This window comes from Hordeum vulgare, chromosome 4H (assembly GCF_904849725.1).
Source record: "Hordeum vulgare subsp. vulgare chromosome 4H, MorexV3_pseudomolecules_assembly, whole genome shotgun sequence".
NCBI lineage: Eukaryota > Viridiplantae > Streptophyta > Magnoliopsida > Poales > Poaceae > Hordeum > Hordeum vulgare.
This window is the reverse complement of record NC_058521.1, coordinates 354,451,026-354,595,204: the sequence shown is the minus strand read 5'-3', so window position 1 is coordinate 354,595,204 and position 144,179 is coordinate 354,451,026. Positions and strand designations below refer to the sequence as shown.

The following is a 144,179-nucleotide window of genomic DNA, read 5'->3' as shown; positions in this document are numbered from 1 at the left end:
AACCTTGGAGTCACAAGTTTGAAATTTTCAAATTTCATTTGACTCAAGTTTGACCCAAAAGACTCTTTTTCAACAAAAACATGACTAAAACATTTTCAAAAATTCTGAGAATTTGTAGGCAGTCTCTGCACCCAATAAGAGACCACCCCAAACAAATCCAACTCAAAATATTTTGTGCATGTGCCATTTTCATTTGGTCGAACACCTAGCATGCACTGTAGCTCGTGTCTATCTCTGAACTTGATTCAATTAACATTCAGAGTTCAATATTTCAGTCTTGTGTTTTGAGAGCTGCTCGATCATGTGCCCGAGTTATCCATGCGCCACGCATCACCTTGGACGCTCGCTAGAATCGGTGGTGAGCTTGCCGAGCCAGGCAGCAGCACATGCAGCAACTGCCACGGCCACCAGCGCCTCCCCTGTCGCAGTCCCGCGCCGTCCGCCACCACCCCTTGCACCTGAAGGCTCCGTGTGTCCCTAGACCTAGTACACACCGTGTTTGTCGTCGCCACGTCCCCGGCAGCGCAGAGCGCAAACTCTGCTGCCGCTGTGACCACAGAGAACCGCTACGTCGAGCCGGGTCCTCCGTCGATGACCGAGTGACTTTAGACCAAAAATGGAACCCCCATGATGAGTAGGTACGAACCAGACCACCTAACCATCTGACTAACTACCTAGATCATCAGAATTGCTCGCTCGAGTTAAGACCCATGGCACCTCTCTCGAGCCTCTACAAATAGAGCCCCCTCCGAGCTGCCGAACCCATCACCCACCTCACCACACTCCACCCCCACTCCGAAGCCGTGCCCAAGCCTGAGAAGGGCCTCGGAGAGGCCTTCTTCCCCACCTCCGGCAGCCCCGATCCGCTTCGGGTTCCGGTTGGGTTCGAGCAAGGTGAGGGGAGATAGGAGCCCCTAAGATGTTTAGTACCTACCTGGTGACCCCCTCATCCTGACACTCCCCTTTGATTTGATCGCAGGCGAGTCCCTTGGTGAGTTCCGGTGGTGCCCGAAGCTGCCCTCCGCCGAAGCAAGGTCACCATCGACGTAGAGCCTCCCCCTCGACCCAATCCACCTCTCACCGATGCGCGGGAACATGGTGAGTGCGTAGGTGCCCTCGATTGGTTCTCCCCTTTCGTATGTCGCCGTCGGCGACCACCGCAATGCCTCTGGCACCAGTGAGTTCAAACCTAACAGGGTGGGACCCCCTCGTGAGGGTTCTTTCTTTCTGAAACGTTTTCCCCAAAGGCGTTTTCGCCAGAAGCCGTCTTCGAGGCTGGTTAGCGTATTTTTCTTTCGGGCGCTTTAAGTTTCTCAAACTAGCCCCTGGACAGATTTTGTTTTAGTACAAAATAGTCCATGATCTTGTTTTGCTTATAACTAATAAACTATAATAGCTTTTGAATTGATTCTTTTTGCAAAATATTGCTCTGAGGGTCTAGTTTATTTTCATGTTTATTTGAAAATTATTTGGAGAGAGTAGCTAGGCCTCAACTCTTACGACGACATGTGTTGTGTGACATAGATTCCGATGAAGGAAACACCAACGTTAACTCCACCGAGCTTGATCCCGACTACATGGAACCAGGCAAGCATGTTTGAACTTCTGATGTGTTGTTTGCTCACTAACAAAAGTTTAACATTTATGCATTGCATTATTCAAGCATATGGAATATCTCATAAATAATGTTAAAACATGACTATGGCAAGTGATGGTTGTGAGAGGTCGTGGATAACCTAGTCACACGGAACGTGATAGGTTATGGCCTGGTCATGACAAGTGCATAATGGTGATGGGAAGAAAGTAATAACTCCAGTATCGACCTAGATCGAGTCTTGTGAGTGTCTTGCTTTCATTATTGTGCTACCATAGTTTTCTGAATGAGGATTTGGTAGTCGTAGGCCTATTACCAGTCACACACCAAGTAGAGGGGTCGGGGTGAAGGGCGCGCAGTATAAATTTGATCCCATGCTAGTCGAGGTCGGAGCCTCCCCGTCTTATGGTTTTGCCCTCGCAGCATAGTCCGGGTGAAGCCAGGCTCTGTGGGGGTAAAATGGGTATGTGCTGGTTCTGAGTGTCTGCTTCTAAAATACAGTACGTGGGATTAGTCATATAGGCTATCGGAACCCGTGCGCTATGGGTAAAGAGTACGCCCTCTACACAGTCAAAACTATTCGAGTAGTCATGTCCTCAAGCCTCACTCTCACACTTGGCGCGTAGTAGTACTTATCATGTCACATTACTATGATGTGACCTGGCCCTTTTATTACGAGCAGTAGAGTTATCCCATTACCACTGTAACATATCTGTCTGTGTGAGACTTCGACATGTTGTAATAAATTGTAGAGCAACCCCTGCTCTACTCTGTTTAATATTAATTACTACTAATTTTCTATATCAAGATGAGTCTATCAGTGGGAAATGTTTTTCTACACTAGTGATGCCCATGGCTGATTTCCAATAAATTATTTTATTTGAAAACCGGTCCTGGCAGAGATTGAGTGGAATGACAAATACAGGCCAACAACTGTATTGGGTTGCCGTCATACCGAAGGGATTGAACCCATCTGTGGCGACGTATACTCGTGGATGCCTTGGATCTGCCGCTTTATCCTGATGTAATCCATCGAAATCTTTCCACGCTTCCCCATCCGATGTGTGTACCGCCATCTTATTCCCATCCGCATCTAGTTCGGTTATTTTGCCCAATTTGTGCCATGACATCTGTCTGGATGTCTCTTCGACCATGAAAAGACGTTGAAGCCTTGGTATGATTGGCATATACCGAAGAACATTAACTGGCATTTCGGTCTGCCTCTTCTCACCCATACCGTTGTCTACCACAACATATGTGCAAGACTTGCAAATGGTACAATAGTCCAAGTGTGCATATTCCTTCCTAAATAAGGCACATCCTTTCTCACAGGCATGTATCTTCTCATTGGGCATCTTAAGTACACGAAGTATTTTGTCCGACCGGTACAGGTTTGCAGGCATGACATGGCCTTTGGGTAGAAAGCGTCCAAATAGTGTCATCATCGCGTCATAGCATTCTATTCCCAAGTTGAACTGAGCCTTCAGAGCCATTACTCGTGCAATGGCATCCAGCTGACAAACCTGAGTGTGCTCGTGGAGAGGACGTTCTAAAGACTCTAACATTTCATAGAAGGCCTTTGCATATTCCTCCATCTCATTGTCCAAATCCCGAGCATCATCAAAGTCTTGCACCATGTCTTCGATCCCGGTACCATGCTCGTCGGTGCAACGACGAACCACCTCAGCTCTGGTGCATTGTATAGACTCACCATGAAATGTCCACACTATATAATTAGGCTTAAAACCCCTCCTATGCAGGTGTTTAATCATTTCAGCCTCTGACTTCTTTCTATATAGTTGTCGCACCCAGGACAGGGGCACCAGTTTGTTTCCTGGCCATTTGCAAATGCGACTTTCACAAACTCCTTGGATCTTAGAAACCATTCTTTGGTCATCTCTTTCTGACTAGGGTGACTGGTGTACATCCACGCACGATCACTCATCTTGCCTAGTCGAACGCACATGCGGAGCTCGTCGAACACTAGACCCTCGCAGCGACGAAAACAACTGCACATTTAGATCCAAAGATGTGTAACATATCATTATTAATTTTTCCGTCAACCTAACTAAATATTTACAACAATATGCCACCACCAAGTTGTAAAAAAACAACTCGCACTGCTTGTTTTCTCCATGCGAAGGCACCCCTACCCGAAATATATGTCATTCGGGGTTCCATCGACGTCGAGGCACTCCTAACCTATATATATGTCATTTAGGGTTCCATCAATGTCGAGGAACCCCCTAACTCGCTCGTCCCCAGCACCATCAGGTATGGCGACGCACGGTCGAAGGGTCGGCACGCCATCTCTTCCGGTTCTGGAGACCTCTCTTCTCTTCCACTCCTCTCCTCTTCGAGCATTCTCCTGGTGAGGTCCGTCGCGGGCGGCCTCTAGAAGGCCGAAGAGCACCTTTTCGGTCAACAGGAGGCCGAAGAGGTGTCGGGGGTCGGGGATCAGTGGCGTTCGGGGCGGCTTATTAACAGTTGCACGGAGTTTTGTGCCGGGGTGTTGGGATGTCATGTCGGGGCGTCCTGTCGGGGCGTCATGTCGGGGTGTCGGGGCATCATGTCGGGGTGCTAGGGTGTCGTTTTCTTCTTCTTAATCTTATTTTTTTCCTCTTCTTCCTTCTCTTCCTTTTCTTATTATTCTTCTTCTCCTCCTCCTTCTCTTTCTTCTCCTTCTTCTCCTTCTTCTTCTTCTTCCTCTTCTTTCCTTCTCCTCTTCTTCTTTTCTTTTCTTCTTCTTCTTCTTCTTACTTCATTTTATTTTTCCTCTTTCTTCTCCCCTTCTCCTCCTCTTCTTCTTCTTCTTCTTCTTCTTCTTCTCTTCTCCTCTTCTCCTCCTCTTCTTCTTCTTCTTCTCTTCCTCCTTCTAAACTAAACTGAATTACCAACTAAACTAAACTATGTACCACTAAACTAAACTAAACTAAAAAAGGAAAACAACAAAAAAAGAACAAAAAAGGACCAACTAAACTAAACTACCACTAAACTAAAGTACCAACTAAATTAAACTAATCAACATAACTACAGCAAAAAAAGGAACAAAATTGACCTTGTGTAGGGCAGTGGGCGGCCGAGGGCAGTTGGGGCTAGGACGGGGTGGGGGCGTCAGGCGGCGGCAGGGGCGCCGACGCAGGGGAGGAGGGGTTGCCGATTGCGGGGTGGGGGAGCGACGCAGGGAGGAGGCCCGGCAGGGGGTGACCGGTTGCAGGGTGGGGGCCGACGCAGGGAGGAGTGGGTGGCCCGCGCGGTTGTGGTGGTGTGGTCGTGGCACTCGAGGTGGGAAGGGGCGAGAGAGAGAGAGTGGGAGAGAGAGTGGGGCGGGTGGGGTGGGCACGCTGACCATTATGGGGGCATCCCCTTTGTCGTCTACACGCGGACCGCAAAGGGGTGGAGGCAGACGATAAAGAGTGGGGTGGGGTTGGATTGGCGCCGGTCGTTAGGGGGTGGGGCCTTGGTCCTTTGTCGTTTTCCTGCGCCTTCTCTGTCGTCCGCTGGTAAACGGCAAAGTGTTGGCTAATGGTAAATAGGTTCTTTGCCAACAGCCATGCCTTTCCATCCGTTCTGTGGCAGCTGACGGCAAAGAGGACCTTTGCCATCAGCCAGCACACGGCAAAGAACTGGCTGATGGCAAATTCTCTGGTTCCAGTAGTGTGGTTTTGATAATTGATCACAACATATGCATCATTGGACTAATATGTTTTCCAAGTATATTTCAGAAAAGTTCAAAAGATGCTATGGCTAAAGGCTTATGTGGAGATGCCCCTTGATGCAAGAAAGGAATAATATTGGCTCAAGCTTCAAGCTAGAAGACTCTTCATTTTATATTTGTGAGAAATCACTTTTGAGTCCATAGGAAAGCCAATACTATTAAAAGGGGGTGAGGTAGTAAAATGAACTGATTCCTGAAAATGCTCAAAGTTAGCCACCAAAATACTCAGTCATTTTTCCCACATATCCACTCTATCAAATTCCATATACACAAATTTGGTGTCACCAACTGCCAATTTCAGACCAACTCGATGTGCACCACAGGAGACCAACCGACTTTGACCTCACACAGAAACCCTATCCATTCCCACCAAATCGATGCAACCGAATCCATGTCGGTGCTATCGAGTTCGGGTGACCAAATTTCGGGTGCCTCGGTACACAAAATCAGAATTTTCGAGTTTGAGTATCGGTGCCACCAAGTTTGGCCATCTAACCGTTAGCCACCTTTTCGGTGCCACCCAGTTTCGTATATAGGTCTCGCCGAGATTCAGAAGTTACTACCTTTGGCTAATCAGTATCGTCGAGTTTTTCAATTTGGTGTCACCGAGTTTGCCACTTTGTGTGTAACGGTTGGATTTTGTGGGCTGCCTAAGAACACACACTTCATTGCAAGATCCATTTTGTGAGAGAGAACCACCTACTCATGTGTAGAGACCAAGATATTCCAATCCAATCATTTGAAACTTGACCTCTAGCCTCCCCAAATAGCTTTCCACCAAATCAATCTCTACTACTCATGCATATTATGTGAGAGAGTGATTTAATGTTCATGCTCATGGAACAAAAATATAGAGGGAACTTAAAACTTCACAAAAATAGAAGCCATTGAAAGGTGGTGCATTGGTGAAGTGAGGGTCGACCTTGAAGACTTGTGTTCATGCTCATGGAAACAATGTAGAATTTTTCATGAAGATTCTGACAAAAATAATTATCCCCTTGTACAAATCCGTTGTATTATAAAAATAATGTGCCAAGATTCGCCTTTAGGATGGGTAGATTGCTTGTTGGTATGTGCGGTGGAGAAACAGAAACTTTGGCGGTAGCGCGTGAATTTTCATTTTTTACTAGAATGTAAAAAGGTTTTGAAACTTTATTCACAGTCTTGATATACAAATTTTTTATTTGTCCTAATTTTTCAGAATTTTTGGAGTACTAGAAGTATTGTAGATGTAAAGATTGCTACAGATTGTCCTGTTTAAGACAGATTCTGTTTTTGATGCATTGTTTTGCTTGTTTTGATGAAACTATCGATTTTAATCGGTGGTATGAGCCATGGTAAAATTATATTACAGTAGCTAAAATGGAAAAAAAAATATTAATTGGTTTGCAATAGTACTTAGAGTAGTGATTTGCTTTATTATACTAACAGATCTTACCGAGCTTTCTGTTGAGTTTTGTGTGGATGAAGTGATCAAAGATCGAGGAAGTCTCAATATGAGGAGAAGGGGGAGAGGCAAGAGCTCAAGATTGGGGATGCCCAAGGCACTCCGAGTAAATATACAAGGAGACTCAAGCGTCTAAGCTTGGGGATGCCCCGGAAGGCATCCCATCTTTCTATAATGAGTATCGGTATGTTTTCGTCTTTGCTTCGTTCATGTGTTATGCGCAAATCTTGGAGCGTCTTTTGCATTTATTTTTCAGCTTTTTTTATGAACCATGCTGGTATGAGATAGACCATGGTTGATTTATAGAATGCTCATTGCACTTCATTTATATCTTTTGAGTATAGCTTTATAGAATGCTTCATGTGCCTCACTTATATCATTTGAAGTTTGGATTGCTTGTTTCTCTTCACACAGAAAACCGTTGTTTGTAGAATGCTTTATTGCTTCACTTATACTTATTAGAGCATGATATTTTGTAGAAAGAATTAAACTCTCATGCTTCACTTATATCTATTTAGAGAGTCAACAGGAATTGGTCATTTGCATGGTTAGTCATAAAATCCTACATAAAACTTATGGATCACTGAATATGATATGTTTGATTCCTTGCAATAGTTTTGCGATATAGAGATGGAATATGTGGGAGGTACTAGTAAACGGTTATGGTTAGTAAGAATATTGGTGTTAAGGTTTGTGATTCTGGAAGCATGCACGTATAGTCTCTCGTTATGCCGGGAAGTTGGAGCACAATTTATCCTTGATTGTCTATCTTCTTTGAAGGTCGGGGGCGCGCGATGTTTAATTCCTACCAATCTCCCCCCTAGGGGCATGCGTAGTAGTACTTTTCTTCGAGGGCTAATAAACTTTTGCAATAAGTACATGAGTTCTTTATGACTAATGTGAGTCCATGGATTGTACGCACTCTTACCTTTCCGCTATTTGCTAGCCTCTACGATACCGTGCATTGCCCTTTCTCACCTCGAGACATGGTGCAAACCTGGCCGGTGCATCCAAACCCCGTGATATGATACGCTCTATCACACATAAGCCTTACTATATCTTCCTCAAAACAGCCACCATACCTACCTATTATGGCCTTTCCGTAGCCATTTCGAGATATATTGCCATGCAATTTCCATCGCCTCCGTTTGACTTGAGCATTCATTGTCGTATTGCTTTGCATGATCATATAGCTAACAAAGTAGTTATGGCTCAGCCACCGTGCATCATTTTTTATACATGTTACGCTAGGTTATTGCACATCCTGGTACACTGCCACAGGCATTCATGTAGAGTCATATTTTGTTCTAGGTATCGAGTTGTAATTTTTATTTATTTTGAGTTATAAGTAAATAGAAGTGTCATGATCATCATTATTCATTATTAGAGCATGTCCCAGTGAGGAAAGGATGATCGAGACTATGATTCCCCACAAGTCAGGATGGACTCCGGACAATGAGAGAAAAAAATAAAATAAAAAAATAAAAGAAAGAAATAAAAAAGAATAAAAAAGAAATAAAATAAAAAGAGAAGGGGCATGCTAGTTCCACACTTGTGCTTCAAAGTAGCACCATGTTTTTCATATGGAGAGTCTCTTATGCTGTCACTTCCATATACCGGTGGGAATTTTTCATTATAGGATTAGATGTACACCCACTTAATTTTCTTATGGAACTTTCATACACTTATAGCTCTTAGTGCATTCGTTGCATGGCAATCCCTACTCCTTACATTGATATCAATTGATGGGCATCTCCATAGCCCATTGGTTAGCCATGTCGATGTGAGACTTTTTTTTCTTTTTTGTCTTCTCTATATTGACCCCTATCATAATACTCTATTCCACCCGTAGTGCTATATCCATGGCTTGCTCTCATGTATTGCGTGAGGGCTGAAAAATCTGAAGCACATTAAAAGGTATGAACCAATTGCTTGGCTGACACCGGGATAGTACATGATGTATACTTTGTGTTAAGAAGACAGAGCATGACAAGATTATATGACTTTGTAGGGATAGCTTTCTTTAGCATTGATATTTTGAAAGACATGATTGTTTATTGGGATGCCTGAATATTGATGTCTTTATGTCAAATTATAGACTATTGCTTTGAATCACTTATGTCTTAATATTCATGCCAAGATTAGATACATGATAAAGTTTATCAAAAATTATTTTTTTACCATTTACCTACTCGAGGACGAGCAGGAATTAAGCTTGGGGATGTTGATACGTCTCCGTCGTATCTATAATTTTTGATTGTTTCATGCCAATATTATACAACTTTCACATACTTTTGGCAACTTTTTATATGATTTATGCGACTAACCTATTGATCTAGTGCACAGTGCCAGTACCTATTTTTTTGCATGTTTTTTGTATCACAGAAAATCCATATCAAACAAAGTCCAAACATGGTAAAAATTTATGCAGAATTATTTTGGAATTTATGTGATTTTTGGGAAGTGGAATCAACGCAAACGGGGGCACACAGACCCCACAACCCACTAGGGCGCGCCATAGGCCCAAGCGCGTCCTGGTGTCTTGTGCCCTCCTCGAACGTCGATTGGAGCCCTTCTTCTGGAGCAAGAAATATAATTTATGGAAAAAAAATTGTGTAAAAATTTCAGCGCAATCAGAGTTATGGATCTTCGGGAATTTGAGAAACCGTGAAGGGCCAGATCTGGGAAGCGCGGAATAGAAGAGAACAAAGAGGGAGATCCAATCTTGGAGGGGCTCCCGCCCCTCCGCTGCCATGGAGGCCATGGACCACAGGGGGAACTCTCCTCTCATTTAGGGGGGGGGCAAGGAAGGACCATGGCCTATGTCACTTACCGGTGGGGCCATACCTCCACACCCACTTACAGGGAGGCCCCACACCCGCTTTGAAGAAAATGGAAATTAAAATATAAAATAATAAAAATATATGTTTTTATTAAATAAATAAATAATTAGATATAATAATTAATTAATGAGTTAATGAATTAGTTAAATAGATATATAAGTTAATCTGTTAATTATAATAATTAATTAACCTAATAGAGAATGCCATGTGGGTCCCCCACTAAATTAATCTGATTAATTAATATTTAATCTTAATTAAAACTTGTGCCTATGACGTTCGGGACCCGCTGGTTAGTTGACCAGTCAACTGTTGCTGTCAGCATGACATCATGTTGATGTCATAATAGCTTTTTATTAAATTATTTAAATATGTTTTTAATTCCTAATTATTGAATAAAACTTTAAAAAATAATATAAAATAATCCGTAAGTTAGATCAAAATATTTTCAACACGAAAGTTGATCAGCAGAATGAGACGAACCCGGATACACGGCCCGTTCGTCTCTCACGCGTCCCTAGCTTATCAAACATGGAACATTTCCATCGTTTCCAGTATAACCGGTAGTAGCCCGAGACCCAGAAAATATCGTCAGATATTCTTCCGACCCGTCTATGATGGATGTTGCTGCGTTAGCTCATGTCTAGCATGCATCTTGCCATGTCATGCTTTGTGTTGCACCGTTGCTATTATTTATTGTTTCTTCCCCATCTTCTTACCGGTAGACCCCGAGACTGACGCTGCTGCCGGGTACATCTACGACCGTGCCGATCAGTCCTTTGCCGCAGAGCAGCAAGGCAAGCAAACCCCCCTTGATCATTCCTATATCGCCTATGTCTTTCTTCCTACTGCTTGCATTAGTATTTTGCTACTGTTGTAGTTAGCTCCTATATCTGATGCATAGCCTGTTTTTGATGAACTGCTACTTTCAGTCATGTACCTTTAATCTGCTTAGTATAGGTGGAGCAGTCATCCCCTCTGACCCCGTAGTCCAGTTGCCCCGCTTGTTTACAAATCTCGATCTCTGATCGACGAACCAGGCCCGACACAACACATACACCCCCCTTCGTTGTACGATGCTACAGAGATACTATCGGGTACCGAGGGTGACACCTCGCTAAGTACTCCAGATGATATCTCTGTAGTATAGCTAGTCGGTCGTGGTTATCGAGGGTGATTCCTCTTTCACCATTCCCGATGACGCCTCTGTCGTGCAACCCCTCAAGTGTGGGACCCTCGAGGGTGATTCCTCTAAGCCCACCTTGACGGGTACATCGTTCGGAATCCAACGAGGGTGATACCTCGGATTCCCCCCCCCCCCCCCTCGATGTTATAACCACACAGTTACTCGACCATGTTACTGGGATCCTTGGTGCTAGTTGTAAGATGGGTGGATTCCCGTGAGACTGTGTTGATGGCCTAATTAAAATGTTAATGGATTTGGGTATTTGATCTGGGTTGGTCGGAGACCTTTTCGCACTAACCGGCTACGCGGGAAGAATTATGGGTACTCGGCGTCGCGGTATCAGCCGAAGCTTTTCAGATGCCAGCAATGTAGCGGCGCGCGCCCGAGTGGTCCCGAGATGCATCGCTCTTGTGATTAAGGGATGCTAGGACTGACGTCGGCCGCCCACGCCACGTGCAGGAGTGCGAAGGGGAACTGGGCCCACGAACCCTTTGCGCTTAGGATTTAGACCGGCGGGCTGGCCTCTCTGATTAGTCTTAGGTGGGGCTGCGACGTGTCGATATTCCGAGGCCGGGGAGGACCCAGAAAAGTATGTCCGGCCAGATTGTTATCGAGCGTGACGGGACATGTGGTGCACCCCTGCAGGGATGAAAATTAACTATTCGGATAGCCATGTACACGGTTACAGGACGACATGGAGTTGTGCCCCGATCTTTTACAACTACAACTGTTACTTAACTGGAATTAGTTTGCCTCGGGATTGCTTCCTCGCAGGGAGTCGAGGGAGGATCTTTAGGGGTGACCTCACTTTAATATTGCTGCAACAATATGACTATTAATGTTTTACCCCTGTTCTACTCTCGTCTATTGCTGCAAGACCCTGAAGATGCTAGTCTTCGATAGGACTAGGCCTTCTCTATCTATTCTCGCATTGCTGCAGTCAGTCCACATATAACCCCCCCCCCCTTCTTTGATACTGATGCATAATTAGAATAGTTCTGATGTAAGACTTGCGAGTACTTTGGATGAGTACTCACCGCTGCTTTGCTCCCCCCCCCCTTGTCCCCTCGATCCGTTTGCTGCGACCAGATGATGGAGCCCAGGAGATGGAGGTCCCCGCCGCCGACGACTGCTATTCCGACGGTGCCTACTACGTGGAGGCCGCTGATGATCAGGAGTAGTTAGGAGGTTCCCAGGCAGGAGGCCTCGCCTCGTTCGATCGTTGTATCTTTTGTGCTAGCCTTCTCTAAGGCACCCCATGTTTTATGTCTGTACTCAGATATTGTTGCGTCCGCTGACTCGTGTGTTTATCGAGCTTTCGTATTCTAGCCCTCGAGGCCCCTGGCTTGTAATATGAAGCTGATGTTATTTTATTTGTGTCTAGAGTTGTGTTGTGATATCTTCCCGTGAGTCCTTGGGTTTGATCGTACGCATTTGCGTGTATGGTTAGCGTACGATTAAATCGAGGGCGTCACAAGTTGGTATCAGAGCCGACTGCCTGTAGGTAGCCCCCTTTCCAACTCCTTTGCCGAAGTTGAGTCTAGTGTTTGAAAAACTTTACTAACACTGATGTTGTGTCTTACGGGCCCACATCTCAATTGGGTGGTATTAGTATCTTATACTCCTTTCCTGTACTCTGGGCTCTACTCTCTTTTCTCTTTCGGGTTAAAGATTTTACTAACTCTAACATTAGGTTCTCGAAATCACATCTAGCCGGAGAGCCCCGTAATTACAGACGATGGCTTAATCCGTCAGAAGACTTCGATAGAAGTCTCCGATGTTTCTCTCGAGAACTTGTGCCCATCGCTCTTCCGAGTTCCCTTCCTCCTTCAACCCCTGTGGATGACTGCATACAAATGTCATTCATATTTTCTTTCCAAATGCTCTTGTTTTTACGAGATGCAACGAATTATCTTATCGATGATTCGTCCATCATCAATTCTCATGGGTTTCGAGAGTTCTTTGAATTACTATTCGATCTTCCGAAATCCTCCCTAGCATATTGTTCATGACCTTTCTCACATGCTTGCATTATGGTTAAATCCATATGACTAATTGCATTCATTAAAATTCCTTTTTGAATTTTCCTGTGATCTTATTGATTCTACCTTTGGGTGAATGCACACAATCATCTGATGATACTCATGAATTATCTTCCGGCTCAGACGTCCTTTCAGACGGAGCGGGTTCTCGACAAATCAACTTTGGTTGGTTGTCCATCTAAGTCCATTCGACCTACTGGTATTTGACCAAAGCATATGTTTATGATACACCAATCTGGAAATCTTAATTCCTTTGGTAGTTAAGTATCGATATTTTTCAGATGTTCTATAATCCGATGCCTTGCATTTTACCCCCTCTGATTGAGTACCAATACTCACATCAGATCATTTGTGGATTGCCAGACTCATTCTGGGTTATTATCCGACGGCATCCTTTGCTTTCGAAAATTCTTGTGATTGTTTCCCCTGACACATGATGCCATTGGTAAATTGTGTCTTCTCCCTTTGATAAGTTGTACCATACGATTTGTCAGCCATGCCCTTCAAGCATGTGTTATTTACTCTTGAAGTTTGTGGTATATGTTCCTAAGATGCCCCGATGGGTTGAACCTATGCCTTCCTAAATCAATATGACCCGAAGAGTTTTCACGAGTCTTACTCTTCTGGTGTTATGCCGGATATTCTTTCAAAGCTACAACCTGATCTAAGGCGAGGAGTAAATGACAGGTGATGCATTGATGAAGTGGGAGTCGACCTTGAACTTTGTGTTCATGCCCATGGAAACGACGTTGATCCTATCATAGAAACTTCTCGTATCAATAATCATTCATTTTGTGGTTTAAATTTGGTATCTATGATCTTGTACTTTGCAACCATGGTTCCGACCATGTTGTCCTACCTTGATTTCATTCTCGGATGAGTTAAAGTATTTGTCTTCTTCAGATCAACACGCCGGTCCAAACCTTAAAGTTGATCTACCTCCGAGTATTATTCCTTGTAGCTCGAGGATTCGCGGAGCTATGGAACTTCTTGTGAGCTCCTCATCAACTATGATATTTTCCTTAATTCCAGTTGCCTCGTGTTTGAGTTGTTGGACACGCGAGTACATCGATTACTGAATCGAGTACGCATTGCGATTCAACAATTTTTAGTAACCTTCCTTGTTTACGAGTTGTACTCGATCATGGCATTCCAAGCTATTAGGCTACAATATCATCGTCATGCGAAACCTTGACCATGTTATCTCTGTCCTCCATCCCTGGAGCACATTTCCAATTGTGTGTTAAGGTTACATAGAGGTTCCAACACCATGTTGGTTGTCTCGAAAGGCAATTTTGATTCTGAGCTAGCAGTCTTATCTGTGATTCCGACAACCTCTTGCTTCATCATTCCCTTGTTTGATGTCGTCGCTGAACGATTACACCTTCGTGAAGCTTCTCGACAATTTCGTCGTGGTCATCGTCAGCATTTCGAGCTCTTGCAGGGTATCGATCGAATGCATGATGAGAAATGCCATCCTTGCCCCTTGATGATTTGTGTTTTCATCAACAACCTTTTTGCCTCCCCGCCAACACAAATATGTTCGTGTTTGGTGTTGTCCCTTAAGCTCCTTGCTTTTCAGCTTATGTTATCCTCTGCCTTGAAGTATTACTATCTTTTATGTCAAGAATGTCGTGAGGATTGCACGCCTCTTAAGAATTCTTGATATAGTAATACTTCTCGCCATCACCATTCATTCTTGGTCCCGTGTTGTTTCAAACCGGACTACCGACAAGTGAACTCTGATGTGTGATTCCAATACTTTTGTCAACCCTATCACCTTGAGGTTAATAACAGATTGTTTCCTCCTTAGTGTGTTGGGTGTTGACTCATCATTTTAGCATTGGTCGTGCTACTCATTCCGTGTTTCCGAGTGCACCCTTTGACCAATGTTTAATTGTTGTTGATCCCTCGAGCATGCGACATTATACCATTAGACTTTACAAATGCTATCTCCTCGATATTATAAAACTTGAAAATTCGTATGTGTCAAAATCTTGAGGGATTGTTGCTGAGCCCATCGGTCGCACCCTCAAGTTCTCCATGGTTCGTGATGAAGCTTTTGAAAGCACTATCTTTGTGCCTAGCTCATGGCGGATATGTTTGATATAAGAAGTGTTTTCCCAAAGTTCACGTGCACTCTTTCCGCCGTGAATATGTGAAAATTTTGTTTCGCTTCTTCTCGGGAAATCCCAAGTCATTCACGCATGTGTGAAGTGTTATATGTTTTGAAGGATTGCTATCTTCACTTCATATAACTTCTCCTAGCACGCGAAGCCACTGACTGATTTGATCAAGGGAAAAGAAGTTCCTTCATAAGAGCTAATCCAGACTTACACATGGAGCCTTGTTATCCTCAATGATGGTTCCCAAATGAGAACTCAGTCGCATGTTGACATAAGAATTCCACGTGGGCACGAATGTCTTGACATTGTGTTCGTATGTCTTACAGTCGAACTCATGATTCAAGGATTGCTTGTGTAGTTCATATCCTGAGACTCCTACATCATCATCTTTTATTCTCAGGTATCTTGAGCCTGAGGTATCCTAACACCAATCAGATCTGAATCTCGGACAGATATGATGGTTGAAACATTTTCCAATAATTATAACTTTGGTCTTATGTAATCTGGTACGGTGATATCTTGTCTGGCACACCGGGCCTAAAGACCTATTGTTATAAATTCTTCCATATGTAAGATTCGACATCATTTCATGAGGAAACTATATGACTTATTTCATAATTTGTTCCTCATGGATCCTCTTCGTATACCCATAGGTCCGACCTTTATCTAATAACTATGTCGATGATACCACGAAGCACAGATGTGGTACTTCAAAATTCAACACGAACATTGGAAGCGCAATGCTAAGATTGTTCCTCATCAAATATCCAGACCGTGTGGTATGGGTAATCATCATGGTTCTTCTTGACTCTTTATCAAAATGGTTATGTACTGGATGACCTATCATGTATACCATACCCTATGTTTTCCTCGGGAATGGTATACTTTAGGTTCTTTGTGTGTCTGAACACATTTTCCTTCCTATTGGTCTGTCTGACTTTTTCCGTGGCATAACTTATCTAAGCAGTGTTAATTCCCTGCTTAGGTAAAATTCTTGGTATACGACTCTGTCGGTAAGACCCTGTTACTATTATGGATAACATTCCGATAGCCACCGGTGGACGAGGACTTTGCCTATTGGCCCGCCTCGTTTCAACGAGCAGGAAGATGGTTCTATTCGTCCCCCGCCCTTGGTACCGATGTTGTTCCAACATAACTGACAGGTTATCCTCTGACATGTCTTGCTACCAAGGCCGTATAATATGTCACCCCTCTACCTACTCCCAGCCCACATGGTGGACCCATAACCCAAACTTCCACAGGATTGAAACCTGGCTCTCCTGTACATCTTTGACTCCAAAGTATCCTTTGCACTTGGCTTAGTATGAAATTCTCGAGCCACCGTTCAATGGACCGGTCACTCTTCGGTCCGGATACTATTCAACATACTAAAGATCAAGTCCGCATTATTCATGCGAATCTGAAGGCTGCTCAGTCTCGTCAGAAGAGTCAGTATGACCGTCATCATCAGGGTATGGTCTATCAACCTGGCGAAAGGGCATATTTTCGCGTCACATCGATCAGAGGTGCACACCGTTTTGTGATCAAGGGCAAATTAGCTCCTCGCTATATTGGTCCTTTCATTGTTTTCGAAAGGCGTGGAAGAGTGGCTTATCAATTGGAACTGCCGGCGAACCTTTCTCAGGTTCACGATGTCTTGCATGTGTCTCAGCTCCGTCGCTGCTTCAAGGATCCTATTCAAGAAGTGGATCATGATATGCTTGAGCTGCAACAAGACCTCTCTTATAAGGAGCATCCGGTCCATATTCTCGACCAAGCTGAACGTAAGACTCGTCGCAAAGTCACCAAGTTCCTTAACGTGCAGTGGTCAAATCATTCTGAAGATGATGCCACTTGGGAACGCGAGGATCATCTTCGTGATGAATACCCTGAGCTCTTCCCTTCTACCTCTAAATTCTCGGGACGAGAATTCTTGTTAGTAAGGGAGAGTTGTGACACCCCGGTAGTTAAGCTACAATAACCACACCATAATGATGCTAGGTCATCATGTTTAACTGAGCTAGGTTGTCACCTAATAAGAATCAAGGAGTTATCATTTTTAATTTAAAGACAAATGAATTAAATTTTCAGATGTAAGAAAAATAAAAATGTTTGAGTTGTAGCAAATAATAGTGGTTAATATATTTCTAAACTAGAATGCAGAAAAATAATATATATAAAGAAATAAGCAAAAGGGTAAAATAAAACTGAAAATGAAATACAAATAAAGAAAGAGAAACAAAAAAAAAGAAAAAAGAAAAATAGAAAAGCAAAACAACCCGCCACCCCTGGCCGAGCTGGGCCAAGAGGCCCAACTGGCCACGCCCCAACCGCCCCCACCACCGAACCCTAGCAACCGAACCCCCTGGCTCCCCTCGCCCCACTTCCCCTCCTGTCGCCGCCAGGGGATCGCCCCACACCCCCCACGCGCGAGACCCCCCCAGCTCGCAGCTCCCTCCCCTTGCGAGGGAACCCCCCCCCCCCCCCCCCGGCGACCCCAGATCCCCACCAACCGCCCGGGCACCACCCCCCTCGGCCTCCTCTCTCTCTCGTTGCCCCCCCACTCCCACCGACACCTCCTGCCCCTGCCCAGATCGAGCCCCCGCCATCCCCTCGGCTCCTTCTCCCCCACGGCACCACCCCGACCTCGCCTCCCAGATCGGCAAGGAGCCTCGCCGACCGGCCCTCCCCTGCTAACTCCCGATCCACCACGCCCCTGCCTCCCACCTCGCCCCCACATCCCATCCCGTCGGCCTACCAACCTCCGCCGGCCAGCCCCATCTCCTCCCTCCGGCGACCGAGCCCCGGTCCCCCCACTGGCCCCGGCGCCTCTCCATCCCCGTCGCCCCACCGCGAGGGCTTCCCCTCGCCGGCCCTTCAGGCCTTCCCCTCGCCGCCGATCGAACCTCTGGCGGTCCTCACCTCCGGCCTCCCTCGAACCGACGGCTCCGCCTCGCCACCCGGATCGGCCATCTTCGCCACAGCCTCCACGCCGGAGCTCCTCCGCCTACCTCGCCGGACTGCAGCACCACGTCGGCCATCGCCCTCCCTCGAGCCCGCTTTGCACCTCTACGGGCTCGGTGAGAACAACCCCTCTTCTCCTCTCTGCCCTCCGGATCCGTTCCGACGAACGCCGCCACATTCCGACACCTATAGGTTCATGCAGGTAGAGGTGGAGGTTGTCTCCTCCCTCTTTCTGTTGAGATGAGAAGGTTCTGTGAGAGGTTGTTTGTTAGCAGAGAGGTTAGAGAAAGAGTTAGAGAAAAACAAAAAAATGATATATGTATAAAGCATGTACGTATGTATGTATTAATATGTATGAATGCATGTACATAAGAAAATACATTATGTATGATTCGGTGTATGTGTGTTTAGTATGTATGTGGCCTATGTCACTTACCGGTGGGGCCATACCTCCACACCCACTTATAGGGAGGCCCCACACCCGCTTTGAAGAAAATGGAAATTAAAATATAAATAATAAAAATATATGTTTTTATTAAATAAATAAATAATTAGATATAATAATTAATTAATGAGTTAATGAATTAGTTAAATAGATATATAAGTTAATCTGTTAATTATAATAATTAATTAACCTAATAGAGAATGCCATGTGGGTCCTCCACTAAATTAATCTGATTAATTAATATTTAATCTTAATTAAAACTTGTGCCTATGACGTTCGGGACCCGCTGGTTAGTTGACCAGTCAACTATTGATGTCAGCATGACATCATGCTGATGTCATAATAGCTTTTTATTAAATTATTTAAATATGTTTTTAATTCCTAATTATTGAATAAAACTTTAAAAATTAATATAAAATAATCCGTAAGTTAGATCAAAATATTTTCAACATGAAAGTTGATCAGCAGAACGAGACGAACCCGGATACACGGCCCGTTCGTCTGTCACGCGTCCCTAGCTTATCAAACATGGAACATTTCCACCGTTTCCAGTATAACCGGTAGTAGCACGAGACCCGAAAAATATCGTCAGATATTCTTCCGACCCGTCTATGACGGATGTTGCTGCGTTAGCTCATGTCTAGCATGCATCTTGCCATGTCATGCTTTATGTTGCACCGTTGCTATTGTTTATTGTTTCTTCCCCCTCTTCTTACCGATAGACCCCGAGACTGACGCTGCTACCGGGTACATCTACGACCCTGCCGATCGGTCCTTTGTCGCAGAGCAGCAAGGCAAGCAAACCCCCCTTGATCATTCCTATATCGCCTATGTCTTTCTTCCTACTGCTTGCATTAGTATTTTGCTACTGTTGTAGTTAATTCCTATATTTGATGCATAGCCTGTTTTTGATGAACTGCTACTTTCAGTCATGTACCTTTAATCTGCTTAGTATAGGTGGAGCAGTCATCCCCTCTGACCCCGTAGTCCAGTTGCCCCGCTTGTTTTCAAATCTCGATCTCTGATCGACGAACCAGACCCGACACAACACATACACCCCCCTTCGTTGTATGACGCTACAGAGATACTATCGGGTACCGAGGGTGACACCTCGCTAAGTACTCCTGATGATATCTCTGTAGTATAGCTAGTCGCTCGTGGTTATCGAGGGAGATTCCTCTTTCACCATTCCCGATGACGCCTCTGTCATGCCACCCCTCAAGTGTGGGACCCTCGAGGGTGATTCCTCTAAGCCCACCTTGACGGGTACATCGTTCGGAATCCAACGAGGGTGATACCTCGGATTCCCCCCCCCCCCGATGTTATAACCACACAGTTACTCGACCATGTTACTGGGATCCTTGGTGATTAGTTGTAAGACGGGTGGATTCCCGTGAGACTGTGTTGATGGCCTAATTAAAATGTTAATGGATTTGGGTATTTGATCTGGGTTGGTCGGAGACCTTTTCGCACTAACCGGCTACGCGGGAAGAATTATGGGTACTCGGCATCGCGGTATCAGCCGAAGCTTTTCAGATGCCAACAATGTAGCGGCGCGCGCCCGAGTGGTCCCGAGATGCATCGCTCTTGTGATTAAGGGATGCTAGGATTGACGTCGGCCGCCCACGCCACGTGCATGAGCGCGAAGGGGAACTGGGCCCACGAACCCTTTGCGCTTAGGATTTAGACCGGCGGGCTGGCCTCTCTGATTAGTCTTAGGTGGGGCTGCGACGTGTCGATATTCCGAGGACGGGCAGGACCCAGAAAAGTATGTCCGGCTAGAGTGTTATCGAGCGTGACGGGACATGTGGTGCACCCCTGCAGGGATGAAAATTAACTATTCTGATAGCCGTGTCCACGGTTACAGGACGACTTGGAGTTGTGCCACGATCTTTTACAACTACAACTGTTACTTAACTGGAATTAGTTTGCCTCGGGATTGCTTCCTCGCAGGGAGTCGAGGGAGGATCTTTAGGCGTGACCTCACTTTAATATTGCTGCAACAATATGACTATTAATGTTTTACCCCTGTTCTACTATCGTCTATTGCTGCAAGACCCTGAAGATGCTAGTCTTCGATAGGACTAGGCCTTCTCTCTCTATTCTCGCATTGCTGCAGTCAGTCCACATATAACCCCCCCCCCTTCTTTGATACTGATGCATAATTAGAATAGTTCTGATGTAAGACTTGCGAGTACTTTGGATGAGTACTCACCGCTGCTTTGCTCCCCCCCTTGTCCCCTCGATCCGTTTGCTGCGACCAGATGATGGAGCCCAGGAGATGGAGGTCCCCGCCGCCGACGACTGCTACTCCGACGGTGCCTACTACGTGGAGGCCGCTGATGATCAGGAGTAGTTAGGAGGTTCCCAGGCATGAGGCCTCGCCTTGTTCGATCGTTGTATCTTTTGTGCTAGACTTCTCTAAGGCACCCCATGTTTTATGTATGTACTCAGATATTGTTGCTTCCGCTGACTCGTGTGTTTATCGAGCTTTCATATTCTAGCCCTCGAGGCCCCTGGCTTGTAATATGAAGCTGATGTTATTTTATTTGTGTCTAGAGTTCTGTTGTGATATCTTCCCGTGAGTCCTTGGGTTTGATCGTACGCATTTGCGTGTATGGTTAGCGTACGATTAAATCGAGGGCGTCACACTCCACCTCTAGACATACTTTCGATCCTAGACACGTTGATGTGGTCATGAAGGCAAACGACTCCCCAACGAGCTCGTTCTTTGAAGGACCACAGATAGAGACATTGGCGTTAGCAGTCGATATAGCTACACAGAAGGCACTCGTCCACCTTCGGTTCATCACCCAGAGTTGGCTCGCGAGCCGGCTACTCACCACCTTCCTTTCAGGAAGGATGATATTGACCAGAGTTGGAGATAGGTACCAACCAAGGAGGATGGAACACCACTTGCGTTCCAGACTTACTTCAGCCTCTCTGGCGACAGTTTGGCTCATAGCCTGATTAAGGAGTCTGTGAAGTTCTACATGGAACTTCACCATACCCGTGAGCTACTCCGACAAGCCAAGACGAAGCCGGACAAGATCAAGAAGGATGGAGCCCCGGAGGGACGACCAGCTATCACTTACAGAGGAGGAGTACCCCCCAGCTAGAGATGCACCCACACGTCATCATCGCATGAGTGCGAAGGAGTATTGTGCGCTCTTTGCCGACCCACCGGTGAAGCATCGTCGGGATGAACCTCCTCATCCTTCGACCCGCTCAACCGGAGATGACACCCGTACAGATTATGACGAGGAGGAAGACCCTGAGGAGCGTGGGTACGAGATCGAGCACTCGACCACTCGAATCCGAGAACCCCCTAGGGTAGGATAAGTCATGTATCCCTCATGTTAAGTCGAGTATGTGTAATGGTTCATATGAAACCATGGGTTCTTGTTGTTTGTGTTCGACGCAAGTCGTGCTTTTGCCTTAGGCAACATATAAGCGACTACATTGTCTGTCCTATCTTAATGTTAATGTTTGGTCTTTCGATCTTTTGTTTATCACACTTGCACTATACCAACCCCCTTAGGTGTGTTTACCTCTTGTTGTTTTTCCCTTATTGCCTATTTTAATTGTTTGACTTGGCTACTCCAAATAGAATGGTGAATGCAACTCGCACTAGTACCTTTGGCAACCCCAGCACTAGCACTCTACTCAGCAGTCGGGTGCTGGTGGGTCTGCTCAAGCTGGAGATCACCAGCAAGAGCCACAAGGCGACATTCCCCCACCACCACCTCCACCGGAGAGCATGACCATAGCTCAGTTTCTCCAAGTTCTCTCGGAGGAACGCCAAGCCAACTCAGCCGCTATCCAGCAGATGGCTCAAGTGTTGGAGATATGCCCTAGAGGCAATCATGTATGATGATATTTCCTATGCGTTTATGAATAAATATAGTCCATGAAAATTATCAATATGTGTATTAACAATTACATGACTTGTTAGTGAGACTATACATTGTATGGTAAGTAGGGATATAAACGGATCGGATCAGATCGGATAATGCTTTTACCATATCCTTAACCATATTTATTTGTCGGATTCGGAGCAAAGCGGATAATGATCAGATCTGGATTATATCGGGCTACGGATTCAGAGTGGAAACGGAGCGGATTCGAACCAAAAGCGGACACAAAATATTGATGTATATATTTTCTGTAATATATTTCTTCAAGCAATCTATATAGAGAAGAACAATACATATATAAGTAACCAACCAGTTTTTACCGCTTATAATTGATTACTAGCTTACTAGCTGCAGCAAGCATGACCGACAGTTTTTGTACGTCATGTTAACTAGTACAATAGATTCATGTAATTATAATATTCTCTAATCTACCATGAATCAGTTTAAATAGTAGCTAAGTTAACTACTAAGTAGTACAATACGTGTTCTTAACTTTATTGGATGTGTTTGTACGTGCATCTAAGATTTTTATAAGGAAATAGTTATATTATATTTGTATGTGGTCCTAAAAAACAAAACTATTTCCATATTTGGGCTAAACTTATCGGATAATCCTATTTGACAATGTGAGATAATCCTACAAAATTACCCGATAATCCACATCCGACGGATATTATCTACCATATCCGTCGGATATCCGGTTGACCAATATCCTTATTTGTCTCCATATCCACCCGATTTATGAAAGTGCATATCATATCCTTAAAAATGGATGCAGATGCGGATTCGGAACGGAAATTATCCGCACCATTTACATCCCTACTCTTAACAAAACCACGGAGCTTCACCACAATGGAATGTTGCTTCGAGGTGACCTCTTCCGTCTAGGATGCTCAAACACCCCAAGAATAACAAAATCCACACCCAAGATGTAAATGGTACGGATAATTTCCATTCCCAATCCGCTTCTGCATCCTTTTTTAAGGATATGGTATGCACTTATACAAATCCGACGGATATGGATGCGGATATGGATTTTTGCCAACCGGATATCCGGCAGATATGGTAGAGGATATGGTATTGGTAATATCCGACGGATATGGATTGTACGATCTTTTTTGCAGATTATCTAAGGTTGTCAAATAGGATTATCCGATAAATTTAGTCAAATTGAGAAGCCTAAATGGTCGTGCGTGTCACTAGTATGTATGTTTTATGCATGAATGTATCCACGCCATGCAAGTGCGGCTCTTCTCGACATCCACAACGGGTCGTGGTGGTAGTCTGGTAAATCATCATGAGTGAAATCAGTGTTGGTCACGGCCATGATCTACTCTATAACCATACATGATGAGGAGTAATCCACATATATGCTAGCCTTGACGATGCTCTGCGTGCATATCCCCGATGGCGTCGAGACGACGCTCTATGTATATATGTGTCGGCGGCGCATCAGACGAAGGTCTGTGATTGTGTACGTATACGCCGATGGTGCGTCCGGACGGTGGTTTGCATATATATACACGTTGGAATTCTGAGTATGAACACTAGTAGTGGTTCCTTTTATCATGCATGCAGTCATGTACAAGTATGAACACCAACTTAATTTGTAGTAGGTGAGTAGAGTAGGGTTCATCTTAATAAACTACAAAACAGTGTGAATTTGTCGGTACTACAAATTTTTACTATATCATGTGAGTTATTACTTTAAAACACCAATTTCTATAATGTTATGTGCTTGGATGGAAATGTATTTCCATATTGTTGGATAGTATAAATAAATCATGTCTCTATGCACGTATCATCCGATATTCTTTTATCTATTTTTGGTCTGAATCTGTTCCACATCCGCTTCAAATTTGTAGTCCGGTATAATTTGTATTTAAATCCGCATCCGGTTATTATCTGCACCGCTCCGAACCTGACAAAAAAATATGGTAAAGGATATGGTAAACGCATTATCCGATCTAATCGGATTCGTTTACATCCCTACTCTTGATTAGCATGAAAATTAGCAAGTTCATTTTCAATATTATCACTAGTCTTATGAAGGAGCAAGTCATCTTCTCCTAACAAGTCGTCCTCATCATTATCAAAGTCCAAATACTCGGGGCGTGATACCTTGCGGCCTTTTGCCATGAAGCAGTTTCCAATCTCTTCATTTGGTGAATCAAATATGTCGTAGGAGTTAGAGGAAACAAGTGCAATTCCGACAATGCCTTCATCTTGACTATAGTCATGGTTAGAGTGATAGCTTCTCTCTTATTGGTTATCAGACTCGTAGCCAGAAACCCATTCACCAACATGAGCTTGATGCCTTCTTCTAGAGCTTATCTTGGTGTATTTTTCCTTCTTCTCCGATTCCTAGCCTCTCCGGGGGTGTCTTCGTTCATAATGATCTTCTCTACTCCTTCTCTCTCTATGAGGTGACTCATCTATCGAGCTCCGTCTTTGAGGTGACTTATATCTTTGTTTGTAAGGATCCGAGCACTCGTTGGAATAGTGTTTGGGCTTCCCATAGTTGTAGTAGTTTTGGTCACGACTGGACGAATGCTTCTCATCATGTCTTGAGCTTGAGCTTCTATCTTTGTCTCTATTATTGTAGAACATGTTGAATTTTCTGAGCATGAGTCTTATCTCTTCATTGGTAACAAGGTTGTCACTTGAAGTAGAGGGAGCATCGACTGAAGCTTTGTAGGCACCGCTTGACTTGTTGCAACTCATCTTTGTCTTTGAGAGACATTTCATGAGGAACAATCCTTCTAATGACTTCAGTAGGCTTGAGATCTTTGTAGTTGGGCATCATTTGGATTAATGTGCACATGGTGTCATATCTTCCATCCAAAGCTCTAAGTATCTTCTTGATGATGAATTTGTCAGTCATCTCTTCGCTTCCTAAGCTAGCAATCTCATTTGTGATGAGAGCTAGCCTAGAGTACATTTCAGTGAGTCCTTCACCATCCTTCATCTTGAACATGTCAAGCTGACTTTGAAAAACATCCAACTTAGATTCTCTGACGGAATCGGTACCTTCATGCATGTCAATCAAAGTATCCCAGTTTTTATTTGCATTTTCAAGGCGATTGGTTTTGTTGAATTCTTCGGGCATAGGCAGTTGAATATGATGTCACAGGCCTGTGCATTGAATTGCAACATCTTCAACTCTTTCGCTCTCGCATCACGATCCGGTTCTCTCCATTCTCTGAAGAAATCACCTTGTGCACCACACGAACAATACCCCAAACGTCAGGATTATAACCAAGAATATGCATTTTCATTTTATGCTTCCAACTAGCAAAATAAGTGCCATGGAAGTAGGGAGCTCTATGGTGATAAGTTCCCTCACTAGACGCCATACTCTCCTAGGTTTTGAAACCAATGCAATGGAAACCAAAGCTATGATACCACTTATAGGATCGTAAGTATGTCTAGAGGGGGTGATTACACTACTTGACAATAGAAAAACTTAGTATTTCCCCAATTTTTAGTGTGGGCTAGTTTTAGCAACTATGACTAGTCAAGTACACCCTACACATGCACATCTAAGAGCTTAGCAGTGGAAAGTAAAACATGCAAGTGTAAAGTAAGGTAGGGTAGGGAGATCAAACGCAAGAGGTTGACACGGTGATTTTTGGCATGGTTCCGATAGGTGGCGCTATCGTACATCCATGTTAGTGGATACTTCAACCCACGGAGGGTAACAACTGCGAGAGTCCACGGAGGACTCCATCCACAAGGGCTCCACGAAGAAGCGTCTTGTCTATTCCATCATGACTTCCGTCCACACAGGACTAGCCTCACTCACGGTAGATCTTCACGAAGTAGGCGATCTCCTTGCCCTAAGAAACATCTTGGTTCAACTCCACAACACAAAGTAGGAGGCTCCTAAGCGACACCTAACCAATCTAGGAGGCACCACCCTCCAAAAGGTAATAGATGTGGTAGAACGATGAACTCCTTGCTCTTGTGCTTCTAAAGATAGTCTCCTCGACACTCAATCACTCTCTCTCAGATTTGGCAGGGGTAGGAGAGATTGATCTTGTGGAAAGCAACTTGGGGAGGCTAGAAATCAAGGTTCAAATGGTTGGAATGGAATCTCTTGATATCAACACATGAGTAGGTGGCTCTCTCTCAGAAAAATGGATCTGGCAATGGACTGTGTGTTCTGAGTTCTTCCTCTGCGAGTGAGAGGTAGGTGGACGGGTATATATAGGCAACCTCCAAAATCCAACCGTTACACCATAACTGACCAATTTGGTGACACCGAAGTTACAAAATCGGTGGTATCGACTTGCTCAAAAGGTAACAACTTTGAATCTCGGTGGAACCGATATACACAACTCGGTAGAACCGAAAAGGTGACTAACAGTCAGATGACACAACTCGGTGACACCGATACTCAAACTCGGAAATTCCGATTTTGTATACCGAGGCAATAGAAAGTTGTTCACCTGAACTCGGTAGCACCGACGCAAATTCGGTTGCACCGAAAAGGTAGGGTTTGGGTGGGATCTGTCTAAGTCTAAAATTGGTAGGGCCAAGTGATAAATGTTGGTGGCACCGATTTTGGATATTTGGCTTGGGACAGATATATTTTGTGGAATAGTGGCTGAGTATTTTTGGTGGCTAACTCTAAGCACTTGAGCAACCAATTCATCATAACACATCATCCCCTTTTAATAGTATTGGCTTTCCTATGGACTCAAATGTGATTTCTCACAAAGTGTAAAGTGAAGAGTCTTCTTGCTTGAAGCTCTAGCCAATCATATTCCTTCCTTCATCAAAGGGGCATCTCCACTCACTCCTATAGCCAAAGACACTTTGAACTTTTCTGAAATATACTTGATTAAACTCATTAGTCCAATGATGCATATGTTGTGATTAATTACCAAAACCACCTTTAAGAGCAATTGTGCTTTAAAACAACAACTTACCATGGGAACTATGTTAATATGTTAGTGCTCAAAATAATATAAGTTGGTGAATTATGACCCAAAAGTATCCTAGGATGATAATATAATAGCATGGAACAATAAAAATATATAGATACGTTGGAGACATATCAGTCACCATCTCATCGAAAAAAGACACCTTCGCCTCTATCATCATGTGTGGTTGCTTCACACTCTAAGCCTACCCACTCCGACGGTTTGTGCAACGAGAGTGGATTTGGGTGCAAATAGAGAACCACCCTAACCCATTCTCTCTTCTCTTGCTGAATTTCAAACAATGTCATTCTCGGGCAAAGAATTTGGTTGTGAGGGGTCTCACCACGCTTGACCATTTTCATGTTGGGATGCTTCTTTCGGGCCTTGTTTCATGTCGCGTAGCTACAATGCCACTATGGGCACCCACGCAAGTCGATCTTTAGATCGAACAGTCGGCAAGGGTGTGCTCGAGACATCTAAAAAGTGCAACTACATCATCTACGACCGTCCTCCAGATTAGAAATGAACTAATCCTTCATGCTCTAATAACTTTGTTCGCCCGCATCCGTAGAAAACCTATTGAAAATATGCCCTAGAGGCAATAATAAAGTGGTTATTATTATATTTCCTACTTCGTGATAATTATCTATTGTTCATGCTATAATTGTATTAACCGGTAACAGTAATACATGTGTGAATATATAGATCACTATGAGTCCCTAGTAAGCCTCTAGTTGGCTAGCTCGTTGATCAATAGATGATCATGGTTTCTTGATCATGGACATTGGATGTCATTGATAAAAGGATCACATCATTGGGGAATGTTGTGATGGACAAGACCCAATCCTAAGCATAGCACTAGATCGTGTTGTTCGTCTGCTAAAGCTTTTCTAATGTCAAGTATCATTTCCTTAGACCGTGAGATCGTGCAACTCCAGGATACCGTAGGAGTGCTTTCAGTGTACCAAACTTCACAACGTAACTGGGTGATTATAAAGGTGCACTACGGGTATCTCTGAAAGTGTCTGTTGGGTTGTACTAATGGAGACCGGGATTTGTCACTCCGTGTGACGGAGAGGTATCTATGGGCCCACTCGGTAATCCATCATCATATTGAGATCGGTGTGACTAAGGAGTTAGTCATGGCATAATGTGTTACGGAACGAGTAAAGAGACTTGCCGGTAACGAGACTGAACAAGCAATAGGAATACCGACGATGAAATCTCGGGCAAGTATCATACCGATAGACAAAGGGAATTGCATATGAGATTGATTGAATCCTTGACATCGTGGTTCATCCGATGAGATCATCGTGGAACATGTGGGAACCAACATGGATATCCATACCCCGCTGTTGGTTATTGGCCAGAGAGATGTCTCGGTCATGTCTGCATGTCTCCCGAACACGTAGGATCTACACACTTAAGGTTCGATAACGCTAGAGTTGTAAAGAGAATGGTATGTGGTTAACGAAGGTTTTTGGAGTCCCGGATGAGATCCCGGAAGTCACGAGGAGCTACGGAATGGTCTGGAGGTAAAGATTGATATATAGGAAGTCCTATTTTGGTCGCCGGAAAGGATTCGGGCTCATCGGTAGTGTACCGGGAGTATCGGGAGGGTGCCGGAGGACCCCCGGGAGGGGTGTGACGACCAAAGAGGTGCATGGGCTGTTAGAGGAGGTGGACCAGCCCTTATTGGTCTGGCCAAGGCCTTCCCTAAAGGCCTATGCACATAGGGATAGAGGAGATAAGGCAAAAGGCTTAAAAGGGAAAGGAGAGAGTCCTACCAAGGTAGTCCACCTCCCTTGTGGGAGGTGGACTCCTCCCTAGCTTCGGCCGAAGCTCCTTATCCTTGGAGGAGGGGCCAAGGCAGACTCCCTCTCCCTCCTCTTATATATAGTGGAGGGTTTTGGCCTTTTGGAGACACATAATTCATCTCCCACGGCGCAACCCTGCTCCTCCTCGTCCTCGTCCTCCGCGGCGCTTGGCGAAGCCTTGCCGGAGAACCACATAGCTCCACCGCCACCACGCCGTCGTGCTACAAGAGCTCTCCCTCAACTTCTGCTCTCCTTGATGGATCAAGAAGGAGGAGATGTCACCGGGTCGTACGTGTGTTGAACGCGGAGGTGTCGTGATTCGGCACATAGATCGGAATCCACCGCGATCTGAATCGCTGCGAGTACGACTCCATCAACCGCATCCATAGTAACGCTTCCGCTTAGCAATCTTCAAAGGTATGAAGATGTTCTACAACCTCTCTTATTTATGGTTTTTCCATAGATAGATCCTTGTATGGCATAGGAAATTTTTTGAAATTACTACGATCCCCAGCAGTGGCATCCGAGCCAAGGTTCTATGTGTAGATTCTATGCACAAGTAGAACACAAAAGTTATGGGCGCTGATTTGCCAATTGTTTGTCGTTACTAGTCTTATCTTGATTCGGCGTCATCGTGGGATGAAGCGGCCCGGACCGACTTTACATGTACTCTTACGTGAGACTGGTTTCACCGCCTGACATGCACTTGGTGCATAAGGTGGCTAGCGGGTGTCTGTCTCTCGCACTTTAGTCAGATCGGATTCGATAAAGAGGGTCCTTATGAAGGGTAAATAGCATTGGCATATCAACGTTGTGGTTGTCACCTAGGGCTTGTGGCCCACTGGTGTGGCCCCCAGACATACTCTTTGTCCCAGTATTTTTAAAATATTCCAAAAAAACTCATACTAGATTTTCACAGCGTTTGGAGAACTTTTATTTTCGGGGTATTTTTCTACCGGACGCTAAGACAGGAAACACGGAAAGCTAAACTAAATCTATCATTTTTCTTCTAAGCAACCTAAAGTGAAAGCTTAGAACAGAGGTTTGTGACTCCTCGATTAATCCATCTCATGGTCATCGAAATAAATCCGTCAATGGGGTTAATCAAATCCCCTCGACAAAACTTTCTCGAATCACAAAAGAAGACGGAGAATTTTCGAATTGTCACTAGGTCACCTCAATGGGGATGTGTATCTCCCCAACAAGCAAATCATACTTCATCTTGACACGAGGAATAGGGCATTCAAAGCTCCCAATAAGAATCGATGAAGTTTTTTCGATAGCATTGATGCAATGTACTCGATATTGTTTCTTCGGAAAGTACACCATATGCTCATTACCGTTGACATGGAAAGTGAAATTGCCTTTGTTGCAATCTATAACAGCCCCTGCGGTGTTTAAAAAGGGTCTTCCGAGGATGACAGCCATGGCATCGTCCTCAGGAATATCCAAGATAACAAAGTCTGTTAAGATAGTGGTGTTAGCAACCACAACAGGCACATCCTCGCAAATGCCGATAGGGAAAGCAGTTGATTTGTCGGCCATTTGCAGAGATATTTCAGTGGGTGTCAACTTATCCAGTTCAAGTCTATGATAAAGAGAGAGAGGCATAACACTAACACCGGCTCCAAGGTCGCATAACGCAGTTCTAACGTAGTTGCCTTTAATGGAGCAAGGTATAGTGGGCACACTGGGATCACCTAGTTTCTTCGGAGTTCCACCCTTGAAAGTGTAATTGGCAAGCATGGCGGAGATCTCAAGATCAGGTATCCTCCTCTTATTAGTCACAATATCTTTCATGTACTTAGCATACGGAGACATTTTGAGCATATCTGTCAAACGCATCTGCAGAAAGACAGGTCTGATCATTTCAATGAAGCACTCAAAATCTTCATCATCCTTTTTCTTGGATGGTTTGGGAGGAAAGGGCATGGGTTTCTGAACCCATGGTTCCCTTTCTTTACCATGCTTCCTAGCAGCAAAGTCATTCTTATCGTATCTCTTAGTCTTAGGCTGTGGGTTATCAAGATCAACAGGTTCAATCTCCACATCCTTATCGTTGCTAGGTTGAGCATCATCATGAACATCACTATTGATATCATCATTAGGCTCATGTTCATCACCAGATTGTGTTTCGGCATCAGAGACAGAGGCATCGTTTGGACTCTCACATGTAGTAGCAACAGGGTTGCTAGCGTGCAGATTCCTATCATCTTTCTTCTTCTTTCTAGGATGACTAGGTGCATCACTGCTAACTCCTTGAGAACCTTGTTCAACTCTCTTCGGATGACCCTCAGGATACAAAGGTTCCTGGGTCATTCTTTCGCCTCTAGTAACGACTCTGACGGCATTGTCATTCAACTCATTGAGCAAGTCATTCTGAGCTTTAAGTACTTGTTCTACCTGAGTAGTAACCATAGAGGCATGTTTACTCAGAAGCTTAAGATCATTGACATTTCTGTCCACACAAGCACTTAAATGACCGAGCATACGAGCATTCTTTTCCAATTGTGTGCTAACATAATCATTGAAACTCTGTTGTTTGGCAACAAAGTTATCAAATTCATGCATGCATAAGCTAGCAGGTTTATCAAAAGGAATATCACTCTCGTCAAACCTACGCAGAGAATTTACTTCTACTACCTGTATCGGGTTATCGAGACCATGGATCTCTTCGATAGGTGGTAGATTTTTGACATCTTCAGCTTTAATGCCTTTCTCTCGCATAGATTTCTTGGCTTCTTTCATATCTTCAGGACTGAGGAATAGAATACTCTTTTCTTTGGAGTTGGCTTAGGAGGTGGTTCCGGAATAGTCCAAGCATTCTCATTGCACAAGATGTTGTTCAATAGAATCTCAGCTTGTTCTACGGTTCGTTCCCTAAAAACACTACCGGCACAACTATCTAGATGGTCTTTGGAAGCATCGGTAAGTCCATCATATAAGATATCAAGTATTTCATTCTTCTCAAGAGGGTGATCAGGCAAAGCATTCAGTAGCTGGATAAACCTCCCCCAAGCTTGTCGGAGACTCTCTTCTTCAGCTTGAGCAAAGTTGTATATTTCCTGCAAGGCAGCTTGCTTCTTATGGGCAGGGAAATATTTTTCAGAGAAGTAGTAGACCGTATCCTGGGGGCTACGCACAAAACCAGGAGCAAGAGAAGTGAACCAGGTCTTAGGATCATCCTTTAGCGAGAAAGGAAACAACTTGAGCATGTAGTAGTGGCGGATCTTTTCCTCACTAGTTAATAGGGTGGCTATATCGTGCAGTTTGGTAAGATGGGCTACAACCGTTTCAGATTCATAACCGTGAAAAGGATCAGATTCGACAAGAGTGATTAGCTCAGGGTCGACAGAGAATTCATAATCCTTATCGGTCACAAAGATAGGCGAAGTAGCAAACTTCGGGTCATATTTCATCCTAGCGTTTAGAGATTTTTCTTTCCACTTGCGCAGAAGTTTCTCAACATCATAGCTATCCTTACACGCAAGAAAGTCCTCATCTATCTCCCCTCCATAACATAGCGTGTATCAGGCATAGCAGGCAATTCAGGCATAGTAGTAGGTTCTACTTCAATAGCATCAGCAGTTTGAGAAGCATCATCAGATCTAGCAGCAACTCTAGCAATATGTGCATCAAGGAATGCACCAAGTGGCAAAGCAGTATCAGGAATAGCAGGCATAGTATCAAGCATAGCATCATCATGCATAGTATCAAGCATAGCATCATCATGCATAGTATCAACCATAGCATCATAAGCATCATGGGCAGTAGAAGTAGCATCATCAAGCACAGGCGACATATCAAGATTTCTAGCAGGAGGCGAAGTCGCAAACTTACTCAAAACTGAAGGTGAATCAAGTGCAGAGCTAGATGGCAATTCCTTACCTCTCCTCGTAGTGGAAGGCAAGATTTTAGTTCTTGGATCTTTCGGATTCCTCATAGTGATCAGCAGACGTCAATCCCAAGTGACTCGGAGAATATAGTTGTGCCTTCCCGGCAACGGCGCCAGAAAAAACCTTGATATCCCACAAGCGTATGGGATCGCAGCAGTTTTCGAGGGTAGAGTATTCAACCCAAATTTATTGATTCGACTCAAGGGGAAGTGAAAGAATATTCTCAAGTATTAGCAGTTGAGTTGTCAATTCAACCACACCTGAAAGATTAGTGTCTGCAAGCAAAGTATCAGTAGCAAGGTAGTATGATAGCAACGGTGCCAGAAAAAAGCCTTGGTTGACGGGATGTTAGTATCGCTTACCTAGCCTCGGCAACGGCGCCAACAAAGTCTTGCAACAAGTAACAACGGAGTAGCAAGGAACAATAGTAGCAGCAACAACAAAGTAACAAGTAACAACAGTAGCAACAACAGAGTGGCCCAATCCCTCTTGTAGCAAGGGACAAGCCTAGGCAAAGTAACGTAGCAAGGACCAGTAGTAAAAGACTCGTAGCCAGTGGATTGGTGATGGATGAGCGTGACGGATGTGATTCAACATGTAACAGCTATAACACGGAGAGATATGTGGCTAGCTCTCGTTCATCAATCTAATGTAGGCATGTATTCCGTATGTAGTCATACGTGCTTAGGGAAAAGAACTTGCATGACATCTATTGTCCATCCCTCCCGTGGCAGCGGGATCCTAATGGAAACTACGGGATATTAAGATTCTCCTTTTAATAAAGAACCGGACCAACGCGTTAACACGCGGTGAATACATGAACTCCTCATACTATGGTCATCTCCGTGAGTGGTTCCGGCTATTGTCACTCTGGGGTTGCCGGGTCATAACACATAGTAGGTGACTACAACTTGCAAGATAGGATCTAAAACACACATATATTGGCGACAACATAATAGGTTCAGATTTGAAATCATAGCACTCGGGCCCTAGTGACAAGCATTTAGAATAGCCAAGTAGTAGCAACATCAATCTAGAACATAGTGGATACTAGGGATCAATCCCCGTCAAGAACTAACTCGATTACATGATAGATCTCATCCAACTCATCACCATCCAGCAAGCCTACGATGAGATTACTCACGAACGATGAAGAGCATCATGGAATTGTCGATGGAGAAAGGTTGATGATGACGATGGCGAAGATTTCCCCTCTCCGGAGCCCGAAACGGACTCCAGATCTGCCCTCCAGATGAAGAACAGGATGTGGCGGCGCCTCCGTATCGCAAAACGCGATGAAACCTTCTCTCTGATTATTTTTTCCAGGCGAAACGGAAGATATAGAGCTGAGATTGGGGGCGGTGGTGCCACGTGGGCCCCACAAGCCTGCATGGCGCGACCTAGGGGGTGGCCGCGGCCTGTGGGCTTGTGGCCCACTGGCACGCCCCCTTCGGTGGATCTTTGCGCAGGTATTTTTCTTTTATTCCAGAAAAAATCTCCGTAAATTTTCAGGACGTTCCGAGAACTTTCATTTCTGCACAAAAACAACACCATGGCAATTCTGCTGAAAACAGCGTTAGTCCGGGTTAGTTCCATTCAAATCATGCAAGTTAGTGTCCAAAACAAGGGCAAAAGAGTTCGAAAAAGTAGATACGATGGAGATGTATCAACAGACATGGCCTCAAATACGGGAGACCGAAAGGTCAAACATGAGTCGTATGGTTGATACGATCAGCATAGAGATGCTCACCATTGATGACCAGTCCGTCTCACGTGATGATCGGACACATGCTTGTCGACGTGTATCATGTATCACTTGGATGACTAGAGGGATGTCGATCTAAGTGGGAGTTCATTAGTAATTTGATTAGATGAACTTAATTATCATGAACTTAGTCTAAAAGTGTCTTTACAAATATTGTAGATCCAATGGCCAACGCAAATGTCCCATTCAACTTCAACGCGTTCCTAGAGAAAACCAAGCTGAAAGACGATGGGAGCAACTATGCGGACTGGGCTCGTAACTTAAAGCTCATCCTCATGGCTTCCAAGAAGGCATATGTCCTTGATGCACCACTAGGTGATCCTCCCATTCCCCCGGCGGACCAGGACGCTAGGAACGCCTGGCAGTCGCAGAGTGATGACTACTCTCTCGTTCAGTGCGGCATGCTTTACAGTTTAGAACTGGGGATCCAAAGGCATTTTGAGCAACACGGAGCATATGAGATGTTCAAGGAGCTGAAACTTGTCTTTCAAGCTCATGCCTGGGTTGAGATATATGAAGTCTCCGACAAGTTCTTTAGATGTAAGATGGAGGAGAACAGTTATGTCAGTGAGCACATACTCGGAATGTCTGGGTTGCACAACCGCTTGACTTAGCTGGGAGTTGAACTTCCAGGTGATGCGGTCATTCACAGAATCCTCTAGTCACTTCCTCCTAGCTATAAAGGCTTTGTGATGAATTACAATATGCAAGGGATGGAACGACTATTCCCGAGTTGTATTCAATGTTGAAATCTGCGGAGGTAGAAATCAAGAAAGAGCATCAAGTGTTGATGGTCAATAAGACCACTAGTTTCAAGAAGGGCAAGGGTAAGAAAAGCTTCGATAAAGACGGCAAAGTTGTTGTCGCGCCCGGTAAGCCAGTTGCCGAGAAGAAGTCAAAGAAAGGACCTAAGCCTCAGACTGAGTGCTACTGTTGCAAGGGAACCGGTCACTGGAAGCGGAATTACCCCAAGTACTTAGCGGAAAAGAAGGTCAGCAACGTCAAAGGTATATGTGATATACTTGTTATTGATGTGTACCTTACCATCGCTCGTAGTAGCTCGTGGGTATTTGATACTGGTGTTGTTGCTCCCATTTGCAACTCTAAGCAGGAACTGCAGAACAAGAGTAGGCCGGCTAAGGACGAGGTGACGATGCGCGTCGGGAATGGTTCCAAGGTCGATGTGATCGCCGTCGGCATGCTACCTCTACATCTACCTTCGGGATTATTTATAAACCTTAATAATTGTTATTTAGTACCAGATTTAAGCATGAACATTGTATCGGGATCTCGCTTGATGCAAGATGGCTACTCATTTAAATCTGAGAATAATGGTTGTTCTATTTATATGAGTGGTATGTTTTATGGTCCCGCTGGTAAATGGTATATTCCTAATGAATCTCGATCGTGATGATACACATATTCATAGTGTGAGTGCTAAAAGATGTAAGGTTGATAAAGATAGTCCCACATACTTGTGGCACTGCTGCCTTGGTCATATCGGCGTAAAGCGCATGAAGAAACTCCATACTAATGGACTTTTGGAGTCTCTTGATTTTGAATCATTTGACACATGCGAGCCGTGCCTCATGGGAAAGATGACCAAGACACCATTCTCCATAATAATGGAGCGAGCAACAAGCTTATTGGAAATAATACATACCGATGTATGAGGTCCAATGAGTGTTGAAGCTCGCGGAGGCTATCGTTATGTTCTCACCCTCACTGATGATTTGAGTAGATATGCGTATGTCTACTTAATGAAGCACAGGTATAAAACCTTTGAAAAGTTTAAGGAATTTCAGAATGAGGTGGAGAATCAACGTGACAAGAAAATAAAGTTTCTACGATCTGATCGTGGAGGAGAATATTTGAGTCACGAGTTTGGCACGCACCTAAGGAAATGTGGAATTGTTTCACAACTCACGCCGCCTAGCACACCGCAGCGTAACATTGTGTCTGAACGTCGTAATCGTACTTTATTGGATATGATGCAATCTATGATGTCTCTTACCAATTTACCGCTATCAATTAGGGGATATGCATTGGAAACTGTCGCATTCACTTTAAATAGGGCACCGTCTAAATCCGTTGAGACGTCACCATATGAATTATGGTTTGGCAAGAAACCTAAGTTGTCGTTTCTAAAAGTTTGGGGATGTGATTCTTATGTGAAAAAACTTCAACCATAGAAGCTTGAACCCAAAGCGGAAAAACGTGTCTTCATAGGATACCCTAAGGAAACTATTGGGTACACCTTCTATCTTAGATCCGAAGGCAAGATCTTTGTTGCTAGGAACGGATCCTTTCTAGAGGAAGAGTTTATTTCGAAAGAAGTAAGTGGGAGGAAAATATAACTTGATGAGGTAATTGTACCTCCTCTCGAACTAGAGAGTAGCGCAGCGCAAGAAAATGTTTGTGAGGCACGTGCACTGGCTAGAGATGAAGTTAATGATGATGATCATGACACTTCGGATCAAGTTGCTATTGAACCTCGAAGGTCGACAAGGGTACGTTCCGCACCAGAAAGGTACGGCAACCCTGTCATGGAAATCATGTTGTTGGACAACAGTGAACCTTCGAACTATGAAGAAGCGATGGCGGGCCCGAATTCCAACAAATGGCTTGAGGCCATGAAATCCGAGATAGGATCCATGTATGATAACATAGTATGGACGTTGGTGGACTTGCCCGATGATCGGTGAGCCATAGAAAATAAATGGATCTTCAAGAAGAAGACTGACACGGATGGTAATGTGACCACCTATAAGGCTCGACTTGTCGCTAAAGGTTATCGACAAGTTCAAGGGATTGACTACGATGAGACCTTCTCACCCATAGCGATGCTGAAGTCGGTCTAAATCATGTTAGCAATTGTCGCATTCTATGATTATGAAATCTGGCAAATGGACGTCAAAACGGCATTCCTTAACGGCTTTATTAAAGAAGAATTGTATATGATACATCCGGAAGGTTTTGTCGACCCTAGCAATGCTAAAAAGGTATGCAAGCTCCAGCGCTCCATCTATGGGCTGGTGCAAGCATCTTGGAGTTGGAACATTCGATTTGATGAGGTGATCAAAGCGTTTGGGTTTATACAAACTTATGGAGAAGCGTGTATTTACAAGAAAGTGAGTGGGGGCTCTGTAGCATTTCTCATATTATATGTGGATGACATATTGTTGATGGGAAATGATATAGAACTATTGGAAAGAATAAAGGCCTATTTGAATAAGAGTTTTTCAATGAAGGACCTTGGAGAAGTTGCTTACATATTAGGCATCAAGATCTATAGAGATAGATCGAGATGCCTCATAGATATTTCACAAAGCACATACCTTGACAAGATATTGAAGAAGTTCAATATGGAGAGGTCTAAGAAGGGGTTCTTGCCTGTATTACAAGGTGTGAGGTTGAGTGCGACTCGACGACCGACCATGGCAGAAGATATAGAGAAGATGAGTACCATCCCCTATGCTTCAGCCATAGGCTCTATTATGTATGCCATGTTGTGTACTAGACCTGATGTGAACCTTGCCATAAGTTTGGTAGGGAGGTACCAGAGTGATCCAGGAGTGGATCACTGGACATCGTTCAAGAATATCCTTAAGTACCTGAAAAGGACTAAAGATATGTTTCTCGTTTATGGAGGTGCCGAAGAGCTCGTCGTAAAGGGTTACGTCGATGCTAGCTTCGACACAGATCCGGATGACTCCAAGTCACAAACCAGATACATATATATTTTGAATAATGGGGCAGTTAGCTCGTGCAGTTGCAAGCAAAGCGTCGTGGCAGCATCTACATGTGAAGCGGAGTACATCGCTGCTTTGGAAGAAGCACAGAAAGGAGTCTGGATGAAGGAGTTCATCACCGTCCTAGGAGTGATTCCAAGTGCGTCGGGCCCAATGACTCTGTTCTGTGACAACACTCGGGCTATTGCTATTGCAAAGGAGCCCAGGTTTCACAAGAAGACCAAGCACATCAAGCGCTGCTTCAACTCCATACGTGGATACATCCAGGATGGAGATATAGATATTTTTAAAGTACATACGGATTTGAATGTCACAGACCCGTTGACTAAACCTCTTCCACGGGCAAAGCATGATCAGCACCAGAACTCTAAGGGTGTTCAATTCATCACAATGTAACTAGATTATTGACTCTAGTGCAAGTGCAGACTGTTGGAAATATGCCCTAGAGGCAATAATATAGTGGTTATTATTATATTTCCTAGTTCATGATAATTGTCTATTGTTCATGCTATAATTGTATTAATCGGAAATCGTAATACATGTGTGAATATATATATCACAATGAGTCTCTAGTAAGCCTCTAGTTGGCTAGCTCATTGATCAATAGATGATCATGGTTTCTTGAGCATGGACATTGGATGTCATTGATAGCAGGATCACATCATTGGGGAATGATGTGATGGACAAGACCCAATCCTAAGCGTAGCACAAGATCGTGTTGTTCGTCTGCTAAAGCTTTTCTAATGTCAAGTATCATTTCCTTAGACCGTGAGATTGTGCAACTCCCGGATACCGTAGTAGTGCTTTGGGTGTACCAAACATCACAACGTAATTGGGTGATTATAAAGGTGCACTACGGGTATCTCTGAAAGTGTCTGTTGGGTTGTACGAATCGAGAGCTGGATTTGTCACTCCGTGTGACGGAGAGGTATCTTTGGGCCCACTCGGTAATCCATCATCATATTGAGCTCAGTGTGACTAAGGAGTTAGTCACGGGATGATGTGTTACAGAACGAGTAAAGAGACTTGCCGGTAACGAGACTGAACAAGCTATAGGAATACCGACGATCAAATCTCGCGCAAGTATCATACCGATGGACAAAGGGAATTCCATACGGGATTGATTGAATCCATGACATCGTGGTTCATCCGATGAGATCATCGTGGAACATGTGGGAACCAACATGGAAATCCAGACCCCGTTGTTGGTTATTGGCCAGAGAGATGTCTCGGTCATGTCTGCATGCCTCCCGAACTCGTAGGGTCTACACACTTAAGGTTCGATGACGCTAGAGTTGTAAAGAGAATGGTATGTGGTTACCGAAGGTTGTTTGGAGTCCCGGATTAGATCCCGGACGTCACGAGGAGCTCTAGAATGGTCTGCAGGTAAATATTGATATATAGGAAGTCCTGTCTTGGTCGCCGGAAAGGTTTTGGGCTCATCGATAGTGTACCGGGAGTGCCCAGAGGGTGCCGGAGGACCCCCGGGAGGGGTGTGATGACCAAAGAGGTGCATGGGCTGTTAGAGGAGGTGGACCAACCCTTATTGGGCTGTCCAAGGCCTTCCCTAAAGGTGTATGCACATAGGGATAGAGGAGATGAGGCGAAAGGCTTAAAAGGAAAAGGAGGAAGAGTCCTACCAAGGTAGTCCACCTCCCTTGTGGGAGGTGGACTCCTCCATAGCTTCGGTCGAAGCTCAGCCTCCCTATCCCTCCTCCTATATATAGTGGAGGGTTTTGGCCTTTTGGAGACACACGATTCATCTCGCACAGCGCAGCCCTACTCCTCCTCCTCCTCGTCCTTCACAGCGCTTGGCGAAGCCCTGTTGGAGAACCACATAGCTCCACCGCCACCACACCGTCGTGCTGCCGGAGCTCTTCCTCAACCTCTCCTCTCTCCTTGGTGTATCAAGAAGGAGGAGACGTCACCGGGTTGTACTTGTGTTGAACGCGGAGGTGTCGTGATTCAGCACATAGGTCGGAATCCACCGCGATCTGAATCGCTGCGAGTACGACTCCATCAATCGTGTTCATAGTAACACTTCCGCTTAGCAATCTTCAAAGGTATGAAGATGCTCTACAACATCTCTCGTTGTTGGTTTCTCCATAGATAGATCCTTGTATGGCGTAGGATTTTTTTTTTTAAATTACTACGATCCCAAACAAAACCCATCTTTGAGAGTGGCATATTGTGAAGGCCAATATTTGGAGCATCTCTAGGAGATCCGCTAAAACCGCGTCTTGTAAAAACACTATACTGTTCCCCCTAAAACGATTTTGTTTAAATTTATGGTAAGTTTTTTATGTCGGTAGAACATATCCCCTATAAACCAATCAAATTTACAACAAGGCCCACGCAAAATAGCACAAAAACACTGTTACACATAAAAAAGAAAAGCAATTGGATCCTTAGGCAATAGCAACAATCCCGGTAGCAGCTCACAGGGGCAAGCTAGCGTGAGCGGCGACGATAGCTAGTGGTGGCAGTAGCAACTCCTAGCTAGTAGGAGTAGGCTAGCTAGCTCGCGGCTCGAGCAACGGCGACAACTCTCGTGACGACATCTAGGGTCCGATGGTCGTCGACGTCGAGGCATTCCTGTGAGGTCCTGCTCGGGGAAGACCATGGTGGGAGCTCAAAGTTCCCTCCCGCTAATCATTTCTTGTTATGTAGGTCCTATAAAAATTGCCCCCAATCTTGTAAATATAGCGAAAACGGTCGAGACTATGCAGGATCTTGTAATTTTTTATATGATTTTCGATTTCACAAGATCTGTTTGGGGTGAAAAAATGTTGGTCTAGACGTGGTAGAGATGCTCTTAGGGCGCGTTGGGATTGGATGTAAAATAATACGGAGGTGTTCCCTTTACAAGTGTAACTTACTGGTTAATGAGCAATTTTCGGCCGGAAACGACACGACCGATCGAGGTCTGTATATTTTATGGAGGTATTTTTTAGCAAACCCTGCATAATGTCCCGATCCGCAAAATAACAGGCAAAATACGGGTTCGTGCGAAAAAAAGTTGCCCTATCAGACCGTGCAAACGCGCCGGACTTGTAAATATTTTTGCAGGGCACGGTAAAAAGCTCCTCCTGATCTGGAAAAACACAGTTTTCGTGTCCGCTTCTACGGTGCCGTGTCTCGAGAGAAAGCAGTTGGCGGGAGCGCAACTACCACAGAAACTTCCGCGTCCGTCATCCACATCCATCGTGCGCCGTCCTGGACATCGCCTCGCGTGTCCCCGGCCACCGGCCACCTGTGCCCAGACGCCGCCCCACCCATCCGAACGGCCGCCCTGCTCGTCCTGGACGAATTCGGCGTCGATGACGAAAGCTATCTAGGTAGCTTTGGCTGGTGGATGGATTCGGGGACGGGAGCTAGCTATCTAGCTCATGGATGGATTTCATCACCGGAGCGAGCTAGCTAGCTAGCTCCTGGATGGATTTGTGGACGGATGAGCTAGCTATCTAGCTAGCTTCTGGATGGATTCATGGACGGAGGAGCTAGCTAGCTCAGGGATGGATTCGTGGACGGAGGAGCTAGCTAGCTCAGGGATGGATTCCTGGATGGAGGAGCTAGCTAGCTAGCTCTTGGATGAATTCACAGACTGACGATTCTGTATATAGCTGTTTAATACGCTTTCCACCGGCTTTTAGGAGCAAATTTAGTTGACCCTGGACATGGGCAAGAGAGAAAACAAGATGTGAAAAAAAATATAAGCAAAAATTTGATTTACATTTTAAGTTTAAGGGTCTGTTCGGCCGCAGCTCGAACCGACCGGTAAAAGAGCATCTTCTGCGAATATTATTTTTTACGGGTCCGTTTTGGAGGTCTAACTCTGCCCTCGCCCGCGCCGGCCCGTAAAGCCGTTTTTTCACGAATTATAAACGTGTTTTGCGGATCAGTATTATACGGGATCTGCTAGATGGTCTTAAAATGACGACATTTATGGCTGAATTCCACATGGGAAAAGATTATAATCATTTGTCTGATTTTTTACGTCTACATCAGCCGCCGCTGTATTGTTTGATTGACCCTTGTGCGTTTCGTGATGGATAGTGCTGCATGCTAGCACATGGGTGGTCCCACTATTTCCCAAGTATACAATTCCCTTTTTATTTCAGCACTAGCTCGATGCCCGTGCTTTGCCACGGAATAGCAAATAATATATACACATAAATAGAACTCTTTAATAGACATTTCTATCTCCTTAACCAACGTCCTTTCATAAGATACTTATATGGAAGTGAATAGTGATGCAAATGGTATTATTTAATATTAGCTTGTTTTTTTAAACAAATAAGATGGAATCATCCTAGCTCCATTCACAGAACAGAATATTTATATCCAAGTAAAAAATAATGGAAACTGCACCTCACAAATTTGTAAGAAATATGGAGTATAATACATTATAAGTGGTACATGCTACCTGATCAAATAATTAGAACTAATATTAAAATGATCATTAATGCTTGTTTTTTCCCTCAATATCTTCAAAGGGAAAAGAGACAGATAGATAAACCTAATTTTGAGCTAGCTGTGTATCTCATCTCAATATAATGAGAGGTGGGAAGCAAAAAAGAAGGCCAATTATTCTCCATGATGTAATATCATTATACCAGCTACAAAATCAACAACATAGTTTACATTCCAGGATAAAAATTGTATCGAAACCTACATTCATTATTCTGATACATCATGCATTCAACTATTATTTTACTACTGTTGTTCTCAATTTGCGCCCATCCACCTAAAGCCATGGTTGCAAGCATGTACCCCATGGAGGTTGCAGTCGCCAGCCAGACCGTGATGAATATTGGTCATTTTTACCTCATACCTAAAATATCGAGCAGCATCCCTCCAATCACAAGTTAGCTATAGAAAATGAGTAGCAAAAGGGGGTTCAAAATTTTCCCTTGCCCCACGTTGTACATGACAAGGAAGTTGACATGGTGTGCAAATTTTTGCAGGATACTAAATGCTGAATTTGAAACTATAACTAACTTTACGATATAGAAGTTGTCAACTATCTTTGCTCGAGTCATTTCTTTAAGAAGGAAAGGTTAAAACAAGAAGTTTAATTTCATAGAAGTTTCTAGAAATAAGTAATGTGAATATACTACCTCACTCGAACATACGAACAATGCATTTCTTTTCTTCGGATTATATTTTACAAACTTACACAAGATGGTAAGCGGCAGCTCTGCTATATAATGATCATGTTGTTGCTACATTTCACAAGTGTACCTCTGGCAATATAAACAGATTACCTTCCTTCTAAAAATAATATGACCATCACATGATATTCTATGCACGTGTCTATGAATGCAAATACGTAGATATTTGATGCCTTTGTACCTCGATGACATAAATCTGATTTTGGAAAACAAACAATGAGATTTGAGTTTTGTATGTTTTAGTAGTCATGAAACAAAGTAGCTTTCAATTAGTAAAACTGAAATTGAATATCATGTTTCTCAAAATCACCTCCATTTACAACTTGTGGAGTTCTCCTTCATTGCTATTGTTGACCCTTGTCTGCGCAAGCATCATTGAAGAATTTTCAGAAGCATGAACAAAAGAAACGAAATATGTGCTTATGCCTTATATCTTCTAGGCTGGAAGTGGGAGAAACCTGCAGATCAAACACTAAGATTATAGGAAGATAAACAGAGACATGAAGAAAAAGGGAAAGTGAAAAAGAAGGTATAGAAGCTTCACATCCAGGTTTTCAAGATAGTGGCTTTGAAAAGTGTCCATTAGTATTTCAGTAGAGCAACTTGCGGTGCTCACATACGAAAACTGCTAACAATATAAAATGATAGTAATAATAAAAGTAATTAAGACATATTTTTCTTTCTCCTATCTTAATGAAAATGATGTGAAATAAGGCTCAAACTGTTGACACATATTTTAGGTGAGAAGGTAAACTCATGAGTATAGCTATCAAGAAGATGGATAGTTCTTGAAGGCAACTACAAAAGATTAACTGTATGGTTGAATGCCTGTGCAGTCTTTGTTCTTGTAAATCGTCAAACGTAGTAAACACTTCAGTTGTGGAAAAATCTAAGGAAACTGCACCATTTATTCGTAGAATGACATCTTTCTTCACATATATGTATTCCTAAATATCTTATGATACGAACAATATGTACTAAAACATCTTATAAGATACCACCATATTGGACTTGCAAAAAGATTGCTTTCACTTACATATTTCTTTATATATTTCCCTATACATCCGATTCATCACAAACATTTATGATGGTCTAGAGAAGCACAATCGCATAATTCTTCTTTCATGATCCTCGAGGGAGAGACATCAGAGGTGGCAACCTTACCATTGGACAAAGGGGGTCAGAGCAGTGCCGAAACCCCCTCGATCTAGACCGACTTCCATGCCGGGGATGAGGACGGCCACTGGATCTATCCTGACTTCGCAGATTGAGCAGATAAATTTTCTTCCATGCACTTTTGGCCCAAACAAAGTCCTAACCATTACAAAGAGCTTGGCTAAAAAATAACTCCTAACTTGATTTTAAGAAATAAGACATCTGGTTAAGAAAATAAATAAAAAACAATCAGATAAACAGAAAGTTTAAGTGACTGGTACTTATCAAGCTAGCGGTTGTTTGAAAAATCTTTTACCTTTTTATCGTGAAGGCGACATCTTCACAGATCCTTCCACTGTCATCTACGCACAATTAACAAGTTAACATGTTGAAGGCGGTAATCTAGTTTCTAAGATATATCAATGCATTATCAACTTGAATTTTTGTTGCGCCATATCAGCAATACAATATGGTATTATTGCACACAGTGGCACAAAGAAGAATGTTTACCTAGTTGTGTGATGATGACCTCGTCCTTTCATGAATTCTTCTCGAGTTCTCCATTCTCTTAGACTTATGAATGCATCATGTTGCATAAAGAAGTAATTGGGTGATACACCTTAAATATGATCTGGCCGTCACAAGAAAAATATCTAAGTAAAACAAAGGGTTTGTTTTGTTGGGCTTAACTTTTGCTTTTTCATTTTGGTTCATAAAGCAAAAAAAAACATGTATGCAATTTTGGCTTGTAACTGTATTTAGTTACATGGTGGTAGGTGCAGGATTGCACTTCATGTTTGATCTAATTTATCTGTTAATCTATGCTGACTGCCAATGAGAAACCGGAGGAGTATGTGCAAGACCTTAAACATAATCAGCAAGATTCAAAATACAATCGGCAAGCTATGCAATAGTGAGGTTCTCCCAGTGTTTGATCCAGATGTCAAGTAAACCAAAAAGTCCTGAAAACAAATATAGGCACTAGCATACATGATAAGTTCTCTTGAAAATAGAAAAAGGGTTAAAATTATTGAGCTTGCATATAAAAAAATTGTAGATAAGATAAGAACTTCCATCAAACAATATAACAGCTACTAAATAGGTCATATTCTTTTTTGTGAGCATAAGTCAAACCTGGGGTTTGTTAATTTGCACATGAGAGAAGGCTTGCGTTCTTTTGTTTCCTGCAGCTAGCTCAAAAATAAAATAGAAGTTAACTTAGGTGTAAATCCTATTTTGGGCCGAGAAATGAGAATTACATCTTTATAACACATATTCTACATGGTACGATGTGTTTTTGGTTTATTGTGGCGGCTCCGATTATCTCCTGCTGTTCATATAGGTGTGTCAATTTGTAGCCTACAGCTCCAAGATGGTCAACAACGTTGACCAGGACCTTGACAGCATAATCTTTTAAATTTCCCAGCACCCTAATAACATGAAGCATGTGAAAAAAGATGAGACAATCTTTGACTGCATGTTCTACTTCTTCCCGGTGATTACTTAGCATAGACTTTACATGTCTGTTTGTTCTCCAATATTTATATAAGTTCTCTTTTCTTTTGCAATGGAGTCAGATGCAAGTGATGGGCACATCCAAAACTCTGTCTTGTTGTATTCCCCTTCTTTCACGATGATAAGTCCACTCCAATTCTGAACAACACAATGACTAAACTATTTCTTATGATAACATAATGACTGAACTAGTTCTTTTGACAATAGTTAAGTTTACTCAATTATTTTCCTTTTAGAATTGCACATAATCCAATGGATGCTCCTCTTTTTCAACGAAAAAAATATAATGACGATAATCTGATAGAGTGTATTGCCTATATGGCAAGCAAGCAAGATAATCATATCTGAATAAAAACTGTAGAGGTGAAAATCTCCTTCAATGCAATTCTAAATTGCATTAGAATTTTAGTAACATCTATAGAAAATAACCGCATATTGTAACACGCAGAGCTTAACTTGTTATTCTTTTCTCGTAAAAAATTCTGGCGCTATGTATGCTGGAGTATAAATAGTTGATTTTAGTTTAGAATGCAACAAAGAAGACATAAACCATGATGCCATAACTTGATCAAATATTCAAAGTCAGGTCAATATAGCAATCTAGGTTCATCCATCGAGCAACAAAAACATATAGTAATCATCAGCATACTTCCATCAAGGATCAATTCATCACCAAGAAACCAAATCCACCAGCCACGAGCAGGATGAACCCCCAACGACCAAACTCCAAAACTTTATAGACGGAAATAGAGCCAAAAACCAAGGTGCACACGTTCTTACCTCTTAATGTACTTCATAGTGATGAGCTCATTGGAGCACTTGTCCCTGATCAGTCTCATGTGTCTGCGTCTGTCACCGACGTCAGCGGCTACCATTGTTAACCATTAGCGTCATTTACACACAGACATAACCCCCTATGTCAGTAGGGGTGGCTCGTCCCTCCCATTCAAGGTTGCTATTGAAGACATGGTCTGCCGCTGCACAACCGCTGTCCATGGAATTCAAGGGCCCGTCAGGTTCATAACTTGATCATATCGACCTCTCTAACCTGAATGTCGTGCAGAGTTCAACTCACATGAAGAATACATAATCGTTGAGTTCTTATATTGTTGAACACAAATACAAACATGCTAAATAATGGAGCAATAACAATAATATAACGGAATATTCTCAAACAAAAGATAAAGATAATCAGTCATTGTTCATCGTCTTATTGAGATTAAAACACACAACCAATTTAGTGAGGGCCTTGGTGTCAACCAAGTTCTGGAAAAACAATTTTGTTCAACCTGTTGTAGAAAATTTCCAATCCCTAAATTAAATATGCACTACTATTAGCCTAAAAAGTTCCTGTGCACAAGGATAACCGGATACTGAATTCCATACTGTTGTGGATGGAGCATCACAAGTACATTATGTGAGCAACAGTTTGTGATACTGAATTCCATACTATTATGGATGAAGCATCACAAGTACATTATGTAAGCAACGGTTTGTGTTGAATTATTAACCTAAACGGTAAGAGAAGTACAAAGTCATTGCATAGGTCACAAAGGGCTGTGTTTAGAAAGTACCATTTGATGCAGTGAGCTAGCTAATACGAAATACCACTATCTTTGGGTATATTAAGAAAGCTCTATTTTTCAGCAGTAACAACAGTCTTCTCACCACCTACAGAAGAACATAACACTCAGTTAGCTTTTCTTGGTATAATAGAGAAGTAATGATACTGGAGATCCACATCTATTATTGATAGACAACATGTCGGAGATTTGCATCTCTGATTTTCTATCCAGTGAAGTATTGTTTTCTTTCGAGAACCATCACTAATTTTATTGTGTTGTAACCGATATGTCCGAGATATATCCAGTTGTTAGATTGTGTAGCAAGAAAGAGTTTATAGCGTGTAATCATTTCCATTCTATTCTTGAATGCACATATGGACAACTCTTGCCAAACTGTAGTTAGCTATGCTGAAAATTGAGTGTATTGGATACAAATTTATCAAACGAACACAATAGTGTTGATTAAACTCACATGTTCATAGAAGAAAAGGGCCTTGTAAAATATTTTAAGCACTGGTTTAAGCCTTACTATATAGTAAAAATCTACAAGAGCAACTACATGTTTAGATGATTACATCCCATGAGCACTTAATTATCTAACATATGCATTAATTTCGGAACAAACCCATAAATAAATACCATCTACCAAACAAGCAACTAATGCTAGAGATGTACTCCCTCCGTTCCTAAATATTAGACATTTTAGAGATTTTACTATGGACTACATACGGATGTACATAGACATATTATAGTGTAGATTCATTCATTTTGCTCCATATGTAGTTTATAGCGAAATCTCTAAAAGATCTTATATTTAGAAACGAAGGGAGTATGAAAAATGCATGAAAATCCTAGCAATTCGTATAATGATGCTGCTATTAATTACGAAGAAGTGTGAGAGAAAAAAGAAACAAGTATAAGTGATATTCAGCAACCTGGGTATACCATGCAACACTGAAGAGGGATCATGTCAGCATTTTAACTTTTGAGGCCGACAATTTTCAGCATGTGCAGGGAACACCATACTCCCATATGCTCGCAACACAAAAGACAGAGGAAGTGAGCTCCTAAATATTAATTCAGAAACAAAGCTAACATATTATCCAACGCTGCTCCTCCAGCCCCGCTGTCTCCGCTCCATCTCGCCCGACGGACGAGTCTGTTTTGGCGTGGTGCTCTCTAGTGCAGGCCCGTGTCTATGAGGCGCATGTGTAGTCACGGAGAGAGGAGGTCATCCGATGGAGGGGGAGGCGGTGTAGGCCGGCGCCCGGTGGACAGGGAGGCCGGAAGCGCTGGGTGGTTGCGGGAGAGCGGGTAGTAGATGAACAATGCACTACTATATTTTCACCGTAGAACCCTCCAACCGACAGGAATAGGATACCCCCTTTAGAAAAGCTGTCAAGAGATACGAAACTAAAATGCACAAAATAACAGACTGACATGCTAGAGCTCCAAAATTAATTTTAGCAGTGGATGGTGTACACTAAATAACTTCTGACCAAGCAAGCATCGATTTGGCACATACGGGATTACAGGTTCTTGCACTAATTCCGCCTAGGAAAATCATACTAACACCCACATCTCCTAATAGTAACAAAGAAATGGTGCACCACAGTTATCATTAGCAGGTTCATCAAACGGACGTTGAATAATGAAAATCAATTTACATCACTTACCTCGAACTGGGTCATCACAAGATAGGAGCCGAGCTTCCGCGACGACTGGTCGTTAGGCTTGCTGCCCGCGGAGAGCGCGAGCGACTTGATGATAGGCAGGAAGACGCCCCCGGCCCTGGCGGTGGTGCTGGGCATGGCCGGCGCGATGCATGCCTCGCTGACGGTGAGCCCGTAGGAGAGCCCCAGCGTGCTGCCACCGAGCCACTTGATGAAATAGGTGGCAATGCGGTCGCCGAGTCCGGTCTTGACGAAGCCTCGCGCAAATAAGAAGGAGATGACGATGAGCCAGATGACCTCGTTGGTGAAGGCGGAGAAGGCGGCCTCGAAGGGGAGCGTCTGCGTGGCCATGGCGGTGGTGAGGCCGACGAAAGCCCAGGCGCCCACGGGGAGCGGGCCGAGCACGAGGGGACAACAGCGAAGGACGGTGGCTGCGCGTGGCGGCGGCTAGGGTTCCTGTCGAGAGGAGAGATGGAGGATTTAACCGTGGGCTTCGCTGCTCGAGCGGATCTACGAGCAGGGAAAGGAGGGGAGGCGGCGCCGGCGGTGGAGTGGAGGCCACGACGGTGGCTGCGCATGGCGGCGGCTAGGGTTCCCGTCGGGGGGGTCGTGAGAGCGTGGGGGAGGCAGGTGCGGCGTTGGAGGGGGAACCGGTGGTGGGCGGGGGGGGGGGGACGAGATGGAGAGCGAAAGCGAGTTGGGAGTTGGGGAAGAGGGAGACGTGCGTGGGGGATGGAATCGTGGGCTGTTTTCGTACGAGGGGTGGAGATCGAGCTGCGAGGTCGAACCATAAGCGAGGTTGAACCATCACGACGGCACATCCTGCTTTAATAGTAGAGATTGTAGAGCACTTTCGCTGCCACACAAGAGATTGGTTCCAGCTCTCCGCCGCTGCTGTATTTAGCTTCTCGCCGATGCTTATAGTCGCTCTACCTTGTCGTTGCTAATCACCGGCCAACATCATGAGCTCTTGTTTAGTCTCTCATCCTCCGTTTCAAGCCAAACGCAAGATGAAGATCAGTTGGTTGCTTTAACGCTGCTACGACGGACGTGATTTCGACATCAGCGGCCATGCCGCGACCGGGTCCGTTTGCTTCAGTGCGACGACATGCATTAAAGATGCCGCGACGGCATCTCGGCTACTTCAACAATGCGACAATGGCGTGCTTCGAAGGCAATGGTGATCCGCGACAGTGTCCCGGCACTCCGGCAATGCTGCAATTCCGTGCTTCGAGGGTAACGGGCGATGCGCGATGGCATGCTTCAGAGATGTTGCGCCGGCGTCTCGACTACTTCGATGATGTTGCGTGCTTCAAAAGCAAAAGTGATGCCACGACGTGTCCCGGCACACCATCAACGCTGCAGCGGTGTTCTTCGAGAATAGCGGGTGGTGCTGCGATGGCATGCTTCAAAGATGTTGCGGTGATGTCTCGGCTACTTCGGTGATGTTGCAACGACGTGCTTCGAAGGCAAAAACGATGCGGCGATCGTGTCCCAGCGCTCCAACAATGCTATGACGACATGCTTAGAGGGTAGCGGGCGATGCACGACGGCATGCTTCAAAGATGTCGCGGCGACGTCTCGGCTACGCCGATGATGTTGCAACAACGTGCTTCAAGGGTAGTGGGCGATGTCGGACGACATGCTTCCAAGTGTTGGAAATATGCCCTAGAGGCAATAATAAATTGGTTATTATTATATTTCCTTGTTCATGATAATCGTTTATTATCCATGCTAGAATTGTATTGATTGGAAACTCAAATACATGTGTCAATGCATAGACAACACAATGTCCCTAGTGAGCCTATAGTTGACTAGCTCGTTGATTAAAGATGATCAACGTTTTCTAGCCATAGAGAAGTCTTGTCACTTGATAACGGGATCACATAATTAGAAGAATGATGTGATGGACAAGACCCAAATATAAGCGTAGCATATGATCGTGTCAGTTTATTGCTACTGTTTTCTGCATGTCAAATTATCTGTTCCTATGACCATGAGATCATGCAACTCCCGGACAACGAAGGAATACCTTGTGTTTATCAAACGCCGCAACGTTACTCGGTTACTATAAAGGTGCTTTACAGGTATCTCCGAAGGTGTCTGTTGGGTTGGCATGTATCAAGACTGGGATTTGTCACTCCGTATGACGAAGAGGTATCTCGGAGCTCACTCGGTAATACAACATCACAATAAGCCTTGCAAGCAATGTGACTAAGGAGTTAGTCACGGATCTTGTATTATGGAACTAGTAAAGAGACTTGCCAGTAACGATATTGAACTAGGTATGAAGATATCGACGATCGAATCTCGGGCAAGTAACATACCGAAGGACAAGGGAAACAACATACATGATTAATTGAATCCTCGACATAGAGGTTCAAACGATAGAGATCTTTGTCGAATATGTAGGAGCCAATATGAGCATCCAGGTCCCGCTATTGGTTATTTACCGGGGAGTGTCTCAGGCCATGTCTGTATAGTTCTCGAACCCGCAAGGTGTGCACACTTAAGGTTCGGTGATGTTTCGCTATAGTTGAGTTGTAGGTGTTGGTGACCGAAGGTTGTTCAGAGTCCCGTATGAGATCCTGGACGTCACGGGGAGCTCCGAAATGGTCCGGAGATAAATATTGATATATAGGAAGTCCTGTTTTGGTCATCTGAAAGGTTTCGGGCTCATCGGTAGTCTACCGGGAGTGCCAGGAGGGTGCTGTGGGACCACAGGGAGGGGTGTGATGACCCAAGAGCCTTATGGGTTGTGAGAGGAGGTCGACCAGCCCCTGGTGGGCTGGACGAAGCCTCTCTCAAAAGCCCATGCAGCTAGGAGTGGAGATAAAGGCAAAAGTCCTTTGAAAGGAAAGGAAGGAGGAGTCCTCCCAAAGTAGTCCACCTCCCTTGTGGGGAAGGTGGACTCTTCCTTGTAGGGTTCGACCGACCCCTTCTCCTTGGAGTAGGGGCCAAGGTTGCCTGCTCACCCCTCCTCTTATATATACTAGAGGTTTTGAGGGTTTTGAGACACAGAAATTAGCCACGGCTGCCTCTCTCTCTCTAGAACTGTTTCTCCTCTAGTCTAGTTCGGCGGTGCTTAGGCGAAGCCCTATTGGATTAGTTCACCGCCACCACCACCACCACCACACCACCATGCTGGAGAACTTGTCTAAACTCTCCGCCCCTCTTGCTGGATCAAGAAGGCGGGGATCGTCATCGAGATGTACGTGTGCTGAACGCGGAGGTGCCGTCCGTTCGGCACTAGATCGGGATGGATCGTGATGGGGTCATGAGACGGATCGTGATGAGATCGCGGGACGGGCTGCGATTTGGATCACGAAGATGTTCCACTACATCAACCGTGTTATATACGCTTCCGCTTAGATGATCATCACCATGATAGGTCTTTCGTGTGCGTGGGAATTTTTTTTGTTTCCCATGCAACGTTCCCCAACAGTGGCATCATGATCTAGGTTCATGCATAGATGATATCTCGAGTAGAACAAAAAAGAGTTTGTGGGCATTGATGTTCAATTTGCTGCCCTCCTTAGTCTTTTCTTTATTCGGCGGTATTGTTGGATTGAAGCGGCTCGGACCAACATTACTCGTACACTTACGAGAGACTGATTTCATCGACTAACATGCAACTTGTTCCATAAAGATGACTGGCGGTGCCTGTTTCTTCAACTTTAGTTGAATCTGATTTGACCGAGGCGGTCCTCGGAGAAGGTTAAATAGAAACTTGCATATCATCGTTGTGGTTTTGCATAAGTAAGATGTGATAATACTAGATACCCATAGCAGCCACGTAAAACATGCAACGACAAATTAGAGGACGTTTAACTTATTTTTGCAGGGTATGCATGTGATGCGATATGACCAAAGACATGATATGACATATTGGATGTATGAGATGACCATGTTGTAATAGTTAAATATCGACTTGCACGTCGATGCTACGGCAACCGACAGGACCTATAGGATTGTGTTTAATTATTTTTGCGCTTGGAGATGCTTTGCTTTATCTCTAGTAGTAGCTTTAGTAGTAACAACATAGTTAGCGCGACAACCTTGATGGTAGCACAATGATGGAGATCATGGTGTGGCGCCGGTGATAATGGAGATCATGTCGGTGCTTTGATGATGGAGATCAAGAAGCACAAGTTCATGGACATATCATGTCATTTATGATTTGCATGTGATGTTAATCCTTTTATGCACCTTGTTTTGCTTAGGACGACGGTAGCATTATAAGGTGATCCCTCACTAAAATTTCAAGATAAAATTGTGTTCTCCCCGACTGTGCACCGTTGCGACAGTTTGTCGTTTCGAGACACCATGTGATGATCGGGTGTGATAGACTCAACGTTCACATACAACGATGCAAAAGAGTTGCACACACGGAACATTCGGGTTAAACTTAACGAGCCTAGCATGTACATACATGGCCTGAGAACACAAGAGACTGAAAGGTCGAGCATGAATCATATAGTTGATATGATCAACATGGAGATGTTCACCATTGAAGCTAAACTCAACTCACGTGATGATCAGATTTGAGTTAGTGATTATGGATCATGCGACACTCGAATGACTAGAGGATGTCAATTTGAGTGGGATTTCTTAAGTAATATGATTAATTGAACTCATTATCATGAACATAGTCAAAAGGTCTTTGCAAATTATGTTGTAGCTTGCGATGTACTCTACTATTTTTAATATGTTCCTAGAGAAAATTTAGTTGAAAGATGATAGTAGCAATCATACGGACTAGGTCCGTAAACCTAGGATTTTCCTCATTGCTGCACAAAAAGGCTTATGTCTTTAATGCACTGCTCGGTGTGCTAAACCCCGAGCGTCGTTTGTACATGTTGCGAACATCTGACATACACGTTTTTGATGACTACATGATAGTTCAGTGCATAATGCTTAAACGGTTTAGAATTGAGGCATTGGAGACGTTTCGAACGTCGCGGGACATACAAGATGTTCCAATGGATGAAATTGGGATTTCAGGCTCGTTCCCTTGTTGAGAGGTATGAGACCTCCGACAAGATTCTTTGTCTACAAAGTAAGGGAGAAAAGCTTAATCGTTGAGCATGTGCTCAGATTGTCTGGGTGCTACAGTCGCTTGAATCGAGTGGGAGTTAATCTTCCAAATGAGATAGTGATGGTTCTCCAAAGTCACTACCATCAAGCTACTAGAGCTTCGTGATGAACTATAACATATCAGGGATAGATATGATGATCCTTGAGCTATTCGCGATGTTTGACACTGCGAAAGTAGAAATCAAAAGGAGCATCAATTGTTGATGGTTTGTAAAACCACTAGTTTCAAGAAGGGCAAGGGCAAGAAGGGATACTTCATGAAACGGCAAACCAGTTGTTGCTCTAGTGAAGAGACCCAAGGTTGAACCCAATCCCGAGACTAAGTGCTTCTGTAATGAGGGGAGCAGTCACTGAAGAGGAACTACCCTAGATACTTGGTAGATGAGAAGGCTGGCAAAGTCGACAAATGTATATTGGATATACATGATATTGATGTGTACTTTACTAGTACTCCTAGTAGCACCAGGGTATTAGATACCGGTCCGGTTGCTAAGTGTTAGTAACTCGAAATAAAAGCTACGGAATAAACAAAGACTAGCTAAATCCAAGGTGACGTTATGTGCTGGAAGTGTTTCCAAGGTTGATGTGATCAAACATCGCACGCTCCCTCTACCATCAAGATTAGTGTTAAACCTAAATAATTGTTATTTGGTGTTTCCGTTGAGCATAGACATGATTAGATTGTGTTTATCGCAATACGGTTATTCATTTAAAGAGAATAATGGTTACTCTGTTTATTTGAATAATACCTTCAATGCTCTTGCACCTAAAATGAATTGTTTATTGAATCTCGATCGTAGTGATACACATGTTCATAATATTGATGCCAAAAGATACAAAGTAGTAATGATAGTATCACTTACTTGTGGCACTGCCACTTGAGTCATATTGGTATAAAACACATGAAGAAGCTCCATGCTGATGGATCTTTGGACTCACTCATTTTTGAAACGTTTGAGACATCCGAACGATGCCTATTGGTATAAACGCATGAAGAAACTCCATGCAGATGGATCATTTTGACTCACCTGATTTTGAATCACTTGAGACATGCAAATTATACCACATGGGGCAAGATGACTGAAGGCCTCGTTTTCCACTGAGATGGAACAAGAAAGTAACTTGTTGGAAGTAACACATTTTGATGTGTGCAGTCAATGAGTGCTGAGGCACGCAGTGAATATCGTTATGTTCTTACTTCACTGACGATTTGAGTAGATAGAGGAGTATTTGCTTGATGAATCACAAGTCTGAATTATTGAAAAGTTCAAGCTATGTCAGAGTGAAGATCGTCGTGACAAGATGATAAAATGTCGACGATATGATCATCGAGATGAATATCTGAGTTGCGAATTTGGTACACAGTTAAGACAATGTGGAAATTGTTTCACAACTAATGCCACCTGGAACACCATGGTGTGATGGTGTGTTCGAACATCATACCCACGCCCGATTAGGTATGGTGCATACTATGAGTCTCTTATCGTATTACCACTATCATTTTTGGGTTAGGCATTAGAGACAACAACACTCACTTTAAATAGGGCACTACGTAATTCCGTTGAGATGACACCGTATGAACTATGGTTTGGAGAAATCTAGGCTGTCATTTCTTAAAAGTTTGGGGCTGCGACGCTTATGTGAAAACGTTTCAGCGTGATAAGCTCGAACCCAAAGTGGATAAATGCATCTTCATAGGACACCCAAAACAGTTGGGTATACCTCCTATCCAGATCCAGAATCAAAGTGTTTGTTTCTAGAAACGGGTCCTTTCTCGAGAAAAAGATTCTCTCGAAAGAATTGAGTGGGAGGATGGTGGAACTTGATGAGGTCATTAAACCGTCACTTCAACCAGTGTGCAGTAGGGCGCATGAAGTTGTTCCTGTGGCGCCTACACCAATTGAAGTGGAAGCTGATGATAGTGATCATGAAGCTTCAAGATCAAGTTACTACAAACCACATAGGTCGACAAGGACGCGTAGTACTTCATAGTGGTACGATAACCCTATCTTGGAGGTCATGTTGTTAGACAACAATGAACCTACGAGCTATGGAGAAGCGATCGTGGGCCCGAATTCCGACAAATGGCTGGAGGCCATGAAATCCGAGAGAGGATCCATGTATGAAAACAAAGTGTAGACTTTGGAAGAACTACTTGATGGTCGTAAGACTGTTAAGTACAGGTGGATCTTTAAAAGGAAGACAGACGGTGATGGTGAAAAGTCACCATTAAGAAAGCTCGACTTATCGCAAGGATGTTTCCGACAAGTTCAATGACTTGACTATGATGAGACTTTCTCGCTCGTAGCGATGCTAAAAGTCGGTTGGAATTATGTTAGCAGTTGCTACATTATTTATGAAATCTTGCTGATAGGATTTCAAAACATTGTTTCCTCGACGGTTTCCTTGAGGAAAGGTTGTATGTGATACAACCAGAAGGTTTTGTCGATCCTAAGGATGCTAACAAGTATGCAAGCTCTAGCGATCCTTCTATGGACTAGAGCAAGCACCTCGGAGTTGGAATATACGCTTTGATGAGATGATCAAAGTTTTTGGTTTTATACAAAGTTTATGAGAAACTTGTATTCCTAAAGAAGTGAGTGGGAGCACTATAGAATTTTTTATTAGAATATTTGATTCACATATTGTTGATCGGAAATAATATAGATTTTCTTAAAAGCATAAAGGGTTGTTTGAAAGGAAAACCTGGATAGAACGGCTTGAACATTGAACATCAATATCTATAGAGATAGATCAAAGCGCTTAATAGAACTTTCAACGAAATGCATGCCTTGACAAGTTTTTGAAGGAGTTCAAAATAGATCGGCAAAGAAGGAGTTCTTGGCTGTGTTGTAAGGTGTGAATTTGAGTAAGACTCAAAGCCTGACCACGGCAGAAGAAAAAGAAAGGACGAAGGTCGTCTCCTATGCCTTAGCCGAAGGCTCTGAAGTATGCCATGATGTGTACCGCACCTGATGTGTGCCTTGCCATGGGTCTGTCAAGGGTTACAAAGAGTGATCCAGGATTGAGTCACTTAACAACGGTCAAAGTTATCCTTAATAACTGGTGGACCAAGGAATTTTTCCCGATTATGGAGGTGATTAAAGAGTTTGTCATAAAGGGTTACGTCGATGCAAGCTTTGAAACTAATCTGGATAACTGTGAGTAGTAAACCGGATTCGTATAGTGGAGCAATCATTCGGAATAGTTCCAAATGGCGCGTGGTACCAGCATCTATAGGATGACATGGAGATTTGTAAAGCACACACGGATCTGAAAGGTTCAGACCCATTGACTAAAACCTCTCTCACAAGCAACACATGATCAAGCCCCAGAACTGTATGTGTGTTAGATTCACTACAATCACATGGTGATGTGAACTAGATTATTGACTCTAGTGCAAGTGGGAGACTGTTGGAAATATGCCCTAGAGGCAATAATAAATTGATTATTATTATATTTCCTTGTTCATGATAATCGTTTATTATCCATGCTAGAATTGTATTGATTGGAAACTCAAATACATGTGTGGATACATAGACAACACAATGTCCCTAATGAGCCTCTAGTTGACTAGCTCGTTGATCAAAGATGGTCAAGGTTTCCTGGCCATAGACAAGTGTTGTCACTTGATAACGGGATCACATCATTAGGAGAATGATGTTGTTAGAGCATATTTCTCTGTATGTGGTTTTGGTAATTAATGACAATCCCTATGGACTAATGGTTGCATTGAGTTATATTCGAAGGATTTGTCCATAGGCACTTCTTGAAGTCCATCGGTTGGTTTCAAGGAGTTTATATGATGACCAAGGTGGTATTCAAAGTATTATCCTAAGATTGGTCATAAAGACACAAGGTTTATCAAGACTAAGCAAAGAGTAAATCAAGATGATCAACACACAAAGTGTAAAAGATGTACCGAGAGGGATCAAGTGATCCCATGGTATGGTAAGCATTGTCCATAACGCTTTTGTGTACTAACCCATGGTCTTCGTGAGAGTTCTATGTGGGGTTAGGTGTGTCTCCATGGGTTTGCGTCAAGATGAAGATCTCATTCAACCTATAAAGGATGACATCAAGTGGTGATCGTCATCAAGATTGCGGTGTGCAAGTTCAACTGGAGCATCACGAAGATATCATGCTTGAAGCTTGTTGTCCATTGTGGTGGCAATGGACTTGTGAAGATGTGGTGAAGAGTGGCTCACCCATAGTGAGTATGGGGGAGCAATCAACTGGTATTCATCAAACCAACGCAATCAAGAAAGGTGGTCCATCTTGAGGAAGCAAATATCATCATCACCTAGCTCAAGAGGACTAGGTTCAAGCTATAGGTTTGCCCTTGATAGATTTTTCTATTGTAGGATAGTTTGTCGTACTATCAAGGGGGGATCTCAAGTGAGTAGCTTGATCGTATCATTCGTTGAGAGCTCAAACCATATGCATCCTTGCATCATATATTGGTTCTTGATTGGTGTTTCTCTTTGTGAGTTTTAGAGCTTATGGTCATCTTCATGACAAGCTCGAGTTCATCGAAAACGGAGTCCATATGCATCTTCTATGATGTTTTCGATGTTGGAAGTTTTTTACGGTTCTTCATTCATAGAGGTTTCACATCTCTATATCATTGGCATTTTCATAACTGCATGTTTTTAAGAGCTCTTGGATAGCTCTTGTCGTCCTGAATCCAACAAGCTTGAGTTTGCTTGATTCGGAGTTCGTATGCAAAAGTTATGACAGTTTCAGTATCCAACGGTAGTACCGCTCCTGGTGCCAGTGGTAGTACCGCTCGTGGATCAGTAGTAGTTTTTTTACTAACGCTCTCAGGCGGTAGTACCGCTCCCTCAGACTTTCTGGCAGCGGTAGTACCGCTCTGCTCGGGCTGTGAGTGGAGGTAACAGTTGGATTCTTTCCCCTACTATATAAAGGGGGTCTTCTTCCCCATTGGAATGATGCCATCTGTTGAGCTTGTATTCTTCCCCATTGTTGACCTTCTTAGATCTTGCTAACTCTCAATCCCTCCAATGATTATTGCTAGTTCTTGAGGGAAAAGAGATAGGAGATCTAGATCCACATCTCCACCAATCACTTTCTCCTCTATGTGAGGGGAACCCCTTGGATCTTGATCTTGGAGTTCTTTGTGAGATCCTTGTTCTTCCTCTCATATTTCTCCACAGCTTTTGTTGTTGTTTAGGGATTTGAGTGTGAGGGACTTGACCACTTCGTGTGTTCTTGACATTGCATTAGTTGCATCAGTTTGAGTTCCCCACGGTGATACGTGGAAGTGAGAAGTTGAGAAGCTTATTACCCTTAGGTACTTGGTACCCTAGAAGCTTGGTGGCGCCTTGGAGCTCAATCATTGTAGTGTAAAGCTCCGGGCAAGCGTTGAGGTCTCCAATTAAGTTGTGGAGATTGCCCCGAGCATTTGTGGTCACCTCGAAGCCATATGCCATTGTGATGAAGCTTCGTGTTGTTGTTGGGAGCCTCCAATTAAGTTGTGGAGATTGCTCCAACCTTCTTTGTACGGGTTCGGTGACCGCCCTCAAGGGTCCCTTAGTGGAATCACGACATCTTGCATTGTGCGAGTGCGTGAGGATATTACGGTGGCCTTAGTGGCATCTTGGGGAGCATTGTGCCTCCACACCGCTCCAAACGGATATTAGCATCCGCAAGCGTGTGAACTTCGGGATACATCATCGTCTTCGCGTGCCTCGGTTATCTCTTACCCGAACCATTTACTTATGCACTTTACCTTGTGATAGCCATATTGTTTCTTGTCATATATCTTGCTATCACTTAGTTGTTTATCTTGCTTAGCATAAGTTGTTGGTGCACATAGGTGAGCCTAGTTGTTTTAGGTTTTGTGCTTGACAAATTAAACGTTAGCTTTATTCCGCATTTGTTCAAGCCTAAACCGTAATTATTTCAAAGCGTCTATTCACCCCCCTCTAGGCGACATCCACGTCCTTTCAGATGTGATGGACAAGACCCAAACTATAAACGTAGCATATGACTGTGTGAGTTTATTGCTACTGTTTTCTGCATGTCAATGTATCTTTTCCTATGACCATGAGATCATGCAACTCCCGGACATCGGAGGAATACCTTGTGTGTATCAAACGTCACAACGTTACTGGGTTACTATAAAGGTGCTCTACAGATATCTCCGAAGGTGTCTGTTGGGTTGGCATGGATCAAGACTGGGATTTGTCACTCCGTATGACGGAGAGGTATCTCGGGGCCCACTCGGTAATACAACATCACAATAAGCCTTGCAAGAAATGTGACTAAGGATTTAGTCACGGGATCTTGTATTACGGAACGAGTAAAGATACTTGCCGGTAACGCGATTGAACTAGGTATGAAGATACCGACTATCGAATCTCGGGCAAGTAACACACCGAAGGACAAAGGGAACAACATACGGGATTAATTGAATCCTTGACATAGAGGTTCAACCGATAGAGATATTTGTAGAATATGTAGGAGCCAATATGGGCATCCAGGTCCCGCTATTGGTTATTGACCGTGGAGTGTATCAGGTCATGTCTTCATAGTTCTCGAACCCGCAGGGTGTGCACAGTTAAGGACCGATGAAGTTTCGATATAGTTGAGTTATAGATGTTGGTGACCGAAGGTTTTTTGGAGTCCCGGATAAGATCCTAGACGTCACGAGGAGCTCCGAAATGGGCCGGAGGTAAAGATTGATATATAGGAAGTCCTGTTTTGGTCACTGGAAAGGTTTCGGGCTCATCGATAGTGTATCGGGAGTGCCGGGAGGGTGACACGGGACCACCGGGAGGGGTGTGACGACCCAAGAGCCTTATGGGTTGTGAGAGGAGGGGGACCAACCCCTGGTGGACTGGCCGAATCCTCTCTGAAAAGCCCATGCGGCTAGGAGTGGAGGTAAAAGGCAAAAGTCCTTTAAAAGGAAAGGAAGGAGGAGTCCTCCTAAAGTAGTCCACCTCCCTTGTGGGAAGGTGGACTCTTCCTTGTAGGGTTCAACCGACCCCTTCTCCTTGGAGTAGGGGCCAAGGCTGCCTCGTCTCCCCTTCTCCTATATATACGAGAGGTTTTGAGGGTTTTGAGTCAAAGAAATCAGTCACGGCTGCCTCTCTCTCTAGATCTGTTTCTCCTCTAGTCTAGTTCGGCAGTGCTTAGGCGAAGCCGTGCTCGATTAGTTCACCAGCACCAGCACCACCACGCCGTGCTGGAGAACTCATCTAAACTCTCCGCCCCTCTTGTTGGATCAAGAAGGCGGGGATCGTCATCAAGCTGTACGTGTGCTGAACGCGGAGGTGCCGTCCGTTCGACACTAGATCGGGATGGATCGTGATGGGATCGCGGGACGGATCGTGATGAGATCACGGGACAGACTGCGGTTTGGATCACGAAGATGTTCCACTACATCAACCGCGTTATATATGCTTCCGCTTAGCGATCTACAAGGGTATGTGGATCTGATCTCTCCTCTCGTAAATGATCATCATCATGATAGGTCTTTCGTGTGTGTAGGATTTTTTTTGTTTCTCATGCATGTTCCCCAACACAAAGATGTTGCGGCGGCTGCTCGGCTACTTAGATGATGTTTCAACGGTGTGCTTTGAAGGTAACAGTGATGCCACGACGTGTCCCGGCACTCCGTCCATGCTGTAACGACGTGCTTTGAGGGTAGCGGGTGATGATGCGACGGGATGCTTCAAAGATGTTGCGACGACGTCTTGGCTACTTCGATGATGTTGCACCGACGTGTTTCAAAAGCAACGACGATGTCGTGATGGTGTCTAGCGCTCCGGCAATGCTGCAACAGCGTGCTTCGTGGGTTGCAAGTGATGCTATGACGACATGCTTCAAAGATGTTGCGGCAACGTCTCATCTACTACAATGATGTTGTAACGATGTGCTTCGAAGGCAACAATGATGTCGTGACGGTGTCACAGCGCTCCGACAATGCTGCAATGGCGTGCTTCTATGGTAACGAGCGATGTTGCGATGGTGCACTTCGATTCTCGCGGTGATGTTGTGAGGAATGCGACGATGCAAATCCGTTGCTTCCATGATGTTGTGACGTCGAACGGCGTTGCATCGGTAGTGGTGGGTGATGCTGCTACGGCCATGGCGGTATTGCATTGCAACATGCAAAGCTCGTTGATGCTGCGACGAACGCCGGACGCAGGCCACGAGTGCGATTGTGAAGAACGGAGCAAAGGGCTTGGACATTTAAAGCTGCTTCCACATACTATTGTACGGTCTGGTGGACATTTCAAGGATGCAAAAGCTGAGCCTATTTATCTTTTTACTGCATCTGTTTAGGCCCAGCTGCTGTATTTGGACAGACACGAAAGAGCTTTACAATTTAGTTGGGTGGGCTCCAGCTACGTGATTGGATTTTTTTTACACCGTAGCTCACGAAACCAAACGCAAGATGCGTACAATCCAACGGCCATCTACCCGGCTAATCCGTGCGCTGGATTATCCGGATGACGGGTAGCACGACCCATTCCACACTGGTTTAGACTACACATAATGAGAGTAACATAGGTAGTAACATAGATGCCATCTAGGCAATAAATATGATGTGATAACTAATTAATGAGAAGAGAGAGAAATCGAGTAACTTAGGTTGTTCATAGAGGGGAGTAACGTACAGTAGTATCATGCATATGTTACTATTGTATGATACTATCTTTATAGTGCATAGTATCATAAGTGATCTCATTTATTGACATGCATGACACATAATAGCATAGCATTTAACATGATACGGTATCTACCTATGTTACTCTAAACGAATACCAAGGCAAGATGAGTCTATAGGCTATTAAATTTTTTTTGAACTGGGCAACCCCCTTTCCATTACTCACATAACGGAAATACAATGTCCAAATTCAAAAAGGAAAACCAAAAAAGGGGTGCGAGTTCAGAGCATTTTTGGGAAACCTACACATAGGCACTCGTCATCGAGCAGCCTACCGTAGGGCGAAAACCCAATAACACCCATACTACGCACTAACGATCCGAAGAGTTTTAGGGAACACCAGTAAGCAAAACAACATAGGTCAACGCCTGAAACCACTCCATGCAGGGAGGCCACCAAAGCAACTGAGCATCATCAACTACTCCCATCAGCAATCCTCCTCCGGGGCCGCATAGATCCTCAGCAGATTCAACGCATTCCTCTTCAGCATCTTCGCCCCCCGCTCCAGCGCCAGTTTGTCCTCCCTGTTAATAACCCTGCCCAATATGTCAGGAACCCACAAGCATAATAAACGACATCAAAAGGGGATCCCGGCTCCTTTTTTTCAAATGTTGCGCGATTGCGGCAATTCCACAATTCCCAACAAATAGCCGCAAGGCCACAAGTATAAAACCTAACTCCATTAGGCAGATAAGCAAAGCACCAAGCATAAAATTGCCAAAGATTATCAGGACCATTGCTCGTCCCAAGCATACATCCCACTGTTCTCCACACCACTCTAGCGACAGGACAAGAAAAACACAAATGCTGCGAAGTCTCCCTCTCTAGATAAAAAGAACATCTAGGATTACCTTTCCATTTTCTCCTACTCATCACATCTCGCGTTAGAACAACATCTTGAAAAAGTTGCCATAAGAAAATCTGGATCTTAAGAGGCAACTTTGCACTCCAGATCCATCGAAAGTCACACCCAGCAATATTACTCTCCAAATGCTCATGAACAGATTTAGTAGAGAACATTTTACCACCCCCAAACTTCCACAAAATCTGATCTGGTTCATCAGATAAGACCCATTTACCAACAACTGCATTCAGTTCTGACCATTGGCCCGCCAACAGAGGAGTCAACTGTCTCCTAAAAAAGTCACCCCCCTCCCATGTTTTAAAATCTTTCATAGTAATATCCTGGTGATTACAAATATAAAACAGATTAGCATAAGAATTCTTCAGTGGTGGGGCAACATTCACCGAATCATGCCACAGTCTAGTGATAGTACCAGATCTCAACACAACCTCTCTACCAGCCATATAGTGAGGTTTAACTTCCATAATAGCTTTCCAAATAGGACAATCAGCAAACTTACTAGAAATTGATGTCACATCCACTTTTCTAAAGTTTTTAGCTCTGATCACAACTTGCCACAACCCTTGTTGTGTTTCTAACTTCCACCACCATTTAACAAGCAGGCTCACATTCTGTTTATGCAAGTTCTTTACCCCTAGGCCCCCTTTCTTTTTTAGATCTACAGATACGATCCCACTTAACGAGGTGATATCTCTTATTACCCTCGAATTCTCTCCAAAAGAATTTCTTCTTGTGTTTATCAAGTTTGTATATGACCATCTTAGGAAGCAAGAACATAGCCATATAGTAATATACTATACTAGTAAGGGGTGAGTTCATCAGAATCGGCCTACCTCCCAAAGATGCAGCATTACCTATCCAAGTTTCACAACATTTAAGACATTTTTCATCCAGAAACAACCAATCTACACTCCTGAGTCCAGTAAAGCTTACTAGAACCCCCAAATACTTCATAGGAAAGTGCCCAATCTGACAATTAAACATGTCAACATAAGTATTCAGGATATTATCATCACCTGCCACACAAAAAATCTCACTCTTCTCAAAATTGATCTTTAACCCCGACATGAGTTCAAACATATATAACAAGAGTTTCACATTAACAGTCGCGACTACATCATGTTCAAAGCATATTATCGTATCATCCGCATACTGAAGAATAGCAACACCATCATCAATAAGATCAGGGGCCAGACCTTTGAATAATTTCTCCCTCTCGGCATTTCTCACCATCTTAGATAAGGCCTCCACAGCAATATTGAACAAGAAAGGAGAGAAAGGATCACCCTGTCTAACCCCCTTAAGGCTTTGGAAATAAGGAACTTTTTCATTACTCAACTTAATGCACACCGTGCCATCATACAAGATCTTTTTTATCCAACCACACCAGGTTTCTCCAAAACCTCTGTTTCTATGGCACTCCAGGAGGAAATCCGAGTTGATCTTATCGTAAGCTTTTTCAAAGTCCAGTTTCAGCACTATCCCACATTGTTTTTGACGTTGAGTGTGGTGCAAAACTTCATGCAAAGTCAAGATGCCATCCATTATATTTCTATGTTTAATGAAAGCATTTTGATGCCTACTAATTAGAACATCAGAGTACAATGCCACCCTGTCATTCAAAACCTTCGTGATCAACTTATAAGGACAACGCAACAAACAAATGGGTCTGTATTGTTGAATCTTTTTGGCTCCATTTAATTTAGGAAGCAAAGTGATAACCCCGTAGTTTAAACGAGCCACATCTAAAGAGTTGTTATGGAAAGCATCAAACAATCTCATCAGATCATTTTTAACAAATTCCCAACAATGCTTATAGAATTCGGCAGGAATATTATCTGGGCCTGGGGCTTTATTGATTTCCATAGAAAACAAGGCCTTCTTCACCTCCTCCTCCGTGAACCTTCTAGTAATGAAAGCATTATCATCCACACTAAATTTTTCCCCCATAGACCAAGTACTAGGGTCCAGGTGAAACATGTTCCCATTAGCAGGACCAAACAACTCCTTATAAAAGTTAGTTGCATGTCTCAATAGGTTTTCGGTCCCCTCAATCACCACATCCCCATTAACAAAAGAATGAATCATATTCTTCCTTTTCCTACCATTAGCCACTCTATGAAAAAAAGCTGTGTTTCGATCCCCTTTTAACAACCATCTCTCATTAGACTGCTGGAGCCAAAAAAGCTCATCATTATTAAGGATCTCATTATATTCAACACACAACAGTGTCCTCTTTTCATACACATCAGGATCTAAAGGGCCCATCTCCTCCAACCTCTCAATCTCCTCTAATTCTCTTCTAATCTCATCTTTTCTCTTCATACTATGACCAAACTTCTTTGATCCCCAGCCTTTAAAGTATTTCTTAATGCGCTTCAATTTTATATTGAGAATATCAATAGGGTCTTCCGCCCTGACATTTTGTTCCCAGATGCTCTTAGCTTTTGGGGAAAAATCTTCATGCTTAAGCCAGGAAAGTTCAAATCTAAACTCCCTATTCACAGGAGCACTCCTTTCATCCGATCCCGTCGATAGTAACAAGGGATTATGATCAGACACCTCCCGGACCAGTTTACGCACCGAAACCAAAGGATATAGATCTTCCCAGCTAAAGCTCATTAAAACCCTGTCCAATTTCTCCAAAGTAGGATGACTCTGTTTATTAGTCCACGTATACTCCCCCCATATCAATCTCTCTTAGGCCTAATGAACGAATAACATCATTAAACTTTGCAGCAAACTTGAGATTGCCATGTTTCTTATTCTTATCATGCATCCCTCTAATGATATTAAAATCACCCCCAATAATATAAGGGATATCAACATTACGACAGGTAACAAGCATTTCCTCCAGGAATTCATCTTTACGATCATCATGAGCCGCTCCATAAACGACAATTAAAACCCACCCACATTTTTTTTCACATCAAACACATGAGCCTGAACCATAAAGTTCCCCATCTTCGAGGAAACCAACTCCAAGTTCTCTTTTTTAATCCCACAAAGGATACCACCCGATCTCCCCACATATGGTAAATAATTCCACGCAAAGTAACTACCAGGATCCATTCTACTTAAGTATTTAGCAGGAAACTCCTTCTTTTTGGTTTCTTGAATACCAATAAAATCAAGAGAATGATCTTTAATAATGTCTGCAAAATAGGAGGCCATCTCTTTCCTACCTGCTCCCCTACAGTTCCAAAAGACCCCTTTCATATAATTCCTTTTGACTTTTTCCTCTCCTTGGGGGCCCTATTAGGAAGCACAATAGGGGCACCCGTTTTCTTAGCCGAAGATGATTCATTTTTCTGGCTTCTAGTAACAGGTCTAGCTATCACAATAGGTTTTTTCAATTTATTCTTTTTCCTAGACCGCACAAGCGTAAAATCATCCTCCTCAACATTACCCTCCTCCATCCAATTCAAATCTAGCGGAGTAACTACACCATTAGCATTAATCAGCGTCATATTATTCACATTCTCCTCAGCCTCCACTATACCCTCTCTCTCCGCCTTAGAGTTATTATTCCTAAATTTCTTCAACTCCCTAATAACATCGCTATTAATAAAGTCATTATCAGGAATAATAATCCCCATCTTAGAAACAGCTAACACCATGTTTGGATTGGACAAAGCATCAAAAGAATTATGAGAGTGTAATATACCTTCCACATTCCTTTTCTTGACGGCAGCAACAGCCTTCAGCTGGACATCATCCATCTTGCTCTGCACATTACGGAGACTGAATCTCAAATTTTCCTCAGTAGCCAGGGGAGGAGTAGGAATTACCTCCACTTCCACAGCAGTATCAGGAGATTCCACCCTATATTCCACCTTTCCAGCATCAAATTCACCCATCTCAGCATCCACAGATACCACCTGAGGAGTAATTCTCACCACATCAGCAAATGATTTTCTATTACTTTCAGGAGATATCGTTTTTTCATTTACATCTCCTCCAAAACATTTAATACTTACATGTTTCTCTTCTTCCATAAACTCCATAACCATAGAATCAATCAACAGTGAAGTATGCAAGGAAACATCAGATTCTATGCTCTCTTGGGATTCTTGGAGTTGCTCTTTTTTTTCCCAGTCTGAACATTATCATTTTTTTCCTCCACAGTCCCCTGGGAATTTCATCATTTCTAGGTTTCTTATTCATATTAGTATCCACATCATCATTTTTTTCCTTATCATTGCTCTTCCTAGAACTAAGAAGGAATTCACCCCTATTAGGATCTTTCACCAGAACCTGGTCCACCTCAAAATAAAAATCATAAAAGTGCTCCCCTAGAACAGCCTCAGCTACAGAAGGGATATCATCAACATTTATACACCCAACCTTCACCCTAGGAGAGGCAGGACGGTGTAAGGTTGCACTATCAATTTCCAAGGGAACACCTACCAAGGAAGCAACATAAGCCATGTTTCTCTCACTTCTTTTATCCAGAGGAACCTTACTAATCTTAACCCAAGCCACTTCCATCACCCCCTTAGACCCAACAGCTGAAGACCACTTAGTCACATTAATAATAGCACCACTCGTCTTGAGCACAATGCGACCCACATAACAAATCTGAGCTACAACCCTAGGGTTAGGAAACCTCACGACAAAAACACCCTGGGCCAATAGCATGAGCCGAACATCGCCATCCTTTGGCCAAATAGTCATTAAGATCAAGCTCCATTTGTCTAGTAGATGTCTCCCCTTCAACTATACTAACTACAATGTTATTAGATCTCTCCTTCATCAGATTAGCCGAACATGAGTCATGTATGTAGTAAAATCCCTGCCCCCTCGATTGAAAAGCACACATAGATGCAACACAACTCCACGGTAAGAACTCACAACAGATAGATGCAAGGTGACCCAATCGACCACACCTTTCATAGAAAGCTTGTGCACAAAACGCAGGAACATGCTCACGAGATTTGCAGATGAGGCAGGGATCATAAACATTGGAAGGAGTCACCTGATTCACTTTTGTCCCTTGATTGCGACGAAGGGGATTGGGGATCTCGCGATCCGCACCCTCACCAGCGGATCCAGAAGATCCCTGGCTCTTGGGCACCCAGATCCCACCATCCACCGCCTGCTTCCCCATCACAGCCTCATCCCAACGCGAGGTGTCATGAGATCCAGAGGCGACATTGGAAGTAGATGAGTTGTTGTTGCCGTCGTCCCGCTTCCAGGAGTACTTGCTCCGGTCTCCACCACGGCCACCGCCCCGTCCAGGAGCAGGACCGGGCCCACGGGCACCACGACCAGGCTCTAGGCTATTAAATGAAAGATTCAATGTTACCACCTCTATGTTACTATCCACTATGGAGGTAGTAACTTAGGCCGTGTTTGGAACCACAATAGATTATGATAATTTGGATTATGAAGATAGATTATATAATGTTTTTATAAAAATAATCTACGTGAGCATGTTTGGAGGCCAGATTATATAAACTATAATCCAGGTTTTACATTGCATAATGACCTATCCACCCTTTTTAAAAAAAAGAGGAGGGTGGCGGTGGTAGAAATGTAATTATCTGCAACTTTATAAGGGTAATGGGTCATTAGCAATTCATAATCTGATTTTAGCTGGTGTAGAGTAGATTATGAGTTTTTAATAATTTGTCTATCTAGTTTTTATAATCTACTCCCTCTGTTCCTAAATATAAGTCTTTTAAGAGATTTCATTAGGGGTCTACATACGGAACAAAATAAACGAATCTACACTCTAAAGTATGTCTATATACATCCGTATGTAGTCTATTAATAAAATCTCTAAAAAAGACTTATATTTAAAAACGGAGGGAGTACACCATAATTTATTCTGTTTAGAGACAGAATAGATTATAAAAACTGAATTATACAATCTTGATGTTCCAAACATGACCTTATAGACTAGTAACATATGTATGTTACTAATGTTATATAATCATACTGTTAGGTGACCTCCGTATTGTTAGGTGACCGTACTGGCTTGCCTAAAAGAAAAAAGGGAAACCATACTGGGACACGTCTTCGAGTCCGTGGCCGCGCAGAAACCACGGGGCATCGGTGCACGAAGTCCACCACCACCACCTTCTTCCCAAAGTCCAGTTCAATCCCGTGCTCGCCAACCCCATTCCGCAATACAATCCCGTGCTCCCACCCACCGCGATTTCTCAATGGTAACGCCGAGCGCCTCCTTCTCCGCCGCGCTCGTAGTCGAGGATTTCCCACCGGTGCGTCTGATTCGCTTCCCACTAGGCCTTGTTCGGTTGCAACGGGTTTGAAGGGGATTGGAGTGGATTGAGGAGGATTAAATCCCCTGTAAGCCAAATTCCACCTCAATCCCCTCCAATCCTCTCCGAGAGAGGTTTAACCCTGCAAGGGGTTTGAAGGGAGAAGGTTTTCCGTTTTACTTGATTGAATTTGAACTGGATTTTTCTTCTCGTGGTGCCGCGCAGTTGGAGAGCGATGACACGATGGAGATGCCACCGGACAAGTACCGCGAGGTGTTCGACCTCGCACAGTGTGGCGCCCGCGCTTTCCGGGAGGGCCGCTTCGACGAGGTAATCCACTAACTTGCCCACTCTGTTCGTCCTGTGTAGCCCGATTGCAGCCGACGGTGTCTGATAGTTGACGGCAGCAGCTTCAGTTATCGGGAGAGGATGGGAACTGGATTGGCACTGACTAGGGCAAGTGCATGTAACAGGGCTACAGGTGGCTTAGTTTTGTATGTTGACGCACGAGTGCCTGAATTGGTGAATGGTGTGATGCGAACAGAAAATTTAGTGTGGCATGCTGAAATATCTTTTGTAGCAGCACCGGAAAGGAAATACTGTGTTCATGTTAGTTAGTCAATTTCACCCTCCAGTGATTTGTTTCACATCAGTTTATGATGTTTGCTGATACTGTCAGATTTGTCTTAATTACAAGAATGGTTGATTAGTAACTAATGAGGCTTGTCTCTTTGGGACATTAGATGTTTGCAGTTTTACATGTTCTAGTCCTTTTATTTTGGACATTCTTGTTGTCATGAAGCTGGTAGGGCACTGCCTCATTCGACTATGATAACTTTCTGTAGCTAGGACAAAACCCAGGAAAGGTTTTGACTATTGTTGCATCACTGCATAAATATTTGAACAATATTAAAATGTTGTCTAAAGGGGGAAGAATCCCTTGCTAACTGTCTGTTAATTAGATAGGATATGAGACCTCTCAGTAGAAGTACCTTCGGATAACACCCCAGCGGAATCCGCTTTGCGTGGACTCAAACACGGGTGGGCGAGACCACCACCGTGGGCTCTAGCCACTGAGCTAGCGCTCAGTTTTCAATATTCGAATAATATTACCTCCTAACCTGGCTCAAATGTTAAAATGACATCTAGTTTTATTTATCTGTAAGAACTCCTTGTCATATTGATATTATATTTATTTCAAGCAATAACTGGTTCAATTCTATTTTTCGTTTTATTTTTCATGATTTTGTATTTTCTGTATTTATATACCTTTTTTGTCTGTTCACTCTGAATACTTCAAGAGAATCTATAACAAGTCAAGTATTGTTTGGAATTAAATATGTTATCTTACCACAAGTCACAATGCTAGTGCATAACAACTGTTCATTTAAGAGAGAAGATGGAGGTTTCCTAATTCCGTACCTTTTTGAAGATAGTGTTCTCACCTTATTTAGGTACTATATAACCTATAGTAACAGAACATACCTACATTCAAAGTGCATATGCCATCCTTATTGAGTTTACATAAATATTTTGTCATCTTGAATTTGTTCTTGGAACTTATTGTTTGTTTATTTATTGGATCCTAATGATGTAATGTTTGTGCAGAGAAAACCTTTACTTTTTGTATTCTTCAGACATGTAGTGCTGGCAGTCATTTTTTTCATTGTCATTTATATCTTTTATTTTTCCGAGATATTCATTGTGAGACGTGTGGAACTGTAGATCTCATCCCTTAGTCGATTAGAGATAATTGTAAGGATGTCTATTTAGTTAGGAAAGATATTGGTTCAGTTAGGAAGACAGAGACATGGTTTGTTAGGAAAGTTTGAGATTCTATTCTTAGGCTTCACGTCGAATCTTCATCCCCGGCCACCCTCCCTCCTCAGAGCTGTACCCCGAACCCTTTCATATTCATCGGCTTAGGACCTGTACCGATCCTAGCACGTGACAACTTTATATCAGACTTACTGATCCTCGGCCAATCCCCACCACATTCCCCATTCACTTGCACAAACTTGATTACTCTATCTGTTGACTTCATTGTTTATGATGCTTGATATGGTTCTGTTTCAGGCTATTTCATTTTATTCTAAAGCTCACAATTTGAGATCAGGAGATCCGATTATCCTTAGCAATCGAAGTTCTGCTTTCTGTTTGTAAGTTACTTCACAATGTTATATTAATGCCATTCTTATGCAATATAGGTAAGCAGTTATGCTACTGCTCAGAAAATCCATATTGAAATATTTGGTCTGTATTCATGGCCCTTTCGTGGCTGCTTTTATGGCAGGATAAGTCAAGTTCTGAGGGAGAGATCAGCAGCCGACTCAGAGTATCAGCCATTGAATGGCCTTGATCCTACAACACATGCAGAGGTATGAGTAGTTAAAAAGGTCTTCCTCACCAATGTGAAAGTCATATGTGAAAATTAAGTGAATGTATGGATCATTAATTCTTATTATATTGTAAGTAAATTCTGCTGCAGTTAGCTCTGAAGGATGCAGAGAAGGTAGTAACTACCCACGGTAATTCTCCTAGGCCATATCTTCTCAAGGCATACGCACTTATTCTGGTAACACCCTGAAACTTCACTTTTGTTCTTTGTATATATCTTAACTTCAATATTATTTCATGGGGACAACACCCATTGCCTACGCCTGGATAATATAATTCAATTTAACCCTAACTTTTCACCATCTAGGATCAATTATTGGGATTTGCAAGAGAACTTTGGTTGACTTGGTTGACGTTTTGGTTATTTAGCCTCACACTGTATCGTACTCATTTAAACTGTTGCATGGACTATACCTCTAGTTTTGCGCTCTTGCAGACTCCCACTATCACCAGTACTTCAAATTATTTATTTCCGCACCTTATTTTCATTTTCTTTCACAATAATTGAGTTTAAGATCTGCCCACATGATCCAAAAATATAAAGCGGTAAGTACGCACCAAAATTTGTAAGTACATACATGACAACTGGTGGGAATTTGCAAAAGCAGAGAAGACAGAGCACACTATTCTCACACCATTGGTGCAATTATCTCCTACATATCTGTTTCCATGATATTTTGTTCTACAGATTTGCATTGTACTTATATGCTTTGTTATAAAATCAATTTTCATATTGTCAAGACTTACAATATATAAGTTCTAATTTTGTCCAGGCAGAAAGAAGTCCAGTATTCCTACAAGAAATATGCTTCTGTAATGTCATGTTGCTTTATCTCTTTATTATGGACGGACTACCTTTAAGAGGACAATAGCTGATCTGAGAATCCTTAGACATAAATTCCACAACTTTTAGCAGTTCCTCCCTTATTATCATCTGTTGGGGTAACCATTGGATCGTGTTTCCTTGCATATGCAATTATATATACTGAATAACACCTTTCATACGCAGCTGGAGCGATATCAGGAGGCACGTGAGTCCCTTCTGTCTGGTCTTCAAGTTGACCCCCCCAGGTACGATTGTTGATCCATGGTGATATTCATATTCACTGAATAGGTAGCAGATATTTGAAGGTGATACTGATCCTCTTGCACATTGTGTAACTCGTTTGCTACATGTATAGCCATATCCTGCAAACCTGTCTCGGTGATCTGGATAGAAATACAAATGCTGCAGCCAGAGCAAGATGCCCAAGGCTAGACAGGACTGATGATTTTGAGTGCACATTGTGTTTTAAACTATTGTTTGAACCAGTTACCACTCCATGTGGGCACACGTTCTGTCGCTCTTGTTTACATCAGTCAATGGATCACGGTGAGCTCACAAATATAAATATACTTGATTAGCTGCTTTTGTTTAGTTTGAGCTTCACATTATGTGCTACTTTCAATAGGCAATAAGTGCCCCATGTGTCGGACAGTTCTTTTTATTGGTCCAAGAACTTATCCTATAAGGTACTTTACACGTTGTCTTACAAAATTAGATTTATTCATTTGAACTGAAGTTTCATTTCCCTTTAGGCATTCAATTTTCCCTTGATTTCTCTGATGTCAGTCATGTTTCAATGCCTCAGTGTAACATTGAGCAACATAATTCAGAAAAATTTCACTGAAGAATATGCTGAGAGGAGGTCAGAGCATGAAAATATGACATATGCAGGCATTGATTTGATGCCTCTCTTTGTTATGGATGTCGTATTACCCTGCCAAAAGATGGCACTGAACATATTTGAACCTCGCTACAGGCTGATGGTACAACTATTGCAAATTTAGAATTTTTGTTTGTAAGATGCATTTGTTTACAGCTATGCACCTTCTGATTTAATTAACATATCTCACTGCATGGTTGCAAGTTGCTATGTAGCTTGCAGGTGTAGCTAAGTAAGATCCATTCATATTTTCCCAGAAAGCTTGCTGTACAAAATTGTAGGTTGAATAATTTTTTCGAGAAAACGCAAAAGCCTTGCGTTTCTTTGCATTGAAAAGGGGGGGGGGGGGAGTTTACAGCCTCCGAAGAGGTGGTGACAACACGGTTACATGCATGTCTAGTGGACATCCCAGGTTGGGGGCAAGGCTACCCTAAGCCCTTTGTCCCCTGCCCGAGCCCAACACCTAACCTCATCTTGTATCCTATCTAAGAGCTCGTTTAGCGACGGAGTGATATGATCGAACACACACGCGTTCCTATGCTTCCATATCATCCAGGGGACCAGCAGCGCGACAGATCGCAGTGTCTTGCGGAGCGGTGGTGGGGTGGCGTCTCTCGCCCTACTCCACCAATCCTGGATGGAAGCGTCATGCATCGGCAGAGGAACCGGGAGGTGCAGCCAGGACAACGTCTCATGCCATGCCTGCCGCGCAAAGGAGCAGGAGATCAGCAGGTGTTGGATGGTCTCTGGCTCTTGGTCACATAGGAGGCAGCGAGTGTGGTGAGGGAGCCCTCGGCGCGCGAGCCTTGCCGCAGTCCAGCATCGGTCCAGATTCGCAAGCCAGTGGAAGAACTTGACTTTCGGGGGGCCCAACCTTTCCAGATGAGCTGCCAAGAGTGGCATGTCAATGATCCATGGAAGGTTGCCCGGTAGCAAGACCTCGCCGAGTAGATGCCGTTGGCCGTCCACTTCCAGATGAGCTTGTCCGGCTCAGAGGACAGATTGGTGCGCGCGACGAGCTGCCAAGTCCTCAAGTATTGGCCTATCTCCCGCAGGCCCACCACACCTCTAATGTCACGGGCCCAGGCATTGCCGGCGATGCCTTCCGCCACCGTCCTCGCTCTTCTTCTGTTCTTGGGGATGCATAGGTATAGGAGTGGTGCAAGCTCGCGAATTGACTGCCCATGCATCCATCGGTCCTCCCAGAACAGCGCAGTGAGGCCATCACCTACTATCATGAAGGTGGATGCATGGAATAGGCCGCGCTCCTCAGGGGAGAACTGCAGGTCAAGGCCTTGCCATGCACGGTCGGCATCCGTCCTTGATAGCCAGAGCCAGCGGAGCCTGAGCGCTAGCCCCGTGCGCTCCAGGTCTCGGATGCCTAGCCCGCCGTAGGCGAGCGGCCGGCAGACAGTGCGCCAGTTAACGTGCCAGTGTCCTCCCATCGCAGCCTCGCGCCCAGCCCAGAGGAAGCCACGCTGGATCTTCTCAAGCTGTTTCAGGGTCTTCTTCGGGGGCGTAAGGGCCAACATCTGGTGAATCGGGATCGCGCTGAGGACAGATTTAACCAATGCCAGCCGTCCTGCCTTGTTCATGAGTCATGCTTTCCAGGACGGAGGGCGGCCTGCCACGGCGTCTACCAGTGGCTGCATCTGTGCCGCTGAGGGCCGGCGAGTGGAGAGCGGGATGCCCAAGTAGGTGATGGGCAGCCCCGCGGGCTGGCAGCCCAGCGCCTCCAACAGGGCGTCGCCATCCGCACCCCCATGCAGGGTCATGGCTGAGCTCTTGCCGTAATTCACCCGCAGGCCCGATGTGGTCTCAAAGATGCCCAAGATGCTCTTCACGGCAATAACCTCCTCCATCTCAGCGTGGCAAAACATCATCAGGTCGTCGGCATATAGTGAAATTGCCGGAATTCTGCGGCGGGGGTGCAGGCGCCGAAGGATGCCGGTCTGGAGCGCCCTATGCATGAGGCGGGCCAGCGCATCGACCGCCAGGACAAAGAGCAGTGGCGATGTGGAGTCATCCTGGCACAGCCCGCGACGGTGCCAGATCGGGGGGCCGGGCACACCATTGAGCATTACTCGCGTGCTGGCCGAGGAGAGTAGGATGGACAGCCATTCCCTGATCCTTTCTCCGAAACCATATTGGCGCAGGACCTCGAAGAGGAACGGCCAGGATATGGAGTCGAAAGCCCGCGTGAGGTCGAGCTTGAGCATAATGCACGGCGAGCCCAGGTGGTGGAGCATCCGCAGAGACTGCCTGCCGAGCATGAAGTTGTCGTGGAGCGTGCGTCCGACGATGAAGGCGTTCTGGTTGCGACTCACCAGGCTGTCAAGCTTGGGAGCGATGCGCAACGACAGAACCTTCGCGAATATCTTGGCGACGATGTGAATCAGGCAAATCGGCCGATAGCCGCCCAGCTTGTGGGCATCCGCGCGCTTGGGCAGCAGGGTGAGCAGGGCTTGGTTGAGCTTACCAAACCCTCTCCCTCGTAGCGCATACAGCTGCTCAAAGACGTCCAGGATGTCTTGCCTGATGATGCACCAGCAGGCGCGCAGGAATTCGGCGGTGAACCTGTCCGGCCCTGGTGCCTTGTGCGGCGGCATGCGGCTCACCGCAGCCCAGATCTCCTCGGAAGTGAATGGATCGTCCAGGCTGTCCAGATGACCGGGCGTGATGAGCTGCTCCAGGTCAAGCGTGTGCTCCCGGTCCACGGCAGTGCCCAGAAGCCCGTCAAAGTGCTCGAATGCAGCCCGGGCCATCTCCTCGTGATCAGATAGGACGTGCTCATCAACTAGGAGGCTATGCACGCGATTCTTCTGGCGGCGGTAAGTGCATTGCCGGTGGAAGAAGCTCGTGTTCACATCTCCCTCCGCGAGGAAGGTGATACGGGCGCGCTGCCGCGCGATAGTGCGCTCTAGGGAGGCGAGCCCAAGGTATGACAGCTTGAGCTGCCTGCGCAACCAATCCTCTGATGGGGTGAGCGGGTGTGTCTCCATCGCGAGGTCGAAGCGGGCAATCAGCTCGCGGGAGATGGCCAGCTTGTCCCGGACGCTGCCCGTGGATCGGGCACTCCAGCTCGTAAGGGCGCGGGCAGTGGCCTGCAGGCGTCGACCCAGCCGCTGGAAGGGGTCGGGGTCATGGACCGAGCTCCAGGCCGTGGCGACGGTGTCGTGGAATCCGTCGAGGCGGAGCCAGAATTCCTTGAAGCGGAAGCGCCTATGGGCCACGGGCATAGGAGAGCAGTCCAATAGCAGCGGGCAGTGGTCGGACACTAAGGATGCAAGGCAACGGAGGTGGCACTCCCCATGGTAGTCCTCCCACTCCGAGGTGCATAGTACCCGGTCAAGGTGCACGAGCGTCGGCGGCGATTGCTCGTTGGACCAAGTAAAGCGGCGCCCATTGAGGTAGACTTCCTTCAAGGCAAGGTCATTGATGGCACGCCGGAATCTGCCCATCATGCGGCGATTCAGGTTGCCCGAACTCTTGTCAGCATTCCGGTAGATGAGGTTGAAGTCGCCACATAGCATCCATGGGCCCTGGCATGCAGCGCGAATGTCCCGCAACTCTTGCAGGAACAACAGCTTCTCGGGGTCCCCTTGGGGGCCATACACCGTGGTAAGCCACCACGGGGGGCCATTGGGCGCGCGCACCTTGACCGTGATCGCGTTTTGGGTAAATAGGGGGTCGGAAATGGTGACAGCCCTAGTTTTCCAAGCGATGAGAATGCTGCCGCGGGTGCCGTCGGCCAGGAGATAGGTGGAGCCATCGAACTCGGACCCGAGGGTGTCCAACACAGTCGACGAGCAAATCAACTCCATTTTCATTTCCTGAAGACATACAAGAACATTATATTTTCCCTGAATCCTTATTGTGAACTTCTAATGTAAATAAACCAGAAATAAAGATCTTTCTATCCGTCACCTTATGTATCAAATCTACAAAATTCCATACGGGTATTTCTTCTTTGTTTACATATAGACATAGTTGACCATATTGCTATCCATCCATTTGCATTGAGATGTTTTCTCGAATACGCAGGAGAGTTGCCGTATCATTGCACTAAAACGTCAAAGTCAAAATACACCCCCAACCCTACCATGCACCCCTTAAAGAAGGACGCGGTAGGGCAAGGTGGGGCGCTCACCCTACCTTGTTTTCTCACGATTTTTTACCAGTTATACGTATACAATCCGTCAATCGCTAAAAATCCAGTCGCTGGGTAAAAATCACGGTGAAACACTATACTGGGCCGTCAAGCGTGAATCATGTACACCCTATTGGGCCATAGCAATTAGCAGGTTACGTTATTCTTTAAAAAATAGCAGGTCAGGACCTGGGTCACGCACAACCTCGTGCCCTCGCTTGATCCAGTCATTCAGCGAGGAAACGCACGACGCCGTGCCATGCTCCTGACTCTCGCTCGACACGAACCCTAGTGGCGGCGTTCGGGGGCGGTGGCCAGTAGACGTCATTAAAGTTTTTTTGTCGATATGTTGTATTTGGTTATTCTACTTTGGATCATATATATGAAAATATTGCTGTGAGCTGTTGGTGTCTATGTTAATTTTGCATCAAACTTAAGAGTTCGCCATACCTCAAAAAAGTTTCGTCCTCGGCCACTGATTACAAGCATGCCACTGACTATTAATGACCTCGACCAAAAGAGCTGAAACTATAAGGCGGCTTCATTAAACACACAATCATTCCTGTGATTCCACAACCTCCATTGAGTTGCAACTTAGCTTAGAGCAAGTCTAGTAGAGCCCTCAAACCCCCAAACCCTTAAAAATAACCGCTTTTTTACAGTTTTCGTCCGAAAAACGGCGTAGACTAGAACCCTTAAACCCTTAAACCCGTAATATTTTTAGAGGTCCAACCCTCAAACTAGTTTTGAGCCTGTAGAAGTGAGGGTTGGGAGGAGAAACTCCTCCCAACCCGCACTCCACTTCAGCTCCAGCGCGGGATCGATCCCGTCTCCCAACCGTCGCCTTCCTTGCGCCCGCCTCGCCCCCGCCGCCGCCATGGAGCCCCCCGCCGCCGCCGGCCGCCGCGCCCGCCCCAGCCCCAGCCGCGCCCGCCCCTGCCGGCCCCGGCCGCGGCTGCAGCGCCCGCCCCGGCCGCCGATGCGCCCGCCCCGGCCAAGCGGTGGCCCTCGCCCGCCCCTGCGCCCGCCGCCCTCGGCCCCGCCCCTGCCGGCCCCGTCCCCGCCACGGCCGCCGCAGCGCCAGCCCCGGCCGCCCCCGCCACCGTCGGGGCCAAGCGGCGGCGGGCAGGCCTGCCACCGCCTCCGTCTGCGCTAGCCCCGGCCGCCGCTCCTGCCCCTGCCACCGCCCCGGCTTCCGCCCCGACGACGCTCCGGCCCTCAAGAAGAGCAGGCCGAAGGCGGCCTCCCGTGGGCCGCGAGGGGCTGCCTCCAAGGCCGCCGGCGAGTCCTCCGCCGTGGCCAAGCCGTGGAAGAAGCTCGCGACGCGGAAGAAGCCTGCTGCCACGCCCGCCGAACCTCCTCCTGTCGCGCACGAGGTGTTCGAGGATGGATGCAACCACCGGCACCGACCAAACCGGTAAACTGTATTGGCAAAGGATCGAGGACAACTATTGTAGGATCAAGCCGAAGAAGAGGAGAGGATGATCAAGGTGAAAGAGGCAAAGGTATGGAAAGAACTCATGGTGGAAGAGAAGGAGCACATGATGATGTCCAAGAAGGACATGGATCAAGAACAATTGCAATGGTGGAAGGACTACAAGGAGGACATCGCGGAGAGGAAGAGGATATTCCGTGGTGCGTCCTCTACTCTTCGAGGTGACACTCCGATGAGTTGTGGTGGCGATGGCGGTGTAGAAGACTCCACCACCGGCGACAATGGAGGTGCTTGATGGACGTGGAAGTGGTCTAGGAAATGGCGCCAAGTGTAATTTTTTGGTGATGGTGCCGAGTAGAGGGGGAAGATGATGATTGTGTGATGTAAAAACTATTAAACCATGCATCAATGATCTTTATTTTCGTGTTTGTTTGGAGGTTTATTATGTTTTTCTAGTGAAAATTATGCAATGCCAAATGACAGTTTTAAGGGTTGGGGTTGGGGCAAAGAGTAGAACCCTCAAACCCAACCCTTATAACGGAATATTCCGTTATAAGGGTTGGGTTTGAGGGTTCTACTCTTTGCCCCTGTTTTTCAACCCTTAAAAGTGTCAAAATTGGGCAATTCTCAACCCTTAAAACTGGTTTTACATTTAAGAATTTGAGGGTTCTACTAGAGATGCTCTTATTTGCTATGTTTTAAAACACTGCTTGGATGTCTGGATGTGTTGTATCAATATATTCACAACCTTGTTTGTCCACATTTGAAACAGGTAAGGAGGATAATGGAAGGGAATCGTCGGATGGGAATGGTCAGTATCAAATCTGAGATATTCTGCTTGCCTAAAGAGTTCATTCATTGACTGATTCTGTAATCCAGGTTGCTATTGATTCTGCGACGGGAACTGTAGCTGACTGTGGTTGTGAGGTGGAAATTCTTGAGTGAGTCTAGTTCTCTTCATTTTTTTGTCAAAATTCTGCCAACACTTTCAGTCTCACCTCTTCATAAATGTGTAGGTGTGAGCCACTTCCAGATGGACGTTTTTATCTAGAGGTAAATTCATGCTCTGTTTGCAAGATTACCAACCATTTTGTGTGCACACCTTTCTTTTGAAGATTTATATTACACACATTCACTACCTAGAAAACCACCAAATACAATAGTGTGACAACCAAAGGATTTAGAACTTGCCCATGCCAGGTCAGGTTGACCTGCTATCCAGCAACAACTCAGCTGGTGGAGTTGCATGTAAAAACTTAGCATTCTTTCCCTCATTTCGATTTCGCCAATACCATTTAAAGTGATTACTTCAGTACCACGGCCTTACGAAAATGAAGCTGTCATCCTAAGTTTTCTCATGTAGAGCCTTAGACGGAGGTACTGCATTTGCAGCTGATAATACCACCAGAGCCACAGGTAACACCAAACTGAGCTATTGTGGTACTCCCTCTGTCCCACAATATAAGATGGGAAAAGCTAACCATCACTCGACGGATCGCAGTTGCCGCGTCCGCCTCCTCTCCTGTATGACACGCGTACAAGTGACGTCCCGCATAGAGGTTCTGGTTCTGCAACAGGGACTATGTTTCTGAAACATATATGGTGTTGCAATAGTCTACGGCGGGTCTATGTTTTGCAACAAAACATCTATTGCGTAAATTTTTTGCAACACGACCTCAGTTGCAATTTTTTTTGCAACGAAACCCCAGTTGCATTTTTTTTTTTGTGCAACAAAACAGTTGCTGCAAAAAAATACTGCAACAAGATCTATGTTGCAGAAATAATTTTGCAACAAAACCTGTGTTGCAGACTTGCAGTGGTGAAGGCATATCCAGCTCGGTCGATGCAACAAATCTGACGGCTCGCGACCTGGCTGATCTTGCGGACGCGTAGCATGCCCCATATAAGATTGTTTTTTAAGCGTGTTAGCTTGAAAAACGATCTTATATTGCGGGACAGAGGGAGTAGTATGTTTGGTATATGTCTGAGCTGACTGGCTGAGGATCTGATTTGTTGACTGATGGCCTATGATCACGAACAAACAAGTGCAATTGAACACCTTGGGGGGGGGGGGCTGGGAATTTATTTTCTAGGAGAACAACTCACGGGGTGATTTCATACCTGTCACCTGGGATGGCATGCGGTTGATCAAGAAGGTGGCCATCATGACAGCTTCACTTCATAGGAACTTGGGCACATTCATGGTGAACATTGTTACTGTATACGTGGATTGCACTAGCCCTTTCCATCAGTTCGGACTTTTGGTTGCGTTGGCTAGTGCATGAAGCTTAACATGATATTAGTGCTAAGGTCTTGAGTTCAAGTCCTGACTTTCACAATTTATTTAAAAAATTGCTGGTAGCCCCCCTTCGTGTCCACGTAGAGGCCTCTTGAGTCATACGTGAGTTTCGCGCGCCGTCGCTCTTTTCCGGTTGCACACGTTGACCTGTCTTCCCCGTCACACGTGAGAGGTGGTGTTACAGTATATATGGATTGCACTAGCCCTTTTCATCAGTTCGGACTTTTGCTTGCGTTGGCTAGTGTATGAAGCTTAACAAACATCAGTGCTTGGGCCACCTCTAGCAGGCGGCAATTTTTCCTCTCCGGCACCCCATTTTGATGATGTGTGTCCGGGCAAGATGTTTGATGCAGGATGCCCTTGTCTGACATGAAGGCACCAATGACCTTGTTAACATACTAGGTGCAATTGTCAGATCTGAGTTTTTGAATTTTCACATTAATTTGAGTCTAAACAAGGGCATAAAACCTTTGAAACACTGAAACACTTCATCTTTATGTTTCAGAAGATAGACCTAAGTCATCCGAGAATGGAAATCAATGAACGTAACGAAGTACTTCATACCATTGACAGATAACACTGGACATGTCTATATATGAGAGTGGATTAACACAAAAGGAAGCTCAAGGGGATCACAATCATCCAGATCTGCCCAAAGGTGTTGCAGATCATTCACATACACGAGCATGTTTCTTTCACCTTGACGACCAACATGGATCTTTTCTTCAGTTTGAGACATGAGCATTAGGTTTCCCTTACCGGAATACCTCGTGGACAGCATGCTCCACACAGCAGAAGCATCTGGGAATGCCTCAACAGACACTGGAATAGCTGGAATCAGTAACACTCCACTTCTTCCATTCTGGTCTCTCTTTGTCAGCCGGTTCTTCAACCGTTCCAAGAACATACTCCATCAAACCCTTTGTCTTCAAGATCAACAAGGCCTGCCTCGACCAGTTCGGGTAGTTTGCTCACGCTATTCAGCTTGACATCATTTGGCATGAGCTCAGGCTTGAATAACCGATCTGCTTGAGGCACAACAATTCTGCCGCCTGTTGCTGGAGAGGACCCCTCGGCATTTTTTGCCGCCATGAGCTCCACAAGTTGCTGCAGCAGAGATGTAACTTCTGCCATGACAGCCTCCACCTCTGCTTCTTCTCTCCTCCTTCCTCTGCTACCAGCAGCCACACAACCACCGATCACTCACTTCACCGCAGCCAAACACAGCCAGCAGCACCAACCTCAACAGCATCCCTCTTCTTCAATCAGCAGACACAGCAGCAACACAGTAGATCGAGCAGATAGCAAATCACCCTCAAGTGCAAGCAGCAGCAGCAGCCTCCTTCTCCTCAAACAGCAACAGCAACTCGCCTCCTTCCTCTTTCTCTGCCACACACACAGCAGTACCAGCAGCGAGACAACACAGCAACATAGACAGTAGCACCTCGCAGACTCCAGGACCACAGCGCCCAGCAGCAGCTCCTCTCCGCCAGATCTCTCCCCTGGCTTCTCTCCTGCAAGCACGAGTTCCAGACTTATCCGCAAGCTTAGCTGCATCCCAGGCTAAGGAGCATCCGCAGCAAGAACCGATGGCGTTGGCGGAGTAGCCACTGGAGGAACCGGGTGTGGCGGACACGCATATGAATGTGAAAGAAGCCAACGAATTTAGTATAGCGGTACAATAAGAAATCACCGAGCAACGGGTGATGATGGCGTAGCCTGACGAAGAAGACATAATACCAGTCTTCTTTCTTTCCTCTTAAATTTTATAGCGAAAATCACACAAGCGAGCAGAACAGGGCCCTCATGTGGTTTGTAGCAGCAGCCGAGCAGCAACAGACGCACACGAACAAGCAGATCAGGGCCCTCACGTACGTTGCTTGTAGCAGTAGTAGAGTCACACACGGAGCTGCCAGAGGAGATGAGCTGGGCACGCGCACAGGCTTCACGCCTTCACGGACAGTCACGCGGGAGAGGTTCGCAGGCGGATCAGGCGAGTGGCACATGAGAAGCTGCGGCGCTGTGGTGTAGACGGACGGGTAGGCAGCGGTGGCCGGAAAAGAAAGCAACGGGCGCACGTGAGATTGGATCGGAATAGCACGAGTTGCGCGTGGAAAAAAAAACTAGGGCCCTAATACCATGTTATGAAACTTATCTCTGTTGAAAGGCCGAAGGGCATATATATATATATATATATATATAGGGTCGCCCTATTCGTCACCCTGGGTGAGGAATAGTTATTCTTCACCCCCCTTATTTTAACATCATTGCACCGTAATTTTACGTTCCGTAAATTTTGCCTTATTTTATATGTAAAAAGAGACCGTAAAAAAATATAATCACCATAAAAATATTTTATGTCAAGTAAAATTAAGAACATACAAAAATAGTGCAAAAAATACAAAAAATTCAATTTTTTCTGATCTTGTGACCTATATTATTGTTTCTTTTGTCAAATTTTACGTAGTGATTCAATATAAATGTAACTATTTGTATTTCAAATGTAATTTATTTGTAAATTGATCGTAAGATTATCTCGGGTGAAGAATAAACTATTCTGCACCCTGGGTGATAAATATAGTTTCTATATATATATTTATATATATTTATATAAACTATTTATATAAACTCTATTTATATATATATAGAAACTCTATTTATATAAACTATATCTATATATATATATAAACTATATTTATATTTATATATATATATAGAAACTCTATTTATATAAACTATTCTGCACCCTGGGTGATAAATAGAAACTCTCGGGTGAAGAATCCACTTTATGAAGATCTCATTGTATTCGAAAAGCTCGTAATCTTTTTCTCTACTAATAAAACCTGCTTATTCAACGATCCATTCCTGGTCCACTTCCAGGTGAGCTGGTCGGGCGTGTTGAGCAGGATGGTGTGCTCAATGGCGTTCCATAGGCGGATGTACTGGCCAATCTCGTGGACGCCGAGAGTGCCCTCGATGTCGCGAGCCCAAGCACTGGCATTAAGCCCTTCCGTGACGGCCCGCGCCTTCCTCTTGCGCGTGGGGATGCAGGCGAGGAGCCGCGGTGCTATCTCGCCGACGGATCGGCCGTCGATCCAGCGGTCGTCCCAGAAGAGGGCCGAGAGGCCGTTCCCCAGGGTCATAGTGGTGCAGGCGAAGAACAGGGCAAGTTCATCCGCCGAGAACTGCAGGTCGAGCCCACTCCATGCTCTGTTCTGGTCGGTGCGGCTGAGCCATAGCCATCGCAGGCGGAGTGCCAACCCGGTGCGTTCGAAGACGGCAGTTGGCCCCGCACCTTGCCAACCCGGATTTCACCATCGCGAGGCGCCCAGCCTTGTTCATGAGCCAGGCCTTCCAAGACGGCAGTTGGCCCCGCACCTTGTCCACCAGGGGCTGCAGCTGCGCCGCCGTCGGTTGCCGGATCGTGAGTGGAATTCCCTGGTAGGTGACCGGGAGCTCGGCGATGGGACAGCCGAGCAGCTGTACTACAGCGGTTGCCGCATCCTCGTCGCAATGAATGAGGGTCGCCGTGCTCTTGGCGAAGTTGACGTGGAGTCCGGAGGCGCGGCCGAAGAGGTGCAGGATACCCTTGACTGCGGTGATCTCAGCCGGTGATGGATGGCAGAACAACACGACGTCGTCTACGTACAACGAGATCGCCGACACCGTGCGCCGCGGGTGGAGCTGCTGCAAGATACCCAGCGAGGTGGCCCGATTGACGAGCCGGCTGAGGACGTCGACGGCGAGGACGAAGAGCTGCGGGGCCAGCGGGTCGCCCTGCCGGAAGCCTCGAACATGCCAAATGGGGGGGCCCGGGTCGCCATTGAGCAGCACCCTAGTGCTTGCTGAAGATAGCAGGATGGCCATCCATGCTCGGAAGCGAGCGCCAAAGCCGTAGCGCTGCATCACCTCGAAGACGAAAGGCTAGGAGATCGAGTCAAATGCTTTCGACAAGTCCAGCTTAAGGAGGGCACGTGGGGCTTTGAGCTGATGGAGTAGTCGCGCAGATTGCTTGACGAGGACGAAGTTGTCATGTAGGCTGCGCCCGGGGATGAATGCATTCTGGTTGGGGCTGACGAGGCGATCCAGCTATGGGCCTAGGTGGAGTGAGAGCACTTTGGCGAACACCTTGGCGACGAGATGAATAAGGCTGATCGGCCTGTAGTCCCCGAAGGTGGTGGCGTCGGCACGCTTGGGGAGCAAGGTGAGCAGCGCCTGGTTAAGGTGGGCGAAACCCCGGCCGCGCATGTCGTAGAGCTGCTGGAAGACATCCACCCAGTCTTGCCGCACCGTGTGCCATCAAGCGCGCAGAAATTCTGCAGTGGAGCCTTGTGCGCGGGCAGGCGTTGTACAGCGTGCCAGATTTCCTTGGAGGCGAACGGCTCCTCGAGGACGAGGAGGTCGTCGGCGGGCTCAATGAGCTCGTCAAGGTGGAGCGAGCACTCGCGGTCGACGGCGGTGCCAAGCAGGCCATCAAAGTGTGAGAAGGCCGCGTCCACCATGTCGCCGTGGCTAGAAATCACGCGACCGTCGATGCTGATGTTGTGAATCATGTTCTTCTGCCTGCGGTAGGTGCTCTGGCGGTGGAAAAAGGAGGTGTTGGCGTCTCCGTCCTTCAGCGAGGTGACCCGCGCTCGCTGGCGGGCAATGGTGCGCTCGAGCGAGGCTAGCCCGAGGTAGGATATCTTCAGCTGGGAGCGCAGCCAGCACTCGTCGGGGGTGAGGGCCCGGTCTTCTTGCGCCTTGTTGAATTTGGAGATCAGCTCCCGCGCGATCGCGAGCTTGAGGCGGACGCCTCTGACCGAGCGAGCGCTCCAGCTAGTAAGCGCGCTAGCAGTGGCCTGGAGGCGTAGCACCATGTGCTTGAAGGGATCGACGTGAGTAACGGAGTTCCAAGCCATGGTCACCACGTCCTGGAAGCCATCCAGACGGAGCCAGAACTGCTCGAAGTGGAATCGGCGGTGAGCGCGAGGCAGGGGGCAACAGTCCAGTAGTAGAGGGCTATGGTCGGAGACGACGGACGCGAGGCAGCGGAGGTGGCACTCCCCATGCAACTCTTCCCAGTCCGAGGTGCATAGGACGCGGTCGAGGCGCACGAGCGTTGGCGGCGATTGCTCGTTCGACCACGTGTAACGGCGGCCGTTAAGGTATACCTCTTTGAGCGCGAGGACATCGACGAGCGTTGGCGGCGATTGCTCGTTCGACCACGTGTAACAGCGGCCGTTAAGGTATACCTCTTTGAGCGCGAGGACATCGATCAGGCGGCGAAACTTGCCCATCATGCGGCGGTTGAGGTTGCGGTTGTTCTTGTCCTCCACGCGATAGATCAGGTTGAAGTCCCCGCATAGCATCCAAGGTCCAGGGCAGGCAGCGCGCACATCGCGCAGTTCTTGTAGGAAGGCGATCTTCGCCACATCGGCCCGGGGTCCGTATACGACGGTAAGCCACCAGTGGGCGGCGCCGGGCGTGGCTACATTGGCTGAGAGCGTGTTCGTGGTGAACGTATGGTCGGAAAGGGCGATGGACCGGCTCTTCCAAGCCAAGAGTATGCCACCGCGGGTGCCAGCGGCCGGCAAATAGACGTATTCGTCAAACTCGGAACCAAGCGTCTCAAGGACGGTCGACGAGCAGATCAACTCCATTTTAGTTTCTTGAATGCATACAATGGAGGCCTCGGTGGTACAAATCAGCGAGCGGATGGCCTAACGACGAGCGCGCGCATTCAGGCCGCGGGCGTTCCAGATTACAATTTTGAGGTCGTAATTCATGGTAACACGTTCGACAGGGGTGCTGCACACAGCGGTTAGGCCGCAATGGGGCCACCGTCCGTCGTGCTCGTGGTCGGCGCCGATCCCGGGAGGGGTGGCAGCTCGCGATCGACCAGCGCTGCGATCGCAGCGAGCACGGACCGGGGGATGGGTGCAGCGAAGATGCCGTCGTAGGCCTGCATCTCGGCAGCGGTGATCTGCTGGTTGACGCCCACGATGCCAAGTGTGCGGAGGACCTGCGCCCGACGCTCAGTCGTGGGTGGTGCAGCGGCCTTGGGGGCAGCCCCCGCGGAGGAGGACACGGAACGGCCCCGGTGCGGGGAGAAGTTGAGCGCCGGCCGGCGTGGGCGCTTTCCTGGGGTCGGGAGGACATCGCTAATGTGCTTTGTGGCGGCCGAGAGGAATTCTCCCAACGTCCACGTCGCAGCAGGCCGCCGATGACGCGATCGCAGCATGGTGATCGGCGGGGAAGCAAAGCAGCCCGTGGGGGTTTGGCCCAGGTTGGACACAACCTACCTGAGGGCTGATGGGCGCATCTGCAAGGAGTGGGGCGGGCTCCGAATTGCTTTGGGTCGCAGCCACGGGAGTGGTGGGCGCGACCGCATCTGGCGAGGGGGGGGGGGGGGTTGGCTGAGTCCGCCGTCATCGCGCCCTCCTTCGACCCGACCAGCATTTCATTTTTTAGGCAAATTAGCCAACCTCTCACGTCTACCCCAAACTGACCGCCTAATCAAAGCCCAAGAGTGGGTAAGAGCCCATCAAACGGCCGACAGCCAAGGCCCAACCTAGGTCGACCTCCTCCTTATCGCTTCTGCTAGTTCCCTTCCCCACCTCTTCTCATTTCTTCATCGTCCTTTCTCGTCGACCTCACTGGCTCCCGCGGCCCTGCCTACATACCGCCGGGTCCCTGAAGTGAGCAGCCACGCCCGTTGTTGCGGACGTCCTCAACAGCCTCCGCTTCGCCATGGCAAGTGTCTTTGCTCATCGACGACCACCTTCCTGTCAGCCGTCTTACCTCCAAGCTCCTGTGCTAGTGCGTACCCGACGCTCTCCCATCCACACATGCCTCGACCGCCTCCAGCATGCTAAATTCAAAGCTTAGGCTTGTGCAGCCTAAATGAAAGACAATATTCAGAAAAGCAAAACGAAAGACAATATTAGGCTTGTGCAATACTAAGAAAAGCGAAATGAAAGACAATATTGTGCAAGTATACAGGGTGCATCCCTCAGGATGAATCACGACCTTGAGTACAAATTAATCTGCTGATTTGTACAATCCATTATTTAAAAGCTTTAGATCAGATCATCAACCCAATAACTTTGGTGCATTATGAATTTTGGATTGTGCCACAAACATTCACAAAAACCACGTGGATGATCTATTTTGCAAGAGCTAATTCTTCAGATTGTAGTGTTCTGCACACACTCATCTGCACAAATATATTGTGTGCAGGCAGACATTCAGAAAGCACATATATATTGTTCTCCTGCACAAATTAATACAACTTCAGATACATCGAGATCATGTTTCTTATAACTGTGTATGTGAGTTCTGTGCAAAATATATTAGACAGAAAATGTTTTACATGCGGAGTTCGGCACGATCCAGCCAGGGGAGAAATTAACTAATTTAACACATGCGGATGGCACAGCTAGGTTGCATGGTTTCCTTCAAGAATTGATTGCAAGTGAAGGTTAGGAGTGGCAATAGTCAGCGCCTCCTTCGAAAGTAAAAGTTTGCCCACGAACACACAGTGAATGGTTTGGCAACATATTGGCTTGGAACCTCTCGATTCAGAAGAAAAGAAATGATGTTCTAGAAACGTAAATTTTGAAACATCCAATGAGCCTCTTTGCTTGATGGTTAAATAAAATATAATAAGAAACATACAGTGAGCCTCTTTGCCAGATGGTTAAAAACATGCGAAAATTTCAATTACACATAGAATAGAATACATTGGTTATTTATCTAAAGTAGTATCTGACAACATTATACACACGCTGAAGGGCGTAAATCACTGCATACGTATCATTCTCGGTTACTATTTCCAATTGAAACATGTATGCAGAATTCAAATAAGAGATGGTGTCTCCATCATCCGAATTCATAAGTAACAAATGTCCCATGAACATGATAGATTGCTATTAAGTTAGGAAAGCAGAACAATATTGATACAGTGCTACATTGTTTTAGTTTATTAAAACCCAATAATGCTAATTCATTTTGGTGTAATCTTGTTGTGAGAAGTGATCTGCGGTATGGGATATACTTTGTGATGAACATAAGTGTTGTATTGATCCTTCCATGCAAGTGAATTACATACAAAAGCCAGGATAATTTCAATTTAGAATACTTTAATTATCCAAGCATAACAAGAAAACCATATAATAGTTAGTTAAAAACAAAACAAAGGCTGGACTGAATTAATCAAGCACATGTTAAGTTTGGTGTTTCGACAGCAAGCCATACACAAAGAGTAAGAAGCACAGGATCATAGTAGGAATGCTGAACGCTTGACAAAGTAGCAATAGCATGATTTATTAACCATAAATAGAGTCTGTTTGGCAATCCACCAGCTCCGTGAAATATGGGAGCACACGGAGCAACACTTTGGCGGCTCCAAGAAAATGGCATGCAGGCTGCTCCGCTCCGGGACGAAGAAAGCGTGGAGCTGACTTGTTTGGTGCTGCTCCGGCCGTTCCAGGAGCAGAGCTGCGGAGCGGAGAGCTGTCGAACAGGGTCATAGGAAGTTTCACCAAGACACCGGCTATATAATTTCTTCAACACATAGCAAAGCTTTCACAACTAAGAGACCAGGGGCTACACTCTAAAACCTGACCAAGTACTGTGTTACCAGAAAAACAAAATCCCTACAAAATCCCTACCCCTGTCGCACTTTTAAACTTGTAAGACTGCTAACCTTTATTCCTCGGGTTGGATGCTAGTCAAAGATTCGAATGAACTTCTCCACAAAGCTGAAGAACAACAGAAATAATTTTATATAATAAAATGTAGAGTTCTACAATATCTGAATCAACCTAGTATGTTGCTTAGCACAGATTCCAGAATGAACATTAATAAAATAAGGAAGTAACAACGATGCAGACAGTCAAACTACAATCAATTTATCTCTGGATGAATTAATTAGTAAGCTCTGATTCATACAAAACATTAATTGACTATGTTCTGTAAACTGTTTTCTGCCAAGAAAAAATGTGAGATTTTCACCGTTGTTTTAGAACTATAACTGATCAGTGGCAAGTTCTCTACGAAATTAGGATGCAGAGGCGACGCTGATCAGTACATGTCCGCACTAACTGTACCTGGCTACAGTACTTTGGTTGTACTAATGGACACCCACAATACTTACCATGGGTGACATTGGATTCTGACTAATTGCTGAAGTTTGCCTGGAAGTGCAATGGATTACTTTACCCAACTGATACACTATTTCGTTAAGCCTATCACTATGAAAATTAATAGTGCGTAGCAAGCATCAGTTCTGAATTCACCAGTCAAGATAGTGCCATATTACTGATATATATCAGTCAAACTTTTGGCTATTGTGTAGTAGCATGGTTCAGTTTAGCTCTTGCCTATAGACCTAAATCAAATTTGGAAACAGTTGTAAACTCGATCCAAGGGTCTATTGAATTTTCAGAGATGTGTTTTGTTCAGACAACAAACAAGTGATCTGCAATGATTTTGCTAATCATGAAAATAAGAAAGCTTGAGTTCACACGCAAACTAATTGACTATCGATCGGCACGACCAAAACAGATGTTAAATTAGCAACATGAATATAAATTAGTACTGCTCGAGCACCTGGAACGACAGATCTTGCTGAGGCATTGGCAGACTTGATTCCGATGAGGTTGGCAGAATAACGAGATTCCAGCGAGATCGACAGAAGGGTGATATTCCGACGAGGTCGGCATAACACGGCAAGACATCAATTTGAAGCATTGACGAAACGGTGAGCTTGAAGCAATGTCCAGCACGGGAAGCAATTTAGTTGGGCTTCCATTGAGGTAATCGAGAAGCCCCAGCCTCCGTTCGTCCGTGGTGTTGAAGGCCAGCAGCACCATCCCTGCACCAAACATCATCATCTGTGAAGATGGATTAGGAGTGGGAGAGGAGTGCCCGCGGTACCTGAAAACCGGGCTGATCGCCATGTAAGCGGAAGACCCTCTCTCGCCATGGGGGCGCCCCTACAGCCTCGTCATGGCCGCCATCAGCTGCGGGAGCGCAGATCCGGGGCCTCCCTTGGTCGCAAGCCGGCTGGACGTCGTGCTTCATTGACGAGGACGAGCCAGGGGTGTCGCATCGCTGATCTGGGAGCGTCGTCGACGTGGGGCTTCGATCTGGAATCACAACCGCTCCAGATCCTTGCCATCCATTATCGCCGGCTTCCGGTGGCTTCCGATGTCGTCGCTGGATGCCAGCATCGCCGTCGCTTCCGGTGGCTTCCGGTATCGCCGTCGTCTGCCAGCGTCGCGGCGGGGCAGGAGGGAGACGGCGGATGGGGATGGGCATCGAGATGAATGAGGACTTTTTTTCCTGCAAAAACGAAACAGTATCTCAGATTAGCCACTTTAGAAATGACTGCGGGTTGAATTCTAAAAACCACAGGGACGTTATTGCAAAAATGCCGTGACGGTGAGCTGGCTGGTTGAACCATCACGACGACGGCAGATTCCCCTTTAATAGTAGAGATAATTGCAAAAATGTAACCATTTATCGATCAACGGCTATTCCTTCGACGCGGAAATAATTGTGCATCATTCGCATACATGTAACAGTTTCAAATAGATAATATATTAATTCTTATATGTCGCAATCCCTATTAACATTAATTCATATTTATGCTTTGTCACTTTAAAAATACGATGACCAGAAAGTAAAGAATTTACAATGCTTGCTACTCTTTTGTTGACACGTTGGCGCCAACAATAAGAGCATACCCTCCACGCCAACATGACCACTTCCATGGACATTATCATCGGGCCTCGATGAGGATCAAGATTAGGTACGCATAGCTTCGGGACATATGGTACAACAGAGGGTAGTGCTTCCCCTCCCAGCTGTCGTGCAGGGTGAAACAGGGTGCAAGCAAGATGCACTATTCTCGCACTCTCTCTACTCTTCATCCCTCGCTCTCTCCTCCATATCTTACCGATGACATCGAGAATTGAAGAATATCTTGATGGTTAGCAAGTACCGGCGAGCTTTAAATATCTTCTTCATTAAGAAATATTTCTTTTCAATATTTCACCCACTTTTAGTTATTATACTCCCTTCGTCTTAAAATAAGTGTCTCAACTTTGTACTAACTATAACACTCCCTTCCTTACTAAATATAAGTCTTTAGATTTCAAATTAGACTACATACGGAGCAAAATAAGTAGAACTACACTCTAAATATGTCTATATACATATGTATATAGTCCGTATTAAAATTTCTAAAAAGACATATTTAAAAACGTGATAAGTACAAAATTGTGTATAAAATTGTATTGAGAGACTTATTTTATGATAGATGGAGTATCTGAGAATGTACTAACAATAAACAACATCAAGTAATAATCGATGCTCTTTCGGAAAATAAACAATCTGTGATAGCACGCGTGCATCTAGTAGATTCTAGCCTGTACAAGACCAATTTCATTTCATTCATTAAAGAAACACATTGACCTCCCAGTGCTTGTCTTATCTCATCGCCACTTCTCTCCTTCTCTTATCCAGATCGCCATTTCTCCACCCATCGCTGGTCCTCTTCCCCTTCTCCATTCAACCCAGTCAGAACAGCAACACTTGCGCGGGGCCGTGGTGGCTGGTCAGGGCAACTCCCCCTAATCAGCGAGGAGCCCAGAGGACGCCATGGCTGGCGCCTTGGAGCTCCTCTGTCGTTAGCTTGATCTGGCCGACCGCCCCAGTCGCCGGCCCTGTGCTCCGTATCAGGCCAGTAGTCTCACCTCTGACCCAATTCGGACCACCCAGCCTTCGCCACCTACGCCATGCCCAGAGGTCCAACCGATCCTGCACCACTCATTCTCGCTTCTTCCTTTGCTCGCGGCTCGCGTTGACTGAGAGAGGACACAGGCCTCGTCGAGCCGCATTCTCTCATTGCCTTGCTCCTCCACCACCACTCCTTTCTCTTCTTCCTTCCCCCCTCATCCAGCCAAGGAATTCTCGCTCTCCCACCTCCCTTTGTCGCAGGACTCCAGGAGAAGTGAGCGCCCCTACGGCTGTTCCGTGCCGGGAGAAGCGGCGTCCGTGCCGGGAGAAGCTGCGCGTTGGGTGAAATGGACGACGACGACCTGCTGCTTCCTCAGTCGCGCGTCCTCCTCCGCGTCGTCTGTGAGCCCTCCCCTTCTTCCCCCATCTCTCTTCTCTCTCCCGTGCTTCTTTTCTCTAAGAGCTCATGCTGTCTATTATTTTTCCGCAGAGAGACGACCATGGTCGCCCGATGCCCGAGCGCCGCCGGCCAAGGAGTCACGGAAGTCCAGACCCCCTCCACGCCAACCCCATCTCATTGAAGACCTGCACCAAGTCCCATCCAGCGGCTGTGCCACCCTTTGCCCCCCAACCGCAGCTTTGCAGCTCGAGCATTTCATCCGCCTCGCGCCTGACCCCGCCAAGGCCTCGTCCCCGACCTGTCTGAGTCTGCCCTTGCTTCACCTCGCCGCGTCGTCGCCTCTGTCCCTGCTCCACCTTGTGTCCATTTGAGGCTCCGCGCAGCCGCGACCCACCTTTGGCCACCGGAGCACCGACTCCCTTCTTCCTTGACCCTGCCAGTGGAGCGCCAGCTGCCAACGACCTGCACCTGACCCCGCCAAGGCCTCGTCCTCGACCTGCCTGAGTCTGCCCATCCTTCACCTCGCCGCATGGTCGCCTCTACCCCTGCTCCACCTCGCCGCGTGGAGAGAGCTGAGTTGCTGGCGGCAGGCGCGTCTGGTCTCTTGACGCGTTTGGTCTCTGGATAAGAAGACGCCGCGTGGTGGGGTGATTTTGTAAAAGCGAAACGTTTTTGAACTAAATAAAGGAGTGCGGGTTGATTTATGAGAAACAAAAGTTTTTATTTTTGCAAAAAGGCCGCGACGGTGAACCGGCAAAAGCATTATTTGCTTTATTATTTGGTAAAGATATATTACACAAGACTTGAGGTGCAAGGAAAGGAAACATAATATAATAAGGACTCCTAGACCAATACTAATACTTCCTAACGGGGGCCATGCCAACTAAGCGGTTTGGGTAGGCTTTCTCTGTAATTCAACGATGCCCGACCAAGAGAAGCTCTACACACTGCCGTTGAGCATGCCGCTCCAACCTCCATCCCTGGTGGCGACCATCGAATGGCGGCGCTGCAGCCGCCGACCTCTCTCTTGTGCTTGCATCTGAGCCCGAGCCCCTCGCCACCACAACCCCAACGGCGCGCGCGTGGATTCTTCCTGCAAAAACTATGGCCATAGGTGATCCATAGAGGTTAGAGGAGGGGCTTGGGTGCGCAGGCAATCACTCAGTACCGACGAAGATTGGAATGGGCGACTGTGGTTGGAGGCGAGCGAGGTGTGCTCTTCCGGTCAAATTGATTGAGGGAAAAGGTGTGGCCTTGGCGCCTTGTTGAGGGAGATCCCGGTGAACTTTCAAGGCGCGGAGTGCATTGGATGCATGCCTGCACCCCTTCCTCCCGTGCCCCACATCTCCCATGGTTAAGCCCGTCGGTAGCCTCCTATCACTCATGACGCGTATATGACCGGCCCGAACCGTACCACGACACCTCAGGCTCCGTGTTGCCAGCACAACCGCCGCCGCTCTCGGTGCTCTGACGCGCTTTCGTCCCGCTTCTAGTTGTCGTGTTGCCGCTGGTCCATGCGGAGTCACGGGGTCTTTTCTGCACCTCCAACAAGCGCGCCTGCAATGCCACCTTCGGCCTAGACTCATGGTCCTTCGGTTTAGAGAGAAGGACCCACCTTTGTTATATCAATGCCACCTTCGGCCTAGACTCATGGTCCTAGTTCAGGGTTGTAATGTGGACTTTTCTCAATATTGATCAGTTTGAGGGTTTGGCCTCTTTTCTTATTCACTTGTCAAAAACAATTAAATTTTAAAATTGAAGCTATTATCAGAGGGTGAATAATTCTTTTGTTCATAGGTGGAAGGTTCACGACGGTTTCGTATCTTGCGATCCTGGGATGAAGATGGGTAAGTCCAGAATGGTCTATATATCTGTTTATATGATGCATAATTTATCTGGAAGAACCTGTTGTATTTGTTAGAGTATTATATCTATAGCCATGTAACCTTTCGTATTTACCCTATTGTATAAGGGGTTTCCTGCATATTCCACACACCTGTACATGTATATATACTGGCCTATGGCCTCCTGGAAATACAAGTTGCATATTTTCCTAACATGGTATTAGAGCTAGGTCAATTTTTTGCACGTTGCAACTCGTGTTGTTGATCCGTCTTGCGCCGCCGCTCCTCCGTGGCCGTCGCTCGTCGCTGCTAGCCCTCAACGCCTGCTCTTTTCCCCCTGCAGGTCATGCCACGCTCGGCTCCTCCGTCTCGTCGGATCCCGTCGCCAGCACGCCCGCCCGTGGGTCCTTCTCTGGATCGAGTCCAGGTGTGGCTGTCTTCGCTCAAGCCTGGATCGGATCGCCCCACCCCATTATCTTCTGCTCGAGCACGGCTATTGTCCCGTCCCGCCGTCGATTCCTGCCGCCACTGGCCGTCGCCCTACTCTGGATTGCAGCCGCCGGTTGCCGCCCTCGCTGGAGCTCGCCGCCACCTGCGCTGGTCTCCCGCGCTGCCCACCCGTTGCTGATCTCGCCGCCACTCGCGGGATCCCGCCCCTGCGGCTGTGGCTCTCGCTCCTCTTCGGGCTCGTCTCTGGATTGAGTGCCCAGGCCGCTTCTGATTCTGGATAAGGCCGTTGGGTGCATGTACTTAGTAAAAAAAGAATAAAAAAATAAAAAAATAAAAGAGAGAGAGAGAGAGAGAGAAGAGATGTTTTCGTCGGGTTTGCATGTCCCTTGCTGCCCGGTGACTCCTGACGGTGTTTTCTTAACTACTTCCGTCTCGCATCTGGGTCGTTCCTCGACGCTTGATACTCGTTCAATCGTACCGCCGTTCCCTTCGACGTCTTCCACAAGCTGTGCTGGTAGCTCTACCGCTGCTCCTCCTATGAGCTCCACATATGATGATTGTCGCTCTACATCGACCCCTCTCGCGACTTAAGCCGGTGGATGTCGCTCTTCCCCGACACCTCTCGCGACTTTCAATGGTTGTACTGGTGCATATGACTCCATCGACCGTGCTTCGCACACGCGTCTTCCCTTGGCGCTTGGTGCTTGTCTGCATACGGCCTCGTCTTCACCACCGGCCTTTGTAGACGATACTGGTCATGCTACATCGCCACACTTCACGGCTTCCACCGGTGGTGGTTGCCGCTTCTCTCCCGGCGCCACTACGTCACCTACTTCAGCTATGTACTTCACTGAGGAGGAGATTAGTCGCGCCCTGCTGATTGCCTCCGACTCTCTGTTGTCGAGTGCATCTACATCGACATCTTCAGTTGCACCCCTGACCGAGCAGGAGATTGGGCGATTTCGATGCCTGCTAGCTTCATCTTCTGGTTCTTCATCGACAGTTTCTGTTGGTTCTGCTACGGACTCTTCTGGCATTGTGAGACCACCTTCTACACAAGCAGGTACGTCTCCAAGGATTCTTGATACTGGAGCGTCTTTTCATATGACTCATGATTCACCCACTCCGTCATCTACTTGACCCCTCGGGTCTCCTGTTCATGTTCTTACTGCTGATGGTACCTCTCTCCCGGTTACTGGCCGAGGCACTCTTAGCACTTCATCCTTTCATGTTCCTGATGTTGCTAATGTTCCTTAGCTTACCATGCAGGTCATTTCTGGTGGTCAGATTGTTGACTCTGGTTGCAGGGTCATTCTTGACTTTGACTCATGTTCCGTTCGGACTGTCACACTGGTGCTCTTCTTGGTGCTGGCCCTCGGAGTCGTGACTCTCAGGGTCTCTGGGAGCTTGACTAGCTTCACCTTCCATCCGTTGCCACCGTCGCCAGTCTCTCCACATCTGTTGCCCTGTCTACCAGCTCTTTTCAGTAGTGGCATCATCGTCTGGGTCACTTATGTGGCTCTCGTCTCTCATCCTTAGTTCGACGTGGTCTTCTTGAATCCGTCTCCGGCAGTGTGTCTTTAGACTGTCAGGGTTGTCGGCTTGGTAAACAGGTTCAGTTACCTTATCCTCATAGGGAGACTGTGTCTCAGCGTCCTTTTGACCTTGTTCACTTTGATGTTTGGGGTCCAGCTCCCTTTGCTTCGAAGGGGGGCCATCGCTACTATGTTCTCTTCATAGATGATTTCTCTCGACACACGTGGATATATTTCATGTCTTCTTGTAGTGAGGTCTTATCTATCTATAAGCGTTTTGCTGTCATGGTTCACACTCAGTTTTCTACTCGTGTGTACTGTGCTGACTCTGTTGGAGAGTATATCTCCAAGATGTTACGTGATTTTCTTGCCAAGCAGGGTACTCTTGCTCAGTTCTCTTGTCCTGGTGCTCATGCTCAGAATGGCGTGGCTGAGCGCAAGCATCATCATCTTCTTGGGACGGCTCGTGCGATGATGATCGCTGCCTCTCTTCCGCCTCCAGGTGTCCATCCCATCACTTGTAAGTGGGTCTACAAGGTTAAGACTCGCTCCGATGGTTCTCTTGAGCGTTACAAAGCTCGTCTTGTGGCTCGTGGCTTTCAGCATGAGCATGGTCGTGATTACGACGAGACTTTTGCTCCTGTGGCCCATATGACCACTATTCGTACACTTCTTACCGTGGCCTCTGCACGCCATTGGTCTGTATCTCAGCATGATGTTAAGAATGCCTTTCTTAATGGTGAGCTGCGTGAGGAGGTGTACATGTAGCCACCACCTGGGTATTCTGTTCCTAATGGCATGGTATGTCGTCTTCGTCGCTCTCTCTATGGCCTTAAGCAAGCCCCCCGTGCCTGGTTTGAGCGTTTTGCCTCTGTGGTGACTGCCGTTGGTTTTTCAGCGAGTGCTCATGATCCGGCATTGTTTGTCCACCTTTCTCCTCGTGGTCGGACTCTTCTTCTTGTCTATGTTGATGACATGATCATCACTTGTGACGACCCCGAGTATATTGCCTTTTTAAAGGCTAGTCTTAGTGAGCAGTTTCTTATGTCCGATCTTGGACCTCTTCGCTACTTTCTTAAGATTGAAGTCTCTTCTACCTCTGATGGCTTCTTTATATCCCAAGGAAAAGTATAACCAGGTTCTTCTTGCTCGTGCTGCTCTTACTGACGATCGCATTGTTGAGACTCCCATGGAGTTCAATGTTCACCTCCGAGATACTGATGGTGACCCCCTGCCTGATCCGACGCGTTATCGTCATCTTGTTGGCAGTTTTGTCTTAAAGGGTCGATATGGTTGACTAGAGGAGAGGGGGGGGGGGGGGGTTGAATAGGCAACTAACAAATTGTAAGCTTTTCTTTAAACAATTTAGGTTTAGCACCAAATAGGTTGTCTAGATATGCAACTAGGTGAGCAACCTATATGATGCTAACAACAACAATAATAAGCAAAGAGTAAATACAAGTAAAGGTAAGAAATAACCACAAGTGGAACCGATGACGACGAGGATGTGTTCCCGAAGTTTTTCCCTTTAAAGGGAAGTACGTCTCCGTTGGAGGGGTGTGAAGGCACAATGCTCTCCAAGATGCCACTAAGGCCACCGTATTCTCCTCACGCCCTCAAACAATGAGAGGTGCCGTGAATCCACTAAGTGATGCCCTTGAAGGTGGCAGCCGGACCTTTACAACAAGGTTGGGGCTCTCTCCACAACTTAATTGGAGGCTCCCAAGTCCCAACAAAACCACGGAGCTTCACCACAATGGAATGTTGCTCCGAGGTGACCTCTTCCATCTAGGGTGCTCAAACACCCAAGAGTAACAAAATCCACACAAGAACTTGGGGGAATCAATTTTCCTTTGGTGGAAGTGTAGATCTAGGTCTCCTCCTTCAGTCCCTAGGAAGACATCAAGTTTGGGTGGCTAGGGAGAGAGGTCGGGCAAGAAAGCTTCAGTGCATCAATGGAGGAGAGAGAGAGGTAAGAGATAAAGGGGAGGAAGAAGAAAACCCCCCTTATATAGCCCCCTCCCCCCCCCCCCCCCCCCGATTTCTAATCGTTATATCAAAAATCGCATTGGGCAGTACAACCGGTTGTCGGGCCGGTACAACCGGTGTTCCTATATTAGCGGAACAACCGGTCAACCACCGCCCTACAACCGGGCCAAAACAGGAAGTTGGCTCAGAGGTGTCACCAGCCATGGCGGCTGGGCGTGGCTAAGTCCCAAGCGGTACAACCGCTTGGAATACCGGTAGTACCGGCTATAATTAATATAGCGGTACAAACGGACCACCACCACCCAACAACCGCAGTGAAATAGAACTGTGTCCGGTGATGGACCGGTACAACCGCCCAACAACTGAGCGGTACAACCGCCATAGCATCGGTACAACCGGTCAGTATAGAAAAACTGGGGTTCGTCTCTCTTAATGATGCGATGGAACACGATGGGTGCAACAATGTTAGAGAAGAATTGATTCACCCATAGACTTCTAATGTGGATTCCCTCTTAATAGTATGGGATCCCTATGACCAAAGAGAATAAACACATAGGGAACACGTCTTCGATCTTTTCCGTTTGGAGGGAATGCCTAACCGTCTTGTGTCTTAACAAATGATACCTGCATACTTGACACCCGGTTAGATAACATAGTGAGTTGTCATCATCACCAAAACACTTAAGCAGGAGAATGCCCTTACATTGTCTATCTAGCTGTCACTCGTCCGGATATCTCTTATCCGGTTCATATTCTGAGTCAGTTTGTCTCCGCTCCCACCTCGGTTCAATAGTCACCTCCTTCGTGTTCTCCGATATCTTTCCTCGCTCCAGTTTGTCTCCGCTCCCACCTCTGTTCTTTCCTCGCTCCAGTTCTTTACAACTTCAGGTCTATTCGGATGCTAAGTGGGCTAGTGATCCCTCAGATCGCCGTTCACTTTCTGCTTACTGTGTTTTTCTTGGTGGTTCTCTCATTGCCTGGAAGATGAAGAAATAGACTGCAGTTTCCCGTTCCAGTGCAGAGGCCGAGTTACGAGCTATGGCTCTTTTGATAACAGATGTGACTTGGTTACGATGGTTACTTCAGGATTTTGGTGTTTCTGTCAGACTGTCACTACACCTACTCTGCTATTATCTGACAGTACAGGTGCTATTAGCATTGCGCACGATCCTGTGAAGCATGAGCTCACCAAGCATATAGGTGTTGATGCTTTTTATGTGCATGCTTGTGTACAAGATCAGGTTATTGCTCTTCCGTATGTGTCTTCCGAGTTATAGTTGGCGGATTTTCTAACGAAGGCCTAGACTAGAGCACAACATGGCTTCTATCTCTCCAAATCCAGTGTTGTTAATTCACCATGACCAACTAACAAGCAAATAAGAGTTCAATTTGGAAAACAACACGAAAGATACGACGAAATGACTGCAAAGCCCCCCATGCAAATCTCGTCAAGCTATAGCTCTCTCCCCCTTTGGCATCAGGACACCCAAAAAGAAAAGAGCGATGCTAGCGCCCCGGTGCTCAGTAAAGCTCATCAGATCCGCCAGACTCCTCGGAATCATCATCACCATCACCACTAGCAGACTCATCATCAGCACCATCATCACTATCAGACTCCTCCGAAGCTGCAGTAGCAAAAGAGGTAGCAGGCTGACCCGAGACCTCATCATCTGTCCAGGAGCTATGACCATAGATCCACTTCTCCTTAGTGGTGATGGACTTCTGGGAACCACTGACAGCCTCAAGCTTGAGAGCCCTCATAATCTGAATCTGTCGGCGCCGAGCAAGCTTCTCGTTGACATGGGCTTCATATAGCTTCTGCTGAACATGAGCTTGGAGGCAGAAGGTCTTCTTCAACTTATCTGAGAACTTGGATACCCAAGAGGGCTGAAGCTAAAAGTCAGTGTCACTGGAAGTAGCAAAGACATCCTCAGGTGCATCATCGGGGAAGCGAGGAGCAGCATGCTTCTTCTTCCGGAGTTGCTTGACCTCATGCTCAGTGAGATTCTCGGGAGAAGGGAGAGGCTCGCTAGGCCTCCGAATTGCCCACATAGAGTTGAGGAAGCACATAATGAATGGAGCATACTTGGGGACCAATTTGTAGTGAACTGTGGAGTAGAGCTCCTCCCATAACCATTTTGAAGCATCAAATGTGGCCCCAGTGCCAGTCATCTCCTTCATAACAACAAGTAGATCAACAAAGTAACCATGAATCTCATCTTGATTGCCCACCTTGGGTAGGAGAACATTCCGGAAAACACTGCAGAATATCATATACCGGCAGCAGGTCCTTAGAGGAGCCAGCAATCCCACGCCCGGGAATGTATAAGGGAGCAAGCTTCACCTTATCCATTGGATGGGGCCGATCATGAGGACGAATGCTGCCATTCCCGGTGAGACCAGCATCATCATACCCAAGAGCATTGCAGGAAGGCACGCCACGGGACCTCAAAAAGCTCATCACGACACATGAAGGTAAGTGTGCGAGCGTCATCAGTGCCAAAGTGAACCGTTGCATAGAACTGGTGAGTGAGCTGCACATCAAAGGGACAATTGAGTGTCATGAGCTTGAGCAGGTCAAATTCGTCACACAGAGTATAAGCTTCTCCAAAGTAGTCCATGTTATTCTTCCAATGCTCAATGTCAATGGTCCACTGCTTGGCAAACTTGTTCTTGTGATAGTCATAGAGCTCATGCACAATGCGTATCTGGAGTGCATTCCGGAACTGGGGGGTTGTCCAGGAGGGAACAATGGGAGCCAAATATGGATTCTGAAAGCGAACCTGCTCCCAATCAGCTTGCTTCCATTTGTGCACTGGCTTGGCAGATTTCTGCTTGGCGGCCAAGGCTTTTTGCATGGCGAGAGGGATTGGTAGGTATCATCACTTCCTCGTGCTCAGAATCATCCATGAGCCTACACCTGCGAGCACGCTTCTTGGAGTTCTTCCGAGGAGCAGAGCGAGAACCAGAGCCTTCTGCAGACACACACCAAAAAAACACACACAAAGAAACCCAGAAAAGATGAGAGGATTGTACGCAAAAACAAGAATATATTAGTTATGCAAAGTAAAACAAAGAAGCAGTAGCATCGGAACCAGGCAGGCCGGTTGTATCGGTCATAGGGGCGGTTGTACCGCAGTTTGAGGGAGACCGGTTCATCCGGATCTGAGACCGATGCCAGTGATTCTAGGTTCTAAAGCATAACTAATAGGAATTATAGATAGGATCTCCTCCTATCAATAGTTTATCCATAACAAACGCGGGAACCTAGCAATGCCCTACGAGGAAGTAGATCCAAGGAGGAGGATCCAAAAACAAGGAGGAAGGGCATTACCGGCCTCCACTGGAGGAGATCAGGGAAGGGAGGGCCTCACGGAGTGAATTCGAGGGGGGGGCACCAGATCTGGGGCGCCGGAGGCACGCCGGCGTGGTGGAGACGGCGGTAGGCGACGAGGGCACCGAGGGGAGAAGTTGGGCACAAAGGGGAAACTGAGTACCCCTTCGGCCTGGTCCTCCCTTTTAAGCGCCGGTTGCCGCACCGGTTGTACCGGTCCAGTACAGCCTGGAAGTTAGTGGTAGAACCGCTAATTATCGCCGGTTGTACCGCTGGAGAGGGGCCAACGGGGATTAGCGGTTGTACCGCTTGAGCCACCGGTTGTACCGCCCTGCCTGAGTCTCCACCACAGAGAAACAATGCGTACAATGGAATGGAGAGGGTTTGAGGGGTGAGGAAGGCTTGGGACAGAGAGCAGGCAAGGGAGTATGGTGGGGAAGTTTCAAGGTGACTGAGAAGGGCCACACAACAAGGAATACACACCTTGAGGGATTCCACACCTAAAACTTTAAGAGAGGCAAAAAAGATGCAATGAAAATAAACACCAAGGGAAAAGACCTCATTGAGAGGTGGCGGTGGCCGAGGCCACCTATGTTTGAGTGAACTGGTATGGCACAGCGAAGATTTTAACCTTAGACCCATGACCAAAACACGTCTTTGTGACAAAAATACCATCAAAAATGGCGAATGTGAAAGACTAGATTGTTTTTATGCATAATAGGAGGAGGGATAGTTCATTGAGAGAACTAAACCCCCCCTAAATTCATGCCTACATCTAAACACAAGATAATGATGAGAGTGGTGGAATGTGCCAGGTTTCAATGTACATTGCTCAAATCAATGATATTTAGTTCATGCCTTAACTCGCGGAACCTTGCTTCATTCAAAGGTTTTGTGAAGATATCTGCAAGCTGTTCATTAGTGTTGAGGTAGATGAGGTCAATCTCCCCACGCTTGATATGCTCCCGGATGAAGTGGTGACGAATACTGATGTGCTTCGTCTTGCAATGTTGAACCGGGTTGTTGGAGATTGAGATGGCACTAATATTATCACAATAAAGAGGCACTTTGTCACAGGTGACACCGTAATCCTTTAAAGTTTGCCTCATCTAGAGCAACTGAGCACAACAACTTGCAGCAACCACATATTCAGCCTCGGTGGATGAGAGAGAAACACAATTTTGTTTCTTGGAAGACCAACTTACCAGAGAGCGACCAAGGGGGTGTTTGGTTGGGCTTCGAGCCAGCTTCCGGCTTCCGACTTCGAAGCCAAAAGCTTCTATTTAGGGGCTTCCGGCTGCAGCTGTGGCTTTCGGCTCCGGCTGTGACAAGGCCGAAAGCCACAGCTGCAGCCCGAAGCCCCTAAATAGGAGCTTTTGGCTTAGAAGCCAGTAGACGGAAGCTGGCTGGAAGCCCAACCAAACACCCTCCAAGGAATTGGCAGCCTCCGGAGGTTGACTTCCTATCCACACGGTCTCCTGCACAATCCGAGTCCGAATATCCCGAGAGATCAAATGAAGCCCCTTTGGGATACCATAAGCCAAAGTTTGGGGTCTGAGCCAAATATCGAAAGATTCGCTTGACCGCCACATAGTGACTTTCCTTAGGTGCGGATTGAGAACGTGCACAAATTCCCACACTCAACATAATATCCGGTCTAGATGCACAAAGGTAAAGTAGAGATCCGATCATAGAGCGGTATACCTTTTGATCCACAACTTTATCATTAGGATCGAGATCAAGATGGCAGTTGAGAGGCATTGGAGTGTTGGCCTTGGCATGTTTGAGATCATCCATCTTGAACCTTTTGAGCATGTCTTGAGTGTATTTTGCTTGATTGATGAAGGTTCCTTGACTTCGTTGCTTGACTTTGAATCTAAGGAAAAACTTCAACTCTCCCATCATAGACATCTCAAATTCTTTAGTCACTAGAGTAGCAAATTCTTCATTAAAAGCTTTGTTAGGAGAACCAAAGATAATATCATCAACATATAGTTGGCATATGAACAAGTTCCCCTTGACCTTCTCAGTAAAAAGAGTGGGGTCGATTTTCCCAACTTCGAATGCCCGGTCATGTAACATCTCGGTAAGGTGCTCATACCACGCACGTGGGGCTTGTTTAAGGCCATAGAGTGCCTTGTCGAGAACATGCACATGATTAGGGAACTTGGGGTCCTCGAACCCTGGGGGTTGTTTGACATAAACCAACTCCTTAAGGGGACCATTAAGAAATGCACTCTTCCATTTGATATAATTTGAAGTTATGATTAGAAACAAATGCAAGCAACATGCGAATAGATTCAAGGCGAGCAACAGGAGCAAAGGTTTCACTGTAGTCGATACCCTCGACTTGGGAGTAGCCTTGTGCTACCAATCTTGCCTTGTTCCGAGTGACGACATTGTTTGCGTCTTGCTTGTTCTTAAAGATCCACTTTGTCCCAATGACATTGTGGTTCTCCCTGGGTCTTGGCACCAGTCGCCACACTTTGTTGCGCTCGAAGTTGTTGAGTTCTTCATGCATGGCTTCAACCCAGTCCATGTCTTCGAGAGCCTCTTCTACCTTTAGTGGTTCAATGCAAGAAACAAACGCATGATGGGCACTAAAGTTTGATAATTGACGACGAGTAGTTACCCCTCTCTGTAAGTTGCCGTAGACATTCTCCATCACATGAGAAAGATTTTTGAGCGTTTTGGCATTCTTGGCAGTGCGCCTTTCTTGAATCTCCTCAGGGGTAAGCTGAGAAACCTGTGTACGACCTTTGCCGCCTTTTTGAGTTTGCCCCTGATCTTGAGCTTGATTTTGTTCATGTGCTTGCTCTTGATCTTGAACTTGGTCTTGATCTTGAGCCTGCTCTTGATCTTGAGCATTCTCAGAGGGGGGAGCCGGATCAAGGACATCCGTTGGTGCAGGACCATCTTGAGGTTGATCTTCTCCTTGATCGGGATTACGGGGATGAGGGCCTTCAGAGCGTTCTTCGGAAGCATGTGGGTCTTGCGTCGGTGATGGTTCCACATGAGCGGAACATTGTCCCTCTCCTTCAGTCATAAGGGGTTCCTCAATGGGCAGGAAGTATCCCACGCCCATTCTTCTTATGGCTTGGGGAGGAATTTCATCATCTACATCACAAAGACCACTTTGCTCCACTTGGAAGCCAGTATTCTCGTCAAACTCCACGTTACACGTCTCCTCAATGAGTTTAGAGGACTTGTTGAGGACACGGTAAGCGCGAGAGTTTGAAGCATAAACAACAAATATGCTCTCTTGAACTCTAGGTTCAAATTTGGACAAACGAGCACCTTTCTTAAGAATAAAACACTTACAACCAAACACCCAGAAGTACTTGAGATTGGGCTTGTTGCCGGTAAGAATTTCATATGGAGTCTTGTTCAAGCCTTTGCGAAGGTAGAGCCGATTGGATGCATGACATGCGGTGTTGATGGCTTCGGTCCAAAAGTTCTTCCTTTCCGCCACACCATTTTGTTGAGAGTGTAAGGAGCAGAGTATTGATGCTTGATTCCTTCGTCACTCAGAAATTCATTTAGGGCGTAGTTCTTGAACTCGGTGCCATTGTCACTTGTGATCATCAATATCTTTGCATTGTGTTGACGTTGAGCTTCATTAGCAAAGTCGATGACGGTTTGTTGAGTCTCACTCTTTCTCTTGAAAAAGTATACCCAGGTATATCTTGAGTAAGCATCCACTATCACCAAGGAGTACTTTCTCCCCCCAAGGCTATCATAGGATGGAGGACCGAAGAGATCCATGTGGAGGAGCTCCAAGGTCCTTTTTGAGTAGATGATAGTCGTGGGGCGGTAAGCTGTCTCATGAATCTTTCCTTCAATACATGCACTGCAAGCTCGATATCTGGCAAAACTCACATTTGTTAGTCTGAGAACATGATCCCCTTTGAGGAGACTTTCCAAAGATTTCATATTGACATGGGTTAGCCGACAATGCCAAAGCCATCCCACATCAACTTTAGCCATTAGGCAAGTCGCGGTCCGTGTGGGTTGCTTCGAAAAGTTAACCACATAGAGACCGTTCTCGACATGCCCAACAAAGGCTACTTTAAGAGTCTTGCTCCACAAAAGGGCCACTGAGTCAATACCAAAGAAAGTACTAAAGCCCATAAGTGCAAGTTGATGAACGGAAAGTAAATTGTATGCAAGGATCTCAACAAGCATAACCTTTTCAATGGTAAGTTCCGGAGAAATTACCACCTTGCCGAGACCCAATACCTTTGAAATCGCATCATCACCAAAGGAGACTTGGGTGGCAATGGATGGGTCGGGATGAACGTCCACCACCAAGTCCTTGCTCCCGGTCATATGATTTGTTGCTCCACTATCAAGCTACCATGACACCCCACCGGAAGCAAACTCCTGCATAAGATCAATGCTTGGATTTAGGTATCCATTCTTTAATGGGTCCTCTCATGTCAGTAACAAGGGTCTTAGGAACCCAAATAGACCATGCAATGTACTCATCGTAAGAGCCAGCAAACTTGGCAAAAACATTTCCATCATTCGCACGACACAACACATAGGAGGGGTTAAAATCGTCGGCTGTGTTGGGTAGAGGGGTATTGCCCTTCATGGCATTACCACCCTTAGCTTGGTTCTTTTTCTTCCGATGAGTATGCTTCCTAGATTTAACAAAGGTTTCCATAAGCTGGGGAGGTTGCTTGGTCTTCTTCTTGGTCTTGGGTGCAAACCCAACTCCTTCCTTTGCAACCACTTCCTTTTGACTGGTCAGAAGGTCATTAAGATTCTTTTCACCTTGGATGCATGTCACAAGGCCTTTCTCAAGCTGCTCTCTTAATTTGGAGTTCTCCTCCACAAGATGTGCATGCTCACAACAGGGGTTAGCAGCATGGACATTATCAATTAAAACAACTGGAGAGCAAGTGGCTATTTCCTTAGTGAGTTTTACTTGGAGTTGAGCGTGAGACTCTTTTAAAGAGACATGAGTACTCTTCAAGGCCTTGTGAGCCTTGTCAAGTGTTGCAAGCTCTTTCTTGAGTCTAACATGATCAAGCCCAAGTGCACTTTTTTCGGACTGAAGCACACTAGTAAGAACAAGAGCATGATCAAGATCTTTCTTTAACTTAGCGAGGTCATCGTTAAATGACTCCTTAAGAATCAAACGAAGTCCTTGCTCCTTTTCAAGAGCAATGGAAAGATCCGTAATCTCATCGTCATAGTCACGACTATGACCTTGTAGGGTAGAGATGGTATCTTCATGAGATTCAATAATGTCATTGGCCTCACCGAGTTGTTCCAAGAGAGAAACAACATGCTTCTTGGGTTTACCCTTGAGATTTTTCATGAATTTACCGTAGGAGTTTTCCTCCTCTACCTCTTCCCTTTTATCTTCGCTATCCATGGTAGCGAAAATGGTAGCTTTGATGTTGGAAGTTTGAGCATTAGAGGTTACCTTGTCGGATGCCTTGGCCATCAGACACTTGGCCATGCGGTTCTCGTTGGGGTCCTTGAAAAGAGACACCTTGCTTGGAGAAGAGGATGCAATGGCCATCGTGGCCATTCCCATTGTTTCATCACTTGTCTCATCGTCATCATCCTCATCGGAGAGGTACTCTTCTTGAGCCACCAACCCCTTAGGGGGCATCTTCTTGGGGAAGTTGTTCCTGTTTGGGAAAGACTTGGTCTTGTCTTTGCGAATGAGCTTGCCACCATTGTCTTCCCTCTGCTCATAGGGACAATCTACCACAAAGTGACTCACATTGCCACAATTGTAGCAAGTTCTCACTCATTGCTTTTCCTTAGACCCGCTTGAGTTGTTCTTGGAGAAGTTGGGCCTTGAGTTCTTCTTGCCCCAAAACTGCCTTGATGCAAGAGCCATATGCTTATGGTAAGCATACTTGGTGTCTTCAGGACAAGATTCTTCTTCGTCTTCCTCATCTTCCTCTAAAGCAGCCTTGGCCTTCAAATCAAGGTTGGGAGAGTCCTTTGTTGACCGTTGAACTCGGGTTAGAGCATTGTCCGCGGTTTTGTTCAAAATATTCATGGCAGCGAACTCATACAACACATGACTTGAGGACAAGGAATGAAAGTCTGGCCTTTGACGAATGACGAATGACATGGACTTGTTGAAAGGCATGATGGCCTTGAGAAACTTGCGCTTAATCCATGTGTCATCCACATCTTTGTTTCCATGATCTTGAAGAGCCATAGCAAGAGTTGTAACTCTCCGACATAGCTCACGAGGGTCCTCATCCTCGATCATAGCAAATTCATCGGCCTCATCGAGAACCACTTCATAGTTGGACAGCTGAATGCTAGAGCTTCCCTTGTACATGGAGATGATGTGCTCCCAACAATCTTTGGCAGGAGTGAAGGGACGCAAGTGAGGAAGGTCTTCAACAGGTACGTCTGCTTGAAGAATGAACAAGGCGGAGTGGTTGAGCTGATTGTCTGCCTCTTCTCCTGGCGTGAGATTTCTTGGATCATGTGGGTAGTATCCCTGCTCAATGATTCTCCAAAGCTGTGTTGAGCTGTGGTTCAAATGAAATGAGATTTGATACGAAAAACCCAGTTAGCAAAATCATTCTTAACAAGCTTTGGTGGAGGACCTAGATTAATAATACGCGGTGGGTGAACCGGCCCTCCATAGACCAAGGGAGGAGGAACAGAGGTAAAGGCATTAGCCCCACTTGTTCCTTCACACATTTTATCCTTTTCACTACTAGCATTTCCCTTTTCGGAATCGCCTCCTGAATCCGGAGATGTGGGATTCACCATCAACAATGGGTCAGTAGATGTCTTGTAATTATCAAGAAAATCCTTAAGCATGTTTTTGACTTCGATAGCCATAGAGGATTTAAATGTGGACATGACCTCATTCAATTCCTCTCGGGTGACCGAGTTTGCAGCAGCTCCCTCGGACACCTCATCAACCCGTTCCCCGTCGTCAGCCATACTCTTTGGGTGGTAAAACCCTTAATAAAGAGACGAGGCTCTGATACCAATTGAAATGATCAATATGGTTGACTAGAGGGGGGGGGGTGAATAGGCAACTAACAAATTTTAAGCTTTTCTTTAAACAAATTAGGTTTAGCACCAAATAGGTTGTCTAGATATGCAACTAGGTGAGCAACCTATATGATGCTAACAACAACAATAATAAGCAAAGAGTAAATACAAGTAAAGGAAAGAAATAACCATAAGTGGAACCGATGAAGACGAGGATGTGTTCCCGAAGTTTCTTCCCTTTGAAGGGAAGTACGTCTCCGTTGGAGCAGTGTGAAGGCACAATGCTCCCCAAGATGCCACTAAGGCCACCGTATTCTCCTCGCGCCCTCAAACAATGAGAGGTGCCGTGAATCCACTAAGTGATGCCCTTGAAGGTGGCAACCAGACCTTTACAACAAGGTTGGGGCTCTCTCCACAACTTAATTGGAGGCTCCCAAGTCCCAATAAAACCACGGAGCTTCACCACAATGGAATGTGGCTCCGAGGTGACCTCTTCCGTCTAGGGTGCTCAAACACCCAAGAGTAACATAATCCACACAAGAACTTGGGGGAATCAGTTTTCCTTTGATGGAAGTGTAGATCTGGGTCTCTTCCTTCCATCCCTAGGAAGACATCATGTTTGGGTGGCTTGGGTGAGAGATCGGGCAAGAAAGCTTCAGTGCATCAATGGAGGAGAGAGAGAGAGGTAAGAGATAAAGGGGAGGAAGAAGAAAACCCCCCTTATATAGGCCCCAAAGATTTCTAACCGTTATAGCAAAAATTGCATTGGGCGGTACAACCGGTTGCCGGGCCGGTACAACCGGTCAACCATCGCTCTACAACCGGGCCAAAACATGCAGTTAGCCCACAGGTGTAACCAGCCATGGCTGCTGGGCGTGGCTAAGTCCCAAGCGGTACAACTGCTTGGAACACCGGTAGTACTGACTATAATTAATATAGCGGTACAACCGGACCACCACCGCCTAACAACCGCAATGAATCAGAACCGTGTCTAGTGGTGGACCGGTGCAGGGCCGGTACAACCGCCCAGCAACTGAGCGGTACAACCGCCCATAGCATCGGTACAACCGGTCAGTATAGAAGAACAAATGGTACCTGCATACTTGACACCCAATTAGATAACATAGTGAGTTGTCATCATCACCAAAACACTTAAGCAGGAGAATGCCCTTACATTGTCTATCTAGCTGTAACTCGTCCGGATATCTCTTATCCGGTTCATATTCTGAGTCAGTTTGTCTCCGCTAACACCTCGGTTCACTATAGTCACCTCATTCGTGTTCTCCGATATCTTTACTCGCTCCAGTTTGTCTCCGCTCCCACCTCTGTTCTTTCTTCGCTCCGGTTCTTTACAGCTTTTGGCCTATTCGGATGCTATATGGGCTAGTGATCCCTCAGATCACCGTTCACTTTCTGCTTACTGTGTTTTCTTGGTGGTTCTCTCATTGCCTGGAAGACGAAGAAATAGACTGCAGTTTATCGTTTGAGTGCAAAGGCTGAGTTACTAGCTATGGCTCTTTTGACGGCAGAGGTGACTTGGTTACGATCGTTACTTCAGGATTTTGGTGTGCAGGATCAGGTTATTGCTCTTCAGTATGTGTCTTCCGAGTTACAGTTGGCGGATTTTTTAACGAAGGCCCAGACTAGAGCGCAGGATGGTTTCTATCTCTCCAAATCCAATGTTGTTAATCCACCATGAGTTTGAGGGGGGGGGGGGTGTTATTAGAGTATTATATCTATAGCCATGTAACCTTTCGTATCTACCCTATTGTATAAGGGTTTCCTGCATATTCCACACACCTGTACATGTATATATACTGGCCTATGGCCTCCTAGAAATACAAGTTGCATATTTTCCTAACAGTATTGTCCCAGCCATTTTCTACAATTTCTTAGTTTTGTTGTTTTTTATTGTAGGTACCGTGTTGCTGAAATTGAATGGTTCCAAGATTTTTCTTTACCAGAAGGATCACAAGAGAGGAGAGATGTAAAAACTAATTACCTTATCAAATTTATCTCCTTTTGTTACCAGAAGTGCTTGAAAAAGTTTCAGCTGTGGTGGAATATGTCATTCTATCTTCCAAAACCAAAAGAAGTAAAAGGAAAACAACAATATGAAAATAAACATTTCTTTGCCAGCACATCGCAAAGTTTATACACATAATAGTTCTACAAGAGCTGATAACTGCTCTTAGTTAAGTGGTTTTGTGACAAATACATAATTTTGCAAAAAGCCCTAAGTACTGTGGAAAGTGGCGTACATTACCTTTTCCAGTATAATTCATGCATGTGAATTTTTCCAGTATAATTTTACTCTGAAAGTGGTTTCTCATCCGATAAACAGATAATTCTACCTCAACAATTGTATTGAGTTGTATATTGATCTAATTCTTTGCAGCTAATCGAAAGGGCCAATGAAGCTTCAGAACTGGCTAGGACGTACATTAGGCGTGCCAGAGAAACCATAACACCTGGTATGATATTTTGAATACATTTCATGAATTTCCTTTTCAATTTAGTGATTCTATCGAAAAAATATCAAGTACTATGGGAATTGGGTATTACGCATCTCACTTAGGCATGCTAGACAGACCATAAGACCAAGTATGCATAGGTTGTGAAGCCAGGCTTTGGAACTCGTATGTAACACCCCTGTCCGGATCGGGTATATCAGAGTAGGTTTGGGAGACAGGATTGGATCTGGTTAGGTGAGAGTTTGGAGAAGGAGGTGAGGAACGAGAGACAGGAGATGAGAAACTCTGTTCATTACATACAGCCTCCCTCTCGGGATCACTGACAGGGGTGTTAAGTACAGGATGCGTCTGGCCCGTGGCCAGCTCACACACGCATGCTAGACCCAGGGTCCCACTGGTCAGCCAGGCTCTGGCCTACCTTGTACTCACACGGATGGCCTTGCATAGCTGGTGTGACACTCCCCATCTTCAGAACGAGCGTCCTCGCTCGGGTCTTCATGGTTCCAATTTGGTGCTGCCGGAAAACGTTGACGGAGCACCTCGGAATCTTCCCATGTCGTCGTGACTGCTGGCTTGTCCCATTGCACGTGGAGCTGCACCATTGGATCATTGCCCCTCCTCATCATTCTTCTGTCTAGAATAGTCATAGGTGTTGTGTCGATTGTCGTCAGATCAGCTTTGCTTGGTAGTTCAGAGAACACGGGCAGTAGTTTGGGGTGAAAGGCTTCAATTAGGAGACATGGAAGATAGAATGTATGCGACTATCCTGTGGCAACTCCAACTTGTAGGCCAAATTGCCAATCTTGTCCTGGATCGTGAAGGGGCCGAAGAACTTGTAGGCCAATTTGGTGCAGGGCCGGCTTGCCACTAATTGCTGAGCATGAGGCTGCAGTTCCTGAAGAACTTGTTCTCCAATCTGGAAGGAACGTTCCGTTCTGTTGATGTCGGCATACTTCTTAAACCTCTTCTGTGCTCGTTCCAGTTGCTCACGCAGGCGCTCAGTATGCACTTCCCAGTTCCACTCCTCGCCATCTGGCAGTGTGGGAGGAATATCTTGCCAAGCCCCCATGCTACCCATGTTTGCTTCCATGTCGTAGAGTGCTTTGAAAGGAGAGCAATGCAGGGAGGTATGATAAGAGTCGTGCCAGAATTCTGCTGATGGAAGCCACCTTTACCACCGACGAGGTGTGTCGTGAACCGTGCACCGCAAGTACATTTCCATGCATTGGTCCACGCCTTCATTTTGGCCGTCTCTATGCAAATGATAAGCTGTGGAGTAGAGTAGCTTAGTACCAGCGCCGACGAGAAGCTCGCACCAGACAGCACTGGTGAACACCTTGTCTCGATCAGATACAATGGATGCCGACACACCGTGAAGTTTCACTATGTTGTCCCAAAAGGCTTTGGCCACTTGTGCTGCTGTAACGGAGTGTCGTAGTGGGACAAAGTGTGCATATTTGGTGAAAAGTGTGCATATTTGGTGAAACGATCCATGACCACCATAATCGAATCATAGCCCTCACTTGGGAAGCCCCTTGGCGAAATCCATCGTTAACTCCTGCCTAGGATGCTGTCGGAACGGGCAGAGGTGCCAATTTGCCGGCAGGTTTCTGAAGTTCATGTTTCGCCTGTTGACAGACAGTGCAATGACGCATATATTCCTCCACTGCCGTGTTCAATCCCTTCCAAGCGAAGCATTTCTTTATGCGGTGATAAGTGGCAGTTGCACCGGAGTGGCCTCCCACTGCGCTGTCGTGCATAGCGTTGATCAACTTAGTGCACAAAGCAGTGCAATTGGCCTCCCATTGCGCTGTCGTGCATAGCGTTGATTAACTTAGTGCACAAATTAGTATTGTTGCCGATCCAGAGACGCCCATGGTGGCGGATCATGCCGCGGTAAAGCTCCAATCCATCATCATCAGGACTTTGTAAGGCGAGTTGTTGCAGCAGTTCCTGGGCATCTTGGTCTGCCTCGTAAGAATTTGCGACTTCTTGAACCCATGCCGGTTGGCAGAGAGATAGTGCGGCCGTGTCAAAGTGCGTGCCGATGCGTGATAGAGCATCGACCGCGCCATTGTCGACACCTTGCTTGTACTTGGAAACCAATTTAGACATTGCTCTTCGCTGCACCTCTGTTTCTAATTGTTGGTTACTAAGTGTGCATAAGCTTTTGTGATCCGTAAGGATTGTGAATGGCCCTCGCTGGAGGTATGAATGCCACTTGTCGACTGCCAGCATAACGGCGAAGAACTCTTTCTCATATGTTGATAATTGCTGGTTCTTGATGCCCAATGCTTTGCTGTAGAAAGAAATTGGGTGGCCTTCTTGTATGAGAACCGCGCCAATGCCCGTATCACAGGCATCTGTCTCAATCGAGAATGGCTTGTCGAAGTTGGGGAGGGCGAGGACCGGTGTGGTCACCATGGCCTGCTTGAGTGTGTCGAACCAACGCTGTGCTTGCTCAGTCCACTCGAACCCCTTCTTAATGAGTTGCTGTGTTAGAGGCTTGGCAATAATCCTGTAGTGCGGAACGAATTTGCGATAGTAGCCTGTGAGACCAAGAAATAGCCTGTGAGACCAAGAAATTCCCGGAGCTCCGTCGCATTGGTCGGCGTTGGCCAGTTAACCATGGCCTGAGTCTTGCCGCTGTTCGTGGCCACCCGATCCTTGGATATAACGTGCCCCAGATAATCAATGTGGTCTTGGGCGAACGAACATATTGAGAGCTTGGCGTATAATTGGTGCTCAAGGAGGAGCTCCAGGACGATCCGCAGATGCTGCTCATGCTCCTCCATAGCCTCGCTGAAAACCAAGATGTCGTCCAAGAAGATGATCACAAACTTGCGTATGGGTGCCGCAAAGATCACATTCATCAAGTCCTGAAAGGTACCTGGAGCATTGGCCAGTCCGAATGGCATGACGTGAAATTGGAAGTGGTCGTGGTGGGTCTTGAAGGTGGTCTTGGCTTCGTCCGCTTCCAGCATCCTTATTTGTTGATAACCGGAGCGGAGATCAAGCTTGGAGAAGTATGCTGCACCTGTCAATTCATCGTGCAATTCATCCATGATTGGCAACGGAAATTTGTTCTTGATGGTGCTGTTGTTGAGCCACCGGTAATCCAAACAGAAACTCCACGACCGTCCTTCTTTTTGACAAGGAGGACCGGTGCCGCGTAGGGGCTGGCATTGTGTGTGATCACTCCCAAGTCCAACATCTCGAGAACCTGCTTCTCGATTTCATCCTTTTGAAGTGGCGAGTATTGGTATGGCCGTGTGTTTGTCGGGGCGCACCGTCCACCAGGGTGACCGCATGATCGTATTGACGGTGTGGTGGTAGTCCCTTGGGCGCGGCGAAAACATTGGCGAACTCGCCGAGCAGATCACTGATTGGTGTCGGCGATGACGGGTGTCGCTTGGCATCGACTGACCGAGCATCCATCATGACCATAGCCCACACGTCATTGACTGCAATCATCTTGCGCAGCTCCTCGGGCTCAACGGCTGTAATAGCTGGTTGCTCCTTCGGACGAACACCCTGCAGAGTTACTTGCTCGCCGTCGTGGATGAAGGTGACATGCTTTTCCTGCCATTGACACATCATTGAGCTGAACTGAGCCAACTAGTCCATGCCCAAATTCATAGGCCCCTATTTCCAGCTTGCACATCGGCATTGAAAATGTGTGACCCTGCATCAACCATTTGAGTTCAGGCACCAAGCGAGGGCTGGTCAGGCGATCCCCATTTGCGACCTGCACCTCCACTGCTGGCATTTCTTGAGTAACGACGCCACTCGTTCAACGAATGCCTTGCTCACAAAACCGCGCGTGCTCCCAGAGTCGAGCAGCAACAACAGTACTTAGTTGCCCACCAGAGCACACAGACGGATTGTGCTGGGTGTGTCAGAGGCGTCGAGAGCGTGCGCTGAGAGCATGCATCACTCTGGCGTTGATGCACAACCATCGATTTGTCGAGCAGTTCCAACGCATGTATTGCGTCCTTCAAGAGTAGTTCGACGTAGGGGCCCACTTGGATAGTGAGAAGCTGGGCTTGAGTATTGCGGTGATGCTCCCTGGAATAGCGGTCACCACATTTGAAGCATCATCCATTAGCGCGGCGGAAGTCAACTCGTCATCCTGTGGCCGTGCCGCAACCACCTGTGGACGTGGTGGTGCGACAACAGGGAGTGGCGGTGGTCAGCCTTGCAGGTGTTGGTTGCGGACGTGCTCTTGGCATGCCCAACTCTTCCTCTTAGATTCGAGGCAGGATCGATGCTCTCGTAATGCTCGTGGGTGATTGTAGACGAACAACTGCCAGCAACTTGTCCTTCAGCCCCAACAGAAATTGGATGATGAAAAACTTTTGGCTCAATGACAGATCGAGAGCGAAGAGGTGGTACATATGATTTTCAAACACCTGCCTGTACTTTGTCACGATGCCGTGTTGGCACAACTGCAGTAACTAGTGCATCTCGAGCTCGAATTCATCGACACCAAATTCCTCTGTGATTGCCACGCAGAAGGCCTCCCATGTCAATCCTTGGTGGACCTGACGAAACGCCTGAAGCCAATGTGTTGCTTGCCCCTCGATGTAAAAGGTAGTCGTGGACACCCAACTGTGAGCAGGCACTTTGTAGGCGATCGAAGTAGGCGCGACAGCGGTCCAACCAGAGATAAGGTGCACTGCCATCGAAACGGGGAAAATCATATTTTGGTGGCTTGATGTAGCTGTCCCCGGTGTGCAGATGATGGTGCTTGTACTCTGTTTGTTGGGGAGGTGGTGCCATCGCAGTCGTGTGCGTCTGTGTGTTGGCCGGCCTGGGCGCGACTAGTTGCGCCAGCAGGGTGGTTGCTCGTTGGCAAGACGAGGAGACGGCGGTGGGCCTTGATGATGAGGTACCGGTGTGGGGCGCAGTGGCAGCGGCTGCGGGTTGAAGACTCGTCAGAGCCGTGTGGAGACGGAGACCTCTCCATGGATTTGCGCGCCTCGTCAACATCTGCTTGGGTGAGGTCGATCTGTTTGGGGAGATTGTGCAGATCTTTGGATACCGGGGTGTTGAAGGTGACCTGGGTGTCAGCACCGCTGACAGGCAGGTCCATCCACCTGACAAGATCACGGCCTCGCAGGACGCTCGGCCTGTTAGGCTGAAGAAGCCCAACCCACGCAACTGTGGGCTGGAGTGGGTGTAAACCACACCCGCTGTCACCGACTAATTATCTCCATTGGCAAGACTGACAGGGGCATCCAGTGGATCACGAACCGGCGGCGGCACCTGTTCCTCTCTCCCTGATCCCCTTTCTCCCATTCATGTAACAGAGCTTGTAATCGAGATTGTTACATGAATTCGTGGTGCTGCTAGATCGAGAGATATACCACTGGGTTCCTAACATCTGGTATTCAGAGACTTTCGATCCACACCATGGTGGAGACAAGGCTGCAGAAATCGATCACGGATCGAATCATCGCCATGGAGCCCTCCTTCAAGGACTACGTCGACAAGTTGAACGACTCCCTCGACGCAATGCACTCTGACATCCGCTCCCACACCACCAAGCTCGACGATCTGGCCCAGTGGCGTTCGAATCTGGAGAGGCGCGTGGACCAGCTCTCCGCCGCGGTCGCCGAGTTCCAGCACGCGCGTCCGGCGCCCGCTACAGCTGGGCAACCAACGGTGCCGCCCGCGCCACCACTACCTACTCCACCAGCGTCGCCGCGTGACCACGTCGGCACCAGCAAGGACGCGGGGGGCGACGCCCTCGGGTCTTCGGACCACGGCCTCGACGTTCTGCCACGGGGATTGGCACCGGTGTTCGCGTCAGTGGCCAGCCCAGCCAATGGTCAGTTCAACCCCCAATTTCCATCCTCCTTGTCCTTGCCGTTTGCCCATGCCAATCAAATCCTTGCAGGAATCGGCCAAACCCACCCGTCGATCGTTTTCCGCCAATTCTCGGGCGAGAATCATCGCCTCTGGAAAACTTTATGCGAACAGTACTTCCACACATTCGCGATTCAGGAGAGGTTTTGGGTCCCGATGGCCACCCTGAATTTTTCGGGCTCGACATCGGTGTGGTTGCAATCGGTTCAAAAAAGACTTTCTGAATTTGATTGGGAATCATTTTCTTCCTTGTTGTGCACTCGTTTCGGACGAGATCGGCATCAACTTCTCATTGCCAATTTTACACCCTCACGAAACCACTTTGGGTGCCGAGTACATAGAGAGATTTGAGCAAGTTATTAGCCATTTGTCTGCCTATTCTGATTCAATCCAATCCTTACTATTATCTAACTCGTTCTGTTGAGGGCCTTTGAGCGGACATATGCTCGATCGTGTTGGTGTAGCAACCACCGGACCTCGACACCGCGTGTGCGCTCGCGTTGTTGCAAGAGGAGGTAGCAGACGACGTTGTCCCGGACCGCCCACGACATACTCCACCAGCCCGAGTGGCTGATCTGGTGAACCGGGCACACAAGGGGGTGCCCATGGTACTTCCGCTGCCACCTCTCCAAGGGCGGTTGCCTACTACACCGCCGCCAACAGAGCGTCGCGGTGGCGATGCTTCCAAGGTCAAGGCCCTACGCAAGTACAGGCGAGCTCGCGAGCTCTGTTTCAAGTGCGGCGGACGTTGGGGGCAGGATCATACTTGTCCCACCAGCGTCCAACTGCATGTCGTCGAGGAGCTGTTGGAGTTGTTCGGCATCGACGACAACAAGGACGCCCGCACCACAACGACGGTGACTATGATGGCGATTTCTCGCCACGCCCTCACTGGAGGCACTCCACCCAAGGCCATCAAACTTCAAGCATGGCTCCAGGGGCGGCCACTCCTTTTGCCAGTGGACTCGGGCAGTTCGACCTCCTTCATCAGCGTGCAGATGGCATCCTCGCTCACCGGTGTGACACCTTTGGCCAGGCCCTGGAGAGTCAAGGTCGCTGATGGAGGAGAGCTATGTTGCGTGTCCCACATACCAGAACGTCGTTGGACTTCGCAAGAGCAAGAGTTCGTGACTGATATGAAGATCCTCCCTCTGGGCGCATACGACGCAGTTCTTGGCATGGACTGGCTCGAGGCTCACAATCTGATGAGTGTGTATTGGCGCGGCAAGCATCTCTTAATCACCACCCCTACCGGCCCAGCACGTCTCCAGGGCCAGGTGGACGGCGTTGCTGCCTGTGCAGAGATTAACAGTTTGCAGTTTCAGTGTTTGCAGCGACAGGGAGCGGTAGCACAAGTGGTTCAACTCTGCAAATCTATGAATCTGATGAAGTCTTCACTCCAACTCCGGGCAACATTCAAGCAGTTATTGATCAGTTCAAAGATGTATTTGAGGGACTGTCGGTGCACTAGAGACTGGGGTCCCTTGTGCCCCAGACTTGTGCACGGGCACCAGCAACGCCCCTGGCAGCAGCGCACGAGGAAGACTGGCAGGAAGGCAAACCAAGACCCACCCAGGCCACGCCCTCCCCTCTCCGAGGGCGTGGAGTACGAGAGCTCCAGATGCAAGGCCCCGGCAAGCCCTCTTTGCCGGGAAGACTCGCAAGACCCCGGCAAGCCCCCCTTGTCGGGAAGACTCGCAAACACTGGCGAGGCCCCCGGTAAGCCCTCCTTGCCGGGAAAGTGTTCAAGCCCCCCCGGCAAGCCCTCCTTGCCAGGAAGATAATCAAGTCATCCATGTTAGAGTTATAATATAAGTCATGTACCCTTTTGTATTTATCCCAACATATAAGGGGTTTCCTGCATATAGTCCATCACCTGTACATGTATATATACCGGCCTATGGCCTCATGGGAATACAAGTTGCTTATTCCTAACATGGTATCAGAGCCCTAGGATCTTTTTCCGCACGCGCAACTCGTGCTCTTTCCGATCTCATCTCCCTCACCTCTCGTTCTGCTCGCCTCGTCTCGCTGTGGAGGAGTTCCGCCAGCGCTGTTCTACTTGCAGCGCCCGCCAGCTCTGTTTTCTTCACCAGCCGCCGCTCCAATCCTCTGATTCAGTTGCAGCGCCAGCCAGCGCTGCTCTCGATTGGATCCGGCTCGGCTTGCTACTGCCGATTCTCAAAAAAAAAAGAAAAAAAAGGAAAAAAAATGTCTGCTACATCCGGCTACGTTGCTGTTCCTCGTTGTCCAGTGATCTTTGATGGCACTAACTACACCGAGTTCATTGGCTTCATGCGCATTCACATGCGTGGCATCCGCCTATGGGGTTTTCTTTCTGGCGAGGTCTGCTGTCCGCCATGTCCGGTTCCTCCCGTGGCTCCCACTCCGCCGACCCCACCGGCTCTTCCTGCGGATGCTTCTCAGGCCGCAAAGGATTCGGTTAAGCTTGCTGATGAGGCCGATCTCCGTGCTTATGATGAGAAGGCTTTGGCTTATGAGGAGGCTCTTCAGACGTATCATGGTGCTCTGTCTGCTTACACCCAGTGGCTTGATGATGATGCTCGTGCTGCAACTGTTCTCACTGCTAGCGTTCTGCCTTAGTTTGCCTGAGTTTTTGGGCCTTCCTACTGTGTTTGAGATGTGGACTCGCCTTCGTCAGCGCTATGAGCCCTCGGGTGATGCCTTATACCTCTCTATGGTCCGTCAGGAGCATGCTCTTCAGCAGGGTGACTCCTGTTGATGACTTCTATGCACAGAGTTCTGCTATCTGGCGCTAGCTTGATTCTCTCCGCAGTGCTGGTTGTCGTACTTGCCCCTGTTGCCAGGCTGTCCAGGCCGATTTGGAGTTCCATCGCGTCTACGAGTTCCTGTCTCGGCTTCGTAAGGAGTTTGAGCCCCGGCGTGCTCAGTTGTTTGCTCGTGGCCGTATCTCTCTCATGGAGGCGCTTTCTGAGATTCGTGCTGAGGAGACTCGTTTACGTGGTGCTGGTTTGCTGGAGGTTCCTTCGGTGCTCGCTGCTCGGGCTCCTTCTAAGCCATCTGCTGCACCGACCCCTTCTTGCTCGAGTGCTCCGCCGCTCTTGCCCACACCTTCTGGAGGCTCAGGTCGCTCCCGTCCACATTGTGGCTACTGCAACAATGATGGTCATATTGAGTCCAACTGCTACACGAAGAAGAAACACTTGCGCAAGGCGCGCTCATCATCTAGAGAGACCTCGTCATCTACCTCGACAGCTTCAGCCATCGCTTTGACTGAGCAGGATATTCTGAGACTTAAGCGTCTGCTCGCTGCTTCGGGTTCTTCCTCGACGGGTACTACTGGTTCTGTGACTGAGGCTTCCCGCACTGAGCAACCACCTTCTACACAGTCAGGTACATCCCCAAGGGTTCTGGACTCTGGAGCTTCCTTTCATATGACTTCTAATTCTTCCACTTTGTCCTCTCTTCGATCACTTGATTCTCCTGTCCATGTCCTCACCGCTGATGGTACTCCCCTTCCTGTCGTTACTAGAGGCACTCTTACGATTCCTTCTTATTCTGTTCCTGATGTTGCTCATGTTCCCCGACTCACCATGAATTTGTTTTCCGCTGGTCAACTTGCTGATTCTGGTTGTCGTGTCATCCTTGACCTTGACTCTTGTTCTGTCCAGGACCGTCGCACGCACACTCTGGTTGGGGCTGGTCCTCGTCGCCGTGATTCTGAGGGTCTTTGGGAGTTGGACTGGCTTCATGTTCCTTCCGCTGCACACTCTATCGCTAGTTCTTCCGCTTTGGCCGCCTCGGCTACTGGTTCCTTCCAACAGTGGCATCATCGACTTGGTTATCTGTGTGGTTCTCGTTTGTCGTCGTTCGTTCGTCGAGGTCTTCTGGGGTCTGTCTCAGGAGATGCCTCTTTAGAGTGTCAGGGTTGTCGTCTTGGTAAGCAGATTCAGTTACCATATCCACATAGTAAGTCAGTGTCTAAGCGTCCTTTTGATTTAGTTCATTCCGATGTATGGGGTCCGGCTCCTTTCGCTTCGAAAGGGGGTCATAAATACTATATTATTTTCATAGATGATTTCTCTTGGTACACATGGCTTTATTTCATGATTTCTCGTAGTGAGGTGTTGTCCATTTATAAGAGTTTTGCTGCCATGGTTCATACTCAGTTCTCTGCTCCCATTCGTGTGTTCCGTGCTGACTCCGTTGGCGAGTATATCTCTAAGATGTTGCGCTGTGTTCTTGCTGAGCAAGGGACTCTCTCTCAATTCTCTTGTCCTGGTGCTCACGCTCAGAATGGCGTGGCTGAGCGCAAGCATCGTCATCTTCTTGAGACGGCTCGTGCATTGATGATTGCTGCCTCTCTCCCGCCTCATTTTTGGGCTGAGGCTGTCTCCACCTCCACCTATCTCATCAATTTCCAGCCTTCCGCTGCTCTACAGGGTGGTGTTCCTTTCGAGCGTCTTTTTGATCGTTCTCCCGATTATTCGATGCTTCGCTTGTTTGGTTGTGTTTGCTATATTCTTCTTGCCCCCCGTGAACGCACCAAACTGACTGCTCAGTCTGTTGAGTGTCTTCTTAGGGTATAGTGATGAGCATAAGGGCTATCGTTGTTGGGATACTATCGGTCGTCGGATGCGTATCTCTCGGGATGTGACTTTTGATGAGTCTCGTCCCTTCTACCCACGCCCATCTTCCTCGACTTTTTCAGTGGAGGATATCTCTTTCCTCACTTTTCCTGACACACCTATCACACCCGTCGAGCCTTTGCCTATTCATTCCGCTCCCTCTGCTTATCCAGTTCATATTCTGAGTCAGTTTGTCTCCGCTCCCACCTCGGTTCACTATAGCACCTCCTTCATGTTCTCCGATATCTTCGGGGCACGATTTCTCACCGTCTATTCTTTCCTCGCTCCAGTTCTTTACAGCTTCAGGCCTATTCGGATGCTACGTGGGCTAGTGATCCTTCAGATCGCCGTTCACTTTCTGCTTACTGTGTTTTTCTTGGTGGTTCTCTCATTGCCTGGAAGACGAAGAAACAGATTGCAGTTTCCCGTTCGAGTGCAGAGGCTGAGTTGCGAGCGATGGCTCTTTTGACGGCAGAGGTGACTTGGTTACGGTGGTTACTTCAGGATTTTGGTGTTTCTGTCACTACACCAACTCTGCTCTTATCTGACAGTATAGGTGCTATTAGCATTGCGCGCGATCCTGTGAAGCATGAGCTCATCAAGCATATTGGTGTTGATGCTTTCTATGTGCGCGCTGCTGTGCAGGATTTGGTTGTTGCTCTTTAGTATGTGCCTTCCGAGTTACAGTTGGCGGATTTCCTGACGAAGGCCCAGACTAGAGCACAACATGGCTTTTATCTCTCCAAACTCAGTGTTGTTCATCCACCATGAGTTTGAGGGGGGTTTTAAGAGTTATAATATAAGTCATGTACCCTTTTGTATTTATCCCAACATATAAGGGGTTTCCTGCATATAGTCCATCACCTGTACATGTATGTATACCGGCCTATGGCCTCATGGGAATACAAGTTGCTTATTCCTAACAATCCGATAGGGACGCCAGGCCAGCAAGCTCCTTCCGCTCGCCAGGTGTCCTCCCCCGTTTCTACCACAATCCAACCGCTCCAGCGCATCCTACATGCGCCAGCGCAAGACCCAGGTGTCGATTCACCTGGGTACGTGTCGCGACCACCTTGCTGCAGGTCAGACAAGGCATTTACTACCCCTGGCATCACCGTAGAAGAAGAGCGGTGAACACTGTTCACTATGCAACCCGTGAGCACACTGTTGGTGACCCCTTTGCCTATAAAAGGAGGCCCAAGGCTCATTCTCTAGGGGTTGGACTTTTTGCGATTTGAGATTCCTTAATCACCAGCTAAGTTAGTGTAGCATATCACCCTACAGTAAGCACCCAATACAAACTAAGCAGGAGTAGGGTTTTACGCACCAAGCGGCCCGAACCTGGGTAAAGGACCTTGCCGGTGTTGATCGCTAGCTCCGCTCTCGACGCCACCTCTCTCCATAGGTGTCGATTTCCCCGACATCTTTGGCGCGCCAGGTAGGGGGAGGTGGTTGAGAGTTTTTTCGCGGATTCAAGCAAGTTCCGCACCAGATCTTGGGAAGTTGAACGCACCAGTGCGGTCCCTCGAAGCAGGGCGCAGCGGTGGTCGCTCTACTTCGCCATGGCCTCCTAACGCCTGTGCGAGCGCCCCGCTGCGTGAGCGCGGGCTAGGGAGACGGAGACCCCGAGCTTGAAGGCATCAGGTTGAAGCGCCGCTCCAGGACAGTGCGCTGCTGTCGAGGGTGTGCCTGGGGGCTTCGGCGAGGCCTCCGGCGTATACTTCGGCCGACACACCTCCGCGAATGCATAGCCGTCGAGGATGCGCCAACAGGCACGCACTCCAGCGGAAACGATTTCCCCCTAGAAGCGTTGCGTCGCCGTCGAAGATGCGCCCGGGGGCTTCACCAGCACGGCCTGGCAAAAGAGGAAAATGAGTTTTACTCCGGCAACCCCCTTCTATACGATAGTCAAGGACTATTGGCAAGGACCTTGCCGGGAAAGTGAAACCTCCTGCTTGCCGGGGATCTGAGGCCCCGGCAAAGGACACAAACACCGCGGGGAGAAGTGCCGCGGCACGACAGGTAAGTGATAGATATTCCAGATGAAATTTCATAGTAGATAGGTTTATTTCCTTTCTGGAGATCCCAAACTTTGTTTGAGAAACTTGCGCGTAGATGGAACCTTGTCAAGATCAGTGCACCTTGGTTTTGTTTCGAACTAGTTTAACGACCTGAACGGCCACAGAGCGCCTTCACACTGTTTCGAACCTGTTCAACAGCCCAAGCGGCCATGCAGCGCCTTATTTCGCCTCGAGCCGTGCTCGACAATCTAACGGTTGCACTGAGTGCGGCAAGGAGCCTTGCCGGTAACGACCCCTCCAGCGAACTGCTAAGGATCCGTTCCTCAAAGCACTAGCGGCACGACCAGTCAAGCCGACAAGCTTCCGGAAAATGCAAAGGGTGTATCATGCAAGGGGAAGGATCAGACTCAAAGGAAACAACATTTCATTCATTTGTTTGAAGCAAACTCAGACATATTACATGGATGTTTTTTACTACTCTAACCTATGATACTGTCTTCTGGCGAGGGACATGCTTGCCGGACAGAAGTTCAAGAAGACAAAAAGCAAGACGTCCCCCGGCGCAACCCAGGCTGGTTTCTCCTGGATCAGCACTTCACAGAGGAGAACGGGGGCGGAGGACAGGGCGACCGGAAGGGATGAAGAAGCCGGAGCCCGCAAGCGCGCCTCCTCCTGGAGCCAGGGCACCGACACCAGCTCCGGTGAGGTGGCCCAAGTAGGGGGGATGGAGAAGTCTGAGCTTGCGGAGGTGCCTCCTCCTCGAACACGAGGCACCGACGCCAGCTCCGGCAAGATAACCCTGCCAGGCGGGGGAGAGGCGTGAGCGGGCCTCGACGGCATGGCCGGCAGTCAGTCGGAGCTCGGGGAGTCGTACTTCGACTTGACCCCCCGAGATCCTGCCCTGCCAAGAGCGCCACTGCCGCCACTGTCCTCCTCGTCGCTATCGCTCGAGGAGGGACATTCGGCGCTGCTCGAGCTCTCTTAGCCGAGACGCGCACCCGAGCGCCCATAAAACTTGACAGATAGCATATTATCCTCCGCTAGCTTAAAGCGGAGGACATGCCCATCCTCGAGGCTGTGGGCGCGGGCGCAGGCTTTCCAGCCCCGCCCGAGCAACATGGAGCGGCGTTTCGGGTACTCCACGTGCACCTGCATAGCGCTGTGGGAGCAACCGTACGCCCGCAACCACAAGACGGGAGGCTTGGCGGCCTCCATCGCCCTAGCAAAAGGGCGAGGGAGGTGCAGGTGGCCCCGAGGGACGCCGTGCAGTTCCACGACGAACTCCAGTGCCGTCCCGTCCGAGTGCCCGCCCCACGGAGGAGAAACCGGCGCTGGGGGAGAAGACGGAGGTGCTGGAGTAGCACTCCGCCTTCCCCGGCCGTGGCCTCCGCGGCCCGTCGCCCCTCCGCCACCTCGGGCGCTCGTGCCGCCCTCCGCAGCTGCGCCCCCTGAAGCTGTGGCATGATCCAAATGGGATCCCCTTGCCGCCCTGGCAGCCGATGGTGGCCGCCCTCGTCCCATAGCCATGGTTAGGGGCGAGCGCCACCTGGAACTAGAGAAGACTCCTCAGATGCAAGCCGGGTGTGCTGAATGTTTCGGGAGTTGGATGGATGAGCAAAACCCCCTCGCAAACTTCCTAATTTGTAGGGCGAGGCGCGGGGGCTAGCTCTCCTCACTCCAGAAACCGCCGCCCCTCTCGCCCAATCACCCATGATCACGAGCGAACAGGGAACCGCCCTGCTGCACCAGTGCATGCGGGGGCGGGCCCTGCCACGATTGCAGCCTTTAAGGCCACGAACGCCACTTGCCTGACCTTTACTGCGCATGCCTCACGCGTGGCAGTAATGCTTCGGGAGGTGGGGAGGCCATTGTGCGCACACTTCTCCACCTCGCGCGCTCGATGCGCGACGTGGGAAAGTGCCGCTCGCAACGGCTCCAAAGCTACAAAGTACCCTGGCATAGAAGCCCGTGCACCACTTTGGGCCTAGTCCAGCAATGCCCCGCGCGCGTGCGTGGCCCAGGCTCGGGGGCTCCTGTCGGTGCACTAGAGACTGGGGTTCCTTGTGCCCCAGACTTGTGCACGGGCATCGGCAACGCCCCTGGCAGTAGCGCACGAGGAAGACTGGCAGGAAGGCAAACCAAGACCCACCGAGGCCACGCCCTCCCCTCTTCGAGGGCGTGGAGTACGAGAGCTCTAGATGCAAGGCCCCGACAAGCCCTCCTTGCCGGGAAGATTCGCAAGGCCCCGGCAAGCCCTCCTTGCCGGGAAGACTCGCAAAGACTGGCGAGGCCCCCGGTAAGCCCTCCTTGCCGGGAAAGTGTTCAAGCCCCCCCCCCCCCCCCCCCCCGGCAAGCCCTCCTTGCCGGGATGATAATCAAGTCATCCAATAGGGATGCCAGGCCAGCAAGCTCCTTCCGCTCGCCAGGTGTCCTCCCCCATTTCTACCACAATCCAACCGCTCCAGCGCATCCTTCATGCGCCAGCGCAAGACCCAGGTGTCTATTCACCTGGGTACGTGTCGCGACCACCTCGCTGCAGGTCAGGGGTCAGACAAGGCATTTATTGCCCCTGACACCACCATAGAAGAAGAGCGGTGAACACCGTTCACTATGCAACCCGTGAGCACACTGTTGGTGACCCCTTTGCCTATAAAAGGAGGCCCAAGGCTCATTCTCTAGGGGTTGGACTTTTTGGGATTTGAGACTCCCTAATCACCAGCTAAGTTACTGTAGCATATCACCCTAAAGTAAGCACCCAATACAAACTAAGCAGGAGTAGGGTTTTACGCGCCAAGCGGCCCGAATCTGGGTAAAGGACCTTGCCGGTGTTGATCGCTAGCTCCGCTCTCGACGCTACCTCTCTCCCCCCGCCAGACGATCAAGGGACTTTTCGAGCTTTCCATAGGTGTCGATTTTCCCGACAGTGACCCAAAGGTATGCCTTCATGCCGTGTGTGCAATCACCGCATACCGCTCATGCCGGGAGCGCCACCAGTGAACCTGAGACCCTACTGGTACAAACCTGAACACAAATCTGAGATCGAGCGTCAGGTTAAGGAGTTTGTGGAAGCAGGTGTTATCCAGAAGAGCCATAGCCCCTTCTCTTCACCGGTGATTTTGGTTAAGAAGGACGGGACGTGGCGGCTATGCATCGACTACCGACACCTCAACGCAATGACGGTGGTCGAAAAGTACCCTGTGCTTGTAATAGAGGAACTAGTTGATGAATTGCATGACGCTCGGTGGTTCTCCAAATTGAACCTACGCACAAGCTACCATCAAATCCGCATGGCAGAGGGAGAGGAGTTCAAGACGGCTTTCCAAACTCAGGACACTTTGAATTCAGAGTGGTGTCCTTCGGGCTAGCTGGCGGACCAAGAAATTTTAATGGAGCCATAGTTTTTAAGGCGTCGAGGTGTTTTAAGGCGTTGGGGGCTCCTCAACACCTAGGCGCTTAAAGCGCGAGGTGATGCGACGCCTCAGTTCATTTTTGTCGTCGGTGTGTTCCCCACTCTCTCCCCCAGCAGCACACCACAACTCAGCAGCACCGAAGTGAGGGCCGGAGAGGAAAGAGACCATGGGGAGAGAGGGCAGTCCTACCTTGTTGCCCTGCTGGGGGAGGGATGCGCCAGGGGAGGAGAGGAAGCTTGGCCGGTGATGGGGAGGAAGCTGGACGAGGGAGGAAGCTTGGTCGGCGGACAAGATCTGGCGGAGGCGGGGCTGGCCGCCTGAGAGGAGAGAGCTCTTCTCTCTCTCTCTCTGAGATCGATTTCTGTCACCGGTGTGTTCCCCACTCTCTCTCCCATCTATTTCATCTCAGATTGCCCCCCAATTTCTATCCAATCCCACCCAATTTCTGTTTCCCACCCCGCCCCTCACCAGTTCCCGCTCGACCTGGACCAAGGTGTCCAAATTGGACCAGGGCGACGCCTCCCCTGCCTAGGCGACGACCTGGACGCCTCAACAAGAGAATCTGGACGCCTTCAAAACCATGAATGGAGCAATGACAGACACGTTGCATCCATTGATCAGGGTGTGTGTGTTGGCTTTCTTCGACGACATCCTCGTTTTCAGCAAGACCCTCAGCGATCATGTGCAGCATCTCCGTCAGGTGTTTGAACTGCTACGGCGAGATCAATGGAAGGTTAAGATGAGCAAATGTGCTTTTGGGCAGCAGCGCATATCGTACCTTGGGCATGTGATCAGCGCGGAGGGGGTGGCCACGGATCCCTCCAAGATCCAGGCAGTTCGTGAGTGGCCTTCACCAACCAATGTCAAGGAGGTTCGTCAATTTCTCGGTCTAGCAAGGTATTACCGTCGGTTCGTCTGGCAGTTTGGGGTTCTGGCTCGACCCTTGTTCAACCTGCTCAAGAAAGGCTCCCCGTTTGTGTGGACGGACAACACTGAACAAAGTTTCCAAGTGCTCAAGCAAAGTTTGATTTCAGCGCCCGTGTTGGCTTTACCCAATTTCCAGAAGCAATTCACAGTCGAAATGGATGCATGCGATTCGGGCATCGGAGCAATCTTGCAACAGGATGGGCATCCCATCGCCTTCATGAGCAAATCCCTCTATCCTAAGTATCGGGGGCTGTCAACTTACGAGAAGGAATATTTGGCGATCATCACAGCGGGGGATCAATGGCGTCCATATCTTCAGTCAGCTGAATTCGTCGTCAAGACTGATGATCAGCGCAGCTTGGTGCATCTGCAAGAACAACGACTGGTCACTCCTTGGCAGCAAAGGGCATTCACCAAACTTCTCGGGCTGCAGTACAGGATAGTTTACAACAAAGGAACGGACAATGGAGCTGCTGACGCCTTGTCTCGCATGCCTAAAACAGAGTCCCTGTTCGCGATCTCCTCTTGTCGACCAGCATGGCTGGAGGATGTGGTCGCGAGTTACAATTACAACACGCAAGCACAAAGGCTGTTGGAGCAGCTGGCCATCAGACTGGATCCGAAGGGGCGTTTCACCATGGTGCAAGGCATCATTCGTTTTCGTGAACGCATCTGGCTAGGGGGCGACACGGCACTCCAGCAGCAGATCATTGCCGCTTTCCTTGACAGCCCTGTCGGGGGCCATTCCGGATTCCCAGTAACCTACAAACATATCCGGAGGCTGTTTGCATGGGCCAAGATGAAGATCCACATCGAACAATATGTCAAGTGCTGCCAAGTTTGTCAACAGGCTAAATCAGAGAGGGTACCTTCTCCGGGTCTGCTGCAGCCCCTCCCAATTCCTCAAGCATCATGGGATATGATAACAATGGACTTCATCGTCATCGATGGTCTGCCCCAATCTGGTCAGTACAATTGCATTTGGGTTCTGGTCGACCGGATGACAAAATTTGCTCATTTTCTGCCACTTGCTCACCCTTACACCGCTGCTCGCATCGCTCTCCTTTTCATGCAACATATCTATCCAATCCATGGGTTCCCCAATGCCATTGTTTCCGATCAGGACCCTGTGTTCACCAGCCATTTTTGGCAGGAGCTTTTCAAATACGAAGGCACTAAGCTACACATGAGCACGACAAATCATCCTCAGACCGACGGGCAATCTGAACGGGTGAACCAATGTCTTGAAACCTTCCTCCGCTGTTTTACTCATGCCTGCCTGAAAAGGTGGAGCCATTGGATTCCAGTCGCTCAATTTTGGTACAACTCCTCGCCCCACTCTTCCATAGGTATGACTCCTTTCAAGGTTATGTTCGGTCATGAGCCCTGCCTTTGGGCGATCACCACCACCTCCACCTGTTTGGTACCATCTCTGCACTCTTGGTTGGATGAACGGGCAATCATACAGAACCTGCTGCAGCAACATCTCCAGCGAGCCCAGCACCGCATGAAGCAGCAAGCGGGCAAGAGGCGTTCTGAGCGCAACTTTGCAGTGGGTGACCTGGTGTTTCTGAAGTTGCAACCATATGTGCAAACATCGGTGGCGAAGAGGGCCAACCACAAGCTGTCCTTTAAGTTCTATGGGCCTTTTCCCATCATTAGCAAGATCAACGACGCACCAGTTTTCCTTGCCAACTGGAACTGTCACCGCAATCAACCGTGCACCCAGTTTTCCATGTCTCCATGCTGCGTCGCGCTGTCCTCCCAGGGTGCACCCAGTTTTCCATGTCTCCATGCTGTGTCGCGCTGTCCTCCCAGGTACGGATGTAGAACCAATACTTCCTGTCATTTCTGATGTACCGGCGGTGCCACAAGCTATCCTCGACACCCGCTGGAGACGCAAACACGGGGCCATGATAGAGCAAGTACTCATCCGTTGGTCAACCGCGCCAAGATCAACGACACATGGAAAGACAAGCTAGAGCTACAGGCTCGCTTTCCAGCAGCAGAGGCTTGGGGGCAAGCCTCGTCTCAAGAAGGGGGGGATGTCAGCACCGCTGAGAGGCCGACCCCTCCACCTGACAAGACCATGGCCTCGCAGGACGCTCGGCCTGTCAGGCTGAAGAAGCCCAACCCAAGCAACTGTGGGCCGGAGTGGGTGCAAACCACACCCGCTGTCACCGACTACTTATCTCCATTGGCAAGACTGAGAGGGGCATCCAGTGGATCACGAACCGGCGGTGGCGGCACCTGTTGCTCTCTCCCCGATCCCCTTTCTCCCATTCATGTAACAGAGCTTGTAATCGAGATTGCTACCTGAATTCGTGAGTGTTGCTGCTAGAACGAGAGATATACCACTGGATTCCTAACACTGGGCCTCGAGCCGTTTGTCGCTGTCCAGTTTCTGTTCGTCGAGGCGCGTGGCGATCGATTCCAGAAGGGACTTGAGGGTGCTGGTGTTGTCGTCCATGGCGGACAGGAGCTGCCCGATCTGCGCGGAGGGCTTCAACGGCGCCGTCGCTCTCGCTGCGAACCGATCTAACCCCGGCGGGGATTTTGGGTTGTCTCGCCAAGGCAAGTCCACACCCGGGTAGGTGGAATTTTACAGATCAAGGCCAAGAGAATTTGAGAAGCAGCAGAGAAAAATTCCCGGAGGAATCGAAGGCTCTGATTACCAACTGTAACACCCCTGTTCGGATCGGGTAGATCGGAGTAGGTTTGGGGGAGGGGATCGGATCTGGTTAGGTGGGAGTTTGGAGAAGGAGGTGAGGAACGAGAGACAGGGGATTAGCAACTCAATTCATTACATACAGCCTCCCTCTCGGTATCACTTACAGGGGTGTTAAGTACAGGACGCGTCTGGCCCGTGGCCAGCTCACACACGCACGCTGGATCCAGGGTCCCACTGGTCAGCTAGGCTTTGGCCTACCTGGTAGTCACACGGCATGGCCTTGCATAGCCGGTGTGACACCGTAGTACCTTATGCATATATGTCAGGGTATTAGGATAATGGTGTATTAAGGATTTATTATCTAGGGGCATAACAATCATTTCGCATGGGATGTTATCTTGTACCGGCCAGACTCTTTATAAGGCTATCCTTGTATCATTGTTCAGCTAAGAAATCAAAACCCAAATTTTATCATGCATTTACTTCTTTATCTCAGTTCTGTACATTCCAGCATTTTATCTTCTTTGACCTGCAATTTATCCCTGTTCTACTGAATCTTGTCGAATTCCCAGTTCTTGTTGATCTCTCCTCGTCAGATCCATCGGGTTCCTGACAATGTATATGTATGTTTATAGTCTATTTTCTTAAACTTCAAAATATTTCCAAATCTTTTAGGATTCTACTTTATTTTGGGGTCTTGATAAATAAGGTGGATCTACCACTGTCAGTGCTCATACTTTCAAAACAGTATATGAATGTCCTGCTCTTTGAAAACCGTGTTTGTTGTTTGGTGCTCAACTAATGCCCATAGTGTTCTAATTTCACCTGTTTTACTGAATGCAGTGAGGCGGACACGACATTTCGATCTTGAGAGCATTCCTGGACCACAGGACCCTGAGAAGTTCAGTTTTTGGGTAAGCCTCGTTCCTGCAGATTCTTAGGTGAAGGATATAGTATCTTTGGTGCCGTGTACTTATTTCTTTTCTGCAGCTTGTCAACTTGATTAATTTGAGGCCATCGGATAAATTAGATCTATTACGCCTCTGTGATACTCGGGAGGTTAGCTTCAAGACTAAATTTGCATTTGAACCTTACGGGAGATATCATGTTTTAATGTTGCACTATTTCTTGCCCCTGCAGAGAATATCTCGTAGCCTTAGATTGCTGGGTAATGCAGAACAAGGTTGCCGTGTACAGTAACGGATTATATATTTGGCGCAAAACCATTATAGAATCAATTTACTCATCACTCGGTACATTGACTAACAATGTACTCCCTCCGTTCCATAATATAAGAACGATTTTTACACTACCACATATTCTGATGCTAGTGAAATTCTTATGATTTTGTATGTTCTTTTATTCTCTTATTACCCCAAAAAAATACTATATGATTTTTGTACTTATTATTACTGTGAAACCATTCGATGTTTGGCCTAACACTCGTGTTCTAGGGGCGTTGGCTCCAGTATGAAAGGATGTTCAAAATATTGTCAAAGAGATTCACGGATGTAGTGCACAAGGCCTAATTTGTCCATGTGAAGACAAAAGACAAGCAGCTACATAGTAATGAATAAAGCACCCACTTGCCATCTACAGAAACGTTATGACTGGACACTTTAGGCCTTGATTGGGAGCATGTAAATTGATACTCAATCCGGTAACAAATACTAGTCGGTTTTTATATTTCAATATAGACCGACATGGGAATTGAAATGAGCAGCAATGACTGGCGGGGTCACTGGCGGGGTCATCTTTGGTCGTGTCTGGCCGCTGGTTAGATCCGCCTGGAGCTGGCTCCTAGCCGCTGGTGGGCGGCTCGGGGTGGTGGCCGCAAACTCCTGGTCGAGGCTTGGATATAGGCTATGGCGTGGTGGTAGCCCATGGCGGTGGGCTGGGTCATCTCTCGGCATGGCTGGACATCTTCCGCGTCGGCCCGTCGGTGAGCAGTTTGTGCGGTGGCGCTGCGGCGGTTGGCTTGTTTTGGCGTCTGTGCCCCGTAGGCGACCTGTGTCGGCCTTTGATCCCACTCCTCACTGTTCGGGCGCTATTTTTTGTCAAAGGGTTGACCCTCTCCCACTTACGGTACATCGCTCGTCTTGCGCCCTGTCCTCATTGTTTGGGCGCTATTTTTGTCAAAGGGTCGACCTGTGTTGCAGGATTGAGCTTGTTTTGCACCTCATGACAAGACCGAGCTCATCTCACGCCTGACGGTAAGACCGACCTCGTCTCGCGTACAGCAGTAGAACCAACCTCGTCTCATGCCTGGCCGTTGGATCGAGCTCGTCTCTCGCCTGGTGTTGTAGGATGGATCAATGAAGGCCTGTTTTGGCCGGCCTAGTGGGTCTCGGTGCTGCGGCCGCTTAGGGGTGCAAAAGGCGGGACGTGTCTCTTTGGCTGGGGTGGCAGCGGGTCTTATGTGAGTTGGTGTCGGGGTTTTAAATGCCGGGGCAGTGGCCCTGGTGGTGGTAGCATGGTGTGGGTAGAGCCCTTGGTTTGGTGTCGCCCGGTGGCCATGGTCATGTGGGTGGCGTGGTAGCGGCATTCGGTGACGGTGAGTGTTGATCATGATGAAAACATGTTCTATCCTGAACTGATGGCGATGAAGCTCGTTACCTTTTTGAAGGCGTTGTCGTGACTCTCATTGCTCGTCGTGTTGCTCTAAGAGCAACTCTGATCCTTGGGTGATGCCCTTACTATGGTCTAAATTAAATAGGGGTTGAATTTGAGCGCACCTGTGGACATATTGGTGATGCCCTTACCATGGTCTGGGCCACCTACTTCTTGTACTTGTGCGTTGGGATTTGTTGTGACTTGCCGAGCGTTCGGTTCGGCGGTCAGCGGAAACATTGAATCAGTTTTTCATACGAGCAGGGCTATGGGATGTGTCTCTGGGCAGGAAAGAAGCAATCAAAACAAAGATAGCACCGCTGGCCTACGTTCTGTGCGGCGACGCCGTACTTCCTTCAGTTCTCGTCTTTTTTTTAGGGGGAAGTGTTGCCATTTTATTCATAGTTCATCTTTTTAGTAACCTCAGAGCGGACACACTCCGAAGGCACACGAAGCCAAATTTTACGTAACGACTTACAACATCCTTTCCTAGCTAGGACGTGTGTTACTTTATTCGCACTCCTCCGCATCCACACAACCTGGTGCTTCGGAACTGCTTTAAATAAAGTTTTAATTTCCTCTACCAGGTGCCCCGTAGGAGAGAAATCTTTGTTGAGATCAAGCAGTTTTTTGACAGCTTATTTAGAATCCGTCTCTAGGATAAGTTTATGCACAATGAGCTCTAGCGCCAGCGCTATAGCTCGGCGGCATGCTCGCAGCTCTGCCACTTCAGGATCAGCAACAACCGGAAAAAAATGACAGGCTCCTACAGTAAACTCGTCATTGCAGTCCCTAAGGACTACACCTCCAGCTCCCGCACCTCTATTCTTCGCCATTGCTCCATCTGCATTAGCTTTAACCCATCCTATTGCCGGTTTCTCCTAGGGCTGAATCCCTTGTTGCACAGGCTGTTTCATTTTCTTTGCGTGGACAGCTCGCCATTCCTCAATCAAATACACCACTCTTCTCACAATTGACGTCGGATCCTCTAGTTTCTTTGACTCTTGCATTATTCCGTGCCAACCACAACTCATACAACGCCATCATCACTAGCTCCTTTTCTTCAGCATTTGCACCTATGAGCCACTCCAGGACCCATGATCACAACCTGCGAGCCGAGTCAAAGTCCACCAGCACTCCCATAACTGTGCTCCAACCTCTTCTCTCAGGAGATCCCAGAACAGAGCCGAGTGGCGGCAACGCCAGAAACGGTGAACCATCGACTCATCTCGTCCACATGCGATGCATAAGACGCCTTGCTTAATTTATCTTCGGTGCAGCTTCTTTCCAACGTCTAGTCCATTGGAGATCACCCGCCAGGTATGAATTTTTACTTTATTAAGTACATCAGCTGACCATAGCTTCATGAAGCTCTTGTGTTCCTCCACAGGGTTAGAGCAGGAGGCCGGTGCTCTCCTAGGATTTTTCAGAGCGACTCTGAGATGGTATGCTGATCGGATAGATAATAGTCCCGATTTAGTGAAATTCCACTCCCTATAGTCATCAGTCCCAACCCCTCCGACGACAATCTGCTTGATATCCGCTGCATCCGTGACAGAAAAAATCCCGTCGATCTTTTCCACATCCCACCCGGAGCCTTGCGCGTTTAATAAGTTCGCTACTTTGGTCGCATGAGGGTCAAACTCAGCACCGAGTGGTACTAAGCTTCCGCTGCAGGGTATCCAATTGTCATGATACACATTAATTTTTGAACCATCTCCTACCCTCCACAGAAGACCATGTAGAAGCAGTGCATCAAACTTTGCCATGTGTATGGACATCCTTGTGTGCATGCGGCGGACATAATATCCATGTTCGGGAAATACCTCGCCTTGAGAACTTGTGCGTAGAGTGAGTTGGGCACCATGAGCATTCGCCACACTTGCTTCGCAAGAAGATCTTGATTGAACAATTCAAAATCTCTGAACCCCATACCACCTTCTCGTTTACGTGTACACATTTTGTCCCACGCCATCCAATGGATCTTTTCCTCGTCGTTGGTCGCTCCCCGCCTGAATTTCGAAGAGATAGATTTCAGATTCTGGTACATCTTCTTGGAGAGTTGGAAGACACTCATAGAAAAAGTCGGCGTTGATTGCAAGCCAGACTTCACAAGCACCTCCCTTCTTGCCTTCGACAAGCCCTGTCCTTTCCACCCAGTGACCTTACCCCTTGCTGCTTCTCTGACATGTTTGAAACAACCATCTTTTGATCTCCCAACCATAATGGGAAGGCCCAAATATTTCTCATTGAGAGCCTCCGTCCGGACCCCCAAAATATCTTTGAGAGTCTGTTTTCCTCCCTTGCTACAGCCTTTTCCAAAGAAAATAGATGATTTCTGGAGGTTAACCTTCTGCCCTGAAGCTTCCTCATAAACTTGCAGAATATTTCTCAAACAAGTCGAGCTTTCAGTCGATGCTTCCAGAAAAACGATGTTATCATCAGCAAATAAGAGATGTGTAATACCAGGGCCAGCTCGCCCAAACTTCACCCCCTTGAGATCCTTTTCCTGCTGTGCCTTTTTAAGTAACGCCAAAAAGCCCTCCACGCAGAACAGGAAGAGGTATGGGGACAAAGGGCCCCCTTGTCTTAACCCCCGCGAGGACAAGAAACCTTGGGAGAGATCCCCATTAAGCTTGACCGCAAACCTTGTCGAGGTAACACATCTCATCACCATGGCTGTCCAGGCATGAGGGAAGCCGAATTTGAGCATCATCTTTTCCAGAAAAATCCACTCGACCCGGTCATACGCTTTCATCATATCTAACTTGACAGCACACAAATGTTTCTTCCTCTTTCGTTTTCTGATAGCATGTACACATTCATAGGCCACTAAAACATTACCTGTAATGAGCCTCCTGGGTACAAAAGCTCTTTGCTCCTCTGAGATCAAGATTGGTAAGACCTTCTTCAATCTGTTAGCTAGTACCTTTGCTGCAATTCTGTACAGAACATTACACAAGCTAATGGGTCTGAACTACGACAGAGAGTCCGACGATTTGACCTTAGGGATTAATACTAGAATAGTATCATTAAATCCTTCCAGTATACCCCCCTCCAAGAAAGTACCTCACTGCTTTGCATACTTCCTCATTTACCAAAGACCAATGTCGTTGATAAAATAGAGCCGATAGCCCATTCGGCCACGGGGCCTTGGTTGGCCCCATCTGGAAGAGAGCTCTCTCAATCTCATCATCAGCTATAGGGGCACTAAGTGCAGTGTTCATATTGTCAGCCACACACACACGAATATTGTCAAGATTTCTTTTCAAATTAGAGACCCCTTGTGGCGGAAACAACACAGAATAAAAGTCCCTTGCCATAACACGCATCCCCTCATCTTCGGCACATATGGGCCTGTCTGGCCGTGTTGGCTTTTGAACGTGCGTATGCAGCTATATAGGCGTGCCTACGCGATTCTTGCTTCGGCCGGCTACTTGACGGAACTTGCGTAACTAGCGACACGAATAAAACTGATCGATGGATTTGATGGCTAAAGGCCCGTGTCGAGCCTTTGCTTTGTATTGCTTTTCGTTTTTCTGGTGTTACAATCAACACCCCTAGGGTGTCTTTTATACACGTCCACAAGGGACTATGGAAATAGACTAGGACTAGGAATCCTAATACTACTAGGACTCGGTTTGGCTTTCTTTCCTAATCCTACATGAGCAACATGATTAACATCTACATTCACCTCCTTAATCTTGTTGCTTGACTTCACTTCTTGCACTCCGACTTTCCTCCTCATCTCGATGAACTTCTGTCGACCGAGGGACTTGGTGAAAATATCGGCAAGTTGGTCTTTCGTGTTCACATGTTGAACCTCGATCAACCCTTCTTCAATGCACTCCCGGATATGGTGGAACCGGGTATCTATGTGCTTGCTCCTTTCGTGATGAACCGGATTTTTGCACAACGAGATTGCAGCTTGGTTATCGATCTTCAGTGACACCTTCTGCACCTCCCGCTTTGCAAGAATAGCTAGGAGTCTTCTCAGCCACACTTCTTGACAAGCCGCCGTGCTTGCCGCTATGTATTCTGCCTCGCATGAAGACAGTGCCACCACCTTTTGCTTCTGAGAATTCCAGCTAATCGGATTCAGGCCAAGGTAGAAAACCATGCCCGTTGTGCTCTTTCGGTCATCAACATCACCTGCCATGTCGCTATCTGAATATCCACGAAGGATCAATCCTTCCTTTCCCTTTCTGTACGTGCAACCAAGATTAATGGTGCCTTTCACATAGCGCAAGATTTGATTGACCGCGCTCATGTGCTCGGTTGCCGGATTCTCCATGAAACGACTCACGATCCCGACTGAATAAGCCAAGTCAGGTCGGGTATGCACCAAATATCTTAGGCTGCCCACAACGCTTCGATACATTGTGGTGTCCACCGGCGGATTTGAGCTACGCTTGCTCAACTTGTGACGTTGGTCCATTGGAACTTGTGTCGCGTAGCAATCTGACATGCCACACTTTTCCAATAACTTGATCGCATAAGCCGATTGACATAGGGAAATCTCTCCGGAGCTTTGCTTCACTTCGATGCCCAAGTAATAGCTGAGTAATCCCAGATCACTCATGCTAAACTTGTTCTTCATTTGCGCCTTGAAACGTTCAATTTCTTGTACGCTATCTCCGGTGATAATCAGATCGTCGACATAAACTCCAACTAGCAGGTTTGAGCCTTTGGAGTTCTTTGTATAGACTGCGTGCTCGAGGGGACATCTCTTGAACCCGAGCGAGACCAGACTTCGGTCTAACTTTGAGTTCCAAGCTCTTGGCGCTTGCTTCAACCCGTAAAGTGCCTTCTTGAGCTTGTAAACTTTCCCTTCTTCGCCTTTCTTCTCGTAGCCGAGGGGTTGTTCCACGTACACTTCTTCTGTGAGATCGCCGTTGAGGAAAGCGGATTTAACATCCATATGATGAACCTTCCAATCCTCTTGTGCTGCCAAAGCTAGGAGCACTCTCACCGTCTCGATTCGAGCAACCGGTGCAAACACCTCATCATAGTCAACTCCTTGACGTTGAACGTAGCCCTTTGCAACGAGTCTTGCCTTGTACTTCACAATGGCACCCTCCGTGTCCTTCTTTAACTTGTAAACCCACTTCAAACCTATCGTCTTTTGGTTTGGAGGTCGGGTTACCAAAGTCCACGTGCCATTGCTCTCAATTGCCTTCATCTCCTCATCCATGGCGTGCATCCAGCTAGGACTTTTTCTCGCCTCTACGAAGTTCGCCGGCTCCTCAACTCCGAACAGACATAGTCCGGAGTACTCGAGCGTAACTGGTTTTGTGTACTTGTAGACTTTCTTGAGGGTCTTGTAGCGACGAGGCCCTGAGGAGTCCGTTGTGGCTTGCGAAGGAGGCGACACAAATTGTGTCGGTGTTGATGCACTTGAGGAAGACGGCTGAGACCTTGGTGTGTCATCGACATCCGTGTCGTCGGCGTAGTCGTCGTGACCGTGACCATCATCTTGATTGTCGTCGTCACTATGCGCCTCGTTGTCGATGTTGTCGTCGAGATCTCCGCCTGTGTCGTGCGCGGCGTTGTCGCTATCTCCTTGCGACCTATGCGCGTCGTCGTCGGTGTCGGCACCATGATGATCACTACCATTGTGGTCACCTTGGTTGGGCGTCTTGCTAATCACCTGGACATCCTCCCCTGCATCATCATCAGTTGGAAATTCAAATATGTTACTGTTTGGAGCATCGTCGGCTGCGGCGCTCCAATTCCACGCTTGGTTTTCTTCAAACACGACGTCGCGTGAAATCCGTAGACGCTTGGTTTGTGGATCGTAGAAACGGTATGCCTTGGTGCCAGAACTGCTCTCGTATCCGATGAACACCATCTTGGTGCTACGATCGGCAAGCTTTGAGAGGTGCGGCTCCGCCGTCTTCACATGTGCCACGCACCCGAATGTCCGTAGATGAGACACATTCGGCTTACGTCCGTAAATTGCTTCATACGGAGTCTTGCCGATCACCGCCTTCGTTGGAGCCCGGTTGAGAAGATAGACCGCCGTCGAGACAGCTTCTCCCCAAAAAGTCCCTGGCAGGTTCTTGCTCTTGAGTAAACTCCTTGCCATGTCAACAACGGTTCGATTGCGCCTTTCAACGACCCCATTCTGCTGCGGCGTGTAAGGTGCCGTGAGGAACCTCTTTATGCCAATCTTCTCGCAGTAGTCGTTGAACTCATTCGACGTAAACTCTCCGCCGTGATCTGTCCGTAGAGCGCGAACCTTCAACTTGTGTTCCATCTCTGTTGCAGCCTTCAATTTCTTGAACGCTTCAAACGCCTCATCTTTAGATCATAGGAGAATGACCCACATATATCTCGAGTAGTCGTCTACCACAAGGAAGAAATACTTCTTTCCAGCGTGAGTTGCCGGGGTGATAGGGCCACATAGATCACCATGGAGCAGCTCGAGTGCATCACTTGCACGATAGGTAGACTGAGCAGGGAATGGCCTGCGGTGCTGTTTTCCAACCAAGCACCCGTCACATACTCGATCAACATGGTCGATAACTGGCATCCCGGATACCATCTGCATCTTTGACATCTTCTTCAAGGCGTAGAAGTTAACGTGTCCAAATCTAGCATGCCATAACCACGAATCATCATCACTCTTGGCAAGCCAACACTCCGGTTGAGATTGATGAAGGTTGAGGATATAGAGCCTATTCCGTGTGCGATTAACACGAGCTAGCACGTTTCGGAGGTGTCGAAGATCGTCATCACTTCGCTCTCTATATTCACCTTGCATCCATTCTCGTCAAGCTTCCCAATAGAGATGATGTTGTTGCGCAGCCGTGGGATGTAGTACACTCCGGTGAGTATGCGATGTTCGCCTGTGAGACCCTCAAAGAGGACAGATCCTTGCCCGCAAATCTCCACAGCTGAACCATCACCGAACTTGACCGAGCCTTCAACATCGTATTCCAGCTCGAGGAATTTCTCCTTGCACCCCGTCATGTGGTTACTGGCACCCGTGTCGAGATACCACGACACGTTCTGATCACCGGATAACTTTGGTGTCACTTTTTCCTCATGAAGTAGCACCTTCCGGCTTGGTTTTACAACCACCGTTTCAGCGAGATCACAAACTTCGGCCATCAGAAGACCTGGACCTTCGTCTTCCTGCTTTGCCAAATTTGCCTTGATCTCCCGCTTGTTTGGCTTTGGACAATCCTTCGCAAAGTGACCCATCTTATTGCAGTTATAGCACTTGACCTCGGACAAGTCCAAGTTCCGTGGTTTCTGCTCTTTAGATTGGCCCGCCTTACCACGACCTTGTGGTTTGCCTTTTCCTTTGCCTTTTCCGGTTTGTCCATCGCCCTTCGTGTTGCTTGAGCCTTCGCCACCGTCACGCCTTCCTTTGCTACTTGGGGCCTCCCAGTCTGTGCGCGAGTACATGAGTTGGTCACTACCTCCTCCTTTGCCTTTCCGACAGCCACGAGCATTCTCTTCCCATGTCCGCAATCGTCCGATCGCCTCCGTTATGGTCATGTCGTCGATGTCGTAAAGCTGCTCGAGCGTGCCGATGATGTACGTGAATTTATCAGTGACAGAACTGAAATATTTCTCCACGATCTCGGTCTCATCGAGCTTTGCACCAAGCGCACGGATCTCTCCCACCAAAGTAGTAAGACGCATGGCGTAGTCATTCACCGATTCAGTTTCCTCCATCTGCAACTTGTGAAATTGGCGCTTCAGCACTTGTGCCCGAGCCTTGGTGACGCGATCTTCTCCGATCCTCATCTCCTTGAGTGCGTTCCACGCCTCTCTTGCCGTCTCGAACTCCGCCAGTGTCATCAGCACGGAATCCGGCACAGACTGGGCTATGGCGGCCATGGCACCTTCGTCGCGCTCCTCGTCGACGTCGTCGTCCGTGATGGCCTCCCACACTCGAATGGATCGAAGAATAATCCTCATCTTCACCGCCCACACGCCGTAGTTGGGGTCGGTGAGCATCGGGTACTGGATGGGGATGTTGCGATGCGCCTGGACGTTAGCGCCGCTCGTTCCTCCACCACTGGTTGCTGACTTGACGCCCTTCTTCACCTTGTCGCCGTTCTTGTTCGCCTTGGCACCGCCGCTGCCGGACTTGACCGACTCAGTGTCGCTGTTCGTCATCGTACATTGTAGCTCGCCGAGGCTCTAGATACCAATTGTTGGCTTTTGAACGTGCGTATGCAGCTATACAGGCGTGCCTACGCGATTCTTGCTTCGGCCGGCTACTTGACAGAACTTGCGTAACTAGCGACATGAATAAAACTGATCGATGGATTTGATGGCTAAAGGCCCGTGTCGAGCCTTTGCTTTGTATTGCTTTTCGTTTTTCTGGTGTTACAATCAACACCCCTAGGGTGTCTTTTATACACGTCCACAAGGGACTATGGAAATAGACTAGGACTAGGAATCCTAATACTATTAGGACTCGGTTTGGCTTTCTTTCCTAATCCTACATGAGCAACATGATTAACATCTACAGGCCGAACCAACGATTTAACTGTGTTCTTCCTTCTCCTGTGAGAGGCACAATTTTTGAAATATTTGGTATTTTGATGGCCCGCCACCAGCCAGTCTACCCTCGACCTCTGTGTGTGCATGCTTTCTTCATGATGGTATAGCTCATGCAGCTTCTCACTGACTTCACGAAACTGCTGCATGCGGCCAGGAGTGATTTCATGTTCTTTTATCCTTTGCATAACAACTTTGCTTTGTTTAATCTGAAGTCTAACCGAGCCGAACACCTTGCCCCACGTCTGCATGCAGCTCGACACACGACCCAGTTTCTGCAGCATATCTCGCATGTCACTCGCCTTATGACAATCCGCTTCCCACGCCTCTTGCAGCATTGCCTCATAATCATCATGTCTCGTCCACATCTCCTCGAACCGAAATCGGTGTTGGATAC

The 144,179-nt window shown here is 47.0% G+C and overlaps 3 protein-coding genes across 10 annotated transcripts; 1 reads left to right on the top strand and 2 right to left on the bottom strand.

Annotated features, from left to right (window-relative positions):
- Positions 1-49,409: 49,409 nt before the first annotated feature.
- LOC123450522 (dicarboxylate transporter 2.1, chloroplastic-like) lies at positions 49,410-50,592 on the bottom strand. Its single transcript, XM_045127723.1, has 3 exons — positions 50,581-50,592; positions 49,523-49,966; positions 49,410-49,430 (listed from the first exon to the last, which is right to left on the bottom strand). Exons 1-3 carry the CDS (start codon positions 50,590-50,592, stop codon positions 49,410-49,412), a joined length of 477 nt encoding a protein of 158 aa, XP_044983658.1.
- Positions 50,593-63,467: 12,875 nt separating this feature from the next.
- On the bottom strand, positions 63,468-69,417 carry LOC123446473. Its single transcript, XM_045123059.1, has 4 exons — positions 69,158-69,417; positions 67,971-68,060; positions 67,847-67,907; positions 63,468-63,850 (listed from the first exon to the last, which is right to left on the bottom strand). The coding sequence occupies exons 1-4, from the start codon at positions 69,287-69,289 to the stop codon at positions 63,798-63,800; spliced, it is 336 nt and encodes a 111-aa protein (XP_044978994.1). The 5' UTR covers positions 69,290-69,417; the 3' UTR covers positions 63,468-63,797.
- A 767-nt stretch (positions 69,418-70,184) lies between these two features.
- LOC123448608 (LON peptidase N-terminal domain and RING finger protein 1) lies at positions 70,185-134,368 on the top strand. Of its 8 annotated transcripts, XM_045125557.1 has the most exons (19): positions 70,189-70,406; positions 70,632-70,736; positions 72,483-72,565; positions 72,700-72,784; positions 72,895-72,981; positions 73,813-73,874; positions 73,985-74,175; positions 74,255-74,315; positions 74,435-74,612; positions 80,867-80,905; positions 80,974-81,035; positions 81,111-81,147; positions 96,318-96,367; positions 96,708-96,791; positions 112,583-112,652; positions 113,064-113,139; positions 133,493-133,563; positions 133,640-133,708; positions 133,790-134,089. In XM_045125557.1, exons 1-19 carry the CDS (start codon positions 70,350-70,352, stop codon positions 133,847-133,849), a joined length of 1,527 nt encoding a protein of 508 aa, XP_044981492.1. In that variant the 5' UTR covers positions 70,189-70,349; the 3' UTR covers positions 133,850-134,089. The 8 variants fall into 8 exon arrangements, 7 of the variants coding, with proteins under 7 accessions (XP_044981498.1, XP_044981497.1, XP_044981493.1 ...); XM_045125560.1 differs by lacking the exons at positions 133,640-133,708; positions 133,790-134,089 and adding an exon at positions 134,119-134,368 and having other exon boundaries at positions 70,187-70,406; XM_045125559.1 differs by lacking the exons at positions 133,640-133,708; positions 133,790-134,089 and adding an exon at positions 134,104-134,368 and having other exon boundaries at positions 70,187-70,406.
- The last annotated feature ends 9,811 nt before the right edge of the window (positions 134,369-144,179 follow it).

Coding starts and splice junctions, on each gene's coding strand:
- LOC123450522 (XM_045127723.1), bottom strand. Junction 49,431..49,522: donor TTGTGATGACCCAGTTCGAG/GTAAGTGATGTA, acceptor TGTTACTATTAG/GAGATGTGGGTGTTAGTATG.
- LOC123446473 (XM_045123059.1), bottom strand. CDS start 69,289: ATGGGGAAGCAGGCGGTGGATGGTGGGATCTGGGTGCCCAAGAGCCAG. Junction 68,061..69,157: donor AAGGGACAAAAGTGAATCAG/GTGACTCCTTCC, acceptor ATTACTCCTCAG/GTGGTATCTGTGGATGCTGA. Junction 63,851..67,846: donor CAAGAAAAGGAATGTGGAAG/GTATATTACACT, acceptor CATATTGGGCAG/GGTTATTAACAGGGAGGACA.
- LOC123448608 (XM_045125557.1), top strand. CDS start 70,350: ATGGTAACGCCGAGCGCCTCCTTCTCCGCCGCGCTCGTAGTCGAGGAT. Junction 70,737..72,482: donor GGGAGGGCCGCTTCGACGAG/GTAATCCACTAA, acceptor GTTCTGTTTCAG/GCTATTTCATTTTATTCTAA. Junction 96,792..112,582: donor CTTCTCTGGATCGAGTCCAG/GTGTGGCTGTCT, acceptor TTTTTATTGTAG/GTACCGTGTTGCTGAAATTG.